This window comes from Falco peregrinus, unplaced genomic scaffold, assembly GCF_023634155.1.
Source record: "Falco peregrinus isolate bFalPer1 unplaced genomic scaffold, bFalPer1.pri scaffold_58, whole genome shotgun sequence".
NCBI classification, from domain to species: domain Eukaryota; kingdom Metazoa; phylum Chordata; class Aves; order Falconiformes; family Falconidae; genus Falco; species Falco peregrinus.
In genome coordinates this window covers 86,495-230,673 of record NW_026599622.1, presented here as the reverse complement: position 1 = coordinate 230,673, position 144,179 = coordinate 86,495, and the positions used below count along the sequence as shown (strand labels likewise).

Sequence of the window (144,179 nt, the reverse complement as noted above, 5' to 3'; positions counted from 1 at the left end):
TAGGTGGCAGACACAAGAAATTTATATTCTTAGTCACTTCACTGTGAAAGGTATTAATCACAAATGAGCAGTAGCCTCAACATGTCAAATTTATAAACAGCAGAGAAAATGGAGACGGACCAAAGTAAAGGTATGAAGAAAAGTCCAGTCTTTACCAGCCCCTGATGACTGATGGTGTGATTTGCCTCTGAGTGGTGGAAGGGAGTCAGAGAGGGTCTTAGACTTTCTCTTGTGCTATCCTCCTGCAGATGGCTGGGCTCGGGGCTGGTGGGTGTGCACGTGTTCTTCACAGAACTCTGCAAGGGAATGCTGAGATGTGGTGCTAGAAAACATGAAGCTCGGTGCGCGGCAAATGCTGTGTCTGCAGCTCACTGCTTGCAAGTCCCGATGCAGACAGAAGTGGAAGGGTGAATGATGCATCTGATACTGCATCTGTGACTAGCTGTGGCTTTGGAAAGAGCAGAAAACTAGTCATGCAGTAAGTGTGCCTGAAGCTTTGATCTCCCTATAAAATTATCACTTTTCTCCACTATTGAAATAGACGTTCCACATATGCATTAAGCCAAATGGAAGACAGCATTAGGTTTTGGACTGTCACCATCTTTAAGCACCAGCAAGAAAATAGGAGTGTGTTTTCCTGCTTCAGATACTACAGATTCTGTGGGACGTTGACATTTTCTTACAAGCCGTCTGTGAACTTACTCAAGAGAAGGGCAAGTTAATGAGTCAAACATTGTTTGCCTTAAGTGTCTGTTTCTCCTGTGTGTCCGGGGGCTGTGACACAGTCCTGCAGACTAAAATGCAACCCCCAACAAACACCAACGATAAAAAAGGAAAGCAAACAGAAAAATCCCTTACCGTCTCAGAGATTTCCTTTTCCTTGCTCTTTCTTCTTACTTCCTCGGTGTTTTCCACATGAAATCCCGTGGCTTGACTGTCACACCATGGGCAGACAAGCAGGGCCGGTCTTTCACGTTCCTGCACTCAGCACGGTCCCCACAACTATTTTGATGAGAATCGTGGGTGGGCGGGAGGGGTGAGCTGAGCTTGGGTGGCCGCTCTGGCTTCCAGATGAAGCTGGATCTCCCTGGTACAAGAGGCAGTCGGTGGCTGCAGAGCCTGGACAACTGACAGACCACCCTGAGCCCCTCACCAGAGAGCTCCAGCCATGGGAGGGATAATAACAGACACCCAGTTGCCTCACTCTGGAAAACTAAAGGAAGAGGAAAGGCTAGCGCAAAGTTTCTGGAGGTCGTAATCCAAGAGCTCTGGGGCATCCTGCTGTCAGTGGGAAGAATTAGTGGCTGCAGAAAAAAGGGATAAATGCAGAGGTCAAGAGTGATGTGGAGAGCTGCACACACAGAGGGGAGAGGGGGGAGGGCAGACAGCCTGGAACGTGCCTGGGTGATAGATGAGCATGAACCAGGTTTTGGTTCGGCCTTGTGGACATCAAGAAAATGATGTGGCCCTGTTGTATCCTACACTGGCACAGCGTGTTGTCGGTTTTGTGCGTTGCCTGTGCTGCACCTCTCTGGCCCTGGCTGAGTTAGTGCACAGGCAGAGACCCCCTCTCCTGTCTGGCACGCCACATCCAGCACAGCCCCGACACAGCCTGCCTGCTTCTGGTTCTGCAGAAGCCCGTCTCTTGCCTGTGTGAGACCCTCTTGGGAAAGCTGGCCACCAGAAAAGGCGTTTCCTAGCCTGGGGAAGAAGCTGATAGAGCAGGGCCCTGCAGGTAACTTCAGTCAGCTTTGCATAGTCCTACTCAGCTTCTCCTCCAGCCCAGGGTGAGGATGCACAGCAAGGTAAAGAGAGAGAACACAGAGCTCAGAACAGAAAGGATGGGCTACCTATGTAGCTGTTTGTGCCTTAATGGCATTTGCCACCGTGCAGGTGGCTGGAGAACCCAGATAGTGTGTAAGGCACCTTCTGACCTTCTTTAGTGCTGTGCATGTCAGCTCAGCCACATGCACACAGTCACGCTTGCAGAAGGGGCAGGTTGACATCCAACACAGAAGTACTGTGTAGTATCATTCTGTGCAAAGCCCAGGGTGTGCATGGATGAAATACTGGTATTTCGCCATTCTGGTATGTATCTTAGTGACATAGTTCTGCACAGTTGCAAACAGAATTATAAAACAGGTTTCTTTCTACCTTTCTATCTTTTTTTTTTTTTTCTAAAGGTGTGGAGAAAGAAGTACAAAAAGATCAGGATGCTAACAGGCCTGTTGTCTCACCCCCTAAGAGATCAGCGGTAACAACCACCAGGCTCCATTCACCAGGTAATTATGAACCAAAACCCACTGCTCAGGGAAGATTTAAACTTGTTGACTTTGCATCTCTTGTCAACACACTAAAGGGAGACCTGCTATTAAGTGAGGACTGATTGTGTCCAAGGTTCATTAAGCTGGCTCTGAGTACAGCAGGCTTTATCATACCAACGCATGAGCTGAACAGACTTTTGTTTTCTTTGTTACAACCGCAGTGTCATCTCTCCGTCAAAACAAAGAGTTGTTGCTATTACCTCTTTAAGGTCACGGGAACATTTATGTTTATCATTACAATTTTCTTATCTAACAAGAGAACAGACAGGTATAGTGAAATAAAAGACACCTCAGCTACCTGGAATGAGAGTATACTGTATATTGCCTGGGATCTACTCTCACTGTTTGCAGAGGCGCTGAATTTCCTGGGCTGTTTCCGTGCATGACTGGAGAAGGGGTTATCTATAGAAATAACCTTCGGAGTGCTATTGGGGCATTGTCAGCTTAGCCCTCAACATTGCGTACAAACACATGGTTTTAGCATTTCTGAAGAATACCTTGGCTTATTTACTAAGATGAAGGGAATTTATTTCTATTTATGTTTCCTACGTGTACATCAACAGATGTATAAGGTACCTAAAGGCTTTTCTAAGGCTGGCCTTTGGCTGATAACGCTTCTGAAATGCGTGGGCATGGTCCCAATGATTTCTTCGTGCTTGCAGTTTATCTCCTGTTCTGTTGCCTCAGTTTTTAGACTCTACTTAAATACTTCAAATGCCATCTCTACAGCTATATGATGCTTGAGTTGTTATTATTATGGGAAGCAGAACCCCATGTTTCCTCATTTGATGGTAAAGTAAAAAAAATGTAGAACAGCTCTTTGGCTTCTAGAACATTCATCAAGAGTCTCTGCATGTTTACTAAACTCAAACTCTTCTTCCTCCTTCACACCCAACAAAATCCAGAAAATGGGAGGTTAAATTTAATCTTCCCAGCACCAACAGGATTCAGAATTCTCCTCACGAAGCTACTAGGGTAAAAACATGAACTTACCGCTGTCTTCTGAATCATACAATTTTTAGGCTGTTTTGCAACTGGTGAGATCACCAAGAGAGATGCAAAGAAAAATTTGTTGTGCAGAGTGCCTGACCAGCAGCTCACCAGCATTTACAACGGCGGGACTCCAGTTTAAGCACCAGAATTGATTGTGGTGGTAGCAGCATGTTACAGAACAGCTGATTTGCTTCCACTGGAACTGGAAAGCGAAATGAAACACAGGCATGTTTGTACTGCGTATTTCTGTTGTCCTAAGGAGGCCTGCATTTCCACAGGTCACTTAATGGTTTTCAAGGCTGAAATTTTTGGCATATCCAATTCGTAAGTCCTCAAATGTTGCTTCATTGTCATGAGAGGTTGAGTAAGTGCCCTCTCTCCCACTGCACAGACTGATTTAGGATTTCTTAAGCTTGGTTGTCTGAAATTATGGCAACCTAAAATTGTTTATCACTGTAAGGATCAAATAGGAAGGTAAACCTCATCTTTATTTTTTGAGAGTAGCCTTTAGCATTCCATGAAATGACAACAGCAATAACAGAAATAACAAACAGACAATGTTTTCACCTATTTAACAATTCCAAAAAACAATCAAAGCAGCCATTAAACAGGACAAGGCGTGAGTGTAGCTGGGGCTAAGGGGCAGTAGCACAGCCTTTCCTCCATCAGGATCACAAACCTGTGAGGCATTTACTCTTTGTGATAGGAGAGCACGTGTCCTCCAGGTAACTGCCACACCTACATGTGGCCATGAAACAGGCTGTAAAACTTGGAGTGCTGTCTCTAGCTTGTGTTCCCTCTGTTACTGGCCTCCTCACGTGCAGTTCTTTTAAATCAGTGCTGGTCTTTGACTGTCATGCAAATTTTTTTTAGCCTTGAGTCTGACCTTTAGACTTTTGGTCAGTCCTCCTGCAGACTTGCAAGGAGTTTTGAGATGCAGAGTCTCATAGCGATATCTCTTTTATCTATTGATGCAATCCCATTCCTGAAATATGTGTATAGGAACAGGTGTACATAGATGCAGGTGCTCTGCATCCACTCCATTTTAGGATGGTGCCGTCTGTTTCTGACATCTGTCACTCTACAGATTGCTTGTTATCAGTCCTCTGAAAGTAATTTTCTCACTTCCCTTATGAAAATGTCCAAAATTGGACAGTTAAAAGGCAAACGAATTGCATTCCCCATCTAAATCCTCATGGACTGTGTTAATTGTGAGTATATACTTGTCATGTCTCCTAGTTCAAACACAAGTAGATAAAAAAGACCTGGGAGTTTTGAAGTGGATCAAAGGGGTTCGGTGATTCCAGCATACACGAGGTCTCCCCCCTGGTCCCACCATCAGCAAAAAGGACATTCAGGATCAGGGCCAGCATCATTAATACATACCCTGTTTTGTGCAGAGCAACAGAAGGGAGACACGAATGGCAGAGTAAGCTTAGTAAGCTCTTTTCAGACCCAAATGAACTGAGAAATTCAGATTCATCCCTGAGGAGAATAGCACAATTTCATTTACAAGGACAGCTTATAATACTGACGAGGACAACACAGAGATGTGTGCTTCAAATGTTCCAGTGCCCAGGAAAGCTAGAAAGACAAAGCAACCTGATGGGTTTCTGTTTTCATTAAAACTGGACTGATTTCAAGAGCTTCCCTTTACACTTCTCCCTATGCCTTTTGTTGTAACATCACCATGCTGCCTCAACAACCCAAGATTTTTATACTAGAAAGTCAGGTATTTGTGGCCGTTGCTCCTATGAATCTCTTATTTTGTGATAGTACCTACTGCCTACTGCCCAGCTGAGAGCCCCTTTACATGAATGGAAGAATCTGTAAGAAAATAGCATTCCTGAACAAAGAGGTGTACAGGCTTTAACCGACATGAAAATGGATAGAGGGCAATGGCTGTGCTGGTTGAACTCTCTTAATGACAGAAAGTCCTCTCTCTCTCATCCCGCATTGTAGTATTTAGGACTTGCAACATCATAAAGTTAGCTTTGACATGTTGGGAAGCCTGGTATTCCTCCTTACAAATGCCAGTCATGGGCAGAAATTGTGTCAAAGGCTGTTTTGCACTCGTGACTCTCTGCGGTTGCAGCAGGAGATACTTGGGGTCATGAGGGAGCATCTCTGGAGCTAGTTCCCCGTAAGCTTAGCCTGGAGCCAGGACACAGTCCAGCAAACTGGAAGACATGCTCCCAGTGGCTCCACGCAAGTCAGGGATCTAAAAAAGTAGGAATATGCTCCTGCTGTATTGTTCTGGAAAAGCTATGCTGCTTCCCTGCCTGATGTAGTAAAATTGCCCTAAGGGTCTGTTTGCACACCCAGGCCACAGTCTGAAAAATCTAAAATATCTAAAGCACATCTAACAAGATTACCTCTGGAACAATGCTCGCCTTCATAAATTGGTTCTAACTCATACAGTTAGGTGCATCTCTGTGGAAAGATTCTTCTGGGTTTTGGGAAAGGGGTAGGTAGCATCCACAGTGGAAGACTGTCCCCGTTACCTTCATTGCTGACAACTAGTTGGAGACATTGTTCCTGTGTTGTTTTGCAGGAACTGCGTGCTACAAGACTGTAAGACCACAATATATTATTTATTTTTTTTTCCTTTTCTTTTTTCCCAGTTTCTTCCATACCCAACCCTTGCTGCCAGCACAGCAGTGTTTGTTTTTCATCTATCCAGACCAATGTCCTCCATTTCTAGTAACGCATGGGAACAAGGTGTCTGGCTGTTTTCTGCCCCTTTCTTACTGACTCGAGCTCCTCGGCTAAAAGCTTGATACTAGTGGGAGGAGCTCAAGAAGTGAACCAGGGATTCCTGGCCAGTATTCAGGAAGGAGCTAGAAAGCAACAACTGAGGAGACACAAGGGTAGCAACAAGAACCGTTAAATCAAAGGTGTTGCCCCAGCCTGATGTTTGCAGACAGTTCTCAGGAAGCTGAGAAGATAAAGACAAAACAGATGGTCCAAGCAGTGGCTTGAGCAACCTGACACCACCAGAACACTGCCCTTTCTTGCTTCATCCTCCCGAGTATCTCCAGAGAAATGAGTAGCTGACCCAGGCAGGATATGACCTTAAATTAGGATAAAAGCCTCACTTCCCCGAAGGGGCTTATCGTGAGCGAGCTTTAGTTCCTGAGCCATTCACGTGAATATGACACCGTGTTTGAGCTGATATCCTGAACACAAGCTACACCAGCGGTTCCACATCTTTATACAGGATCAGACTTGCTTCAAGCCAACCTGGAGCACGTCAGAGGAGCCAGAGTCGGTCGGGGCCCATTTCTGCGGGCAAACCGTACAGCGCTGCTGCTGTGACCGACGGTGCAGAGAGAGCAGCCATGCAGGGCCAGTGGTGTAACGGTCATCACCATGTGGCACCTGGGGGCATTTCTGTACAGATCTGTTTTGTGCTGCAACTTTAGAAGTGTTACAAAGGGCAGAGCAAGGGGGACTGGCAAGGTAGACTGCAGTATTGCTGAGGAAAAGAAGTCGTGAATCCCAATAGCAAGCAACCCATGCTGTGTTTGCATTCAGGGAAGGACAACTCCAGTCCCACATTGTCCTATTTGGAGGCAAAAGGAAATCTACAAAGGCCATCTGGGACCTCTGTCAAGTCACCAGACTTGGGGTTGAGGTGGCCAAAGAAATCATGTGTAGCGTGTAGACATCATCCTACTGTTTCCCACATCCACAACGGGATAAGCTGAATCTCAGTCCGGACGTGCCCATTTCTCTCACTGTTATCCAAGGGGGTCCAGCATCACACATCAAGATGCAGACCTCTGTTGTTGTCGATGTCTAACACAGGTGAGAGGGAACCTTCCTCTAACAACCTCAGTTCTCAGTAAGACGTTCTTAGGAGAGCTCTCCCCAGCTCATAGCAGACCTTCAGGCTCAGAGCCTGCGGTGAGATGACTGTTACAAAGGTTTGAGCTTTGGCCCCTACAGAAACATATTGCGCTGTGCTCTTGCTTTTTTTGAAAGTCATTACAGATCTGTGTGAATGCTACAGACCTTTTTTTCTTTTATAGGGCTGAGTCCCAAGGGCCTTAGAAACACAGGAAGGTCATATCCATACATATAAAGGGACCCTGATGGTCTTTTCTTCTCTCCTTTGTAGGACATCCCAAGCAAAGGCCAACCACCCCAAAGAGGGGATTCTCCCCCAAACCGGGAGAGAGTCGAGATGCTGAAAAGCAGTTCATTCAGAGACTGAAGGAAGAGTGTGATGAGCAGTCCCAGAAATTAAGCAGTATTCAAGGTGACCTTAAAAGGGCCAGCTGTGGCTTTGATGTCTTTGCTATAACAACACAGCACTTTTTCAGGCAGGTAAGCGCGATGAGTATTTTCTACCATTGGAAAGATACTTTGCCTTTACACCAGCCACTTGTCCAGATTTATTCCACAGTTGTTGAAACTTTGTTCTTGGGAGAAAAGCATGTAATTTCTTTGCAACAGTTCTGATGATGAGGGAATCGTAATTTGATGCCATGTATTTGAAAATCAAGGTTCAGGAACTTGGAAGAGGAAGAATTGTGACTGAAGTATTTCTCATGGAGGGGTTTCAGGATGTTTTTAGGAGTAAAGCAAATGCACAAACTTAGAAGTACAAGTCCCTGACTGCTACAGCTGGAATGGAAAGTGTAGCTGAGATCTTGATACTTGTGACCAAATGCAAAAGCAATCCATGCATTTAGTCAACCAAAGGCGTTGGATGAAGGAAGAGATTTGCTTTCTCACAGTGCTTACCTACTCCTGCTGTTCACCACAGATCAGTCAGTGTCCCTGTTACAGAGGTGGCAGTTCCTGAAGACGTTAGAATAACATTATCTCGGCATTTAGGAGATTACATTCAGCAGGTATAGAGAACGTTAAAGGAAATGTTGCCACTAATTAGAGAAGCTTATTTATTCACTAAACCTGAGACAAAATGAGCAAATTTTAAGACAACCCTGAAGGACTTGCAGGTAGTGCTTGTTTCAAAAGCCATTTACTGATCTGGGAAATTAGCTGGGCTCTGAGGTCCAGACCTGGTTCACCTGATGCCCATGTATTTTGTACCGTCCCGGGTTAACCTGGTGTTCCAAGTACTTTGTAAAACAGGCAGACAGTCACCAGCAGTGGGACCCAAGGTCTGGAGAATATCCCTGATTGCCTGTTTGGCTACTTCTGGAAGAGGCAAGAGTAAACGTTCAGTGTTAACTAGGATGAAAAAAACCAACAAAACCCAAAGCACAGATTCAAACAGTCTTTACAACTTCTGAAATACTTGGTTCAGTTATTTTTTTTTATATATTAGTGGGAAAGGTTACCTTTGAACAAATAACCACAGTTCACACTTTTCCCTAAGCAGGAGCTGATCTTGCTAGAGGGAGCTTCAGTGAACTTAAAAAAAGGGAAATGTTTAATATGTACTGAATATTTTAAATACCTTCTCAAGGGGTTTTCCCCATCCATTTTTCTATAGTCTTGACACTTTTGGGCTTGATGGGCATTTGTAAAGGGGGGTTTTTTTTCCTTTTGTTTTTTTTTTTTTTTTTCATTCAAGCTGACTGCGGAGTGTCCTTGATTAAAGCAGAGGGAAACAAAAAAGGGAAGGGCAGTGTATGCTGAGCTTTGTCTGTGTGTTGTCCACCGGGGAGAGATTTTTCATCTCATGCCTCATTCACAACTTGCTGAAGGAATTCTGGAAGCTTGGGCATACCTCCTGTGTCTCCTCTGGATACGTTTTCAGTGAGAACGGCTGCTGCAGCTGGGCTTTCAGATGACTCTCATCCAGCTGGTGCATGTTAGATCTGTCCTGAGAATGCCTACTGAACTGAACACCTCAGGGAACTTTATTTAACAGAGTCCTCTCCAAGTCCTGCCGGGCGTAGCTGTGCCTCGTGTTTCCAGCTCCCCTGCACCATCAGGCTGGCTGGGGGTTTGCACTGACACTCCTCTGAATGCCCGGGGCTCTTGCAGGTGAAAAAGAATATACTTATGGAATTTAAGCACCTTCAGGCTTGGGCAGGATTAGGTGTAGATTTTTTCCAGATCCACTGCTGGGCTCGTTTACCTGTGTTCAGCCTGAGCGTCAGTTTCTTCTGGCCTTGCCTGGTCGCCCTGGAGATATATATGTGCACATCATCATTCAGTGCAGTGCCAGACACCTGTATCTTGCCGCTTGCTGCTGGGAGTCATGTAACACGGACCCCTCCCAGGCAAAGAGACCCCCGGCTTCCCCGGGTGGTGAGCTGCACAGTCAGCGTGAGCCCAACAGTTACCCATTAGCCACTTAGGTGTGGTACCTGCATTAGGAGTATGGTTGCTTTAGGCTCCAGTTTTAGGGAATGGAGGCAGGTGAGCACTTCCAGGAGACCGTTTTCAGCACCAAAGATCTGAATTTCTGCTTGAGGTCCCTGCCTGTACTGTGGCCTCCAGGGATGCCTAAAGCTGCTGCACTTTTAAATTCAATGCTGAAGCTGAGAGCCTACATGTGATGGGATGATCTGGGAGTATTCAAGCAATCGTGTAACTGGGCAGTCTGTTCTCCTGCAACGTAGACACAGGCTTCCAGGTTTTGGAGTCATTCAAAAATACAATCTGTAGACATTTTCTGAGACGGCATTATTGTTTGAAAGCTTGAGCAAAATTGCATTGGCTGGCTTTGAGTTAGGGCAGCATGAAAAAAGAAACTTTCCCCATTATAAAAGTAATACTTACGTTTGTTCCCGAGAAGCCTGCAGGCAGAATGGTTGAGGTCTGAGCAGAACTGCAGTTTGTCAAGGGAATAATACTCATTCAGGAAAAAGGTGGGGCCTTATTCCAGAGAAGTTTGAGCTTGAGTTGTCCAACTGGCAGTTCTGCTCAGCTTAGCAGAGGACCCAACCCTACTTTGGTGCTAGGGAGCCTCTTTGGGCTGATAACCAGCCATAGCCTAATTTTAGCGTGTGTGTCTCTGTCTCCTTACACCACATCAAAATAATGCCCAAAACATAGACTTTTATCTGAACTGGAGTTGAATTCTGTTGGAAAACGTGCTCCAGGCAGTGAGGACTGGGCTGAGTCTTAAAAGCAGCCCAAGGGCCAGTGTTCTACACACAGGTAGGAGTCTCCCTGTGCCCGTGGCTCTCTTGTCTTGCTCACACCGTTTCTGTTCTCTCTCCAAAGCTGGGGAAAGCACCAATGCAAGTGGTCCAACAGACGTGTTTAGCTGAAGAAAGAGCGTGTCAATATGTAGTAAACAGTGTTGGCCCACACCCAGGGTTTCTTTGAGAGCTTTCTAATTGTAAGCACCTGCTGTAGCAACCTTAAGGCGGCATGACCATTTTCTTTGGGTTTCGTTGGATTTGTTCAATTGCTGCTCCAGACTACTGCTGAACGTCATCCTGGAATCATCTCTTTTTCTCAGTTGAAAATGCTTTTAATAGGCAAGAGTCATTAAATAGGCATCAAGGCGTTCACAGCATGTAGTGGTACTTAGCACAGACCCACTAAATGCCAGCTAAACCAATTTTCTGCCTTGGTGAAGAGCCTAGGCAGTCAAAGCAAGCGATGGCTGAGGCAGCGGACAAAAAAAAATTGAAGCAGTGGTTCTGACTTACACGTTTAGCTAATTATGAAAAGTAATGATTGCAGTGCATGTGGACAGCATGGCTTTTAACTATTATTTAATTAGCAGATGGATTAGTGAAGACCCTCAGATATGCACACGTGACTCCTATTGACTTTGGGAACCACTTTAAACTTCTCCTGAGGAGGAGCAGATGGAGTTTGCCCCTAACGTCGGATGTTCATCATGCCGATACAACCCTTGTGCTGTGAGGGACCAAACTGCACCAAGGCCCTGGACACTGGACTGATACCTTTCTGCCAGTCCCACATGCCCAAGCAGCTGGACTGTTGGAGCCCCGTTCATAAGTTCTGCCCCTGAAATTTCAGATGAGGACTCCTGAGCTGCAGGGCACGTGAGGGGAAGGGATCGTTTCTGAGCTGCAGACCCCAAGGGTGGGAGGAGGTAAGGGAAGGGGCTGTGCTGTGGTAGTCTGTCCCGTACTCTGCTGGGGCATGGAGGGGTTTCCAGACTTGCAGCACAGCCTTGTGCTGCACTTTCCATCACAGGGGAAAAACTGCTCTGGACAGGTCCTGGCACGTGGGCAACCAGATCAGCTGGGAATGGGGGAACCACACAGATGCGCTGGACGAGAGCAGATGCAGGAGGGGGCCTGGGAAGCAGAACCACAAGTAACAGTCAGTTAGTTGAAAGGAATGTGCTCGAGCTTGTGGGTCACAAGCCCTGGTGAAAGGGACATGAGAAATTTCTGAAGGGTATAGAAACAGGGACTAATCATCAGGTTGAGACTATACAAGGAATAAGGTGGTCGGTTTGTCAGTTTGCTCAAGGACGTGGTGCAAAAGCTGCAGACATTGTTGTCTTTATTGCTGAGTTGCTAAATAGCTAGTGTGAGATCCTCGCGGGAGTTGCCACATAGTTATTGAATAAGCAAGTTTTTGAACCGATCAGAATTAGATGTAACAATTGCTTGTGTGTATATAATCATGATATCCGGCTAATTAAAGTGACATTTGCTTGCGTCAAGCTGTGTCCCGTCTCTCAATCGTGGCAAGCAGGGACAGCACTGCAGTACCTGACAGCATCCCAACAGTTTGTGTCTACCAACACTGGGAAAGACCTGTCACCAGTAACCCGTGTGTGTGTTTGTCTCCACACCAGAGTGTGAGTTACTTTTGGGTGGGTATACAACACACATCTTCCAGACAAGTAAACACACATAGCGGTGTCCTGGAAAATCTGGGATGGACAAGAGAAACCTTTTCCCCCATTCAAATAACTGAGAGATGTGTGTGCTTTTGTGTATTCTTCAAAGCAAGGTTTCTGCCTGTGAAGTGTCATGTCACTACCTTGTTCAAATGCTAATGACCTCTTGTGTAAGAGGCAGAACTGGTTGCACTAGTTCCAACTCACTTGGCACTTCCCACCATTGCCTCCAAAACAGTAATTTGGGATAACATTTCAAGTGCTCATCTCAGGCTGGGCTGACAATGGTTTATTTCCACAGCTGCCTCTGAGAGTTAGTTTAGGAGAAATATATGTATTGTTTGTGCCTGGTGGTGGCACAGTGGTAAGAAGCCAGCACTCATCAGAAAGACTGACCTTCTGGCTTTCAGGGGTACTACTTTCCAGCATTTGCAAAATATATTAGAATTTAGCCCAAGAATAGCTCTTAGGAAAGTGCCGCTCCGCTTCTCCCTCATCATTATTACAGCTGGGCCAGATTTCCTGTATGGAGCAAGTTCGGTCTTTTCTTTGCTCCTCCTGGAGACCAGAGCAGTGAGAACAACTCAATCTTTTCATTCTGTATCCTGGAAAAAATCCATGTTGGATTCACCAAGCCCTGACAGTTTTGGGATATGAATCAAAAACATTTTATTGCAAGACAAACAAAACACTTTGTTTACTTGGGAGCAAAAAAATTAGAAAGAAACTTTGTCATCATTTAGGGCTTTCTAAACTGCTTTTCAAGTAGAAACGCACAAGATTTGGTGCTGGGGGCAACTAGTTATGGTAAAACAGTGCAGTAAGAATTGAGAGGTGCTCCTTTCCTTGCAAGCATTGCAGTGAAGGCTCTACAATGCAGCTGCTCTGGGACTCAGGGACACTCATTCATGCTCGATCTGCCCAAGGAATGGGTCAGGGTTTGTAAACTGAAGGAAGGTGCCTTCTGCGGGTCCCCTGCTTATTTGCTGTGGGTGCTAGATGACAGGCAGTGAGAAGATAAGGTGCTGTAGAATAGAAACCTTAAAGCAGCTGAGTATCTTTCCCCTCCTCATGCTCTTGAATGATGAATGATGTACTGCTTATCTATAGGATGATGTACTTATGTTTATCTAATAGTTGGGAAACGTGCAAGGACCCTTATTGCTAACATGACGGATGTACTAATTGCGAAGTCCTTGGATTTGTCATCTTTAAAAAGGCTATCTGGTCCCAAGTTCCTGTTGTTTATGAAAGGTGGCAAAGACAAGGACTTAAATCATGGTCACTAGTTTAGTGAGATGTGTAAATGAGTTCCTGGAATTGTAATGAATATGTAAACGATTTCCTGGAAAGTTAATGAATAGGTCTGAGTTGCTTGTATAAAGAGGGGACTGAAAAATCCCCTCGATGTGCATGACTTTGGTGGAGCGATCCCCCATGCACCCAGCGCTGGCGAATAAAGATAACCTCCTCCGCTCACTCGAATCTTGGTGACTGACTCTTTAAATCACTCTGGGTAACTGAATGTTACCGGCAGAGGCTACACAGGGCCTATAGGAAGATCATTTCATCCAGTCTCCCCACCATCGTGCCAGGGTGCGTCCCTCATTTTCCACTGGCACAGCACCTCTTGGTGATCTGCCTCTGTGGCTGCAGAGCCAGATACTCACTGCACTGCGCACTTCGGGTCTGCCAGCAAAACCCACGGCTCACCTGGCCCAGGATCTAAGGAAGGTTTGTAATTTCCCCGTGCCTCAGTGCCTAGCTGTTAGACAGGGATGCCAGGGAGCTGCCCTCACATTAAGAGGCCACAGAGGAAAAAAATAGTTATTTCTGATGCACTCTGATGTCAGGGGTGAGATGAGAAAACAACAGCCTGCGAGGAAGATCCACACTGCTGTCAGTGCAGAGGATAGCATGGGTGATAAATAAGGCCTTGGGCTACAGAGCGCATTAAAAAGGTCAGCAAATTCAGAAATGAGTACTGACACGCCTGTTCACCGGGCACAGTGGGAGTGCTGTGCTGTAGCTGTGTGACGGATCTGCCCCACGGAGGGGGCATCCACCCACCTGGGTACTGCACCGCTTCACTGTGCTGCTGCTGGGCTGCGGGTGCAATTGCACACCCATCGAAGGGGCATGGGGGTGTGAACTGGCTGGAGTGGAGGTGATGATGGGGATACTGGGTATTGCGAGAAAACGGGGGAATTCCCCACTGAGGGCTCCTGAGGCGGGAGTAGGACCAGGCAGTGCAGTATCCCACTCCCCGTACATTTTAGCTGTGTGCTCCTGGGTAGCCCAGGTCCTGTGGCAGGATTTTGCTCTGTGATGTGGACTCACTTGCACAAGCTACTTCCTCACTGCAAACGGGGCGATTAGAGCCCCTCTGCCTCTGAGATGCACCCCTTCCCCCAGGCCTGGCTGGGTACCCCTGCTCCAGGCTGGTGCCTCGTGGCCCTACGGCTGAGGTGGGAAGCAGGATCCGGAAAGCAATGTACAGAGGAGGCAGAGACTCGCCGGGCCGACCCTGTCTGTGATGCGGTGGATGTCTCTGTCCTGCAGGGCAGTGGGTGGGAGCGAGCCATCACCCCCCATCCCCCCCGGGCAGCAGGCAGGGAGCAGCAGGAGCAAAGGCATCTGGAGGGGCAGGAGAGGAGCAGCAGCGAACTGCTCTCCCTGCCTGAAATCCTGAGGCTGCAGAGCAGGCAGAGAGGCTCTGCAGGAGAGTTTTACTGCAGGTCGATGTTTGAGCGCATTCAGGTGAGAGAGTGGCTGGGGAAATGGTAGGTGAAGAACTAATTGCTTAGTGAAAAGGCTGCTTATTCCGTCTGACGTGCGGAATTAAACTCCGTAACTCGGGGTAAGTTATAAAGCGGGGTGTTTATTGCGGTGCCGGGTGCAAGGGGGGTCGCTCCTCCTGACTTGCACACGTAGTTTTACTCACAATACATGTTTACACAGTGAAGTTGGTTAGTTCCGCCCAAAGCCTACACCTACGAGCTAATTATTGGTTAGTTGCCTTCTCGCTGCAGTTTAAAGGTAGAGTTCATTTTAAATTTACTCCCCGTGCTCCCCGGGCGGCGGGATTCGCTCTCTTCGGGGGGCCATTTGAGCAGGAGGTCGGGATCTCCCCCACCACAGTGATTGTACCCCGGTGTCCTTGAGCCTTACCCCTTCAGCAGCCCGTTTCTTCCAGCGGCTCGCAGGCCCCTGCAGCAGGCTCCGTATTCCCACGCCGGTGGGCTCAGCTCCCCCTGCCCTGGCTGCCCCCCGAGGCGCTGAGCGGGCCGAGCCCCAGCCCTTCTCTGCAGGCAGGGAGGCTCCTGCCCGCCTGCCGACGGCTGCTGGCCCCGGGGCGGCTCCTGCCTGCAGCCCGGCTTTCGGGGGGCACCGCGCTGTCTCGCATCGAGTTCCCCCCTTTTCTTTTCCCTTAGCAAATTCTTTTGCTTAAACAATACCATTCTTAGTATGGATTCTGGTAAAATATTTCCCATCTTGTAGCCTTTGCCTTAGCCCTTTTTTCTTCCATTCTTCATAACTGCTATCATTATTTTTTTTACACATGCACAGAAAGCATCGTAACGTAATACAAATCAATAATTCTAATACAATAATTATGATAACTACAACAAAGGGCTGCTTCAGCCACATAAAATGAGGCAGGCAAGAAGTAAACTATTCCCAGAGGTCAGAAAATCCAAAGGAAGTGTCATCTAGGGATACTTGATGTAATATTTTGGGGGTTATCCAAATTTGTTGCAAATCCGTTTCAATACGTTTTTCTTGGTTAACATAGACACAGCAAGTTTGATTAATAACCATACACAATCCTCTTTCTTTTGCTAAAAGTCTGTTCAGACCCATTCAGTTTTGAAGTACTAAATTTCTTAATGAAGAAATTTTGTAGGACTCCCTGTACAGCGCCTATGGTGAGTTTTTCCATTTGTTCTATTGTGGCAGAAATATTTATTATTGCTTTTTCTAACTCACCCCTAATGAAGGAAGATGCCATCTCGCAAAACTATGGAATACTGAGGGGCTTTTGGGTCATCGGGGGCTTATTAGTTCCTCATTTAACCAGTTTCCACGGGGATCTCAAAACACCCGGTGGAGGATGCGAATGATTAAATATTCTGCCTTGGGGAACTGGGTATCCTACCCCAGATTCACCTTGCCGTCACTTAGGTATGTTTTTCCTGGCCCTGCCATCTCCACATAACCACCATAATCCTTGATGTAAGCAGCTATAGGTCTGATTAGCGAGCATATCTAGATGCACTTTCCCACATTTCGGGGTAATACTATATTTTCCTTTTGTATTAGTTGGTGTTAGAATTGGCGGGCCACATACACTCCAGTTCAGAGCAGTGTAGTTTAAACTGAGCCATCCTGTCAGTGGAGCATTCATTCCCATCATTCCCTCTAATTATCGTAGAATTTCCTGATTTCTGTACTTCATATCAGGGTCCTGCTGTACTATCTGGAGATTTGTAACAACCAAATCCTTTATGATTAAATGGCCAGCTCCAATTTGCCTGTGATACCATTACACCGTATAATGGAAATTCTCTACTACCTCTGGAAAATGCTGAACATACCCAGCAATCTGCCAGATTCAAAGCATTCGTTACATTATGGGTTACTTTTACAAACTGATTCTGGTCCCAAGAATGAGTTCCTACTGTACAGAACATTGTTAATATACAAACGACCAACGGTCTTTCCGTTGGATCGGAAGCCGCAGAGGTCTGGTAGGTGTTGATTCCCATCGCGACTTAGGGGCTGCCTTCGCTCTGGTGTGGCGGATCCAGGATGCTTGTTCCTTAACTCTGACTGCGGTATGGGATGTAAGCAGTATTTGGAAAGGACCTTCCCACTTCTGTTCCAGAGGTGAACCTGAAAGAGGTCTGACACATACATAATCTCCTGGCTCCATGTTATGCACAGGTCCATCAAGACCTGGAGCTCCAGTTCCTAAAACTACGTCTCGAAGCTGTTTCTGCATGCTTCTTCCATAATCAGTAAGTACTTCATTCTCAACTCGGGCTGACGCTCCGCTCCTGTTTGTATACTATAAGGTCTCCTATACAGTATCTCAAAAGGACTTAGCCCTTCTTTAGCTCTGGGCTTGGTTCTAATTCTCAGGCGCGTCAGAGGCAATGACTGAGGCCAAGATAAACCAGCCTCCTGTCCAGGTTTTACAATTTGCAGCTTAATTAGGTGGTTCATTTTCCACTTGACCACTTGCTTGTGGATTATATGGGGGGTGTAACTGCCAGTCTATTCCTAAAAATTTAATAACTTGCAGAAGGGCTTTTTCGATGAAGTGTGGCCCCCAGTCTGATGAGATTACTGCTGGAACCCCAAATCTCTGTACTCTTTCTTGTAATAGTACTTTGGTTACTTCTTTAGCTTTGTTGGTTCGGCAAGGGCGTGCTTGGGGCCACCCTGAAAAGGCATCCTCAATACCTCCTGCATGACCAGCAGGTATTAGGACCCCCCTTTTGGGGTCGGTGAGCCTGGATTGCGATGACGGTGCCACCTTGTCCCGCGGCCCCACGGGGATTTCAGGAGTTCACCTGGCTCCCGGCGCCCCCTTCAGCTGAGCTGCCCCCTGCCCCGCCCCCGCCCCAGCCCCTCCGCGCCCCGCTGGGGTCTCCTTCATGTGCCCACATGCCGGGGGGGGGCGGGTCTGGGGCCGGGGGCGTCCGTGCCCTGGGGAGCCCGTCCCGGCGCGGGCACGGAGGGGAGCGTCGCAGAGCCCCCCGGAACGGCGAGCGCGGCTCGGGGAACGCCGGCCGAGGCGTCCCGGGGCAGGGGGGGCGCGGGGGCCCCCAGCCCCGCAGCGGGCTCGCTCCCGGGGCTCGCTCCCCGTGCGCAGAGTAACCCCCCGCCGCCCCCCCCGGCGCCGGGCGAGGGGCTGCGAGGAGCCCGGGGGAGGGGTCGGGCCAGGGCCCCTTTCCCCGCGGGGCTCCGACCCCGGGGCGGGCAGCGGGGCCGGCGGCGGCGGCCCCTCCCTGTAGCGGGGCGGCTGCCGGCGGCGGGGCCGGGGCGGGGAGCGGAGCGGCCGCTGAGCGCCGCCGGGCCGCGGCCGCGCCGGGGCAGGTGAGCGGGGGCCGGGGCGCCGAGCGGCGGGCGCGGGGGAGAGCGCCGGGGGGGCGGCGGGGCCCGGGCCGGGCCGGGGAGCTGGGCCGGGGGGGCCGGAGCCGCGCGGGGGGGGCGCGGGGCTGCGCTGCCGGGGGGCGGCCGCGCTGTGCCGGGAGCGCCGGGCGGTGCCGGCTGCCGGCACTCGGCTGCGGCCGCGCTGCCCGGGCCGTGCCGGGGGCTGGCGGCGCTGCGGGCCGGAGCGGCGGGGCCCGGGCTGCCGGCGCGGCGCGGGGGGCGAGCGGGCCGAGGGGGGGCTCCTTCCGCCGCGCCCCCGGGGGGGCGGCCCGGGGGTCCCGAGAGCCGGGGGGGCGGCGGCTGGCGCCTCCCCAGAGCCCCCCCGAGCCTGCCGCGGCCCCGCTCGCCCCGCGCAGCCGCCCCCCGCCCCAGCCCCTCCCCCGCAGCCGGGCCCGCAGCGCCCCCCGCCCCCGGCCCTGCCGTGACGGCTCAGCCGGGCCCGGTGCGCCGGGCGCTGCCTTGGCGCGGGTGCCGGTAGCCCCGGTGCGGGCAGGGAGCGGCGCCTGCGGAGCCCCCGCGGCAGGGGGGGGTCGGCCGGGCACGGGGGGAAACTGCTCCGGGGGGGATTAGAGAGAACGGGCCCCTCACGGGAGCGCACATGCTGCAGGAGGCTTCTTTCGGGTAAAATGCAGCTGCCGCTGTCAGGGTGGCTGCCAGGCAGGGCATCGACGGTTCAAGGGTTTTGCTGTTCGGGCTTTGTCAGACGAGCTCGTTCGGTGGCGGAACTTGACAGTCAGTGAATAACCCACGTTGGGCGGAGGAGCTGTCCCAGGTTCGGCAGCTGCAGAATGAGCCCTCTGATCCTGCTGGAAACGCTGAGCAGAAGCCCGAGGAGGGGAGATGAAGGAACAGTGAGTTGTCAACGAAGCAAAAGCATGGAGTTTTGTCCTTGAAGTATGCCTTACCTACTCAGATTTTTTGGCATAGGATCACAAATTTTCATCCATTTGCTGTTTTCATCTCTGGAGTGCTTCTGTGTTTTTTCTCCTGTGTTGCACAGCTGCACGCAGCTGGCTGGGGAGAGCTGGCTGGCCTCGTGTACGGAGTGCAGCACGCGTCCCTCCGGTCAGCCAGCCCTGTCTGCAGGCTGGTGCTGCATTCCGTCTTTTTCTGAAGGCTGGATGTTCAGCGGCCACAATTCATTTTCTCCCGTGTGAGTCAGGAAAGTGACATTGTACTCCTCTGGGAGTACATGGTGTCTTTGAAGGCATTATGCTTACTGCTTTAGACTATACGTCGTGTGCCATCCCACACTGATTCCTGGTGACTAAAACATGAAGGAACTAAAGTTCTACAAGAAAGTGGCTTGGGGTTTTTTTTTTTGATAGATGCATTTGACACTCCTTCTTGTAGTTTGTCTTCATCGTGAGGTCCTTGTTTAATTAAAAGTAGTAGTCAAATTCCAGAAGGGAAACTGAAACTAACTTGATGTCAGGGACACGCTGATCTGGGGAGAGAGAAGCACTGGAACAGCTGTGCGTATGCACCATAAGAAAACAGTGTTGTCCAGAGATTGCTATAGTTGTAGTATGAAGCCAAGAGGATGAGAGGCGATTAAGTTATTCCTGTGAGCTCACAGTGTGCCACAGGCAAATCTCAAGATGTTCCCTGCTTTGGAGTTTGTTCCTCTCTCTGTTGGTGGCGATTAGTTGGAAAGAAAGCCTATAAAGTACATTAGAATAGAAAAGCCTCTATCCTGTCCTTTCACCCACATTTTGGGCATGTAATGCACAAAGATGAAAGATTTGGAAGGGGCAAAATAACTAGTTAACATTTATTAACTAATCCACAGAATCTCTCCAAACATGATACTGAGGCAAACAACTCAGGGGAAGGGTACGTGAGGGTGAGAATTAAGTTAAACAACTAACAAATAAAAAAAATAATTTGCAGTTGCATTAGCTAGGACCCTTCTTCTAGGTGATTTACATTTTTGCTGTGCCCAATTATACCGTATATACCAATAATCAATATCCTGGCTGCCAAAGTCTTCTAAAATTATTCTCAGATTTGTTGGTTTATGAGGCTTAAAAGTTCCTCTAGGAGGCCACACATCCATGGGTCCTCCTCTAGTACGAGTCAGGAATGGCCATTCCTCCTGGCACAAAAGAATGAATTTTCATTTCAGCAAAGCCTGTGCCAGGGGTATCTTTTCCCAGTTCTCTAAAACCTCAGCAAGGTTTTCAACCTCCCTTTCAATGCCGGGTGTACTTTCCATTCTTACCGAATTCATTACCTTCCTCACCAGTATGCGATTTTTTAAATTTAAACGCAAGAGCACTTTCAGCTCTGTGTCTGGAATTACCCATGTCCAAGTCTCATCAGGTGATCTCACCTAGTTGCTGGCAGCATTGGTTTGGTATAGTCACAACTTTGTTATAATTGGTTTGCTTTAATCGCCACTCAGAGCTGGGCCACCACCCCAGCGAGTGGCAGAGAGCAAAGGGATACAGCACGGCTTAGATACACTTATCAAATCATTAGTCAATGTCCGAAGTTTTTAGAAGTTTCCTTTGGTCTTGTCAGTTCTGCAAATCCACCACCTGACCCTGTCCCAGCTGACTGATCTATTCGGTTCCAGTCTCTGCCTCGGTTCCAGGCTCCTCCTCGGATCCTGATCTCTGCCTGCTTTAACTCACACACTCCTTCAAGCACACTTAAGTCTTTGAACAAGCAATTCCTAGTCACATCTACTGATTTCTCTAGAAACACCTGCGTTTCTGCGAGCACCTGTGTGCACAAGGTGATCATCTGTTGTTTCTCTGTTCTCCCACTGATTAACTGGACTGGGTGTTAAACCAGCCTTGGATTGGATTAGGGCTATACTGGGGACGAGGCCTGGTTCTGCCACTTAGCTGCTTCAGCACTTTAAATTTCTGAATTCAAAACACATTTTCTTTAACAAGCAATACCAGAACAATGGAGAACAATTATCAATGGTTTGGTCACTGCTGATGACAATTGCTGTTTCTAGTGTATATGTCACGTTTATGAAACCTGGATCTGCAGGAAGAAAACTGTTCTGTTGCATGTCCACAGCTGAGCTCCCTGAGATGAGCATCCACGTTTTAACAAGCCTTTACATCAAAGGCTGTAAATGAGCGTCAGTCTGCACAACCAGCTGGGAATCTTGTGGTGTTCCAGGCACATCTTTTTGTCCCATTCAATACCTTGTCTGTGTGATTTGCCTTTTTGTCTGTCTTGTGCTCTCCTGCTAAAGACTTCATAGGCCTCAGTCTTCTGATACTGCTCCAGCTCCTGCATCTAATGCTCCTTATCTCTGTCTGCTCTCCAGGAGTTTCAGGGAGTTGCCTCCCCTTCAGGAGGAAGGGAAGAAAAACAACTTGCCAGATGAAGTGCTGGTCCATTTCACCTGTGCAAACAGGAAAGGAGTGAAGAAACAATGAGAATGTACGTGAGATGCAAAGACACAGGATTTCTGGATAATATTACTGTATTCTGGTGTGTGTCCGCCCCTTTTTTTTTCAAATTGAAATCACTATTCTGTTGACTCTTTTTTGTTAGATCTAGAAGTAGCCTGCTGCTAAGCTACTCAACGGAACTATCACCTACGCAGGGACTTCAGAATTGCCTTTCTGTGCCAGGATTAAATGCTGCCAAGCAGGAATGCCTGAACAGATCAAGCTTTAACGTTCAGACCTGTAACTGCAGGGTTGCAATACGCCCTTGTTTTCATGCCCCACAGACAAAAAAGCACTACCATTCTACAACCACACACTTCGCCCATCTGACAGGCAAACAAAGCATCATGGCTATTGGAACAGAGTAGCATAAAGGTAAAAGAGCCTAGGTGATATCAATTTAAGCTATCTACGTTTAGGTTAAAAGAAAACTTCAGGCTAGAAAAAAACCCTATTTCACACGTGCATAATAGAATGAGCTTAACTGGAGAACTCTTTAGGGGGACCAATGAACTGAAAACCATTGAAGGAGTGGTCACAACACTTGCTAAAGGGATCCTTTCTGGAAAGAAGTTGTTTTCCCAAGTTTTTACCCCAGCGAGTTTAAAATTCAATGGAAATAAGTATTCAATCAGAATGAACATTAGTCACCGGGTATGCCTTTTATTTTTGTTATGTCATCGCAACAATACATGTAATAGTTATAAATTTCATGCATTTGCAAACCTGTTTTGGTGCTGCTGAGGACACAGTTAACATTCTAGATTGGGGTGCAAATTTAGTGCTGCTGGGTTTGTGTTTCTTTTGGACACTGTATTCTTCCAGAAGACATTAATTCTTCTCTTCTGTCTCCAGCAATGTGCTGCTGACAGAGTACAGTAACTGAGTCAAAAACAACACAAGTTTTTCCTCAACTTGTGTTTTGGATGGATTGTTTTGAATCACTAAGAAAGAGTTCTGCTGTACTTCCTGTAAGTAGATGTCCTAGGTTTTCTAGCACAGATCTATACAGTTCTTTAAATATTTCTTTATATTTTTTTTATATATATATATATTTCTTATAAAACTTAAACAAGAAGAATGATTTTTAGGGTGTTTGCTCTATGACTACAGTAACGGTCTTTTTCGAGGGGAGACTCACTATTTGGTCAGTCCAGTCAGCTCAGTGGTCCTTGTGCTCACCAAATAGCAAAGGAAGTAGCAGGACTGCAGGGCTGGAACAGGGGAAACGCAAGACTTGCCCTTCAACTGTTATATCAGACAACTAGTTTGCTGTTGCTGCAGCTCAGACACACTTTTCCCCTGGATTACGGGACACTCGCCCACACATGGTAGTATACTATGACTCCACTACTTACTTCAGGAGAACAACTTCATAGTCGTTAGCCAGCCAAAACCAAGCTTACTCAGCTTCAACAAGAATGTTGGGCTGTTGTATTAGAGATGGGGGCTCCCAAGCAGCAGCGGCCTTCAGTGCCACAGTCGAAAAGGGCAGGAGAAACTGAAGGGAAGGAAGTACTCAGCAGCCTTTCCCTGACCTGCTATAGGCTAGACTCACCGTTTTACTCAAAAAGGGACAGATTCCCTGGGGATTTAAAAAGCAGCACACAGAATAGAGATTTGACCTCAATCTCCTTATTCCTAGGTTAAAAATATATATATATGTCTCAGACATGATAAGAATATGTTAAGGGCAAGGGGTAGAGGGGCAGAATGTCTTACTCTCTTCCCCCCCCTCTCCCAGCAGACAGCAACATCATTCTCGCTACAGATGTGTTACAAATCTACTGTGTTACCTTGACACACATTTTCCATTATGGCTAAGACGCTATGCATATGCGCCATTTTATAATGTCTCTGTATAACTTACATTCTACAAGCTTAGTGAAAAGTGACAAAAGGAACCCTTCTTTTTTGCATCATCCCACTTTTCATCCAGCCATCATAAAAACTTTTAAGCATTTTGTCCTTGAAGTATCTTCAAAAGCTTAAATGTCCTGATAAATTCATGTGATAGGCGTTTGGCAAATAGGCAAAGAAAACAGAAACACAGAGGCAACTGATGAAAATGCATCAAAAAATAATTGTCTTATATTTTAGGCCAGTACATCCTAGACCTAAATTCTTTTCTTCTCCAAAAGAATAAAGATTGTATTGATATTCAGATACTAAGTTAGAACAGATACGTGTTGCCATTTTAGACTTCTAAAGAGTGTGGAGATCTGTGGCTAAATGAATCTCCCCACTAGCAGAACAGTAGCAAAGATGCTGACTATGTGCTATTCATTATATAAACTAATACATTTGACAGCTGAGCTGAGACTCTCGCTGTTACCTTCAAACTTGAACTTTGACTTGACCTAATCCCATATCAAATGATAACAGTTTGCCATCTATCCTTGGTCAGCCCAATGGAAGACTTCAAAGGATAGATTTAGTAGCATATAGTTTGGCCTTGACATACGGACTGTATCTGTTCTTACTTAAAGAACAATAAAACCTTTTATTTAATTTCTCTTTTTTTTCTTGTTTTTTAACAGATGGAGGGCTGGTGTCTTATTCCATTCTGTCTCCCCACCTGGATGCCTTAAATGTGATAATAAGGGAAGCACGGGGTGAGCCCACCAAAAGCTCAGTTCAAGTTGGGATACAGTGAGAAAGGAAAGGAAATAGACTGATACCTGTCTTGTGTCATGGCAAATTAAAGCCTTAAATAGGCTGCCATAGGAGAACGTGAAGCAGAAATCAGCACTGACTTCTGAATTAACGGTGGCAGAACATAACAATGCAGGACTGGAGTGCACTGCACCCTCTCAAAGAAGTACAGATGCTCCATCAGTGACACCTAATTGAAAATGAACATTTCTGTCAGTCAGTTTATGTGGCACATTTCAAAACAGCAAACTGCAAGTCTAAACATCACCGGAATCACTTTCTGGTTACTGTTCCTCCTGAGATCTCACCTGGCTGAGTTTACCACAGGAAAACCTTCTTTGGGAAATTCAAAGAACGTGTGTCACTCTCACTGCAAAATTAACTATTTTGCTCTTTGCTGAATGAGCTTTTCATGATAATCCAGAGTTCAAAAGTTCTTTTGTGAAACACCTTAATACAGCCATGGCATTTTTTGTAACTCGGAGTAGTAGATTTGGTTAACATTTTTTAAGGGATGAAGGATTACTAAAATCACTTAGTCTGAGCTACTATCTGTTTAACACAGGGCAAAGGATTGAATCCCGTAATTCCAAAAGGAGAATATATTTTCATTACTCTGAAAATGTAGTGGAGTAGTAGTATGATTATAACAGGGATCGTACCAGTGCATGCTGACTTCTTTGTCTGCAGATGCTCTGCAGAGACAACTAAGGATGAGGTCTTCTCTTTTCACATCTCTGAAGTAACAAGCATATTCAGTAGTACTATAAAATAATAAATAGCAAACAGGTTTATTTTTAGTGGTCATTCAGAGTTTACTTATGCCATTTACATATGTGGACTTCAAAGTCCCCTTGAATTGCAGAACAGTGAAGCAAAACCTTATCGATGGTGCTTTTGTGTTAAGGTGATGCAAAAGCTTCAATCCCCAGTTACCTTCAACTTAATACTTTCATCCTAGTGAGTCCTGACATTAAGAAACTTGGGGAAAGACATGATGGATGGCAGGATGACACAAAAGCAAAAGATTCATGCATATTAGTAATTTATCCCTATCCCTTCCTGGTGTTTGTACCCCTCAGTAGATATGAAAAAGCAATGTAATTCTCTTCCATCCTAGCAAAGGATGTTGGATGAGTCACAACGGACAAAAATGCATCATAATGTTGTCGTGTCAATCAAAGCTTTGACAGACAATTCCAAGTCAATTGAGCAAAGATTTATGAAATTATGAACCAGTTTCTGCTCAATTAATCTCTGCATAGACTCCTCTAATCATATTTGAGAATATTATTTACCAGGTGAACCAAAACAAAACAAGAAATAGACAAAAATCAAATGCATCCGAACCAAATATATTTTTGTGTTTTCTGTAGCAAAGATAAAATCACTGCATTTTGTTTGGATTGAAATGAATCATTTTGGTAACTTCCCTCCCCCCCCCTTAAAAAAAAAAAAAAAAAAAAAAAAAGAGCAGAGAAAATGAAAGTCTAAATTGTTACAAAAGTGCTGATGCCAACCTGCCCCATTGTCACCTCTGACTTCTATTCACAAATTGCAATGCTTGGGTAGATCACTTGGAATGGAACAGCCCTGTTTTCAGTCTCCCAGGACAGCACCCCAGCCCTGAAGCAATAAGGCTATTTGAGGTATGAATCTCTCCTAGGGACATTGTTCCACTTTGGGAAATAAGCATTTCCTGGACCAAAGGCTGAAACTTGAGTGAATATCTTAAACACAAGACCGCATAATTATTTTATATAAAACATATCTAGCTTGAAAGCTGCAATGTAATCTCAGCTTCAAAATGCACTCTGGATAGGGAGTTACGTACTCTTCCGACACACAGGAAGGGCTTGATTTAAATCCCTGTCATTGGTTCCTCTGTAAGAGACTGCACGACAACGCTTCCTTCAAGAGCAGCTCTGAGAAGCCAATTTTTCAGGAAATAGTGAGTGAGTGTGCATCTGCGTGTGTGCTGCAGCTTCTGAGCAGTCAAGAACTGGGAAAGGAGGATCTGAATGTGAAAACATCTGTCCTCTACCAGTACCTTGGGCACTCAGCTTGAGGCAAGCCAGCCAGCACCTAAACGCCCAAATCCCCAACACTCACCTGAACCATGAGGGAATGTCACCTGCCAGTATTACAAAGTGGAAATCTTCAGAAAAGTGTTTGTTCATGGTAAGGGATGTTTCTACCTCCTTTTCTCTTACGGACATCTCTCCTATTCACTAGCACGCTTTTACTGGTGTTCTTGTGGAAGTAAGCCCGTCTGCTTTGAGATAAAACCTGCAATGACGCTGGGATCAGCACCAAACTGGGGGAAAGGAAGCATCCAAAAGCCCTTTACCGAAGATCTCAGCTGGTCTAAAAGACTCAGTCTGCAGCTCTTCCAAAGGAAATCTGTTTTCTTAACGATCTGTCCTTTTTCGTCTGCAGAGAGAAAGTCAAGTGTGTTCTTGTACTCTATTTTAGTAAAATGGATGTGCAGTACTCGCTTCAGTATAACCACTGTGAGGGTTAAAAGTAACTTGAGCAAATGGCCCCAACTCCTTGTAATTATCTTTTGAAGGCATTTGAAGACAAAAGAAAAAAAAAACCAAAACCCCCCAAACTAGCTCCAGAACAGCAGTGCTTGCCAAGGGACCAGTGAGCAGCTGGCAGGGGCTGTGGGCACAGCAGTCCCCCCATGAGCCTGGCTCTCCCACACGGTGTCCAGGGCCGATGGCAGGGTGGCGGGACCCATGGCACAGGGAGGGTGCAGAGGGCCTCGGAGAAGGAGCTCTTCCATGGATGTGTGCGGGGTAAGGCTGAAAGGCCTCTGATGCTGCCCGCCTATGGCGTCGCTCAGCCCACGGGCTTCTGCGCTGACACCCCTCAGTCTCCAGGGCTTCAACAGGTCCCTAGCGCCACTGAAAAGGCAAAAGGAGGGGGTACGGGACGAGCAGTCGGTTATTCGTTCTGGCCTGGGGCCTCTGAACCATACTCCCAGATGAGTGACCCAGCTGGCAGAGCCCCACCTCTGCCCAGGCCCTCCTGGGGGGCACAGCCCTTCCCAGCCCTGGGGCCCCCTTCCCTCTGAAGTCTCTCAGCTGTGTAGCTCCTTCCCCTGTTAACCCTTTCAGAGGTAACGCAACAGAGAAGCAAGAAGCTGAGAAGGTTAATTGAGAGCACAAATATTCTTTTAAAAACACACCTTCAAACCACGACAGGTCCAGGCCTGCGAGAAGCTCCTGACTGCAGCTGTGTGCCCCCTTACTGCGCCGTGCCAGGGGGGCGCAGCCCAGGCTGAGGCCTTGGGCCAACCCGGTACCGAGCCCTCTTCCTTCTGGCGGAAGACTAAGACCTCTTGCTTAAAGCTTGCTTTTCTTTTGAAAACAGTTTGTAGCTCCTTTCTTACTACTTGCTAGCAAAATTCCTCTTCTTCGTTGCCACAAACTGGCTGCAAGTGGAGTTCTCTGCAGACCCTACTCGTGGCACATCTCTACAGCTTTATGTAGGCTCCCGTCAGTACAACCACTCGGCCCTGACCCCCGCTCTGGGCTCTTCTCAGCTTACTGAAAGGTCTTTCCACTACACCACTGGTCCCCACCGGAGTCAGTCGAGGCCTGTGGTTTATTGGTGGGACCTGGCTTTAAGTCCTGAATACACGTGAAGATTTATTAAATAAGCACACTGCTTTTCTGCAATGTGGCACAGAAGACTACAAGGTCAGCGAGTAGTCCAGCAATGACAGAAATTTCTTTATGCAGGCAAAGGCCCACGGCTACATTTTTGTAAATGCTCCTTGTGGAGAAGGAGGCTCAAACTGGGTACATCTCAAGGGGCGCTCAGATACATGGAGCAACTTCTAGCTAACAGGGGATACTCCTCTACCTCTCCCTCAAATCCCCCAGATACCTGTGAAATCACTTCTCCAGCACAGAAATAGGTCTGCCTTAAGCCACGCCAGCCTGCTTGCCAAATTCACTGTGGTCAGAGCTCTGCAGTTCTGAGGAAAACCTGTAGCTTTTATGTAATAAAAAAGTAACTGACACTGTGTTCACCACCCCTTCTCAGATGATTTTTGCATCTGGATTGTTTCCAGTGTACATATATGGTTCATATATGTTTATAGCTTTATAAAGTTTTAAAAACTTTGGCAGTCTCTCAGCCAGAGCTGTGATGCAGGTCTGGTGTGTGTTTATGGGGCCTGAGCTGTGTACCAAAATACTGGGAAGTTTCAAGTGCCTTAATGGACTTGCAGGTGGAGCTAAGTGGAAGCTGTAACCCAAGTGAGGAGGATTTCTTCCATGTGTTAAAAACAAAGTTTTCCTACAACAACAAATTCCTGACAGCCTCACCGCAACCACTTAATTCACCTGATCCCAGGCAGCGCACTCCTGCAGAGCCCCACAGCTGTCTGAATGGACACGCAGGCTGTCATCCCTCAGTGCCACCCCAGATCTCACACACCACTGGCCCCTCTACAGCCCACGCTGCTTTGCACGTGATGATAAGCCTGAGTTACAGGGCTGGCCCACTCTCTAGCCTCCAGCAGCCTCATGTGCCATTACCACAGTCTTCCTCTGCCAGGTGGGAGGGCCCTTGGCATCACTTAACCCTGGCCTTGCTGTGCCTGAATCGTGGCAGACTCCACTGGGGGGTGGGAGAATGGAGCATCAGCAAGTGCCCATCTACTCTCGGATGCAGAATTTATGTTTAGTCTCAGCTTTGGTCCCACATCCCACCCCAAACATCCCTGGGCTACTTGTCAGTGGGTCCTCCTGCTCCCACCCTTGCTCTGTCCTTAGGCAAAATCATACACAGTGACACACTCCGCTCTGTGAGTACCTGGCAGTTGCATTAGAAGTCTTTTTCTGAAAAAACTTCACCTCGCATGCTTGTACCTTAGCCCCTATATGGGCTACATGTACAGTAATATTGTGGCTCTACTGGTTTTACTGCCTCACTATAAAGGCTCTTGAAACCTGATAAATAATTTTTGATGGTAGGCCATAGCTGGCTTCAAGCAGGCAGTCCAGCAAGCAGTAGAGATTTTGCATATACAGCTATTAAGGTAACACGAAAGGTCAACTTATTTCCATGCTGCTACAGGAAGCAGTGAGGAGATAGAGACAGAACACATTTATGTAATGAGTTAATTACAATTAATACAAAGGATTAATATCTACTCAAAGAGTCTGTATTCAACACTGCCAAATCTAGGAATGCTGGACACTGTCATTTTTGCTGCTTACAATACCTGAGCATCCATTTCAAACCCTTTCCTGACAATCTAATTTCCCCCTTGAAATTTTTGAATGTGTAGGCACCAGTTTGGTCTCCCCTCACCACCTTCAGAAAATGAAGCACAGCTATCTTTACTAGCATTACAAGACACCTTTCATTTAAATCAGACTTGTAAAAACAACAGAAGACCTTTATTGCTTTTTAACCTTATGCTGAGCATTGTCATTTCCCTTTTTGAGAAAACATCCTCTATGAATATATATTTAGAATTCTTCCCACAAACTTATGAACTGATTGCAATCATAGAATTACTAGAAAACTGACAAATTTTAAACAAATATTTTGAAAGGTAAACATACCTGATCTTTTATTAATGATGTACTAGCAGCTTCCTATAAAATAACAGCTATCATTTTGAAAAGACTAGATCCTCAAAATGCCAAGAAAATATACACCAGCTCAATGTCCATACTCATACAAAGAGGAAGGTTTCAAGAATGTAATGAGAGAGATTGCACTTATTGTTGCAAATAATTAAAGAATCAGAATTTGCTTTTGCACTATAAAGTACAAAGTTATTGGAAACAGACTATTGAGTTTTCCCTGTTTCTTAAAGAGAGTTGAGAAAAGCTCCAAACCAAATCCAGTCTCAGCAACAGAGGCAGACACTGAAACCAGCACCATGCTGACTCCCAGCACCCTGCTGTAAGCATTAGGAAGTTCCCTCAGATAAAGAGGCAGAAATGTGCTGATTTCTGCCCTTCATAACGCTAGCGGAGTCCTAGAATTACAGTTAAGGCGATGATACAACCTAGTCAGTCAATCATCTCATGTCTGCCCAGGTAATTATATTTTAACTGTTAAAGGGCTTTTGTAAAGGGAAATTGTCAGCCACGTGAATGCTTGGTTGATGCAGCACATGCATTTACTATCTCAAGGTGATTAATGTAATTTCCAGCCCAGGGGAGGCCACATGACGAGTTCAATGCAACCCCTGGTATTTAAGAGCAACTGACCAAGAGAAATAATGCAGGACATACCCACTCTGCTCTTCATTTGTGGCAGATAAAGGAGTTTAGAGAAGAACCTGTATAACTTCCACTACAGATAGCTCCTTAGCTTTGACTGAACAGACTGAGGCTGGTTTACTCCACAAGGCCTCCACAGGGCACTAACTTTGCTCCTAAATAATTTAGCTGGTCAGTGAACAAGGAACAAATGCTTTTCAGGACTTGTATGAAGGACCAGGAGATGAAGTGGCATGTGCTGGGTGGGGATTTCATATGCAGTTTACCACTTAGCATGTAGTGCTGCACAATATGAACAGTGTTGCTGGTCCCGTTTCCCTGCCTTTAAAAGGAAGAGGGTACCTGGTACCTAGATATGAATTCCTCCTCCTAAGGCCATAAGGCTCAATGTTTGAAAAATAGCTTAGGAACTTTGGAAGAAAGATGTACGAAATCATTATTGATCCCAAATGTTTTGTATAATCTGTTGCTGCACTCAATAAAACACTCAAATATAGAACATGTTTCTGCAAAGCCAGCATGCAGAAAATTCTCTATTGTCTCTTTCTACTCTATCAAGCAGTCCATGGAAATCTTTAGAGTCCCTGGTCAATACTATTTAAAACATCAAGACTGATTTTACACTCCACATTCTTTGTAATTTCTCTTTCTCTCAAACAGGTAGTACACTCGTGGGAAGAATGCCTTCCTGTGGATAACTGGCTAGCTGAAAAAGTTCACATAGACATAGTCCAGCTGGCTGGACAAAAATGCACATCGCTCTCAGCTTATCTGAAGTAAAGCAAAAATACACTATCCTTGGCTGTTCTTGTTACACAATATCAGGAAGATTGCGGTGGGAAAAGAATGTTGCAGGTGGGAACAGAAAACTACAGAAGAGAAACTAGGGGCGGGCTTGGTATTTAGGCAACTAACCAATAATGAGCTTAACTTTTGTAATATGTATGAGCTAGTTATAACAAGGCATAAAAGGTGACTGTAAGGGACAATAAACGAAGCCTGCTGATCACTCATATTGAGTGACTGTGTCTTCCCTCCGTCGCGACACCTTCCCTTCATAATTATAACACACAAAGCTTCAGGCATGCACATTTGAGGTGAAGGCCTAAAATTCTGAAGGATCTCATTATCCTTCCAACACAAAAAGACTTTCCTGGGGACCACTGCTTTTCTGTGAAGGGATGTGTATTTTGTTTCCTTTCAATGTTACTGTAAAAGATAATGTCATGACCACCTCATAGACTTACTGGTAATCCATTTCATGAAAAATCAAATCCACCCACTGTATAAGCATACATTTATTATAATACAAGAACCCATACAGGGTAGCCTAGAAGCAAACTGGTTCCAGTTTGTCCCTCCCAATCACTCAGCTTCCACTGCATGTCTCTTGGAGTCATGGGGCAAGCCAAGTGCATCTTGACAGCCCTGGAAATTACTCTAAACCAGTTCATCATATTCCCCAACACTTCTGATTACAAAGTTAATAGCTTGAAATGGACATTCTGGAGTTAACCCTGTGACCTGCTTAGCAGAAGAGCAGCAAAGTGTGGTGCAAGTGCCATGCTGAGAGTGACAACACCTAGTGATGCTTGAGGCTCCAGTACTAGAAGCAATGCCAGAAAATTGAGGTAATTGAGGGGATTTCATTTCTTCTTTCGGCCTGCATAAGTTTGCTTTCCATAATTGACTTTCACATGCAACTTATGATGTGTATTTCTCAATAGGCAAATACCAGTGATGAGGGGCAATGATGCAGCTTGATCGGGTATTTGGCTAATTCTCTACTGTCTGAAGGCAGAAGGGAATTTCTCAGAGAGTGTAGGGCTCTTACAACAGAACATATATTCAGAGCTGCCCAACAACTACTTTTGGCCAGTACCTGAATGATTCACATCCAATCCAGTAACAGATGACATTACAGTATTATGGGCCAGGGAAAAATATTTATTTCTTAGATAAAAAGGGGCTTTAAAATTTCCTTCTGAAAACAAACACCACCACCACCCTGACCCTTGTTTAAAAAAAGGGATGTACACTCAGCAGGTTTAGCCAGCTCACCACAGGCTCGAATGAGCAACACTGGCACAGCAAAGGGGGCAGGAACACGTAACTAGGGAGCAGCAGAAGGAAGCAGGACTGTGCTACTGACCCCATGAACCCATTAGATTAACTTTGTTGTAAAGCGAGTCTGCTCTCTGACTGGTATCCAGGCTATCTATAGAAACATGTGAGACAGGAATCAACTGAATGAGTCTCATTCTCCAAGTGTAAGACTTGACAGGTCTGAATGTGGGTTTCAAATGCCTGAACAAGGAAGAAAAGAGATTCTGGTGATGGAAACTTTTTGCAGAACAAAAAGATTCCAACCTGAATCCACACTGTGTAAAGCATTAAGGACATCTTTTTATCTTTGGAAATTATTTTACAGTTAACTGAATAACAACTCTGAAAACAAAGCCTCTTTTTATTCTCTCTCCTTGCATTTGCAATGGGAAGGATTTGAAGAACTGTATTTGATCCATTAGGTTGAGGAACTCACGGCACTGTACATTGGTTTAGTGTACTAAATTTAGTTGACTTCTGTCTCTTTCGATTACCCCTCTAAAAAGGACAGGTGAAAAATGTCTCCCTTTATATCATTTTGTTTGCTGTTAATTCTTCTCTTCTGTTGCTTGCTTGTTTTTTAGGGTAGGCAGAACAGAGCAGCTTAAGGGGGAAAATAGCCCTATAAAAAGCTCTTTTGCTGCATTTGAGCTTGTAGAGTCTTCCATTTCATATTTATATCTCATCAATAAAGTGTCAGGATTGCTGATAAGAACTGAAAAGTCAGATGGAGAATGGACTGAATCTTAACTTTAGTAAAATAGGCTCACTGTAAGAAATCCTGAATGTAAAAATAAATTCCCATGCATGCTATCCTCATCATTAATGGGAAGCAAAACTAAATACAGGTTTTACATAATTAATCCACTGACTTGTCCATTTCTTCCACAGCAAAGAACTGTAGAGGAATAGCATGCCCTAATTCTCAGAACTGTGCTCCACGTCAGAGGTGCTCTTAGACATTTCAGAAACAGTTTACATTCCATTTGGTATCACTTCTGTGTATGCCCTCTGTAGGCTATGTGCTACTCTTAACACCCCTCGACCTCTCAAAAGGAGCTAGAAAGTAGGCATGAATGCTGGGGCAGGTCTTGAACTCTACTTTTTCTTTGCAAACGATACAACAGTGAGAGGCAAAAGGTTTCTGACTGTGAAGTCCTCCAACCATCAAATGGTAATCAAATACTTTGATGAGGAGGAAGCAAAAATATTAATGTATTTTAGTGATCTGTTTAAATTTCCAGAACAGTAATTGTTGAATTTGACTGCTCTCAAAAACCTCGTTCTGAAAACAGAAAGATGCAGCGATGATTTGTTCCGAGTTTCTTCAGAGTCTGAATGATCAAAGACATATCGAAGTTTAATTCCTCCACCTTTTTTCCCCAGTACCTGTGCAGGACTCTTACTTCTGGTCCCAGGGCTCTGAACACTGCAAGCACGGCTCTGATTAGACATCAGTTGTATGATCACAAGTGCCTCAACTAGCAGTTAACATTGTCTGCACTTAAAGGGGGAAGAAATCAGATTGAATAGAACTGACAGAGATGAAGGGAAGAGCCAAGGTGGATGGCTCTGTCTTGTTTTGTGGTGAAGAGGAAGCAAGAAGGCAACCATTGCTGTGGGAAAGGCCCACACCTTGGAACTTCAACCCTAGGCAAGGATCAGAGAGCCTGTCCAGGAAAGCAATTCCATTTCCTCAGCTCTAAGCACAACGCTCTGGTGTGCCCTGGCCTGTTTCAATGCCTGCCAGTGCCTCAGGTCTGCTATGGCTCCTCTCATTTTCAGTGCTCTTCAGGGCAATGTCAATTTCAATAAAGCTAATAATTAGCTTAATGAGGCTAAATAATTAGTCTAATAAAGCTAAACTACTGGTTGGAATAACCAAAAAATTCTCTTGGAAGGCAGAAGGAAGAAGTATATTGACATGAAGTAAGCAAAATACCTGATAAAAGAAAATTCACTTCACCATCAGCACTCAACATCTCACATCCTAGTACCCGAGGTACTATGCACATGGGTAAGAAGACAACCACCTCTTGAAAGAGCTTAAAACAAAGCCAACAGGCAAAAACTGTGAAGAACACAGCAAAAACATGACACATTTCAATACATTTGTTTCTCACGCCTGTGGTTCCTCATTGCCTTGCTCACAGTACCTTTAATTTTGGAATGTCAAGTTCAAGCACAAGTTCTGTGGGTTAGCTTAAGAGTTACAGTCTTGCAGCATGCAATTTCATTAACAAATTGCTCATTCTGTTTTAGGGCCTCTCTTGCAATTTTGCTTCTATCACTGCTCTTAAAGATACATCAGCAGTGTGCTAAACAGCCAAAAATATCATCATCTTTCTTGCAGGCAAGGGGTGTATTTTTAGAGGAACATAAACCTGATTTTCAGTGATACCGGAGAACTGCAGCTCTTACTGGCTTCAAATGATATCTTGGGCACTACCACCTCAGAAAACTCAAGCTTTCCACAGAAACAATGGAATTCATCCCCAAAACAGAATAGTTTCCACACAGAGAAAAAAGTATTCTGGTCAGATTTCGAGAAAACCTTGTGTTGCACTTACACCAGAAATGGATGACAAGTTTCAAAGCTGTTTTTAGGAGGGCTTGGACTTGAGGAAAGGAAATAAGCAATCAGTGAGGTAACTCACTGCCACACATGGAACCAGCTAATGTATGAAGATAACAGAGGCAAAAAATGTTGTCAGTCTCTCAAGTGGTGTATCAAATAACATTTGGTCTGGATAAGAGAGAGTTTTAAATTCCACCTCATCCCAGGTTTGACAACACTGATTAAAAAAGCCCCAAATCCTACAAATTACTGATCATCAGCTCCATCGGTGACAAAAGGAACTAGCTGTTAGACCATGACCAGATATTTTCAGCACCATATTGTCTTCTGAATGTGGTGCCGTTTACTCTATACCTTTCTCTATGGCTATCACCAAGCATTATTAGAAGTGAGTCAGGGACTGCACATGTGCTAGTGCAGATCCACCTTCACCATTCCAAAGGAAACATTTCCATAACGACAGATTAGTGAGAATGCAGGAATAAAGGCATTTTTATAGATATATCTGTTTTCAGAAAGGAATTCAGTTTATTAATAAGACTATTTTTGTTGAAGTTTAGCAGCAGATAGACAAAATTAGCTGGAGGGTTACTTACTTTCAAGTAGATCCAGTGTTCCACTCCTCTCCTGGCAGAAAAGAAAAGTACCTTCAGGTTTTCAAGGCACAGATCGTGTATTTCTTGTGGTATGAACTAATTTCTTTTAACATTCAGCTGTGCAACTCACCAGTTCCAAGGACTGTGTGTTATACTTTGCATTCTAACAAAGCTAAGTACCTTCCCTTCCAGGGCTCTTTTGTCTTCTAAATGCATCCTCCTTGGTTGTATTTCATGTTACTGTGTTCTCACTGCTTCTCTATAAATGAACATATTAATCCTTAATTTTCTAGGTTTCTTGCTCCATTTGCCAAAGAAGCATTTTCCTTCTCTCAGGAGCTGCAGATGCAGATTACCACTGTGCCAGCTTCTTCCTGTCTGGAGTGGTTCGGCAAAAGGAATTAGTTCCGGAAAGTTCATAAACGTCTATTTTCTTTTCACTTCTACTACACTTCACAGCTGTCTCACTGTGCTCTTGTCACTTTTCTTTCGAGTATACTTATGAAAACCCATCACAGCAGCTAAGGTCTGCAGGGTTGGAAAGCTGACCTGCCAACACAAGGGGCAGAAATACGGGAGGCAATCTTTCTCCCATCAAATAACAGTTCCTCCACAACCCTTTTACTGTTTGGGATATCCCTGAGAAAATGCAAAGCCTCAATTTTGGCTTGTTGCAGCATTCACAATGATGGAGAAAAAGCTGTCAGGATTCACTTGTCAGCAGCTTAGGCGGTTGTGGAACTTGAGGTCCATTTGAAAATGCTTCAGTTATTTGTATGCAGTAGACCTAGATGCAAGGGCATTAAAATCTGGCATGAAAGCCTATATGAGCAGGATATGCTCTAGTCTGAAAGAAGACAGGTTTTGATTGAGATAAGATGAAACACAGACAACCAGAAAGAAGTACAAGTGCAATACAGCGGGTTGACTTCACGTTTAAAAACATGGCACATCAGTGCAGAGAAAAACTAGTCTGTAGCATCCAATTAGAGCTGCTGCATTTTTCTAAGCTGTCCGGCTTACTCTGCATCCAGGCAAAACAGTTCACAGAAATAGTATATTCCCTTTTTTATGTATCACTTCAGGAGAAAAGGAAAAAAAAAACCAACCCAGACAACAAGACACACAAACCCCCAAAACTGTTGCTATAGAGGTATCATCTACAGAGATAAAGAAGGCCTAAAATGAAGCAAGAATTCATAGAATCACCTTTCTAAATCTTCAGCTGCTCAGTCTTGAAAATATGGGGGAAGAAAACTGAAATGCATGTGAGTTAGCATGCGGTTGCATAAAGCTATCCATGAGATCAACTAGGACTCTAGGAATTTCCAGAGAAGTTGATCCCACCACATCTGCTTTCTCCCTACCTGTGAGAAAGGACATCATGAAAATCAACCTTCAGACAGATGAGATTCCTTCTCCCTTTGAGTACTGCATCACCACAGAGAGCCCAGCACCCCAGAACAGCAAGAGAGATGAAGGAACCGGCACTTCCTGCCACAGAGCATCTCCAGTCGGTTTGATACTGCAGGTCAGCTACAAGCAACAGGATCCAACTCACGTTCAAAGAGCTCCAGCTCTACGTCTTATTGAACAATGGAAGTGGTGCACTCTGGAAACTCTAATTTAGATGTCCCACTATATATGCTGGTAAAAGCATATATATATATATACACACATATATATACACACACACACACTGATTATTCAGACATAATCTGGGGTTTGCCTCACACCTCCTGCAATGAAGCCACTGATACTTACCTATCATCACACATACAGGGCATTGCAAACCAAACCATCCTTGAAAAAACTCATCAGCAACTAGTAGACTCTGTATTAAAACTGTAGCAGTATTAATATTTGATGTCTTCACAACAGTAAAGATTTATTTATTTTTTTAAAAGCAGAAAAGTCTGAGAAAGCCATTATTTGTCACGGGATGATCCAAAGGCTGTTAATCTCCTGTCTACACCTTAAAGAAAGAAAAGAGGAGAAAAATCTAATTTAAACAAGTGTTATTAGGGATAAAAAAATCAGACTGATGTTACATTAAATTATTTGGGAGGCTAAGGTATCCAGCCATGGTCTTCAGTATAAAAGAAAATTATAGGGTCTATCAACTAGAGAAGCGGTGCTCTGAGCCTATGTGCTGGCACGCTTACAGTTTTTTTAATGTCTGGCAGGTTGTTTTACAAACTAAACTCAGCAAGACGACAATTCCACCAGAAGGTGCTTCAGATGGTTTTGCTAATAATTTTGATCAGCTGAAATGGAGAAAAACATAACTTCATTTATTTGGCTTTTCCAGAACCTGTCAAGTCTGAGCAGAACCATTAATTTCCCCCTTCTGCATCTCCCCCACCTTCTTCCAGAAATGACGCACTTCAATTTTATTTTTTTTCTACAAGTATTCTGCATAATCAGCCTTTTTTCCCAAAACAAACTTTGGTCATTCTTTGTTCACTTCCTTTGCTAGAAGGAAGTGCCATTTCTTGAGAATGTTCATTGGAGGCTGGTACTGCTACTGCTGCAAACATGGGAGTGCTAACCACATCTATTGGCTTTTGTTTTAAGAGCCTTTGAACCAACTTTGTTAATGGACTGAATGCAATTTAGATAGGGAACTTGGCTAAAATGTAGCTTCAATTGGCTATTAAAATTTAAGAGCCAACTAAGATAGCTAATTACAAAAAAGCTCCAGTGATAATGCTAAGCAGAATTAGTAATAGCAAATGACAGTCTGTCTAGTCTTATTCCCAAAGGGAAAGAAACTCTTAACTAAGAAGTCGACCAGACAATGTGCAGAAAACCTAATTGCATTACTGTTATTATGGCATCCCAAATCTGGCAGCTCACCAGGATAAAACAGTGAGTAAAGTCTGTCAAACTACTCAGGAAAGCAACTGACCCCCTTCTTAATGCTAGCTGTAACAGACATCGGGAATTACCTTATCATTTTATATTAACTTATTGGGAAATATTCCTGTAAAAATTAGCAAAGCAGCACCATCTAAAAAATATCTTATACCCATCCTGAATTTGACTCTTTCGCCAGATATTTTCGATTAAGGAAAAAAAATAGAAACAATCTGTCTGCAAAGCGTTCAAGCGCTAAAAGAAGCATTCCGTGCTTCATTATCAATAGCCTCATTACACCATCAGCTGAAGTGCCGACTAGCTCTCCTGTGAAGATTTATCATGTATAGTGGCCACTCTGAAACATAGGTAGCGGAGTCTTTTACATTCCCTACTCAAGAGTCTCCCTGCTGTGCTGGAAATGTCAGTCCGTTTTTTTCACGGCTGTGCGCGCAGATTGGAAACAGCAGGAGAGCTTGGGAGCATGACTGCAATACCAGTAAGGACACTTGTCTTCACGGCACTGCTCACGTGGCTCTGGGAATGCAGGACCCTGCTGTTCTCTAATATTTACACACACCTGGAGCCATCAGGAGCAGCAGATGCAGTCTAAAGGCAGCTTGCTTCTTTTGTGTTGGGGGCTTCACTTTCAAACAGGGATGGCAACAAAATCCTACTGTTTCCCTATCCCTGTTCTGCAAAACAACACACACGTGTGCAAGCACATACAGCACGCGGTATGTACAGTAGCACTACAGGGATTATCACAGCCTTCCGCTTCGCTTATCCTGACCATCCCACGCTTTAAAACATCATTGCAGTTCACAGTGAGCCAAAGACGTTCTTGCTTGCCAAGACTGTAGTTTTGCAGTCTCTTGTGAGCAACGGCAAGCCCTGAAACAGCATTCACCTCGGATGGAAAGCACCCTTTTTCTTCGCAGAACACTTGCCAGTACAAACTTTTTCCAGGACTTTTTTGGGGTGGGAAGAGGCAGGGATGGCTTACGAAATCTGCACCTCAGAACATACATTTCAAATATATGGAAATATCTGTGTTTCCTGCATTTGGCTTTGGCAGTCTCAAAAGAAAACACACTGCTTGTAACCTTCAAAATAAAGAGAAAGTTTACTGGTAAGTAAGTTTCTAAAACAATTAAAATGTCAAACAACTAAAGTACAAAAGGATGACATTAACTTTGAGTATGCAAGACAGCAAGAGAATACCATATGCTTTCCTGACAACAGTTCTTCGGAATAGTGTAACATACTTTTTGAACAAAATGATTAAATGAAGTCATTAAAATGATAGTTTGGTTTGAGGAGTTTTAAATATGCGAGAGGCTTTAGCAGTCCTGTTTTTGCATCTGAAATGAAAAGAATGCTATGCTTAAAGTCACCAGCCACACTTTGCTGATTGAGTCTGTATAGCAGTCAGAGTAGAAACGAACTTTTAAATATGTTATTCCAGTTTTATTTAGAAAAAATGGATTCCCTTGTTTTCAAAACACAACCTCAGCATTCATTCAACATTTTATGCTACAACATATTTATTTCAGTAACGATTCAGACATAAAATCAAGCTAGCAGAGCACTGGACATCCACACAAATACACCACCCACTGGCTCACATGCATTCATTTTGGTTTGCCAAACTTCATAAAGCACTCTCCCTGATAAGAATAATGTTCATGCCCTAACTTTTTTTTTTTTTTTTGCAGTATCTAAATGTAAAGTAGTGGTATTTCACACCAAAATTAAACACTGCATTTTTTTACTTCCAACTCTGAAAACGACTCAAAGCCAGGCAAGGAAGTACTTTTAAGAAAGTTTTTGGAAGGTTACATGCTTCTCAACTATGAAAAAAAGGTAAACCATAATTTTGTTATGAGAAGCACATGTGAGTCAAGCTTCCACTGGAACTAGACACTTTACAAAATTATTAATAATTACAGCTTTTCACTAACATAAAAAGAAAACCTGAGGGGGCAGTTGAGAATGGACCTTGGGTTTTGGTTTGTACTTTTCTTTGCCCTGGGCCCTATGTCTGAAATGCTGGTCTCCTCCTTTCCAGAGAAAATCTGAGTAATTAGAAAAGTGACACAAACACAAATACTATGAAAAAAGTAACTAACATTCACTACCTGTTCTCCAAATAATTGTTTACACATATTTTGTAACAAACTGGAATGCAAGGACGTGACTTTTGTCTTACATTCTCTTTTTTTAATTCAAACACTTGAAAAATATTTAAAAGGTGTCTCTACCATTTCAGACTTCCTCTTGGTGTACATCTAAGTGGCCCTCAATAGGACTTACTCAAAATTAGAAGAAATCAGATGCAACACCACTGTTCTTTATAAAGTACCCACAACAAAAGTAAATAAAGCTTTATTTCTACATTATAAAGCAGAAAAAAGCACTTTAGTTTGCCTTTAAGACATGAATTTGTGTATATAAAGAAAACACATCCTCACTTCAAAGTTGGCAAAACTTTGCATTCGTATTGAAGTATTCATAAATCATGCAAATATTTTAATAAAACAGCTATTTAATAAACATCTATTTTAATAAAACATGTATTCTTCAAAACAGGTACAAACAACATTTCAGGATTCATCACTTTAAAAGGAAAGAAACAGATTCCAGTGCTACAGTAACTGAAAAAAAAAGACAACCCAGAGGTAAGGCAAAGAGCAACTTAATTTGTTGTTCCATCTATAATTTACTTCTGGACTCCCCTTCTGGATGCTGTGCCTTTCTTGGCTTTTGGTGAGGTCATCTTCCGCCTTCTGGTAGCTACTGCATCAGCAATTCAAACAACAACAACAAAAAAAGACAAGACTTTCTAAAAAATAACAGAAACAGATCAGAAGAAAATATGTATAGTCTTAAAGAGGACAGATCGACTCAGATCATGCATTTAGTTTTGACGGGGGGGCAGGCGGACACATGACAGGGACTCAGAAGAATTTACCACAACTTCTGGGCACAACATTTTTTCCTGAAAAACATGTTGTACAATTCAGCTTCTCAAACGGTAGCATTGCATACCTTGGAGCCAACTTAATAGCTCAGGTCCACTAAAGGATGAAGAATCAGATCCTCTTCAAAACCTAAACCCCTCCTTCGTCCCCATGCACCAACTTTTAGTTCCGCATTAAGCCATTTTTGGTGCTCTTTAGCCCTTCTGCTAAGCTGATCCAGCTCCACAATCTGGCAAAGAACTTTTCTTTGGTCCAATAGTCTAGTGAGCTGCAGCATCTCAGAGCATTCTGAATGAAACTTATACAAGGGGAGGTGGAAGGCACACCGGCAGAAAAGAGGAAGAGTTTTGTTTGGCACTGTTGAGCTGTTAAATCAGCTCAGCTATCAGTGCAACTTCACCTACACATTTCAAGCTACTATTTGGCAATATTCTAACAAGTGTAACAAACAGTGCCATCTAAGTAAGATTCCTAACAAACTTGGCAGGCAGGTTGTTCGAAAAGACCATACTCAAATGCAGCAATAAAAAACTCCCTGCACTTTGATTCTTTCCTGCCCACTAACAGGGAAAAGGGGAAAAAACCCAACAAAACACCACAGCTCATTTCTGTAAATCACATTCAACTGTAGTCACTTTGAGAAAAAAATATTACTTACCATAAAAATTGCTACCATTTTCGCAAATGCAGTAACAGTAATATGTTTTTCATCTCTTAGCCACAGTATTATTTGGTTTACATTTTTCTTTATCCTGACTTCCCCCTTGCAGTCAGTATGCCTAACTATTTAAGTTCTTGCTTGTAAAGCTATATGTAACTCTACAGTTCCTGTTAACCTTTTAATCTGGAGTACTGACAAAGAAAAAAAGATAAAATTGAGTTTCATGGAAGTCTGTAAGAAAGAAGCTGCTTGCGTAAGACAACAGCCTTTGAGCAGTAGGAGTCACGGATTGTTCAAGCTCAATGAGTATGTCTGGGGGAAAGTAAGAGGTGGAGAACAATACAAAGCAAACCCAAACAGTTTTGAGGCTGCCCAAAGCCAAAACCACACCAAGAAAAGCAGCAAACTACTGCAAACAGTTTTGCTTTCCCGTTTGCTTAATTTTACACAACTTAATTTGCTCTGAAAATGTTGATTTGAAACTAAAAATACCAAAATTAGCTTTGAAGAATTCTAGTCTTGAAAATAAAATGGAGAATGAAAAAATATTCTTGTTCCTTTTTTGTCCAAAAGCACTTGCTGCAGCCAACACATAACTATAAAAAATTGCCAGACAATACATCTTTGATTAATAAATCACTTTAAAAAACCCAACACAACGGACAGCTCTGGTGATAGTCTCTCATTGAGCAGAGCAGCTTTACCAATGAAAAATATGTTCTGGCAAAACACACCGCTGCCTCCCCCCCGGCTGCTATGTAAAAGTCAAACCCATTCTGGTACCCTTACGCAGCTAAAAGATACACAAGCAGGTATCATAAACGGAAGTAGTAAATTAACTGTGTAAATCTTTCCTTCTCTCAGCTAAAATCTGGTTTATGTTCAAGAATTATTTTATCATTTTCAGAGTCACAAAAGTATTACAGCTACTATAACTGAGAATTCTAGCAATAGACGGTTCTCCTGAGTTTTCCAATGGAGTATTCAGTGGTATGTAGGTCAAGCTGTCCTACCAGCTGCATGAGCTCAAAGTTTTCCTCTCTCCACCCCTCCCGAGATTTTTTTTTCGTGGAATCTTTGTATTGCAACAGAAAGCAGAGAACGACCCAAGGTTTCTCTTCAAGAAAATACAATAACCTGATCTTTTCCCCTTTCATTAATCCCCACTGGTTATGACTGAGGTAACCGTGATTTTTCTTCTCATCCAATCATAAGACTGTGTGATCAAACACGGCAAAGACAGGTCAAGTTCATGGTTCTATTATCACAAAGATGGTCAATATGAAAATGATGAACTTCAGCAGGAAGGTGTCGGTTTATAGAGAAAAAAAGAAATGAGTTACCAGATTTTCACGTTTGTATTTCAAGAATGTAGTGTTTCATGGCTGTCACAGACAATACAAGCAGCTGCAGCTCACCCATCCCTCATTCAGCAAGGGCTTACCCATTTCTAGTGCCTGTGCTGGAACATCAAAAAGGAGAAGACAGCTGCCCTGTCTCTGATTTGTCCTTTATGTTTATTGCATTAATGAATTGTTTTCAAGGCTTTTCTAAACTGTTCCCTCTGCAGAGCATCAGTGGAACGGAGTGGCAGCGATCAGCAATGAATCATAAGCAAACGCCTGGATGTTTCAGGAGTCAGGCCTTGCTGGGTAGACATACTAGTGCTGCAGCAGCACTACTCAACCACTGCTCTGCCAATGAGAAACTGAAAAACTCATGTTTTGTAGCCACAATTCAACGTGGTATTTTGAAGACAGCAAAACCTGGGAAACTCCTGACACATTTGCTCATGAGGAAAAAGCAACTGGCATAATAAGGTTTTCTGAAACAGAGTTGTTTATTCCATACAACTGACTGCAAAGATCTGCAACCTGCTTGGAGCTACTGACCCCAAAGGGTTTCTAATGTACCTGAGCAAAGAAATCAAGAAACACGCTTGCTTTCTTCTTCGGAAAGAGATCAGGAAGTTCCTGAACCTGAACTTGACTGTTAGGGCACAAGCCAGAGAAAGCCTTGCTAAAGCCAAGGTAAGCAGCACGCACTGCTCTTCCTCTGTCCACTCAGTTACTCACACATCGCTAGAAAGGTACCAGGTTAGTGCGGCATGATTTCACCCTGTGCAAACCCATGCTGACTCCTCCCTACCAACTTCTTGTCCCCAATCTTTGGAAACGGCTTCCAGAGTACGTGCTCCGCCACCTTCCCAGGCAGCACGGTGAGGCTGCAGTTCCCAGCTCCTCGGGCTTGCCCTTCTTGAAGATGGGACAGACATTCCCTGTCTTCCAGGCCTCAGAGCCTCCCCTAAGTGCCATGCCCTCTCCTGCTTCATCAGGAGTGTCCCCACAGTGACACCGGGGATGGACTTTCGAGCGCAGGAATTGCCTGGCCTTCTCTGTACCGCCCTCACGCCTCACCATAACTGCCATCAATGCCGGTTATGGCAGATGCCAACACCGAATTTCTGTTCTGCTGCTCCACCAGCCAAGAGCTCTCCCCTCTCACTAAGAGCTGGCAGCAGAGAGCGGTGAAGAAACTTGAGCACAGGCCACGTCTGAGTTTATCACAGTGACTGACAACACAACGTGAATGTCAAGATGTTCTGTCCCTGCTTCCTCTGTGGAGAGACACTAGAAAGCAGCAAAAGCTGAACTTCTCTTTGACCACTCTGGTGCAGGCTGGAGAAGTTTCTTTACACCTTTTTCCTTTGCAGGGGATCAAAACCTGTGCGATTTCCCAGCGTTCCACGGCCACCAGAAGCTCACCTGCTACCTTCTGCCCAAACCACAAGGAGGACTGCTCTAAAATACAGGGAAAGTCTGGGAACTGATCACGAGTACCCCAACACCAGCCTGTGGCCTTAACACAGTTGTGGAAAAGGACATACACACATGCTGGCCTTTTGCCTGGCCTCCAGGACAGGCTGAAGGTGCAGCGGCGAACAGAGCTGAAAGGAGCAGAGCGCTCTGGAGAGCTGTACGGTTAGGGAAAGGGGTAGAAAGCGATGTCAAGAAGGGGAACGATAAAACAAAGACATATATTAGACGACAAAGTTTATTAAATTTCAAGCTGAAACAGAATACCTGGAATTAAATACAGTATATTAACTTCACAAATATGTATTCATATAAAGAGGAACAGCGTCACAGCAACATTCATTGCTTTCCTCACTGCCTGTTAACTCAGGTCCTTGAATTAGTGGGTAAAACCCCCAGATTTTTCCAGTCTTAATTGATCTCGGGACAACCATTCTTCCTTTCCCAGAACTGGGACTTTGTTCTGTCATCTTCTGATCACTACTGACTTCTGTGCACAGGAAATGACAACGCAGATCTTCAGTAACAGGTAACTCCCTGAAATAAGTAAACCTGCTTCTTTTATTGACACAAATGTCCCAGAACACTGGCTACCATCTGGGCTACCGCCACCGTATCGTCAGCTGCTAGCAGCAACAAAAAGATTGGCTGCCCTATCATACAAGGTTTGGAAAGTACTGAGGAGACTGGAAGTTAGTATTTTAACATTCATTTTTCCCGCACATGAAGTGTTTCAGGTACAGCGCAGCTGCCGATGTAGTAACTGGGAACGTCTACAGCTGCAGCGGCCTTTAACACAAACCCCAAGATGAATACCGTGAGGGGCCACGGGCACAAACGGAAACACAGAGGGCTGGGGCTGAACGTCAGGAAATGCCTCTTTCCGATCAGGGTGACTGGGCACTGGCACAGGCTGCCCATGGAGGCTCCATCCTGGGAGATACTCAAAAGCCAGCATGGTCCTGGGCAACCAGCTCTGGGCGGCCTTCCCTGAGCAGGGGAGCTAGAACGGATGACCTCCAGAGGTCCCTTCCAACCTCACCCGTTCCGTGGTCCTGTGATCCAAAACAAACATACCAAACCCACCACATAGCTCTCTCTGCACTGCTACACACTCACAGTAATGTTAAACCTAAGGCGCATAAGGTGACAGCAACGTGAAGTGCCCCGTCCTCCAGCATGACCACTGGTAAAGATTTCACTTTATCGGCAGAAGCAGTCACGGCATCTGGACTGAAGCAGCAGGCTCAAATCACATCAAATGATGTCCTAAGCATTAAAGTAACACTGGAAACATTAAAAACACATAGGGTGAAAGGATTAAGCAGAACAAAGGGAATGCTTTTGTTAAAACACAGAACATCAGTGGAGAAAAAATAATGCTTCTACGTTAACAAGAAACATTTTGACAATTCTGTCACGCTCAAGAATCAAGGTGAGTCATTCTGCTAGTCCGACAAAAATAGGTGTGCTTCTCGTGGCGAGTGCAAAATAAAACACCTATGCATCAATAAACCAACAGGCAAGTGCAATGTGCTTGACATCCATTTAATAGACTTAGAATTCACATTCGGACTGCAATAAACACATTTTCCCCATCTGAACTGTGGGATGAGAAACTATAGACGCACTATGTAAACAAAATCCTTTCCGGAGCTTTTTTCCCAGCATTTTGTTCAAATCAGGTAATTTTTGGTTAAAACATCGCGGTGCTCCTGTACTGCCCTGCAAAGGGGATCCTGTCAACGTGGATACTTTCTGAAGATCCGTCAGAAGATACCATGGGAGAAGCTCCAGCAGATCCAGCTTCAAGTTCAGCAGTGGCTAGGGAGAAGAGAAACAACATTCCGGTGTTGCTTTTACCCTAGACAGGGCCAAATCAGTCACTATGAAAACATCATGGATAACTGGAGAGACTACAGTCCAGAAAGAGATTTAAAAACTTCCAAGGGGACATAACAATCAAAGGGCTAGGCACAAAGGAAGAAACAATCTTTTTCCACATTTGCCTACCAGCCAACAGTATTTCTAAAGCCAGTGACAGAAATTCTATAGGCTACACACTGAACATCTTCAGGGAACCCACAAATGACTCCTGCTTGCACCAGTGCTAAACTGAGCCCCCCTGCAGACCTCTCGAACCTCCAGTATCTGTTTTCCTTGAATGTTCAAAGCAGTGATTTATTGGAACTCTGCTCCTAAAAACCAGCTTCTGCCTTCTCTGTGACAAACTTAAAAAGAATCCGCCGGTGAAAACGCAAACACCTTTGCAATGCAGTCAGGCCAGGACAAGTCTCCTAGCCTGGCACTTTCTTTGAGGGGCGTCTTTGTAACTCACCCTGGCAAAACCCTCTTTCCTCCACAAAAACACATACTCAAGGAAAGCAAGCCCACCTTTCCTGTTCTTCTCCAGCCACATTTTTCCGACAAGGTCCTGAAACCAAACGCACTCTATGACACCTAGCAGATGCACAGTCAGGTTCAAAATGCACACGGATGAAATGCAACGGCTTTGTGTCCATTCGGACACATGGAACGAGCTGTGAAGCTACAGCTGAACACTCTCTGTATTACCAAAAGCATGCAGGAACAGAAGGAAATTCTCGCAGGGGCTACCTGCTTTGAAATAGCACCAGTCACTGCAAAGCAAAGCAGTGACTCTGGAGGAACGACTACCCTGAAACAGGTGGAATTCCTCTTTCGACACCTGGCCTCATATTATAGAGCATGTTTCATGCTATGTGTTAAAAGCATTCAACTCATCTGATGTTTGCCTAAGTGCTACTAAATGATCTTTTCCCAAAGAAAGGGTATCTTTCATCACTGATTATATTTTTCTTGCTTATTCAAAAAAGACTGCAACATATAAGCTACAAATACAAGCAATGGACAAGAAACAGCAAAAATCCAGACCCAACAGCAGAGAATGGGCGCGGTATGATGTAGTGCGGAATGCAACCGACGCACATGGAAGAAGCAGTGATGGCTGAAGTCTATAAACGTCTTCTCTCAGGGCTTCTTTTACGTTTGATGTTTGTGCTCAAGGATTCACTCTAGAAAAACGTGACTTCAGCTTAAGCCAAGTGCACCCGTGTAGAGGAAGCGGGTTAGTTTTCTCTGCACTTGTCTTTTTCAGGCAACTGCATAACATTCTACACAATCTTTTGGTAAGCAGGAAATTTTCACATTCAAGTCTAAACTGGAAAGCTAGCAGAAAAACCTCCCTGTGCTTAGCACAGGAACTTGACAGCTTTCAAGCCATTACATTCAGGAGTTAGGAACACTCCTCTTTTTCCTTAAAAATGCCCCTAACAGTGACACATTACCTTGTTTAAGTTCTTTAGCGATTCTTTCATCTAGTTCCTGCCGTACCTAGAATTATACAGAAAATATAGTTAATATTTTAACAGTTACATTTTTCTAATATTAAACTTCTAAAACATTCTTAAAATCCACACATAACGAGAGAAAACCTAAAAATATAATTCCAAGTAGACACACCTTGGTTTGGGGTTTGATTTTTCTTGAAGAGAAACTTTTGGTCAGTCGGGCTGCAGCTGCCTCATTGCTCAGCAACGTTAACAAAACAATTTGTAACTCGCCAGCTGGATTATTACTGGGCATTTAACAAAATACACAGGAAGAAAGCAAGAAAGCCTAGCGCAGTTATAGCAGTGAAGGTACGGCTGAAGTTTATCATCAAACACACAAACAGGATGCCAGCTACACGCCGAGATATGTACAAATGCCACCCACAGGGACAAATCAGCCAGTTGAGGCTGGCTTCTGCAACTTCACAGAGAGAAGAGCTGCACCAGCAGCTGCTGCAGGATTGACATACACCATTTGTACAGAAAAAAGCGTGTGCCAATATTCTTCTTTTCTCCACCTTAAGATGGGAAATTGAAAGAGCTCCTACAGATGACGCCAAAACTTCTTTATTGTTATTGCAAATACCACGACACACATTTATAAAAATATAAAAGCACACACAATTTTTTCTTGCAAACTGTGTACTAAGAAAAACAACCGCAGCTACAGCTTCTACGCAGCGAGTGCTGTGGGGTTTATTATGTAGCTGGAATCAGCCTGGATCACTGCAAAGGAGCACTTACGCCTCTTCTCCCCTAGAAAGTGGGTATTGTTACCAATTAAGTTATTCTCACTTATGATTCTGCCTTCAGAAGCCTTCACAAGAAGGAATCACATCTCCTAATTTAAGAGTCACAGTCCAAGCGCTATATGCTGTTGTTTACGTTTGATGGTACTTGCTACTCCTACATTTTTTCCATCAAATTTGTGACACACAGAAGTGAATTTCCAAACACGTATCATACAGCTTCCAGGGCTACGACGGCCATGAAGATGCTGCAGGGCTTGGACCTTGTGAGCTATATGCAGAGGCTGAGAGCTGCAACTGTTTCTTTGCTGGAGAACAGGAAAGCTCAGGGGGACCTTATCTATGCGTCTAAGTACCTGGTGGGGGGAGTACAGAAGATGGAGCCAGACTCTTCTCAGCGGTGCCAAGCAAAAGAACAAGAGGAATAGGCACAAATCCAGATAGAGGAAATTTTAACACAAGGATTTTTATAATTATTATTTTTTAAAAAATTGTAAGCATGGACAGCCACTGGAACAAGTTGCTCAGAAAAGGTTGTGGAGGGTCCATCCTTGGAGATGTACAACACCTGGCTGGACAGAACAGTGAGAAACCTGCTACGGCTGACCCTGCTTTGAGCAGGGGTGAGGTCGGACTAGATCATCTCTAGAGGCCCCTTTCCACCCTCACTCCTTCTGTGACTCTCTTGATTTTAGTACTGAATTCCTGGGGGAAGGAGCATTTATTTCATGAAATGAGCAGACCCACCTAGCAGCATAACAACAACAACAAGAACGGAAACACTGCACAGGGTACTCGACAGGACAGAGAGAGCAAGAGCCTCAGGAAGGAAACCACTCTGCTTACCCTCACAAGAGCAGCAGTAACAGGCAGTAACTGCAAGGGTCAGAGGAGCGGGGCTGTAAACCAGCGAAGCGGAGGGAAGGGCTCTCTCTCCAGGAACACAGGGAAAGCTGGGACCAAATTCACCGGATCCTGCAGGAGAAGCACCCCTCCGTGATACTTCATTGAAATACTCTGTGCCAACAGAGCTGCATGAACAATGGAAAAGGACCCCCCAAATCTCTAATTGTTTTCAAGCAGGTACAAGCAGAAGCAAAATTCCGGGGAGAAAGGACCCCCTAACTCCTGAGACGAGACACAGGTAACAGAGAAAAGCCGGAAAACTAATGCCTAGACCAAAATACGGCCCAAACCCAGGACCAAGCCCAAGCAAAGTCGTAGTACTTAGTGGTGTTAGAAGAAACCACTTTCCCTGGTTTCCTGAGTCTTCACAATGACTAGAAGGTCCACAGGACCCTCCGCAACATGTACAAATCAATCAAGAGAAGAAAAAGGTCTTGTTTTCCTCTTATTCATTCCATCAACGTCTTTGTGATTCTCATCCATGTCTGAGGGAAGAGAAATAGGTGGAAATAAAGCCAACACACTGATTTCTGAAAAGGGAATGAATGAAGAGCCAGGCAAAATACACCTCCGAGGACCTTAACTTGCCTCCACTTTTCTCCTTCCCCCCAAACCCCTGGGAAAGGCATCACAGCTGAGTGTCCCAAACCTCCTGAGCAGGTACTTCTCACCTCACTGCACACCTCTTCAGGCGGTAACACACCAGGTGTTCATTTGCAGCAGGCACCTTCTCAACAGTTCTTTTTCAGAAAGTGGTGTTGACTTACTACTTATCCACACAGGCTGCTTTAGCACAGAGTAAGCTGGATCCTGTAAGACTCCGTGAAATGATGCTCCGAGTCTGGAGTACCAGTACTGTTCTGAAGTTGAGTTCCTAGACACAACTGCTGCGACCACCAAGAACTTTTTGTATATCAGAAGTGGCAAGGAGGGTAAACCAGCCTACTCCTAGAGCTCAAAGTTCCATTATAACAGATTAAATCCATAGACTATCATCTCACAGACGGTTAACTACCACCGAAGCCCTTGCACTACACCTCACAGACGGTTAACTACCACCGAAGCCCTTGCACTACACCTCACAGACGGTTAACTACCACCGAAGCCCTTGCACTACACCTCACAGACGGTTAACTACCACCGAAGCCCTTGCACTACACCTCACAGATGGTTAACTACCACCGAAGCCCTTGCACTACACCTCACAGACGGTTAACTACCACCGAAGCCCTTGCACTACACCTCACAGACGGTTAACTACCACCGAAGCCCTTGCACTACACCTCACAGACGGTTAACTACCACCGAAGCCCTTGCACTACACCTCACAGACGGTTAACTACCACCGAAGCCCTTGCACTACACCTCACAGACGGTTAACTACCACCGAAGCCCTTGCACTACAAATACATAAAGCAGAGAAGTCCCCTGCAGCAGTCATTCTTTCACTTGGACAAACTAAAGTTCAAAATATGCGCAGTGTTAGGAAAATGTGAATACATCAGTAAGTTTTAAATCAAAACCTAACAGCATAAACAGACAACACTTCCAGTATAAAATACCATCCCAACATTAAACAATGCTGGCTGCAAACCTTGCCATGTATCTGGCTGCAGAGAAGAGAGAGGGACAGATTTTTGATGAAGGAGCTGAAGAAGAAAGAAAAATGGCCTTATGTTCACAGGTCTTCAGTGAGAAACAAGAACGTGGCCTACATGTAAATGAAGCAAGTAAAAAAGCTAACAACAAAGACTGCTACAAGAGTGCAGAAAGCCAAATCAGAAATGGAACAGAAATTGAAAGATGAAGAGGAAGCAGACATTTCCCTTCCCACATTAAACTGGTTTCATTTACCCACTGATTCACCCTGGTTGCAGAGTTCACTGTTCTTGTCTGTCAAGACACGCACGTTCATTTTCACCAGCCTTTGGCACAGCTGTTAGGATTTAAGCTTGACATTTGTTAAACCTAACAGCAGGACTCCAGTCCCAAAACCTCCTTGCAGCACTTGCAGGAGACATTCCTTGCCTTAGTCTACGGACTAAGGGAGCAGGTCTGAAATGCTGAATTGCTAGTTGCTACAGTCACTGTCTAATGACATGCACAGAATTTGTCAAGTACTTGTAATTTATTCCACATTACTGAAGCTCTAATACAAATAAAAACCACCAAAAACCCCCGAAGACATTTGCATGGGATTGGGATTCTACTGGTTAATAAGCTTGTGCCAATATGAACTTTTTTCTATTTTTAAAGATCCTTTTGCACTTCAAGGTTATTCATTTCTGTAGCGTATATATTTGATAAAGGGGAAGGGGCTATACTGGAATGGAACACATTTCTTTATGCTCTTTTAAGAATAACACGCTCATTTTTTACTGAACATGTGATACTACCATCTTCAACATGTACGGCTCTAAGTGTAATCACTGATAGTCATGCCTCATGTTTAGGAAAGCGGTGCAATCTTTCAAGCCTTTAAACAACAAATTCCTTAGTTAAGTCTAAAGAAGAAACTGTGTCCACTTGCTAGTGGAGCACTCCTTCCTCTTGTCAGCATCATTTACCAGTTTTTTCCAACAGCTGCAGGACCAATGATTACCATCATTTTGAATAAGAGCAGTGTGAACTATTTTCACCTCTTTGCCCCTGAAGCTATTTCAAAGCTTGTGCACAAACGAAATTTACACAAACATCTTCCTCTTCAGAATGGCTGGCATGTTCCCTACTTCCAATAGCCCTTCTCACCTTGAGGAAGCTACTACAAGGAACACCAAATCTGCAGAGAGCTTTGACTAAAAAAAGTAGTGCAAAAGGACTGCCTGAGGCACACTGCAATTCCAGCTTCTTAACTCCCTGTCATTTAGAGCTTCAGTGGCAGAAGCATTTGCCATCTCCAGCCAAGGCAGCACTGCGCATCCTGAATTTAAAGGCAAGGCAAATTCTGTAGAAGGGAACCAGGTTAGTGGCAAAACAAAGCTGAGGCATAACTGAAGTAAACAGTGAAGTGAAGAAAAGGCTTAGAGTCAGAGAAATTCTTCTGCTTTGAAAGAGTCTGGTGAACAGACAGAATACCAGGCAGCACAACCAGCAAAGCATTTCAAAATAGACTAACACTATAATCTCTGATTTCTTCCCTCATGCTCCAACTTGCCTCCTGAATGGCACGGGACTCCTGCGGAAATGACAGCACAGACTGTGCATCTGGTGATTTTGCATTTGGAAACTGATTGAGATTTGCCACCCATTATTGTATGCAGAGGGATACATGCAGTTTTTCCCTTTTGTTACTTCCTGACTTCAAAGTCTTACGTTCCAATTCAATCCTCTTTTCTCAGATGCATGTTATGCACATGACATACTGCACCCGACTGAGAACAATTAAGCCCGCAGTTCTAAGCGAAATACTCACCTAGTCCTCTAGCAACTACTGCACCTCTGAGAACTCAGTTCCTTTCTTCTGAAGGACTCCAGAGAAGATCAGGTTTTAAGACTTCCCTGAATACACTGAACGTCAGGTGACTCGAGGCTACAAGCAGTGACACTACAATTAGTCTCAGTCGTTCCCTAACTGGTGATTACAGGAAGAAATACCATAAAAAGATGTGCAGCTGGATTTAGTAACAGGGAGGTTATTTTTTTTTCCTGTTTCTTCTTCAAAAAAAGAAACCACAACTGTTAAACCCTTTTCTTTTAAACTAGGACAGCTTTTTTCCTAGAAGTGGGATGGTTTCCTCCTTTGCCTTTTTCTTCTTGTAACATCTCGCTCCCGTCTCTCTCTCTTTTTTCCCTGCCCTCACTTGCTCCCTGTCCCTCTTGTTCCCTTGTCCTGGCTTTCTTCTTACTTCAGTTTTGCAGTGGATCCCTGAATTTCGCCTCCTTTCTGCTGCTTGCGTGCAGAATAATCCCTGCAGGTGGTACAGTACTAATTGCCTCCCACGTTCTTTAGGTAGTGTTATGTCCACCCCTCTGACACAAACACCACATTCGCAACGATACAGAAAAGTTCATCTCTTAACTGCCGCTGCTACGCACTACCTACACACTGCTTTGTCTATTTTTGTTTTGTTGTTTGGTTTGGTTTTTTTCTTTTTCTTAAACCAGGTGCAGTATGTAGACACGTTATTTTAAATGGATTCTTTCCAATGTAGGTGGGACCACTGAACCAGGGTAAGGCCTAAAGGTGACCAAATGCTTCTCACATCCATTCAACAACAGAATGTGCGAGGGACAGACACTGACTGAACAGGCAAGCTTGCCCATGCCTCAGTCCTATGCTAGGTGGGAAACCGATTACAACTACTGACATCTGTTTCCAAGTCTCATGATATCACGTTTACCATTCTGAGGGATGTGCTATCATGCTGACTGCTAATTACAGGGCATATTTTGACCAGAGGTATTGCAGAGGTTGCAGCTTTTTACCAAATTAGAAAGCTCTGTAGACTTCCTGAGGAGCAGTTACATATAACACCACATAGCAGGACCCACAAAATCAAATGCCTCCGAGGCACAGCATTCGTCCCGCACTCAAGTGAGAAGTAACGTGCCCTGTTCATACCATCCTAGTTTTGAAGCATCCCTTTGTTGGTATTGTACTAAAACCAGTTCCGGTGAAGAAACTGCTAGCATGAACATCAGTGAAGGGGGAAAAGGTGTCTCAAACAAAGAAGTCTGATGGGATTTTGCACTCATCATAAAGATAGCTGTTTTAAAAAAGGTCATCCACAGAATGGCTTGGGTTGGAAGGGACCTTAAAGATCATCCAGTTCCAGCCCCCCTGCCATGGGCAGGGACACCTTCCACTAGACCGGGTTGCTCCAAGCCCCACCCAGCCTGGCCTTGAGCACTGCCAGGGATGGGGCATCCGCATTAAATTTTACTGAAGAGCTTATTTGGGAGCTTCCTATGCCACAGTATTCTTCACCACAGTTTCTCTTGCAAAAGAGAACTTGCAAAAAAAACCTGTTACGCAGTTCATCATTTAGAACTCAGTATTTTTTGGTCTTTGAGCGCTTCTGGAAATTTTATAACCCTAATGACCAGAAGTCTTCATTTCTACCACCTAGTTGTATACTGGTTTGATGAGCAATTTGGTTTAGCATATTAGAGCATATGGTTTGGAACTAGAAATGGATTCTAACTTTAGACTGAAAAGCACAACCTTGCTTACAGATACTCTTCAACACTAGTTGAGACCAGTATTTAAAAACGCTTACCTTAGCCACATAGGCTTCAACTCTGTTTCTTGATGGTAACGTATTCCCGGTCGGGGTTAGGAAGCTTCCTCCTAGATTTAGACTTCTATTCAGTGCCGGATTGTTGCTAATATGTCCCAGTTCAGTTGAATACAGAACTGGACCACTGACAGCGCTGCTTGCAATTAAAGGTTTGCTTCCATGGCACTCCTGAAGGAGCTTAGCGTTGGCTTCTGCTCATCTCTCATTAGCTCTGAAACATTCAGAAGCATACAAAGAATTATCTTTGGTAATAACACTTCCGCAAAGTTACCCTCCAGGTCTTTGACTATTATCTGACTTCTGAAAGTGGAAGGGATTAAGAGAGTTCAAAAAAAATGTCCATAATTTGATCTGAGGTTTTTTGAAGAGCCTATTTCTAGGTAGCCACACTACCTGCAGGAAGCAGCAAGAGTTAACCAATTCTTTGGACTTCTCAGCATTAAGGCCTCAAAGCAGTCTGTGCACACCGTGTGTTTACATAGCTCTTCCTGAAAGGTACATCACCGGCGTAAGAACTCTGGGCTTCCCTTCCTTTCCCAAAGCAAGCTGAAACCTATGACATGCGGCTAAAATGGAAGCCAAAAGATTTTTGTTGTTCTTCTTCATAGCACCAAATGCCGTTCTCTGAAGGGCCTATCCTTATTCAAGCAGTAAAGGACATGACATTCTCTTTTCTGCCGTACTTAGAATAAGAAGCGGAGATTAGAGACTGGCAAAAAGGCTGCCTGTTAAAACAAACTCAACTTCAAAAATATCCTATTAATGCCCATGATCGGTGGTGTTACTGCTGGAACACTGAAGAGAAACGAAGATAGTTCCAATGAACAGGGGGGAGCCTTAAGGTACTTTCATCACAAATATGCTCTCTTATGCATAATGCTGACCAGATGTAGAAAAGGTATTTAACGAAGAAAACTGCTTGAGGAAAAAGTAGTATCTTATTATCACGCCAAAAATGCATGGACTTACCCTTCCAGTTTATTTCCTAGGCACCTTCCATTTTTAACTTCCTCCAGATACAGGTCTTTGTACTTTTCCGCTTCTGCCTGTACAGATTCTTTTTGAAAAATACTGTCTCGTTGGGTATTTTTTATCCTGTCCAATTCACGTTCGAGGTCTCCAATTCTGTGTTCTAGCTGGCTTGTCAGCAAAGCATGACGACTGGCTCTGATTTGTTCTAATCTGTCCTGGGAGGCTGCCTGCATCTGAAGTAGATACACACTTTCAACCACCGCAAAGAAAAAGAGAACTCCCCTCGCCAGTCAATTGCACGTACCCAGTTTCAAGGGCCCAGCTCTATTCAGCGAGGCAACTGTGCCTCCTCACTGCCATCAGCGACCAGGGCAGAACCCTGGAACTACCACACTAAATGATTCTTTTCATTCAGAAAGAACCCCCATCTTAGCACTATTCTTCATCAAAGCTACTGATGGAAGAACACAATCTCTGTAGGACAGGGCATAGCATTCCTCAAAGAAATTATGGAGATGCCGCACCCCCAGCCCCCACCCTGCAGCTTTGGTGACTTCTTTTCTGAGCGCTGCCCCTTGTGCAATGACTAAGGAAGATGTGTATGCCTGGCTGTGACAACTCTAAGTTGCAATACCCATTCAAGGATAAACAATGAGAACAAGACCAGTGGACAGTGATACCCCTCCAAGAACTGCAAAATGAAATTCTACCTTGGCAAGTTTTTGATTCAGGGCCTGCAGGCACACTGCACGCACATGAAAGCATCTTGCCCAACCATATTCCCTTCTCCCACTGCCCTTCAGGAAAAACAGAAGTACAGCATAACACATGGAATCAGGCACCACCCCCCCGCCCCTAAAAATGACAACCAAAACAGAAGTCTATAACAGACACACATAAGAAATGAACTTACCTGCAAAATCAGATTGACTTCTTGCCGTTTTTGTCTTATTTCTTGTTCAGCTCACTCTTCCACCTCTCTTTTGGATTGTTCTATTTGGCTGCGATCCACCATGTTAGTCTCCATATGGTGTTTGAGATTAGCCACCTCTTCTTTCAGCTGGCTTTTGCTCTTCTCCAGTTTTTCATGGTTCCCACGCATGGTGGACAACTCCTCTCGCAAATCATGATTTTGTGCTTCTAGCTGCATGCCTTTTTTAGGCTCTATCTCCAGCTGCTGGGAAAGTTCATCAACCTGTAGACAGGAAAGGGGGAAAAACCAGGGAACTCAGAGGGATCTAAAATTAGTCAAATCTGTGAAAATTGGTAAAGGAGTTGGCCATCAAGACTATTTATCACAAAAGTGAAACCAGGCTCTTCTTTTAAAACAAGAACAGCTTTCACATAATTTCTGACAGCATTCCTCAGGTTCCCATCCTTCCTCAGTTCTGCAGTGGGTCACGGACCGAGAGGTACCAAACCAGCGGCATGACACCCGCAGGGCTATGCTGAAAAGCACCAGGGCTATTCTTCTGCGAGGTGTTCATACGATCATAGGAAATCAAACACACCCATACCCAGTTACATCACAGCCACATTCTGGTTTCATCAGAAAAAGAACCATGTGTCACGCTTCAGAGGAATTGTCACATGCTGTCACACGGTCAAAGCTTTGTCACAGAACTGACAAGGCAAGAAACGGGTACCCTTCTCTTCCATTCCGCTAAACGATCTGGAAGTAGCGGTTCAGAACACCGCTTTTGCAGCAGTGGTGGCAGAAGACAGTCTCTTTAGGTCAAAGCTGCAGTTTGTTTTCAAAAGATTTCCAGGAAGTATCAGACTTCCCATAGGTCCCAATGGTCAACTACAGCTCTATCCCCTTCTTTCCCCCTCCAGAAACATCCATCGTCTATACCTATTAACCATAAAACATGATATCCCATCATCTTTTATTTTTAAAAAAGTGGGGGAAACCAGCAGAGTCAACACTTGAAAGTCTCTAAAATACGTAGAAACTTTACACTTATTTAAAATTGCCCAAACGTAATTCCATTCCCTGTCATTCAAAATAACTCTTCCAACAGGAACACAAATATGCTGCTAACCTGTGAACTAAAAATGAGCCACTGTCAAGGCAGTTGACTCGTTCTACAATAATATCTTCTAAAAAGGAGCATAACTTTGAAACACAGCTATCTCAGTAATGAGCGGAGAAGCAGCTAAAGGTCACATGCTACCGAACGGCCAGAGCAATGCAGGAGCGGGCTGGAAACTAGGACCACGCGTGGCAGTTAGCTGAGGGGAATGTGCTCGAGCTTGTCTAGACAACAATTAACATGATGAGGCATGTTTGCAGAGCACAGGGGAGTGGGAGACGGATGGCGCCAAGGAAAGGTAACACCTTGCTGTTAATTGATGGCAGTTAACCACCAATCAGTGATTGCCTAGTATGCAAGGCTTAGCTTCAAGAACCAATTAGTTTGAAACGCGCAGCTTCTGAAAGTGTATAAAAACGTGTGCTTCTGTACAATAAATTGACATTTGCTTGCATCAAGCTGCGTCCCGTCTCTTCATTCGCCGCAGAGCAACCTCAAAACCATTTGTGGGTCTCTAAGACCAGGAAAGACGGACTGAGTCAGCTACTAGTAAGCAACAAGTTACAGGGTTTCTTCCGCACCACCTCACACTGCATTGTGCCCTGGGAAGCAAAGACACCATTCCGAAAAGCAAACCCCCACCTGCCTCCTGCTCAACTCGTGCCCGAGACAGGCTTCAGGGGGTGACCTTGGGCAAGGCCAACCGCACAGAGCTGTTCCGAGTGATGGTGGCGTTACTCCCCTCTCTTCCGAGAGGGAATGCATCCGTCGGAGCCCGACGATGCTGCCACGGCCTCAAGCTGCAGCCAGGCCTGTGCTGGGCCTTCACTGCTCTCAGCCCTGACCCTCACCCATGGACGTGACGGCCCAGTAGGACTGCAGACCTGCCCATCCCTATGGACCGGCCTGGTGATCTGCACTCTTGGAGGACTCTGCTTACTGTCCCCAGAACTCTTCTGCTCTTCTTGGTGAGGGCCTGTGGGGCTGATCCCTGGCCTGTGTGGTCACAGACCCTGCCAGCCTTGCTGTGGCTCTTGCTTTGCCCTTCCTCTGCAGGACAGCCTACCCCTGATGTGCCCTCGCAGATACTGCTGTGTACGTAACACTTCCGTCTTTACCCCTAAGAGCTACATCAGTATTACAGTCGCCTACTACTGTGACCATAGAAGGAACATCAAAAAACAGCCAAATAATTTCAGAAATACAGCCAAGAAAAAAAGTCAACAATATGAAAAGAAGTATAAAGAAAGAACAAAGGTTTCACAAGAAAAAACACCACAATAACCCAAACAAAGCAAAGCTCACCTTTGTTCTTAATCTGCCAATTTCATTGACCACTTCAGAATACCTGTTCTTCACTTCTCCCTGCAAATTAAGCTGGGACAGTCCCCCTCTCTCCTCATACACCCTTAGTTCCTTCGTAGCTCTGCTCAGCAGCCTCTTCAACCTGCACAGCAAACTAGTCATGAAAACAATGAAGCAAAGGAACAAAACTGGACTTTTTCACATACTCTCATGTAAACAGCACAGACACAGCTTGCTTCATCTTTAACGTGCTTGACACACCAGGAATTACCAGGAAAAACCAGTATTCCTGCGCCACATACACTTGGAGAGTCCAGATTTCACCTGAAAAGAGGAATGAAAGACTCCCTTTTTCCCAGGAGAACTGCAGGGCAACCTGCACCTGCAGTTGTTTTGGCAGCTAGTGAAAACTAGGGGCTGGTGTACAGAAGTACCTTGCAAGAACTAACACGAGGCCGGCATCTGCTCACAGTTAGGTACACCTATTTTTACACTAAAGTTTAATAAAACATGACTTCTACGCAGGGATACCTCTTCACCACGCTAAAAAGCCGTCCCTCTTACAGTCTTTCTGCAGATCGAGGTTTCTTTTCATTTCTTGGGCCAGACGTAGTTCAGCTGGGCGTTTCAACTCTACCAGCTTCTTCACTTCCTTTCTTTCACTCTCGCACTTTCAAAAGAGAAAAGAAAGATTTATCACACACACAGAGCACAGGAAAACTACCTACGTACAGTCTGTGCATCTAGCGCTCTCCACAGAGAAGCTGCCGGACGTCTCTATCCGTTAGCCACGTTCCACAGAATGCCACGGGACGGAATTCCTGAGGATATTCCATCCCTTCAGGTTTCACATCAAACAGACCAATACGTAACTACAGAAACAGATGCCCTCGCTGAAGCAAAGGCCATCCTCTTCTAGACATAACAGGTGGAAAAGATGCTGGAGAACACTTTTGGCAGTGCCTCTGCTCATAGTAGGGATTACGTAGGTATGCACTTCATGGGAGAACATGGATCCATCCAAAGCTTTCATGGGATCTTCCAGCAACCAGCAGGCAGGGGCTTGTGGAGGAATCTGATCTTTTGGAGTTCTTCAACATTTTATTCCCCTCGGCCATTACCTCCACCTCTTCTGTGTGGCCATTTACTTAGCCACATGCTGGTTTTCCTCCTCTTGGTGTTTTCTCAGCCACACCAGAGGAGAGCTGGCAGCTGTTTTGACTTTGTACTTCCATTTTCCCTCTACAGAAAAGGAGAAAAGGGGAAGGCTGTCCCTTGGCAACTGGCAGGCGCTGCTTGTTTCCCAAGCACTCGTTCATTTACCCAGCATTCCTTCAGTATGTTTTTCGGCAAGGCTTTTAAGCTCCCGCTACGCTGAAAACATACAGCAGCTCCTCCACACACGCACTGGAAACATCAAGCATTTTAAACCTGCCCAGAAACCAAGGGGTCAGAAGATGACCACACAAAATCCAAGGAAGAATTGGGAACTGTGGCCTTGCTCGATGTGCTCAACTGATAGCAAACCACACTGGGAACTCTTCCCAACAGAGCCACTCCAGAACTTACACAAGGATACCCATCTAGCTTTTATTTGCTTCCTCCATGACCCCCAAACGATAAGGTACTCGCAGCCTGAATGGCAGGGATAACAGAAAACAATGATACGTAAGAACCTGACCAGAAGGTGCATGTGGTTCTCCTGGGTATTGGCTCGGTGCCTGGAGAATTTTCTGGGCTCACCTGTTGCAACAGTTCAGCCTTCTCCTCGTCCAGCTGAGCAACGCGCTCTTCAAGGTGGGATCTTGACTTCAAGTGCTCCTCCCACGTGCTGTGCAAGTCCTTGGATGTCAGAGCCAGCATGTTCTGCTTCTGCGTCTGTGAAAGCAACAGTGGCAGAAGAAAAAGTAAGGTGGCCGGAAAAGACAAGAGCGCAGGAGAATGCAGTAACTTACACAGAAACAGGCCTAAGCTCTCCTCCACCCATCCAAGACCTATGGCCAAGGTTGGCGTGGAGTGTAAAACACACCTTAGGAACCATAACCAAGAACAGCAGCTGGAGCTGGTGGGAAGAAGGAATACTCTAGAAGCGACAGGATGAGGTTACAACTTTGGGGGATAAGATGACATGCACACACACACAGAATCACCCTACAGCTTTCCTGCAAAGCTCCTCTGGTTCCCTCTATACTTCAGTTTTCGTAAGAACACTGCAAAAGGTGGTGCAAAAGGACAACATTCGCTCCTGCTTTCAACAGCTACACTCAGATTTATTCATATAGTTACAGACATTAACTACCTTAGTTTTCACCGTTTTTTCCAACTCCTTTTGCAAGCGCAGCTTGTCTCTCTCCAGGTCACTGTGGTAGCGCGTAGTAACTTCAAGTGAAGCTTCTGGCATAGATTGCTTTTTAAGTGCATCAGCAAGCTCCTGCTGCAGTTGTCCAAACATGCCCTAACGAAACAGTTAAATTAGCATGAAGAAAGTTCTAAGAACACGAAATACGCCTTTAACTTATTTTGTTATACGGTTAGACCTGTCTAGATTGAACCCAAAAGTATGAAATTTTGCCTGCCACCAGCAGGCATCTGCACAGATGATGACCTCTCGTCATCTTTCTCAGCTGAGCACCTTTGACTATCAGCAGCTGTTCATGAGGATTCCTGTTTCCTAACACATAAAAAAGGCTCAGGTATTGTTCTTCCTTGAACAATACACAGGAACACACTGCAATCGGGTATTTTTTTCTAACAAAACCCAAAGAAATCTGTTGTGATCTAAGAGCCACAGTTTGACTGCAAATATTACTCTGGTGACTGAAGGCAGGACTTTGTGTTAGATTGTTCTTTCTTCTGTTTCTTCACTATACAAATACAATTAAATGAATACAAATATCTGAAAGCTCCTTTGAGATACACTTTAAGGGTATGTTGAATCACATCCTCTTGTAGTCTTCTTACTCAGCTCGTTTTAGAAATACTGATAGATTAGGTTTACAAAAATCTGGATAGCTCATATATATATATAGCTATATACATATACACACACACACTCTCTCACATGATCTTCAAAAGGAACCCATTATTTTGGTAGTAAGAATACAAAGCAAGTCACAGTTTACAATGATTGACAGTACTGCTGGAGTGTGGCTACACATCACAGAAGAGAAAGCTTAAGGTCACCGTCTGACATGAACTTTGAGGAACAGGCAGGCCCCTCAGAACCCTCAAAACACATACAGAAATCAACAGCTGGACATTACTAATACTCTTCAATCTTGATAGCAGCTTACAGAGAACCTCTTTTTTCCCCTCTATAGAAGCTTCATATAAATCTGTCCCCAACCACTTCACTTCTCTGTATCTTCATTTCTCAGCCCTCGTGTATTGGATGGTTCCTCCTTTTATACCACTCTCATTCATGTCATCAGTGCAATACTTACATCAAAACCATCAAATACTTTAGACTATTCTATAGGGCATAACATGGACTAAGGAAAATAGATGGAAAAAAGTTCTAGAGAAGAATCACCTTTCTTGATCAAAGCTTAGACTTGGATACCTTTTTTCTGTTCTCTGCTTAGATCTGAGGACTAATATCCCCGTTGCCAAAACTTTCCGCAATTCCGAGGGAAACATAACAAACCAGAACAAATGAGTATTCTTTGGTCCCATGCATGTAACTTACACCGGATACATTGGAGGAACAAACTAATTTCAAGAACGGACAAACTTTAAATTGTTCTTTCTACGCATATACTTTACCTGTCTTTCTACTACGTCAGTCTCGTATTTAAAGACTTGTTCCCTTAAATCAGTACGCTTGGCATTTAAATCCTTGTTTCGCTCTTCTATTAGATAAACTTGCTTTTCTGTATCAGCTCTAAGTTTGTTGAAAATGTCTTTAAAACGCTCCTGCCCATAATCCGCTATTTTTTCTTTCATGATCCTCTTGTTCTGCATCTCTTCCCATTGCTGATGGAGTAAAAAGGTTTTCACTCTGGAGCTGGGCCAATCGCTCCTGCAGGGACTCCTGTTTTATTACAAGTTTGCTTACTGGATCTTTCTCAAGTTGTCGAGCCTGATCACATTCCTTTGCCCGACACTGGCCTTGACTTAATTCTTTTTTGTCATTTCTAAAAGCAAAGCTTTTTCTCCGAGCATTTGCTTCAACTGGTGAAGCTCATTTTCTAGCCTATTAGCTTTGCTTTTAGCTTTACACAGCTGCAGAGACAAGCTCTTGTTGGTTTCTTGCACGTCAGAGAGGTCACGATGGAGCTCGACTTGCAAGCAAAGGCATTCATCACGTTCTCTGGGAAATCTTCGTTCAGCATTGCTTTTTGATGACAAATGAAGTTCAAGTTCTTGAACTGCAGCGTTCAGGGAGGAACGCAATGACTCAATTTCTGTCTCTAGTCTGTCTTTGCTTTTGTTTGTCTGCTCAAGTTTGGAAGTCAGCACTGCAGATTCTCTCTTTACTAAGTCCAGCTCCGCGTTGAACTGAAAAAACATTTGTCTTAATGCTTCCTTGTGCAGTTTAAGTTCCTTTTTGAGAGCTTCATTTTTTTCTTTCAAGGTCTCATTTTCCTTTAAATATTTTCCTTGTTCCTCCTGGTGCCTAAGTCTTACTTGAGTGAGTTCTAGCCTTAGCATAGCAATCTCATCTTGTAGTAACTGATTCTTGTACAACAGATCCTGTTCTCTATCAGTGCGGGATTCCTGAATGACAGGGAAAATGAATAAAGAGCCAATTGGGAAATGAATCTACAAAAAACCTGCAGCAATAAACTGCATTTTAACATTTCTAGTACCGAAGCATGACTTCAAAGATGAAGTTTCAGGCAATAAGCTACTCTGTGAACCCATGCACATGTACAACGTACGTACCCAACGGAAGTGCAACATAGCCTTAAAACCTAAATGAACATCCCAAATATACAGTTACGGTTTTTTCCCCCCTTAAACCAGCAACCAAAGCTTTTAAAATGACAGCGCTTTCTTGTATGTGCATGCCTTTATAATACTGCCTTTAAGGTTGAATTAGTTGTGCTACAGATCTGGTAAAAACAAGGCCAGAAAGGGTATTTTCCTTCTCAAATGTCTTCTGAACACTTATCCTTTTGTATTACTGGAAGTTAGCTATAAGACTCAATCACCCCCGGAATGCAATAGTCCTGTATATTTCCTCTTTATTGTATGTATAACTTTTTCCCACTTAAACACATTCACCCTACATTTATTGGGCAGCACAGCCAAGAACAAAAAGGCTTCAAGGCACTGCACATTCTTTAGGAAATTCAGTAAACTCTTTTCAAGATCTTTTTTAATACAGTGTTTATGATTGCTTTTTCTCCTCCAGTTACTCTAACTCTTACAGAGAGTTGAATTCATTGCTGAGAGTCGATCATAAAATTTTAGTTATGTGGAGGTGGCAAAGAAAGGCATACTTGAAGTAAGTTCAATAAGGGAATAACTAATTAAAAAATAAAAGCAATGGAAACACAAACACTGTCAAACAACTTTCTTCCTGGTCAACCTTGCCATAGGTAGCTAGGTGTTTCACTGCTAGAAAGCCTAAAAAGCGATGACAAAATGTCTATGAAATGGAAAATAACAGATAGGTTAAGAAACGGTGTAAATAGTGTCTTCTATTAGCTTCCGACTTGCACAAGTAATTCAGGTACATACAGGAGTGATGCTGCTTTCCAGAACTTTTAGACATAAGAGAAAACAAGAAAGGTATTTACCCAGATAAGTTACACTGGTAAACAGTAAATAAACATCAGGAAACAGAAAAAGTTATGTAAGATTTATTATGACTTAAATTACATTTCACCATGTTTGTTTTTATTAGAAAAAAAATCTGCTTACCTCTGAATTTTTTCCTATAGATCTTCTTGTCTCTTCTTCTAGTTCCTTTTGTCTCCCAAGGTGGTTGTTCAAAATTCCTTCTTGAAGGGCTCTGGCCCTCTTTTCCTGAGAGCGCTGTCTCTGTGTTTCATCACGTTCCTCTTCAACCTACAGTAATACAATAAAACTGCTTGCATCTTAAGAAAAAACAGAGCTAGCAATACATCTTCCCATTCTCCCTTGCATACTTGAAAACATTTTTGATTCCCCACCGTTATGATAATCCACCTATAAATAAATAAATTTAAATTTTCTTATGAAAATTTAAGAAGGCGAAATACAGGATGTTTTGTAGTAATTCAAAAAAAGGTCAGGCTTTGCCTGAAATACAAATGAAACCTAAATTTTGAAAAAGGAAAAAAGGAATAATAAACTGCAAAGCAAAAAAAAAAAAAAAAACAACCACCCAATTGTGAACCAACTGTACTCTACTGTTCTCAAAATTTGACAACTGTTATCCAACGCCTCTTCCGTGAACAAAGCGCCTCCTTCTCTAGGCATACTGGAATACAATTGAAAAGAAGCAGAAAATAAGACAAAGAGTTTAATTCATTATTTAATAGACCTGTTTCAAGAGCTTTCTCAGTGTTCTTAACTCCATTTCTAAATTCCTAGACTGTAACTCAAGTTTCTGTTTCTCCTCCATCTCTTTACAACATTGATCTTCTTTCCTTCGGAGGTCTTCTCTCCTTTTCTCACACAGCACTTCTACTCTGAGCCTCTTTTCTTCTTCTTGTTTCAAAGAAGATCTGGGATTTAACGGAGTATTTGAGAAACAAAAGCACTGATATAAAAGTAGATATTCCACATGATGAACTTGCAGAGACAACTCAAACCAGAAAAAATGTTAAACGTTTTCAGAGTTCGTATTTTTACTGTACTTTTCAACTTTTTAAAGAATTCTAACTTCATTCCATTGTGCATGGTATCAGTTGTACAAGATACAGAAAAAAAACGTTGAGTGATTTATCAGTTATTTTTAAATTTGTATAGGGAAACACACACCAGTGTGCACACTTCTAAAATTTAAAAAATCCATCTTCATATTACAGCCATTTTGCTGAAAAAGGAGTTTGTTGTCTCATCAGATCAAAGCATCGCAAACTTTTACTATGGTTAGTATACATTTTCTTAGTATACTGAGCAGTGCCTACACATTACGGATTCAGTGACCAGAAGCAATACTGGTGAATCAGCACGCCACTTACCTATGGCAGACCCAACAATTTTTCAGCAAGCCTTCTGTAAGTCTAAAACAACTGCTGACCACAGGCAGGACAAGCAGCTTCCGTTTACTCCAGAAGGATGTCAGTGTTCAAAACCAGATTCAGAAATGCATGGGGTTTAAGCTGAATACGATTAAAAACAGTTTTAAACCCCAGTCGGATCTACCTCTGGGAGAAACTACAGCAATTTCATTTTGAAGCTGACTTACAAGGAAAGCCTTATGGAAGGTCAGCTTCTTTACCAACTGAAACAATCAGCAATAAGCACTGACATGGTAAAAAACGGTCCATGGTGTGCCCACGGTACCCAAACAAGCAAGCAGCTTTGTGTTTGATCATTATTTTGACTATTTTTTCCCATATACTCGCAACAGTCAACAAGAAAAAAAAAAAAAAAAAAATCAAGTGTCAGCGTAAGGGAAGAACTGCCAATTGAAAGCCTGCTTTAGAAATTCTGCAAAACAAGAATCAACCACCACTAAAATTACTTGAAAGACTGACAGAAACATTTGTATTTGAATGGCGTATATTGCAAGGAAAAAGCTTTACAGGTAATTTCTAGGGTAATTTCGCAAAAAGTGTAACTTTTAAAGTATAAATTTAACGCTGCTTGGAGAATTCACTTAGAATGAAAATACTACTTCTTTATACTTGACAGATGCTTGAGGATTTTGAACACCTGCTGAAGTCAAACCCAGGCCAAGCTGGGACCGGCCTCGTCTTCCTCGTACTCCCCTCCCCCGCGCTGGGAGGCCCAACTCCCCCAGGCCCAGCTCCCGCAGCCTCCCCTCACAGGGCTGGTGCTCCTGCCCCCGCGCCAGCCCGGCATCTCCCTGCCGACCTCACACGGGCTGGGCAAGATCTCCTGGGCTGGGCGGCCAAAAACCGGACCCCGGGCTCCAGACACAGCTCAGCAAGCCCTGAGGAGGGGTGGGCACTCCCTGCCCCCAGTGCCCTGGCACTGCTGCCCCCCAGACAGCCCAGGCCGCTGCGGGCCGCCCCAGCTGCCAGCTCACGGTGGCTCCTGCTGAGCTCGCTCTCTGCCTGGGCCGCCTGGCCCTGCTGGGCCAGCTCCCCAGCCACGCCATCCCACCGGGGATCACCACGAGGAGATCTCCCCTCCCAGGCCAGGGCTCTGCAGTTGTCCTTGCTCAACTGCCTACGGTGCCTGCTGGCCACCCCTGTCGGACGTGATGTCAACAGCGATGAGAAACCTCACACCTCCGGGTCTAGCTCAGGAGTGTGGGGAAAGGGGCAATCCCAAACTTGACCTTTCCAACAAACAAACAGGTAAGCAAACAAATGCTCTAAGCTCTGCTTTGACTTGCACTGGGTGGAGTTACCAGAAATCCTAGTATTATAGGCCAACTGAAGCTGCGAGGACAAAACGAAAAAAAAACCCACACCCAACCATCTCTCAGATCTCTCTTATAAATCTGATTTCCCCGTACACACTCTCTTGCTCTTTTCTTGCTAGAAAACAAAGTTAGAACAACATCCAGAAGACTGTACATGGAGCTGGTATCCGGACGTTTTTCCCCTCTCACATTATGTACTTCATAGCATAACTGGCCCAAAAACTGGATTCAAAAAACCCAAACCCAAAAGACTGGAAACTTCTCATCCTGTTGCCTGCACCATCAGTGTCTTTCGGAACAAAACCACTGACAAGATAATACATTATCAGACCACAATTTACATACTTAAGGCTTTGGATACCCCTTTTCCATTCCGCTTCTTGGTGAGCCAACACGGATTTCAAATCTTGAGTCTTCTCCGCTCTGAACTGTGACTCCTCCCTTTCATCTTCCAATTTCCTTACTTCTCTTGAGAGCGCTTTATACCGATTTTTCTGACGTTCTATTCTCTGTTCATATTCAAGAAGCATGTTTTGCATTTTCAACAAAGTAGCAGAACCTGTTTTGAGACAGAAAAGACACAAAGCTGCACAAATACTGCCCAATGTATAAGCTGTTCAATGCTTTGCTGTATTAGGTGCAGGTGGCAGGTTAGTGGGAAGGTCCCTGTGAGAAGAAGCCAGGGGTCGCCCCGTGCTGGACATGGACGGTTTCGATGGACCCACCGCAGGGCACAGCTGAGCCTCTCAGCCGTGCTGGCAGCTCCTCAGGAAAAACAAATGTAGGAAAGGGCGAAACCACCACACGGGCAGAGAAGGGGAAAAGCATGTGAAAACCAGCCCCGCAAACGAACACCCAGGTCAGCGAAGGAGGAGGGAGAGGTGCTGCTCCAGGTGCCAGAGCAGAGATTCCCCTGCAGCCCCGGAGAGAACCATGCTGGAGCAGATACCCACAGCGCAGTGCTGCGGAGGACCCCGCGCCAGAGCAGGCGGATCCTTCCCGAAGGACCTGCGACCCATGGAGGGCCCAGGCTGGAGGAGATTTTCCCCAAAGGACTGCAGCCTGGGGGAGGACTCACACTGGAGCAGGGAAAAGGGACGAGGAAGGAGCAGCAGAGAAACTGCTACGTCCCGACTGCCGACCGCAGCCTCCCCGCGCTGCCTGGGGAGGTGGCAGGGAAGGAGCGCAGCAGAGCTTGAGCAGGGGGGGTGCCGACGTGTCCTTCTCAGGTTTGGGGTCTTTGTTTCTCACTATCCAAATGTATTTTAATCGGTGGAGTCTGTTTTGCCAGTGACAGTCACTGGGAAGTGACAGCCCTGCCTTCACACTGACCCACCAGCTTTTTCGCCCCGTTTTGTCAAGGAGGGGCAGTGGCAGCACTGGGGGGGGAGTTTGGCCTTCGGCCAAGGTTAACACTTGCCTAATGAAATTTTAGCATAGTTTAAGAGCCCTAGTAAGTGATGCTTATGTTTATATAATGCCTTGTGCATATACGCAAGCATCTTATGACAGTTGAAATTTGTTACATATATGTACTTACTATTTTTAAGCAAAGCCATTATTTTGCTGTACTCTTTGTCATTAGCTGTTGAGGGGGGTGCTGGTTGTGGCTGGGATAGTGTTAATTTTCTTCGCAGTCGCTGGTACGGGGCCATGTTTTACAGTTGTGCCGCAAACAGGGTTGGTAGCACGGGGATGTGTTCGTTACGGCCCAGCAGCGCCCACACAGAGCCAAGGCCTTTCCTGCTCCTCACCCCACCCCACCAGCGAGCAGGCTGGGGGTACGCAAGGAGCCGGGCCGGGACACAGCTGGGACAGCTGACCCCAGCTGACCCAAGGGATGTGCCATGCCACGCGGCATCATGCTCAGCATATAAAGCTGGGGGAGGACGAAGGAAGGGAGGGACATCCAGAGTGATGGCACTTTGTCTTCCCAAGTATTTGTTATGCGTGACGGAGCCCTGCTGTCCTGGAGATGGCTGAACACCCGCCTGCCCATGGGACGTGCTGGATGAATTCCTTGCTTTGCTTTGCGTGCGTGCGTGGCTTTTGCTATTAAACTGTTTTCATGCCGACCCATGAGTTTTCTCACTTTTCCCTTTCCGATGCTCTCCCCCACCCCACTGGGGTGGAACAAGTGAGTGGCTGTGTGGTGCTTAGGTGTTTAGGTGTGGCTGGGCTTAAACCACATCAAGGGGATATAAAGAAGAAAAAGCTCTTGCTGACTTTTGATGACCGCATTAGAAGGAGCTGAACTGTACTTTGCAAGAAACTGCTTCTCCAGCTCTGACTAGACAGAGAACCAATGATAACGTAAGGCACATCGGCTGGTAATGCAGGCAACATCTCAGGTTAGGTGACAGTTTCACAGCTTTTGAGGGGGATCTCTAGTCACACAGAGATACTATATCAAAATATGAAATTAAAATACTTAGGAGTGCCTACAAAGAAATCATGTTTTAAGGGGAACTTGTAACAGCTGAAGACAGAGACTTGAAAACATACCCGTATGAACCACGCTAAGCTCTTCCAACAGCAGCATAGTCTCCTTGTAGGCTGAAGCTTCTAACCGGACATCCTCTGAAGTTGGGTCAGATGAGTGAGTTAAACCAGGGCCATCAGTTACTTCCATTGGTATGCTGACCTACAAAAAATACAGTACTTTCTGTAATTCCACTGTCTAGTATTACAGACCATTACAAATGCAGGAATGATTCATTCTCTCCCTCACAGCCCACAGATTTGTCTCAAATACAATAAAGCTGCGTACCAGCAGCAATTTGTACATCTGGTTGATCACTACATAAACACTGCTCCCATCGAAGTGATTAAAAGCTGATAGAGACTGTTTACCAAGAAACTAGTTTTACAGTACCTCGCTCCTTTCACTCCTGGTTGTTGCTGCAGGTCTAGAAAACAGAAATATATTTCAGTACTGAAATGCTTACTTTGCATTATGAATAATACCTACCGTAGCTTTGAAAACTTAATTGCAGAACTGAATTAAACTAAAATCTGGCATAGTAACTTTGCTAGATATAGTTCAAGACTGAAACAATTATTGTGTGCTATTAATGTCTACTGGAAGGCTAATTTTTCCGCAAGATATTAAGCAAATAGTTGAAATAACTGTTCCCTAAACTTCACGCAAAGTGACAGAAATCTTACAGCTACAGACATGGAGCTATACGGTTACGTGCATTCCCTGTTTAATACCAGGGGTTCAGCTCCCTTCAGTACTGAGAATCCTTCTCCTACAGGTCAAAGAACTGTAATTTTGGATTCTCTGGTGTCCTGCGTCTGGCTGGGATGCAGTTTGTTTTCTTCACAGCAGCCCACACAGGGCTGTGCGTTAGATTTCTGACCAAAACAGTGTTGCTAACACACCAGATTTTTAGCTAGGGCTGAACAGTGTCAACAACTTCTCTTTCGCACTTTGCCACAACCCACACAAGTAAGTTCAGGGTGGGCAAGAAGTCAGGAGGGAACAGCTGCAAGAGAAAAGGTGGAGCGGGGAGCAGGGCAAAAAATCCTGAGTACCTGCAGTGAAAAAAACTGAGATACCTCACCCTTTTTAAACACATGAAATACTTCTATGCCTGTGCACACACTCATGTAATTAATCAGAATTTGTGCACGTGACCTCATTGTTGACTTGGCCAGCATGTTCAAAAGCACTCTAAACAAAAGTGAAGTGTTTGTCAACACAAAGCGCATCAGGTAGTCACAGGAAAGAACAAGAAAGAACATCAGGTGGTCACATGAAAGAACAAGAATCTTCATAGGCGTCAGGTTTACAAAAAACCTAAACACACAACAAAAACTCAAACTAGCCTCTAGCTCTCAGGCCAATTTTTATCATTAAGTAAGTTTTATTTTCAACATTCCTTATATGCATACCTTCCTTCATCCTCAGATGTTTCACTGGAAGTGCTCTCGTCCGGTACTTGACCGTGATTGCCACTGGAAGAGCTCATCTGCTGATGAGCCTTCTGCTTTGAAGGCTGTCTTTTACTTTTCTTTGCACCTTTGGCATTCAGGGCAATTTTACTGCATTACACAGAAAGAAAGAAAAAAAATCACCAAGTGAATAGGTTTATAAAAAATATTTCTGTGAAACAGACATACTTAAGATGATGTCCAGAAACAACCGAGACAAAAAATATCTATGATAAAATCACAGACTTGACTGTAAAGATCGTGGAATATGCCCAAGTATTTAAAACCCTTCCCCTAGGAGTGAGGGGGACACGTGGAATCTGAGCTAGATCCAGGTTAAGCTGGACTATATCCAATAGCCACGGTACAGAAAGCACCTAGAGCAGAGATTCCTTTGAAGGACAGACAGAAAAAGCTCCTGCTTAGGTCTGCATAAAAATACGTGTGCCTTCTTTAGACTTTTGAGATTGGTTTGGTAATATCATCTTTTCCCCTCTCCTGACAAAGGGCATATTAACTTAATGAAAAGGAAAACACCAACTGCACGGAGATCACTAAAATCACCTAGAAAAGGGAGCAGTAGCAAACCCCAAGTTCCTACTTTTCTTTTCTAGGTGGCCTTTTCCTACAAAAATAACTGCTTTTTCCAGTCTTCAGTTCTGGTTTTGAAGATGCATTTTACCTCAGTGTTGACATGGAAATCACAGGAATTTAGGTGGGGGTTTTCTTTTGGTTTCCCCTTTTCTTTTTTTAGAGCAGGCAATAAATTTGAACCTCCATCGTGCGCTTCATTTTGTCAAAAAAGAATTTTTCTTCATTTTTTGAGAAGCAGTGGACTACTCACGATGGCTTTCACCACTGAGGAAACTACTTCAACTACCACAGTATCAGAAAACCTAAGACACTTACATAGCACTACAAATAAGAGCTAGAGATTATTTCCTTAGCTTACCCTTTCATTGGCACTTTAATCAATTTTGAGCTCTCCCCAGATGAAAAACTCCTTTTGTCTTTTTCTTCTATCGTGTTTTCACTCTCCATTTTCAAACAGTCATTCTTCCTTACAGTAATCTTTTGTTTCATTTGCCGATTAGTGATGTTATTTAATTTATCCACACATTCCTGTTTTGCCACCGCCTGCACTTTTGAACATCTTTGTTTGCTTTTTTCCTTCTTAACCTATAAAAACAAAGGTAAGCTTCATGTATTTCTAGAAGACAGAAACACCACATCCAAGATTGATTAATTCAGGGTTTACCCCTGAAATAATATAAAACGATCTTTTTTGTAATTCATACAGAAGCATTTTCACAAAATTACACTACAAAGTGTATTATGCCATTGAAAGTACTTTGAATTCACTCATCATGCAAGACATAACAAAAATACGGCCCTTAGAAAGAAAACAATAGTGTCTCTTAAAACAGGAGCAACAAAAAAGTGAAAACATTACTGATGGACAAAGCATTAGGAGGACTGCACAATGTTCGTTGTAACACCACCAGAAAAAAATCAAGTGGATCTGCGAACAAGGAGAGGAAAGAAAAAAAGATCCCAAACCCACAAACACAACTGGTTTCACAGGAAAGAGGAATTTTAGTGAAAGGCAATGAAGACACACCACGCAGATAGCACAGCACATGAATTAGTAGTCAAGACCCTGTTTAGAAGCTATTTTCATTCTTTGATTCAGAATCAGAACTGATGTAATTGTATGGATTTCTTTTTATGGCAATGAAGAGATAACTACTTGCACTGGAACCAAGTGCCACCTATTGTTAAACTGGAACAATAATGCATTCTGTTTTCCAAAAATGGGGGAAAAGACAACTCTCCACTGCCCTCTTTATTCACCAGTCACCTATTTCCATTAGAACAAACCCCAAGTTTGTAGGAACCATCTCCCCTTCGTGACGAATAGCTAAAGTGAGCAGCACCGTTGATCCGGAGCGAGATTAAAGAGTAGCAGGTGAACCACCTCTTCTGGCAGCTGTACCTTCTCTTTCTCCAAAGCCAGGAATACTATTTGCAGCATTCCTACCTTACCCTTAAATCTTCCCGTATCTTGGTTTAGTTCTTCATCAAGATTCCTTTTCAGCATGACACATGATTGCTGAGCACTTGCAAAAAGACTTTCCATTTCTGTTTCTCCTATTTTGCTGTCGATAAAGCAGTCCCTGGGAACATCATCACTAAATCCAGAGTCTTTTCCAAGTTCCCTCTCTGTTACAAGAAGTGCATTTTCACCACGTGTAGGAACTGTCTTATTTTAGGAATAATATTAGAAATGTCATCCAAAAGACTTGTTTTAAAGCTGTATCTCGGGGAGTATTCAGGACCTCCCACTGCATTTCTACTACTTCCATTTTCATTCTCTTCCGTTTCCATAGGAGGCATTTTTTTCTCTCTCTCCTTTTGCTAGAGGCATCTTTGTATCACTGATATTGGTTGTGCAATCTTCTTCATCTGTACTCCAGGTATCTTCCATGTTTGCATTTCAGTTATCTTGATCAGAAAGGACACCAAGACTCGGATTACAGTTTCCATTTTGGGTACTTTTCCACCTAGCCTAAGTTTAGTATCTCCAAATTCACCTTTACTTTCTAAGTTGTTACTTGATTCTGTTGCATGAGACAAAACAACATGAGAACTCTTCAGCTCAGCACTGAAGCCATCTTCTGACATTTCTTCCACAAGGGAAGGAGTTTTCCCAGTTTCATGAATTTCACCAGGCAGCTGCTTTAGCTCTGCTGTAACATTTTTACAATTTGTTTTCAATTCCCTTTTCTCATTTTCAACTCACATTCTTGCATATCTTTCTTCCCAAGGTTTTGGACTTAACTGCTTGTCAGCACTGTGCAATTCCTCATTTTCTGCTGTGAAATTTCTGATGTAAAATTTCTGCCTTATCAGTGTGATTTTCATGTGCTCGTTTTTTCTGTCAAGTTGGTAGTTTCTAAAATATATTTATCCTTAAGTAAACAGGTACAGACAGAAAGATTATCAAGAAATAATATTACAGTTAATCTACAATTTCTGTTGCAAACTCATCCTATAATAGAAATAAGGCATTTTGAAAGCCATTTTCACTACAAAAATCAAGGGACACTAAATGAAAGGTTCACTGCACACCATCTTCTTAACAAGAGAAGGACTCAGAGACAGCAGTTTCTTGGGTTAGGTTTGCCTAGGCATTAGGGTTGCTTTTACCTTTTAGCCTGCTTGCTTTCTGTAACTGCCGGCATTTGTCACAGAGCATGTTTATTTTTCACGGTTTATTGCTTTAATACCATTTTTCATTAAACTGCCAACATTTTCCTCACCCACCCTCCTCCCGCCATCGCGCTCTACCGTCTGGCATCGCACAGTCCCCGGCCACCTAAGCTAACCCAAGGGGAATGAACATGACAAGCTTCTTACCGTTCACCACACAGAGAACTGGCTAAGGGAGGATTATTTCTTCACCCAAGCTTCAGAAATAATAAATTCCACTCCAAGGTGCAAAGGAAAGGATTTATTAGGGAAACCTGCCTGCTCCTGCCCTCACCCCAGAAATCAGGAACCCAAGCTTGCAGGAAAACCGCACCATGCCTTAACCCTACCCAGCCCCCTCAAGCCCCTGTCCCCACGCTCTGTTTCTCAACAGCTCCGACTGCTTCTGCCCCGTGTCACAGTCCTGCCCACACGCCTCCTCGGCTCGTGGTGCCTTCTGAACAGGGCCTGCAGCCCTGGTGTCCCAGCGGGCTGAGACCCTCACGCTCCTCGCGCTCCTCTCGTCAGCCAGGCCCTGTTCTCCCGCGGCAAAGACCCCTCCGCTCACAAGAGGGAAGGAGCACCTCAGCCAGACACCACCTGTCTCACCCTCCCCCTTCCCAAGCTCACTGGCCAACTACTACCGCCTTGCAACAGGCTTAAGTCCTGCGCTTTGCCTGCTAGAATGAGGCACGTCCCTCTCTCGCGATGCCCGGCTGTGGGGTGGAAATCATTTGCTACGCTGTCCCTTCGGGTGTTCCAGAGGACGCCAGACCCCGCTGCGCAGCCCTGCCCCGCACGCCCAACACAAGCAGGACGCCTGCCTTATTCCCCTCTAGGATACCCTCTGAGAAACCCTTTTCAAACACTTCGCGTGGCCAAACAAGAGCGTATTTTGCAGAGGCTGGGGAAGCCTCAGAAAGGTCACCACATTTCAAGGCGCTCTCTTTGATCCTTGCCTTACAAAGAGGAAAACCGGCATGTTTCATCAAACAGATCAGCCTATTACAGACAAATCTCCCTCTTCACTTGAACGTGCATTTTGCACAGGCAATAAAACCCGCATTTGGCTGCACTGTTTCTCAGCAGTGCACAAGAGGAAAAACACCCCTCAAAATTTAAGCAAACCAACTGAAAAAAAATCAGTGTAACAGCAAGCATCCGGCATAGTGACAAGGATTTTACCCCACCATAAGAAGACTGTATCCAGCTTTCCTTCAGACTGTAATACAGCCTTCACCTACAGGACTCTCCCTTCAGCATTATTCACTGACTGGTAAGTTTTCTTTACCTTAGTGTATAGTACAACTTACTGAATCAGACTGCAATCCAAAATATTTGGGTTCACATACCCGCACACCATAATATTCAATGCCATCCTTCATGTCTTCTTTTTCACCTGATGATGACATATGAAAGGTAGATCCTGAGTTCTCACCTGCAGTGAAAAACCACACATTTTTATAAACAGCATGACTTCATATTACTTACTTACACCTAAAGTGCATCTTGAATCACCCTACTTGTGACAACAATCTTAACACAAAATAAGAAAAAAACTACATGCAAGTACAATGGCTCTGTTCATAAAAGAACACTACGAAGAGATTGTTATGAACACCTTCAACATCTTCTGCGTGTCCTAAACCAAATTCCTCCAACAGATCCGCAAAACAAATCAATCAGATGCTTTATTAAATACTCCCGTCTAGAAAGATTACGAAGCTAAACCCAGAACTACATGCCGTGAACATTACCTGATTTCTGCTGCATTTTTTTAGGAGAGGTTTCATTCATTTCCAAAACAGATGCAGGGGTCTTCAGCTATGAAAGACAACCCAATGACGACAAAAAAAAAAAAAAAAAAAAAAAAAAAAAAAATCAAACTTAAAGTAACTACATAGTATTTAACGAGCAGGACAAGTAGTCGGTCTGACACAAACAAATACTTACCTGGGAATTGTCGGGGTTCTCCAAAATGCCTGGAGGTAAAAAAATGTTTTGGGAAGTGTTACTTCATTTAGTTGAAGGTACCTTTCACTCCATTCAACATCAGCAGTTTCTACAACTAAGTATTACTCGCAAGCTTTATTCCATCGAGACTGCGATACTTAACATTCAATCCACTTCAACATCCAGCATTTGTATCGGTATACAAGAAATGGACAACGCACGCTTCCCATCGTGCGCCTTGGATTTAAGAAATACTACTCACAGAACTAGGACAATCCATAGGAAGCAGGAAGGACATGCTTGTTAACACAACAACAAGATCAAAATACTTATTTTGAGGAGCTGAATCCTGCCTTCTACAAAGATTATTTCAAAAGCCAAAGCTGGTCTGCTGTAACGAATTACCATAAAACAGGCCAGCAGCACTACGACTGCGATTATCCTACAAGTGTTTAAAGTTGAGGAGTATTTTCCTTTCCATTGATGGGACAGAGGAAACGTGGGTGCGGACACAGACACCTCATACACATCATTCAATGAGGTAGAAGCAAACTAGTTCTTATCAGGTTGTTCGGGTCTAGCTTGTGTGGAAAGGAAAAAAACCAACACCTTACAATTGGTTGTAATCTGCATTTATAGCACAGTTCCAAATATGTATTTTTTTAAAAATTTTTTGTCCAACATGGAAATCATTTACAAACCCACACAATCTACTGGCCCACCTATATTTCTCAAGTCCTCTGCTTTAGTCATCTTACAGTTTGAGTCCTCTCATGAAAGAAGTGCACGAAATGTTACTAAGAAGGGCTCCACAGCAAAATTTTCATGTTTACAAAAGCGGTTAAAAAGCAAACAGCATTTGATTTCAGTAAACTTGGTGGTCTAGCAGTACAGAAAAACCTTAGAAAGATTAGCGTAATCACCTTTTACCTCCTTTTTACGCTGACTTTAAACTTCTCTTAGTAGAATCATACAAAGCATGACAACTACTCAGCAAGGGGATTTACAAGCTCCCAGGAGCTTTTAAAGTTTTGCTTCCAGCTTACTAAACTAAAACTGGATACGCTTCTTCAGCTATTCTATCATACTTACACTACAAGCAGGACTGACCGTTTAGTAAAGGAGAAATCCTTCAGATGAGAGTTCTACGCCAAAGAGCAAAACTTCCCTGCCACTCTACACTCCAGATGCTCAAGAGACAGCGGCACAAACTACAGGCAGAAGCCCTTCACAACAAACCCTGAACTTTCAGTCACATTTTAGCTCCTAGGCAAAGCATAACAGCAAGGTATCAAAAATTAAGACGGGGGGAAAGTGCTTGGCCACATCATAGCTTTCTCCTGCTACGTTATCATCCAAGAACGTTCAGGTGTTCAGACAGGTCAGCCCTAAACCACATACACTTTCAGCACTATGCCACAAGAACCCGAACCCAAGGACATACAAACACATCCAAAGGACACACGCAACGCAAACAAGGTAACTTCCCTTACAACTTGCCAGCAAGCGCCGTGAGAGCTGGTGTTCATTAACAAATACTAAGCACTTCACTGCTATAGCGCGCACCCACACCGTAAGCGCATTCCTAAGGCAGACATCGATAAAAGCTCACTTCAGCCTATACGTGTTTACAGACAAACATTTAGTCCACCACGAAGTTACCGGTGTGGCGCTCCCCTGAAACAATCCGCGAGCGTGCTCCGTGTCTGTCTGCAGCTGGAAGCAACACACCAGGTGATCCTTCTTCCGGACTTTCAGAATCCGCCTGTAGAGCATAACACACGGGCGTGAGCAGCGGTACAAATTCTCAACTCATTTCTACGCAAAATGTTCCTGCTAAGCCAACTTGCACAGCATGGAATCACAAAAGCCTTTGATCAGCCCCTTGGAAAGGGCACGTCAAGACACAGTCTATTGGAAAATCACAGCAGACTTGTGTGTTTTCAGATCTTGGGCAAAAACCTCACAACTCATCTAAACTAGTCTGTCACGCTGGCAAACTGCACAGCCGCAAGAGAGAATTAACACGGTAACTCGAGCTGTGGGTTGCGAACCCGTAACCGCAGGTCTGGGGGGGGCCCAACTTTCGACTGAACTCGTACCCGACACTCAAATTTGTGCTGATGTTCCCCAGGCACACGTCCTGCAGTGGGGAGCGAACACATTGCTACTCCCGGTTGCACGGGCTGAACAAAGACAAGCAAGACAAAGCTTACAGAAACCAAGGCTCTACAAAAAAAAAAAACCCCAAAACAACCCAGCAGCATTTGAGCCTTGTATCTTTAAGAAGCGGGTGGGGAAGAGTTCCTTCTTCCTCACAAGAAAAGTCAGAGGGCGTAAGCTACAGACTCTGCTCGCTTTCTTCTAACCCATTACCACAGACAGGAAGAACTAAAAGGGCCAACACAGCCAGCACGTGCGGTATCTCTGTTGAACATTACTCTCAAAAAGGGCCAAAAAGGTAGAAAGGCTCTTTCCCAAAGCAGCTCATCGTCTAGGCTGCAGACCCTAAGGGCAACCACTGAACACGTCAGCGGAACAGAGTTGTGTGGTGAAAAAGCAACAATCCCGCCAGCCCCGCTGAGAAGCTCAGGCTATTTTAAGCAGCAAGAAACTTCACTGCCGCAATACTGTACTAGAAACCCAACTGCAAGGGCCAGTTGCCACGAGACCCAAATCATTAGCTCGACCTACCTTCACCCCAAGCCTCGCTGAGCAGCTAGCACACAGCACAAGTATTTCAAGGGCCCCCAGTTACAAACATACAGCAGAACCAGGAGAAGGGGAAATAAGCCTCAGCCGCGGCAGGGCCCAAGCTCCGAGTGCTTCTGGATCTCGCTCCCCACCCCCGCCCCACTGGGAACCCCGGTGTCCTTCACAGGGAATACCTCAGAATCCCAGGGAGATTCACCATCTTCCTCTTCCTCTGCTCCCACTGCAGTCAGGGCACCTACAAATGCAGGAAGAGGGGAGACACTGAGCCCTTCTATTTCACTCTGCTTTTCCCCATCACCCCTGCGCCCAAAAGGTGCACAGCGGTTCTGTTGCCGAGGACAAACTAAGGAGCGAGTGTTGAATTCGAGGGTTTCTTCACACCCAGCACACAACATACCACGGTATTTCCTTTGGATCGCCACCTCTCTTGCCTCCTCTCCAGCAGGAGATGGCTATGCACAAAGCTTTGCTGCTAGAGAGGGACGCAACATTCTTCGCACAAGAAAAGCGAGCAAGACAGGAAGAAAATCCAGAAGATCATAAAAATACAAAAGGGTCTACTATTGATGAATCACAGGGCCAACCTCGCTTTTGGCATTTTCTCCTGTAGGTGACTCCTTTCACAAACTTTCATTGTCTATGTGCTACTCCTAGAAGCCTCTCCACCCAAGTACAGCAGCGGGTGGTCAGTCGGTCAGACAGATGGGGCTGCTCCTACTCTGCTTCCATGAAGGTACGCTTACCAGACTTCTTCTGTCACTTCACCAGTGTTCACTCAGGTCACAAACAGAAAAATGCAGGCAGCTTCCTACCATACAACTTGATATGCGCCATCACTCCCATCATGTAACATGGGCACCACAATTTTGCTTAGAAGATAGACTTAGATATTTTGTGGATGCAGGAGAGCTGTGACACCTCCCCTGTGCACAGCACAGGCTGAATGACCAGCTTTTCTGGTCAACCGTATCGGCCTGAAAGCTGGATAAAAGCAGACCTGCGAGCACCCAGGGTTTTCTTTTGTACGGGCCTTCTAAGGATGCAAGTCACATTCTCTGTTCAGAGTACGTAGGTGTCTTCGTCTTTCGGATTCTGTTTCAGAGTGCAGTCACTTCAAAATCAGGCGCCATGCTGCTAGAATGAAAAGCAAGCCTTAACTCCTCTTCAGCCTTGCCCATCACGGTCAACGGGAAAGTTTTCAGCAGCAGCTATCTGAGCCTGAAGTCTCCCTTTTTAGGTAAGATTTTAACAACGTTGGAGCCCCTAAGAACCCTTTTCCATAGGGTTTAATCAATCTTGACATTTCTGTATGATGGGTACAGAACAAGGAAGAAGCAGGAAAGATGAAAGGCTACAGTGTTCTTCTACCTGCAAAATTCCAGTTCTCATCGTGTCAGTAACTCCAGTCCGTAATTATTTTCTCCAACCACTGGAAAAATAACTCAAAAACATCAACTAAAAAGATAAGGACTTCTCCCATTAGCTGTTGCAAGTAAAATTTCTTCTTTCCTTGGAGCAGTAATTCACGAGTCTATTTTCTGCCAACACTGGCTTCTATTGGCTTCTGTCAACATTGTGAAAGAGGATGACTCCTCGCTGTCAAGAGTTCTTCACTTTTAGCACAGGGAGAAATTCTTAGTTAAAACACTGGCAGAACCCTACTCCAAGGCTTCTGAAGAGACCACCATTCAAAAAAACGTATATAAAAAATTCACAGGGTAAACCAGATTCCAGTATTGTTGCCTGTCATCTATTGCTACCATGCATTTTTATTAACGGATGCCTGCAGTGCAGCGCACACAAAAAGATGCGAATCCCCCACCTTTTACTCTGTCTGCTCTTCTAGCTAGCGTTGAAAAATGACTTCTGGTCATCTGAGTTCTTTCCAATTAGTCCTCACCTCTCCACTCTATTCTGAGGCTTCCCTCCTCATAAACTGTCTTACATAATGACTTTTTGCAGATTGCAGTGGACAGCAGCTACTCTTCTATACAGAAAACACGAGAACACCACTACTTTGCCTCAAAAATAGATTTTAAGAATGTATTACTATGCGACAGTAACAAAGTAAATAGAATGGGAAATTCCAGCCCTCACTGAACATTTAATTGTGAAAGATACTGTACCTGTTCTCCAGATTTATGAAATCAAGTTGTCAAGGATGGCATTTCAACCCTTTTAGAGTCAGAAATATTTGTGCTGCAGGAATCACGATGCTTTGCCGAAGCAACCTAAATTCCTTAAACCCAAATCCAAACATAAAATGTTTGAAAGAAAGAAATTTTTACATCTACACCTACTTCTTGGCACCTGACCTTCAAGGTAACATACGGCTAAAAACCAGCATGACGCAGCTGAATAAAGCCACGCAGGAAGAACAGCCGACATGAAATGAGCCACGAAAAGGCAACTTTTCTGTGTCGGGAATATCGTAACATACCTGTCCGTTGTGGGGCTACGCTTCACATTACTGTGGAATACACGCATAACCAAAACTCAAGTTTTAACTGAACAACCTCTAACAAGTATTTGTGTGCCTTACCAGAACACCGTCACTGCAAAATAAAGGGCAAGAGAGGACCTGTCGCTTACCCATTGCAAATACAGGAGAGGGAGAAGAGCGAGAGGAGAAGGAGGAAGATACATCTCCTAGAGAGAAGTTTCATCTCTATTATTGTCAAAAGAACAACAATACTGGTTTTTTCTTCGCCTAAAGCACAGATGCCAAAGAACTTGTAACTTCTAAGTAGAGAATACAAATAGTTCCAAGTCCGCTTACTTTTCTGCATATCTGTTCACCTCTCTCTGGTTTATATTGTCAATAGCCAACTGTAGAAACTCTAAAACCTGAATGGCAAATTGTTTCTCATCCGATTAACAAGCGTGATTAATACAAAATACAACACAAATTATCAACTATACAAATCAATAAACCTCAGAACAAAGAAACAAAAAAACCCCATTAAGGTTACATACCCTCTCCCCAATACATAGCCGACCAGCTAGCCGCCTCAACTTTAGCCTTGTTTCCAAAGAAAAAAGAATTCCTGACAACACGCTGACACTCATTTCCTCCCATCTTGCCTCTCTTCCTCACCTCCCTCCCCTGCCTCTGAGCCTGCCGGTCATTTTCCATGAAACAAGAGAGGGAAGCCTCAGAGGAACGTGTTTGTACATGTTTCAAAACGACTGCCAGACAGGTAGAGATAAAGCCAGGCAAGTAATAATTCCTGCAAACTACAGCTACGGCACGAGCCCAAGAATTCCCCTTTGTGGCTCACCTGCAGCTCCTGGACAGCCTAGCCTACAGCCCCCTAGCCTGGAATCAGCCACAGCACATGCTCAAAGGACCAAGACAATCAGGAACGGGGGGGGGGGGGGGGGGGGTTGAGCCCCTGAAAGAAAAGCAGACTTTCAGGACTGCCTGAAAAGGGGAGATGACAGCAAGTACGGTGTAGGAAGCGTACATCATGGAAGGGTATGGACAGTGCTGAACAGCAGGCTAGAGGAGGGAGCAAACGCATACACCGAGGTATATTTCAGCACACCACCTGCTCCCGGGATGCCTTGCTAGAGCCATTAATTTCGTATTAGAAAGAAAATTGCAAGTACAATGGCTCTGTTCATAAAAGAACACTACGAAGAGATTGTTATGAACACCTTCAACATCTTCTGCGTGTCCTAAACCAAATTCCTCCAACAGATCCGCAAAACAAATCAATCAGATGCTTTATTAAATACTCCCGTCTAGAAAGATTACGAAGCTAAACCCAGAACTACATGCCGTGAACATTACCTGATTTCTGCTGCATTTTTTTAGGAGAGGTTTCATTCATTTCCAAAACAGATGCAGGGGTCTTCAGCTATGAAAGACAACCCAATGACGACAAAAAAAAAAAAAAAAAAAAAAAAAAAAAAAAAAAAAAAAAAAAATTCAAACTTAAAGTAACTACATAATATTTAACGAGCAGGACAAGTAGTCGGTCTGACACAAACAAATACTTACCTGGGAATTGTCGGGGTTCTCCAAAATGCCTGGAGGTAAAAAAATGTTTTGGGAAGTGTTACTTCATTTAGTTGAAGGTACCTTTCACTCCATTCAACATCAGCAGTTTCTACAACTAAGTATTACTCGCAAGCTTTATTCCATCGAGACTGCGATACTTAACATTCAATCCACTTCAACATCCAGCATTTGTATCGGTATACAAGAAATGGACAACGCACGCTTCCCATCGTGCGCCTTGGATTTAAGAAATACTACTCACAGAACTAGGACAATCCATAGGAAGCAGGAAGGACATGCTTGTTAACACAACAACAAGATCAAAATACTTATTTTGAGGAGCTGAATCCTGCCTTCTACAAAGATTATTTCAAAAGCCAAAGCTGGTCTGCTGTAACGAATTACCATAAAACAGGCCAGCAGCACTACGACTGCGATTATCCTACAAGTGTTTAAAGTTGAGGAGTATTTTCCTTTCCATTGATGGGACAGAGGAAACGTGGGTGCGGACACAGACACCTCATACACATCATTCAATGAGGTAGAAGCAAACTAGTTCTTATCAGGTTGTTCGGGTCTAGCTTGTGTGGAAAGGAAAAAAACCAACACCTTACAATTGGTTGTAATCTGCATTTATAGCACAGTTCCAAATATGTATTTTTTAAAAAATTTTTTGTCCAACATGGAAATCATTTACAAACCCACACAATCTACTGGCCCACCTATATTTCTCAAGTCCTCTGCTTTAGTCATCTTACAGTTTGAGTCCTCTCATGAAAGAAGTGCACGAAATGTTACTAAGAAGGGCTCCACAGCAAAATTTTCATGTTTACAAAAGCGGTTAAAAAGCAAACAGCATTTGATTTCAGTAAACTTGGTGGTCTAGCAGTACAGAAAAACCTTAGAAAGATTAGCGTAATCACCTTTTACCTCCTTTTTACGCTGACTTTAAACTTCTCTTAGTAGAATCATACAAAGCATGACAACTACTCAGCAAGGGGATTTACAAGCTCCCAGGAGCTTTTAAAGTTTTGCTTCCAGCTTACTAAACTAAAACTGGATACGCTTCTTCAGCTATTCTATCATACTTACACTACAAGCAGGACTGACCGTTTAGTAAAGGAGAAATCCTTCAGATGAGAGTTCTACGCCAAAGAGCAAAACTTCCCTGCCACTCTACACTCCAGATGCTCAAGAGACAGCGGCACAAACTACAGGCAGAAGCCCTTCACAACAAACCCTGAACTTTCAGTCACATTTTAGCTCCTAGGCAAAGCATAACAGCAAGGTATCAAAAATTAAGACGGGGGGAAAGTGCTTGGCCACATCATAGCTTTCTCCTGCTACGTTATCATCCAAGAACGTTCAGGTGTTCAGACAGGTCAGCCCTAAACCACATACACTTTCAGCACTATGCCACAAGAACCCGAACCCAAGGAGATACAAACACATCCAAAGGACACACGCAACGCAAACAAGGTAACTTCCCTTACAACTTGCCAGCAAGCGCCGTGAGAGCTGGTGTTCATTAACAAATACTAAGCACTTCACTGCTATAGCGCGCACCCACACCGTAAGCGCATTCCTAAGGCAGACATCGATAAAAGCTCACTTCAGCCTATACGTGTTTACAGACAAACATTTAGTCCACCACGAAGTTACCGGTGTGGCGCTCCCCTGAAACAATCCGCGAGCGTGCTCCGTGTCTGTCTGCAGCTGGAAGCAACACACCAGGTGATCCTTCTTCCGGACTTTCAGAATCCGCCTGTAGAGCATAACACACGGGCGTGAGCAGCGGTACAAATTCTCAACTCATTTCTACGCAAAATGTTCCTGCTAAGCCAACTTGCACAGCATGGAATCACAAAAGCCTTTGATCGGCCCCTTGGAAAGGGCACGTCAAGACACAGTATATTGGAAAATCACAGCAGACTTGTGTGTTTTCAGATCTTGGGCAAAAACCTCACAACTCATCTAAACTAGTCTGTCACGCTGGCAAACTGCACAGCCGCAAGAGAGAATTAACACGGTAACTCGAGCTGTGGGTTGCGAACCCGTAACCGCAGGTCTGGGGGGGGCCCAACTTTCGACTGAACTCGTACCCGACACTCAAATTTGTGCTGATGTTCCCCAGGCACACGTCCTGCAGTGGGGAGCGAACACATTGCTACTCCCGGTTGCACGGGGCTGAACAAAGACAAGCAAGACAAAGCTTACAGAAACCAAGGCTCTACAAAAAAAAAACAAACCCCAAAACAACCCAGCAGCATTTGAGCCTTGTATCTTTAAGAAGCGGGTGGGGAAGAGTTCCTTCTTCCTCACAAGAAAAGTCAGAGGGCGTAAGCTACAGACTCTGCTCGCTTTCTTCTAACCCATTACCACAGACAGGAAGAACTAAAAGGGCCAACACAGCCAGCACGTGCGGTATCTCTGTTGAACATTACTCTCAAAAAGGGCCAAAAAGGTAGAAAGGCTCTTTCCCAAAGCAGCTCATCGTCTAGGCTGCAGACCCTAAGGGCAACCACTGAACACGTCAGCGGAACAGAGTTGTGTGGTGAAAAAGCAACAATCCCGCCAGCCCCGCTGAGAAGCTCAGGCTATTTTAAGCAGCAAGAAACTTCACTGCCGCAATACTGTACTAGAAACCCAACTGCAAGGGCCAGTTGCCACGAGACCCAAATCATTAGCTCGACCTACCTTCACCCCAAGCCTCGCTGAGCAGCTAGCACACAGCACAAGTATTTCAAGGGCCCCCAGTTACAAACATACAGCAGAACCAGGAGAAGGGGAAATAAGCCTCAGCCGCGGCAGGGCCCAAGCTCCGAGTGCTTCTGGATCTCGCTCCCCACCCCCGCCCCACTGGGAACCCCGGTGTCCTTCACAGGGAATACCTCAGAATCCCAGGGAGATTCAGCATCTTCCTCTTCCTCTGCTCCCACTGCAGTCAGGGCACCTACAAATGCAGGAAGAGGGGAGACACTGAGCCCTTCTATTTCACTCTGCTTTTCCCCATCACCCCTGCGCCCAAAAGGTGCACAGCGGTTCTGTTGCCGAGGACAAACTAAGGAGCGAGTGTTGAATTCGAGGGTTTCTTCACACCCAGCACACAACATACCACGGTATTTCCTTTGGATCGCCACCTCTCTTGCCTCCTCTCCAGCAGGAGATGGCTATGCACAACAGCTGACACAGCTACAAGCAGCACTGAACACGGGTTTGTGTCACGCTCAGGAAGAGGCTCCAGCACGCTGCAGCCCTGTGGCATAGTGTTCTAGGTCACCTGCTCTCCAGTCTACAGCTCCAGAATTTTCCACTGACTACCACTATCCACTGTACAAGAAGTACCATAGAAACACCACCCGACACATCTTCACGCTAAGATCAGCAAGAAACAATGCTCCTTTTGTAGCGCTACCAGAAAAGATCTTCCTTGCCTAGCAGTTTTTACCCTGCACCTTCCCAGAAGGTAGACACCTAAGCATTGCCATTTAAAAAGAGGAGAGGCTCACAGCCCAAAATCTCACCCCAAACACACAACTTGTCTCTATCTCAGGGGCCAACATCCCAATCTCTTCTCTACTAGGCACACGCAAGGCTCAGTCTCAGTAGGTTCCTGGCCAGATTAAACTATCTTCATTTCTCTGTTTTAAGCTAGTCCGTTAGGTAAAACTGATTCAGGATTCGCTCTCGTGGAGACACGCACACAAAAACGGGAAAGGAGCTAGAGACCAGTGAGGGCACCCGTCCTAGCAGAGGGGAACTGCTGGTTCCAGCCTCAGCTAGGACTACTTACACTGTGCCAAATGCAGGCTTATGGTAAAATGCACCGACAGAAGAGCACGTATAGGCACAACACCTGGAATACAGCAGGTTCTGCCAGGCCCGCTCTGTAGCATTTGATCAGCAGCTACACACGCTCTGGTAACATCTACCACACCACTCTACTCTCTGGAGACAGACAATGCAAAGTGTGCCTTCTCCTCCTGCTCCAAGACCCGAGGTGAGTACCGGAGTGCTCAGCCCTGACTGACGGGGCAATGCTTTCGAGCACACACAAGCGTGGCACTGGAGAGACTTTCTACGTTTTAAAACTGGACAAGGTGAGGCACTGGAACAGAACAGCTCTCTCTCAGATTGACTCAAATCTTTCCCAGGCTTCAGCCAAGAGCAATCACAACTTTTCAGTCTGACAGCACGGGCCAGAAAGGGCAATACTACTGTCACACCAAGACTCTCTAATCCTCCTCTTTTTCAACCGTGCGTTTTGTTCTGATCGCTTCAGGGAGAACACAGCAACAAAACCAAGAATGACACCTGCTCCATTTAGCATCGTTTGGAATCCAAGGCCACAATTTGTTCTTCAGGAACGAACGAAAAGGAACAAAAGCTACTTTCCTCCTTGCCAATGCCCACTAGGGTTCACAGGCAAGGGAAAAACTTACTGTTTCAGAAGTCAAGCACCATTTCAGTTCATTTACTGTGCATTAATATTTATAGAGGAAGAACTGGGATCAGTATTTACTAACTCACTTCTCTCACCAGTGTCGTCTTTGGAAGCACTGTGGACTTGATGGCTATCATTACAAATAGAATTTTTCACACCCTCAACAACGGCAGTTCGTAGCTCTTCACCAGTGTTTTCCTTTTCCTGCTCCTTCTCCTCTTCTTCCCGTGCAGGTGATTTTTCCTAGAAGAGATTGACCAAACAGCTGGAAATAGCAGAAACAAGCACCTTCTTAGCCACCCATCGACAACTTTAAAAATGCTTTTCCTGTGTAAGACAACAGGGAAACTTTGTCGAGCTTTGTTTTACAACACCTTCAGTTTTTCCATGGGAATCTCTGAGGAGACAGCAATGACATTAGCCCTAAGTCATTAGCCCTGGCTCTGCAAAGCTCCTGAGAAGCAATTCTTCATGTCAGCCTAACTCTAGCTTTCATTTCAGTTACATTGTTTTGGAACACGCTCCTTTTCCTCTACTTTGCTCCAGGAAAATCACTAACTTCCTGCTCTCAATCTTACTCAAACTTTTTGGTTCCTCACTTTCAGCCATCACACCAGGTATTTTACTAAATGGCAATAAATCTTGACAGATAAAAACCTGTACATACAGCTGAGAAAAACTGAATTTATTTCAGAAAAATTATACTGCCTATTTGTTTTCCTGCAAAACCACTGCAACCAATTAAAAAAAAATACTGAAAATACTGCCCAACGCTGTTCTTATACCTAAGAAACTGCTTTGGCTAGGAGTAAAGGCATTTTCTAATATGAAAAAAGGAAGATCAAAAGATGGATATACGTGAAGTATTAACAGAAATCCAGTTTACCTTTTGGTTCTTACCTTTATTACCCTTAGAAAATACCTTTGTGATTGAATCATCCTTATATAACTTACTTTGGTGCTCGAGTGAAATGCTGCTCTTACGTTTTCTTCATGCCTATTCAAGCACAAGTGTTCACTTCCTTGTTTCAGCGCTTCACACACTTTATTATCTACTTCACATTGCTCTTCTTCTGTATCTTCATCATCCACATGTTCAAGAAAGACAGAGTTTGGTCTTTGACTTTCAAGCATTGGTTTTTTTCCTGCTGACAAAGAACTATTATCACTTTCAAAGCCATTACTGAAGCTTGACTTTTTCTCCTTAAGACCACAACTATCTGAGAGAAGCTGAGGTGTCTCTTTTTTCCAGTTTGTCATCTCAGAGTCATCATTTCTGTGAAACTTCACCCGAATCATGCTTTTCTTGTTCCAACTTTCTTGTTTATCTTGCAAATTATTTAGATTTTGAAAGACAGTTTGCTTTGGTACCGACTTGCAAGATACTTCATTATTCACCGTCTTTGGAGACATGGCAGTTATGTCAAAACAACAAAAGGAGTTATGGAAATGGCAACAGGCATGTTACCAGATTAATGGAGTAATCTGGGAGTGTCTGGAAAAGGAACCAAGTCAAGGATGGGCAGGATGGAGGAAGGACTTGGCCAGGGCCAAAGGCTTAGGAGGGGATTAATAGCTTCATTTTAACAACATGACTTATGTTTTCTGAAGTGACTACGTGCTGTGTTTTCAAAACACTACTTTTCTCATTTACCATAGGAAAAGAAATGTTTAAAAAACGACTTAGCAAATCTACTTTTATATATTAGCATACTATGCAATCTTTTCCAAATAGCTTACTGTTTTTCCTGAACTGCTGGGAAACATTCATTAAGAATGTCAAGTTTGGCTTCTGCAGCTTCTGTAAATAAAGAAGCCAAAAAACAATTATTTTTTAAAAAAAAACCACTAACGACAACAACAAATCTTTTGTTCACATCAAATCTTGAACACTAAATGTCATCAGGCTGTCCTTTTGATAATGGTCAGGTGCTGGCTCTATCCTGTACTTCTAAGTACAAAAACACTCCTCACGTATGCAATTCAGTGAGTATTTCACCCCCCAAAATACCGTGCAGGCACCCTTCTGAAAATTGTGCCCAAAACTATGGTTACATGCATAGCAGTTCTAAAAAATCTGGGTTTAATATTTGTAGTACTTCAGTAAAATTCAGTTATATTTAAGATCGCAGCTTCTGGATGCTTACTTGCAAGTGTGCACAAGGGAAGTAACTGTTAAGAACCCTAGACTTACTGCGTTAATTAGTCCCTGCAAGTACACTCACCAGAATATCCTGAAATTTCAAAAACATGCCCAAAAAATGCATAATTTATATTTAAATCAGTGCAAGAAAATGAAATCATGTTAAAACTAAACATGCTTGCATCTCCAGTATTGCAGAGTAGGTTGAATTAGAACACCGGTTCCTCATCGCTGCAGAATCCCAGAGCAACAGAACTGATGCTCCAGACATCACTGCAGAAGCTAATAATTCTTCAGAACACTAGCAAAAAAAAAATAGGCCTGAGAGCTTGTAGCTGACAAAAAGAATACTGCCTAAGCATATTCAAAAAAAAAAAAAAAAAAAAAAAGGGAAAACATGCAGTGTGAGATTACATGCAAGCACAGAATGCCATCTCAATAGAAGAAAAAAAGATGACCCGTTTGAGTAACTCATCCGCTGAGCACTCTTGAGTAACCTGAGGAGGAGGAGAGGAGAACTAGGTGATGAAGGATTTCAGTACATCTTCATTAAAAAGTGCCCTTTATCAGTTAGGATTCTATCACGAAATCTACAGGAAACATTAACAGTGTTTGAGGAAGAACAGAGCAGGTTATATTAGTAACTTACAAACTTAAAATCTGACTCAAATGACCAAGAACAAACAAAACTGTGGGGGTTTATCTCGTCGCCTATGGCTCTTTTGCCTCAAACCACAAATCTGCTGCATGCTCTGCCACAGCTACAGGTCTTTTAGGAAAAACTCACAGCAGAAAAAAGGCTGGCAGGTCAGAGAGTGCTTCTAAGGAGAACACAATATTGGCTAGAACTGTAGTTTCTTTCAATCCCCCAGAAAACTTGCCTTCAGATCACTTATTTTTACAGGACATTTACTGTAAATACACCATACCTTGGGAGAAAAATCGAGCTCTTCCTCAGAAGCACGCCAACTGACATCGCTCCCCTCTTTCTCCAAGCTTCTTAAAAAGTAAAGCAAAATGAGTACTGCGTCTCTCCAATCATTCCTCAGGTATGCGCTGGGTATGTTTAAAGTCTTACCCGATTGAGTCTCCTTGCGACAAGTCGTCTGTTGCTGTTCAAACATTAATTGACATGTTGAAATTAGATTTGGCATGCTAAAAACCAACCAGCACATACAAACATTTAACCTGGACAACTCTACATGTCATAGCAGAATGAAACTTTGGGGAGTCAACTTTACGTAAGACAGCATGAATGAATGAATGCATTTCCAAACAACTGCTTTTTCAAGCCACACTGAATTGACAAAACAAAAAAGACTAGAGTTTTATACCTAAAAGTTCAAAGGAGATATAAGTTTAAGAACTACCTCTAAACTAAAAAAAGCCCAGCATAGCATGAATAGGCTACGTTAATAAACAGTTAACAAAATACTGGTGCTTTAGCAAGACAGTAAATAAATGAACTGCTGAAGTACTCATACTGCACACACAAGCACACACTGTTGACAGAGATTTTACTGGTTTATATACTCTACTAGCTGGTGCTCTACCCACTTACAGGTTATCCTGAAAAGGTAAAAAACATCAAAAAGCATAACCAAGATCTAATGCCTATCCTCAGGTAGAAAAATCCCCAGCAGGTCTCTATGCTGCACCAAAAAGGCTAGTCAACAGGCAAGACAGGCGTAACCAGGGCACTCTATACTACGCTCCAAGCTTTCATCAATTAAGAAAGCAACTGGCACACAGGACCACAGGATAAATCAGGTCACAAGGGACCTCGGCAAGTCTCTCAGCCAACCGCCTCCTCAAAGCGGACTCAGCTCTGAGGTCAGACTAGGCTCACAGGAATTTTCCAGTCTGATCTTGAACCATTCAAGGAGGGAGACTGCACAACCTCTCTGTTTTACTGTTCTCACCATGGTGAAGCTGCCCACATTCCATTAGAAATTCTCTTGTTTCCATTTATGCCTCTTGTACCTTTGCTTCCTGTCACGCACCACTGGGAGGCACCTGTCTCCGTCTTCTCCTTACACGTGCTGCAAGCTGCTGCTGGGTCCCCTTCAAAGTCATCTCCTCTCTACACTGAACAAGCCCAGTTCCCCCAGTCTCTCCCCAAAAGGCAAGTAGTCCTGCTCCTGGCAAAGTCTGATGGCCCTCCACTGAACTCGCTCACGGATGAAAGACCACTCTCTCTTGCACTGGGGGCTCAAAATTATACCCAGGGAGCTGGACACAAGCCAGGGACTGCCAGGTAGCAGCGTACAATCCCCTCCCTCAGTCTCCTGGCTACGCTGCTCTTCATACCGCCCAGGACACCGTTAACCCTCTCAGCCGGCAGGGCACCCTGCTGGCTCATTCTCAGCTCACTTTCTGCCAAGACCCTCTGGCTATTCCCAGCAAAGCAGCTCTCCAGCCAGGCAGCTCCAGCACGTGCTGTAGCAAATGGTTGTTCCTTTCCATGTGCAGGACTTGGCATCTGCCCTTGCTGAATTCTGTTAAGCCAGGCCTGACAGCCCATTTACCCAGCTTGTCAAGATCCCTCTGAACGGCAGCGTGGCCCAGATGCACATGTTGCAAACTCAACCATAGCGCACTCTAGCACACCACCGATGTACTAAAGAAACCTGAACTCTAGGAATCCAGCCTGAAGACTGCGAAAACCTCTCAATTATCAACAACTAAGATGAAATAAAAGGCCTCTTCAATTCCCAGGACAGAAAGGAAAAAAACAAATAGAGCCTCCACATCGTATCTATTTCAGCACTCCTCAAGTCCTCAATAATTAGTTCTCGTTAACTATCATCACAAAATGAAGTTGCTTATAAATAGGAGATTGGTAGCCTTCTATAAAGTTGTATGATGAGAGCCAAACCGAGGTCTTAGACAAAATCATTAAAAGGAAAAGAAAACAAAGGGCATATCATGTTGAGTAAGTTATCTGAACTTTTGCTTTCCATGCATAGTAACTTCAAGCAATGATCAAAACCAGTTCCCATTCTCCTTTAAAAAGCAAGAGAGAAAGTTTATGAGATAGTTTTCAGACAGATCTTGATGCCCTACCGTAGAAGTGGGATCTAGAAAAGTAGTATCTAGGGATCACTTGTTTCTACTTTAACTGAAGTCCATTTTCATTTTGGAGTAACAGAAGAGCTTTTTTTTTTTTTTAAATAATATTATTTACTATCACTAATGACACAAAGCTATCACTCAATTCAGTAATAAAGGACCTGTGCAAAACATGCCAACAAAAAGCACCCCAAGCCTGCTCTCAAACCTAATTTATAAAACCAAAACCATCAGAATAGAGACCTCCAAGATAATAAACATCACAGGTGTGTTAGTATTTGTGCATCACGCAACATGTTTCACAGTTGAAATGCTACTGTATAGAATACCTTTCTTTGGTTTTCCTGTTCTTGATGTCTGGCTAGGAGATTGTGGCATTCCTATATCCATTTAGGGAAAGCCATGTCAAGGACAGACCAAACAAGGACACCAGAATAAATGTGAATTCCCGGAAATGCAGAAAACCTAACCAGTACATTAACAAAGCTGTAGCAATGGGAGAATGTACTGTGACCATCAGCCTACTCTACAGTTACAAGAAGTAGAAGCCAAACCTATCACAACCTACAGAACTCTACTCTTAAGGGACAGCGTCAAACAGTGTAACTTCATTTACTTGCTCCATTGTAGAATACATACATTCCAATATTTTGAAACACTGAAACAGATTCGTGGCAGTTTACTGTCCTGCCAACTTTGCATTTCTCTCAGCTTGACTAGTCCTTGCCCAGCACTGACTACCAATGCAATTCCTTCGTATTTGTAGAGTGTTTTATACATACAGCGCACTTAAAATCCCTCCGTCTAAGCATCCCAAAAATCTGTAGGTGCCAACAAACTTTGGAGATATGCTAGCCGGTTGTGTCAGATGGCGCCTGATGCAGACACAGCCCCCTCCTACCTCAGTTTGAGGTAAAAGCCCTGCATATATTGATTCGACCATGCTGAACTGTTCACAGAGAGAAGCTACGCCACCAGCCAGAACGCAGGCATGACAAGCAGTCAGAGTGAATACCCTGTTCCCCCAGGGCTATAGGGCAGGCCACAACTGGACCAGAACGGGTGCACTGACTGCTGTGAGTGTCATGCATGTGTGCTTGTGTGTGTACGCGTGTCTATGTTGTGGAACAGAAGCTTTAGAATACAAATCACCATCTGCCTGCTCTACCCATCCTACTTAGTAAGAATGGTGTGGTTCTGTTATTGCAGCTACCCAACACCAAACGTCTGTGTGACAAGGCCGTAACATTTGCCTCAGAGCAACAGGGAGTCCTGCTTATATTGATGTTACCACAAATACATGGAATGGACGTGGCAAGAGGACTCCTATCAAAAACACACACGTAAGAGTGAAAAAAAGGACCTCAAGATTGTTTCTCATTCCTTCTCGATTTCTCAATTTTCTTAAAAGGTGATACAGCAGATATAAAGCACACTGAAGCACTCGTTTCTTTTCCAAGAGCTCTACGACGAAAAACCAATGGTTTCTGTAGGAACAATACACCAATACGCAGTGCAGCAGCTAAAAAAAGCTGCCACTGAAGACCTACTAGAAATCTGAACCCTCGCTTTTAGAAAAAATGCATAATTACTTTTTGCCAAAGAAATTTCAACTTCAAATCTGAAAAGTCTGTCATTCGATATGCTAGAGGTGGAAGCCATTCATTTGGAGGTTTTTGCCAGTCTGTCTGTAATCAACAAAAAGGTTCGTGTTCTGACAAAAAGTATACACTCAAATAAGCATGAGCCAACTTCTTAAATATACCGACTTGCTCACTAGAGGCGAGTATTTTGAACAATGTTCAACAAGTGCAAAAGTAGCAAAAGGAGGAAGGACTACATTGAAGATCCCAGAAAAATAGGAATGAAGAGCAAGATTAAAACAAAGAATTCAAAGTGGGTATTCCTCCGTTGTCTCAAGATCAGTCTAGCTTCTCCTCTAACAGGGGCTTCAAAGCTTTTACTGCAGCCTGTCAAAGGGACTCAGGATGCAGGACCTGTGCTTTGTGGGTGCAAGCAAGAGACCGCAGAATCAATGCCACCAAGTGTTCCCTGCATGCTACTAATCCCTCTCACTCAACAGGCCGGGGTCATTTTCCAGGAGACTGAGCACAAGGAGAAAAAGATTCGTACTACTCAAGAAAAACAAGCCCTACTATGAACAGTTTGAGAACACAGCACACTTTCTCTTCCCAAGTCCTTAACCCACATAAATATGCTCTTCACACTTACTATGCCTCTTCAAGTGAGGATTTCCCATAACATTGTGGACTTATGCTAGTAGTATTACTGTCTTCAAGGAACCGAGCAAATCACTTGGTTCAAGAACCCCTATTTCCCTGAGGGCATATCAATTTTGGAATCACACAACAGTATTATTCTTCAAGCCACATATTTTAAAATAACCCGGGCCTGTCAGTCATCACAATGTGGTACCACAGCAATTATCTATGTGCACAGGAGGCAGCCACAGAGTGCTGTTTGGGTAAAAGCAACATTTTGTTGATTAAACTACCTGTACCAAGCCCTTTCCAAAAATAAAATAAAATATAAAAACCTCCGCAACTTCCTTCAGTCTATCAAGAAACTTTACACATCGCTGACTAGATCAAAATAACTAGTCCTAAGTCAAAGGAACAAAGTTTGGCTCTAAATTAAATTCCCCTATCTGGGAAAAGTGAACTCGGAAAAATATCCCATGTTTTGCTCATATTTCACGACATATTTTAAAAAGGAGTAATAAACTGTGTTTGAACACTGTCTGCTGCCCATTTGCCACAAAGTTCTGATGTAACACCCTTAAAAAAACCAGAAAGGATAGAACTTCCCACTGTAGGGCCTGAGATGTAAAGTACAAGAAGTTTGATCTATATTAAAAGATTGGTTTTCTAAGATTCCTCTAGGGCTATATGAGCTCATAAGCATAGACTGGATCTTAAACATTAAGGAGTTGTTTGTTTGGTTTTTTTAATTTAAAATGAACTCACTGAAGGAGCTAATTTTTTGATAACAAGGCAATTCAATTTTTTTTCTGGATCACAAGTTAATATGGACTTTTTAACGTTTATTTCATAAAATTACTGGAAGTAGAAGTGTTATTTATTTTTACTGGAATCAAACTATGTCCATGAAGATACAGTACACACAGAAGCTGCATTATTGTTTCTAACCAAGTGACTTTTCCAAGATGATTTTTCCTAAGTATGTCTCTACAGCACCTACACAGAAACAACCGTAACTGATGCTGAGAAATAAGACAACTCACTAAAAGCAGCTTAGTGCAGGTGAAACTATTAATATTAAAACACCACTGCACAAACTCAGTGGAAATCAACAAGACATGTACAGTCCTGCTAACTCATCTGTTGCTTCCCAACCACAGGAAGATGAACAGCTACTCAGGATGAACCTTTTGCAATTTGTTTTCACAATCTGACTGGCCATCTACAGGTACAAGTACACACCCCAAACCCAAAACCACTCACCTAGTTCCTTCCCTGTCCCCCTTCTCTCTCGGTATGAAAACCTAGACAGATGGGCAATCTGGCAGGCAGAACGCAACAACCCGGTACGTGGGCCCGTAGCACACAAACCGCAGCTGTCCTCACCCCTGACAAGAAGCACCTCCAACCAGCAACAAGTCAGCATATTCACAAAGCTTCTTGCGCTACCCCACCTGATGCCTCCCCTAAAGTCAACGGCGAACACAGCGAGCGCTGACAACACAAACCCCCTAAAGAAAAGGCCACAGTGATTTTCCTCGTGAGCTCCTGCGTGATTCAAGATCCTACCTCCTCTGTCCACAGCAGGTGCACCCAACGTCAAGCCAGCAGCTCCGGCCCGGTGAGGAATGCCAGGTACTGTGCCGCCTTGTGCACCACCTTCGTCTCTGTCTCCCCGGAATGCGTATGCCACCAGTTGTGTACAAAGACTATATAGGGAAAGAGAAGAAACGTACTTGGTAAAAACAACCACATACTTGCTTATACAGTTTAATAGCACAGTTAACAGCCACTTATCCACCCTACACGTATTCATAGCCGTAGGAATTCATATACTTGTATGCATTCACTGAGAGTAATACACACAGAACTTACTGCACGGCTACTACCTACTTCAATATTCACTACAGTCATGTTCACTCTAGAGGTGCATATCCACACCTATGAAGCCATTAGCTCCAGCTCGGCACAGTATTTTCAGCCTAGCTGTTAAGCACACATAACCACCTTAGAGAAGGGATACGCACAGGTACAAAGCTATCCATAAGAGGGGTGAAACTGCTTAAGATTTTAACAAAAGGGATATGTTAGATCTCTGAAAGAAAAGGCTGGTAGTTCCTGCTCATTGTAGTGGAAGTCAGTAAGGACAATGGTGCTGGTCTGAGGAGAGGACTGACATGCATTTCAGTTTGCCACGTTCTACCTCTGGGTAACTGTAGGATACAGACGTGTTTTAGAGTTTGTATTGGGCAGGTGCAAGTTTAGCATCAAAACTTGAAATCTAACAGACAATTTGGGGCGGAAATTTTCTTCAACATCCAGATTAATAGTAGACACAGGGAACAATACGTATCAGAAGACGTCACCGAGCACTGTCTGTCCTGAAGCTTTCAACACACCATTAAACCTTGCTGCTATTACCAAAAACATTCAAAAGCCACACTGACAACTGACAACCTATTCTAACAATAAAGTCAAAAATTTACCTAGAATATCCATGAGTAACAGCATAATCCTCAGCTGTCCATCCGTTACTGTCTTTATGGAAAAGATCAGCACCATATCGAAGAAGAACTTTTATTAAATTAAGCTGTCCACCAGATGCTGCAGTCATAAGTGGGGTTCTGAAACACCAAAAATATGTTATGAAGTAGATCATTTGACACAGACACTGTAATTATTTTTATTCCTGTTTGCTCTCAAAAACTACTTTCCTCATTACTGAATGAGCAAAAGAAAAAGCAGTTTTCATTAAATATTAAGAGCAACCATAAAATGCAAGAGGGAGTCAAAACAAGCAAACATTCGATCTTCAGACAAAGCTTCCACATAGACAACACTCACGTACAAACTACGCCACTATGCAGGAGATGTTTTTTCAAATTGAGGCAGTGCTGCTGAGCTAACAGCATGTTTCCTGCCAGAAGGGCCACCACAGACAATGCCTTCTTGTAACCCTCAACGAGGAAAGCACCCACTGAGGTATGACAACAGCCAAGCGCAGATGTGCTTTCACAAGTCACACAGAAATAGCTGCTATGTGGCTCCCCGGGTTTTTTCAGAGCTCACTCTCATGCCTCTGATTAATCCAACCTAAAGAATACTAAAGAGACCCATGCAGAGTTTTGACAAACCACTCACCTTTCACAGTGATCTCGAGCATGCACATCAGCTCCTCTCTGCAGAAGAAACTCTGCTATATCTTCATGACGTTCAGAGATAGCAAGAATAAGCGGAGTGTTTCCCTCCTGAAAGGACAGATAAATACATTTAAAAATAAAAGAAAAAAAACCCTACAAGAGAAATACTAGTACAACTTTTTGAAAGAACTTCTTCAACAAATACAAAAATTTACCTTATTCCGAGCATCAATGTTGGCATTATGCTCAAGTAACAGCCCCGCTACAGTTGTATTAGGAGATCGGACAGCAAGGTGAAGGGCAGTGTTGCCGTCAGCATCCGCCAGATGGGGGTTGGCACCGTGCTCTAGCAGAATAGCTACACATTCTTCTTGCTGGCACTGTACTGCCTGGGAACAACACGCAAAAAAGGAAGAACTGCCAGCACTCTGTTACAATTGCCCCAGCTTCCCAATGCTGGAAAATAAGAGCACCTTCAAAGCTGAGCTAACATATGCCTATTCCCCGCTGATTACAACATGCATGCTTCTACACAGAGCTGTGTACAGAATCCTTCCAGCCACCTCTCATTTAATGCACAGTTGACAAGCCCCACTTGAAAGAGCATAACATATTCCACATACCTTCATCAGTGGTGATCTGTTGTCACTGTCAGTAAGATTTAGTTTACACTTGTTTTCTACGAGATATGTAACAACATTCACATGGCCATTCGCAGAAGCGAGATGCAGAGGTGTCCTAAAAGTTAAACATATTAAATTAGCACAAACAGACAACTAGAGAAATAATTTCAGGCTGTGGTAAATTGTTATGACCACAAGTTTCACTTTGCACAAAGCAAGCTTAAGAAACGATTTCTCATTCTGTTACCAGTAACAGCAGTTGCGCACCAAACACCCGAGACTGGCCAGCAAAACCCCTCCGCAGCATCTGCTTAGTAAGCTGCCATTTCCTTCACTCTAGAACTTAATCTGCACAGATTCCTGTGCCCAGGTGGTGGTCACTGCCTCCAGCAGGACTACACCTGTGGCACAGCAAAAAAGACCAAAGCTTGGGAATCTGAGAACTATGGCAAGCAACCCTCTAAGTTCTAGGATTATTCACATGCCAGAAGTGTCTCAGAGACGTAGATGGGCTTTATATAAAGAGTATCAGCGTTTCCCTGCACTTCGAGGATTTCTGCTTTTTCTCTAGCTTGCTTACTACTGCAACAAAACCAAGTACTCACTTGCACCAAAGTGCCCCCCATTACATGCAGCAAACCAGACAGCAGAACACTGTAAGCCTGAGTACAGGAAAGTAATACCCGACCCTTCAGATACGTGTAACTACGATAGTCATAATAAGCCTACTACAGAGGAAGTCCTCTCCAGGGAGGGAATACTGTGTTTCCATAATACATGACCAGCATAAGAAAATGAAACTCTTTTCTTCAAGTTAAAGCCTTGCCAGAGGAAAAAAAAACAAACAAAAAACCCCTCCTTCAAACCACAGAACATCTTAGGTCTGATGTCAATTAACCAGCCTACTTATACTGAAAGAAATTGCCCAGAAAGTCCTTGCATGTGTTTCCCCCTAAATCAGAGGCACAAATCAGCACAAGCTTCACTCTGTGCAAAAGCAAAGCACCTGCTGCTCTGCAGGACACCTGTCCCAACAGAGCAGAAGACAAGCTAGAAAACAGCTGGGACCTTCCTCCCTTGAAGGTGATGCAGTAACAATCCCACAGTTCCTCAAGAACTGAGGGGAACACCAGCACTGGTTCTGAACCACATCGCTGCAGGCAGGTCCTTCTCTGTATTTAGGAAAGCTCAACTAGCCTTGCAATTGTTTGGGTACCTTGCTGAGACAGGAGCACAACAGCTCCCTGGCTAAGGGGGAATGGAAAGGGAGAGGTACACAAATGCAGTGGCAGGTGATGCAGAAACACAGTAATCTGTAACACAGATACTTGTTACAGGGCAGCTGACATCCTCCTCCACTGCAACAAAGATGAGGATGAGAGAAATACAGAAAACTTCAAAGAATTTGGAATGTCTTGCTACAGACAGGGAACAGACTGGAGCACTGACAGAGGAGTAGCTCAAGAGCAACTACCACCACTTTTTGAGAAATTCCCATGGAAACATGCGGGATTCTTCATCTCTGAAGAAACGACTGACTGAGATTATCTGAAAGCTAACCAGAACTGGTTATGAAGGAGTCCACAATCATCTGAAAGCTGCTACTACCAACCACTAGGAAGCATGACAGACGTCAAGTAGTCACTATCAGTTCTGCAAACAGAAAAGCCTTCAGAAAACTTGGACTTGTTGCTGTCCTCCTCAACCAAGCCTCTCAGTTTGTCAACAGGAGACAGCTCTGCTTGGAGCGAGGCCTGCTGTGCTCCACAGAAGATCCACTTCAGGGAACAGGCTGGCAGAGAACACCAGTGCTCAGGGTTGCCTGTCCCTGCAAGAGGCCTCCAGTAACACCGAAGTTCTTCTGCCACCCAGCCCTGGGGACACTGCCCAGATTCTGTTCCTGCTCCTGCTGCTGCTACGCTGATCACCTACAGAGTAGAAGAGAACTGCTGATGCCTGAGCAGCCACGAAACAACCCCACTGGGAAACAGCAGGCTGGCAGTACGCACTTTGAATGGCCCTTGAGCCGACAACCCAGCAGCTACAAGCCAAGCAATGAAAGCGCTGGAGTTCAGTCTGACAGGCAGCTGACAGGGTCAATCTCCCTTAGCGATGAGCTCTGACCCAGGATCCATGACTAGCTGGCATTGTGCCCGCAGTGCTTCCAACTCTGTGCTGACTTTTGCCCGTCTCTGTCAGTGAGGCTGAAGGTTTTGCTAGACCACCTCTGAAAGCTGCCTGCTCCTAACTGATGCTGTATCAAGTGTACTTTCGGGAGGTCTTATGGGCTACAGGACCCACTTTATGGAAGGAACCTGTTGGTGTGATCCTTGCCATGTTCCTGGTGCAGGATTTTGCTTTTGGAAATCCTGAGCAGCAAACCTGAGATATTCATACAACCAACGCACACATTGTTGCCGTTACTTTGCATTATTTCCTACTCTTCACCTCTATTTCCAATGATACCAAGTCTTCCAACACGAAGCCCTGAAACGCACCTGCATCTGGTGGTCACTCACAACACACATCACACCCACAAGCACTAAGAGGGCACAGGTGGCCTTGCAACCCTCATGGCTGGTACAGAGGGCAGTGGCTGCAGCAAGTAGGCAGGCTCTGGCCACCGAATTGCTCTCAGCCTCGCTTTTCAGCACTGGGCATTATCACGGCAAAACCACCACCGTGCTCATCATAGTATGCTGCCTTTTCTTTCTTCCCTCCCTCTCCCCCCCCGCCCCCGGCTTGGTTTTTTACAGTTTGTGACTTTATTTGTCCTGTTATAACACTGATAATTGCCTGGCACACAGAAGGAAACCCTTCAGAGGAAAAGAAGCTTTCTAGACAAGATGAACTTGAAACGCAAAAACTAGCGAAATTTCGTACCAGGGTCTGCTAAGAGCTGGTGACTGACTGCTGACTGAATCAGGAAGCAGTAAGAAGAAAAAGAGAGAAACTTTCCAAACTATTTCCATAAATGCCATCGGGCACCTTGACTCTGGCAGCTGAATTATGCACAAAAGTGCACTCAAGCCACCTTAAATGGCATCCCCCACCTGCAGCTGCATAAACAAATACTGGCTGGCAACACTCAGGCACACAGCCCACATGCTGACTGACTGCACTCTTCATTGCCTTCCTACAAATCTAGACAGTTTCAGGTGTTTTCAGGGCAATAAGCTAGCTGGCTGGCAAAAGTCCAGTCTTCAGAAAAAGACAGCCCAGGATGCTGAAGTACTCCGATTAAACCAGCATCTCCTCTGAATGTCATGGATGTTTTGACTCAGAGTCTTTTCAGAAAAGGCATTAACAGCTCGACACATCCAAGACCCAAAAACTTCAGCTGATTCCCTTATGCTTACGGTGGATCATGAGGAGCTATGCTGCAGCCCAGGGCTTCTCCCTAAGATATAACTGCCAAGTACTTGCTGTGCTTGACTCAAAAGCACACATCACACCACCTGCCAGAAGCAGCAGCTCCCTCTGCATGGCACTGCCCAGATTTTCCAATCCAAGGCACTAATTAGCTGTACCAAGGCCACAGAGCAAACAGCAAAGTAACTGCCACCTAAAATCAGACTGATGTTGCTTTGGCTGCAACATCACAGTCACAAAAGGCACATCAGGCAACCGTCCACACAGCACCAATACACAGCACATTTACCCTTTCCTAAACGCAGTGCTTACCCTCTTTTACTCCAGCTGAGGCAGTGCAGCTTGCTCAGCTCAACTACTAACCCCGCACGCCGAGGCCTCGGAGGTGCATGCACTCTGCCTTCCAAGCCTGCCTGGAGAATGGCCCTGAGGCTCCTTCTGCAACCCCCCCGGCCAGGCTGCTGCCGGCCCCCTGCCGCTCCTGCGCCCCCAGGCAAGGCAGCACCCCCGGGAACGAGGGCACGGAGGGGGCCGGGGCAAGACGGGGGATGCTCGGCCGACTCCAAGGGCTCCTGGCAGCACAGGCCTGGCTCCCCGCCCAGGCTGAGGCTCCCCGCAGCGATGCTGCCGTTCGCTCCCAGCGCCCTTGAGCTGCCGGCGGCTGCAGCTGCACCTGCGGGTCCCGGCGCTGCCCGCAACCCCCCCGCACCCCGCCCCAGCACCGCCCGGCGCTGCTGCCCCCCGCCGCTTACCGCTCCGCCGCGTCCCGCTCGTCGATGCCGCATTTCTTCAGTCTCTGCCGCACCTGACCCAGGTCGCCACGGGCGGCCGCACGGTGCAGCTTGCCCAGCTCCTGCAGCCGGAGCTCGTAGGCACCGGTGGGGAAGGGCTTGGCGGCGCTGCCGGACGCTGCCGGCTGCCCCTTCTTCTTCCTCCAGAACCCGAAAAACCTCTTCATCCCGCGGCAGGGGCGCGGGCACGGTCCCGCCTCAGGGAGGGGACGGCGGGAGGCAGCCGGTGGGCCGGGGCAGGGACGGGGGATCGGGGGGGCCCCCGGGGCAGGGGGATCGGGGGATCGGGGGGGCCCCCGGGGCAGGGGGATCGGGGGATCGGGGGGGCCCCCGGGGCAGGGGGATCGGGGGGGCCCCCGGGGCAGGGGGATCGGGGGGTCGGGGGGGGCCCGCGGGGCAGGGGGATCGGGGGGGCCCCCGGGGGGGACCCCGGGGCAGGGGGATCGGGGGGGGGGACCCCGGGGCAGGGGGATCGGGGGGGGGACCCCGGGGCAGGGGGATCGGGGGGGGGACCCCGGGGCAGGGACGGGGGGTCGGGGCCCCGGGCAGCGGCCCGGTACGGCTGTCTACGGAGCGAACCACCAGAGGGCGGGAAGCCGAGCGCACAGGCTGCTCCTCAGCGCGGCAGCGGCGGACAGCGCCTCCCTCAGCGGCGAGCGCGGCGGTTAAACGGCCGGCGGGCTCTGCTGGCGGGGGCGGGGTCTGCTCCGGCGCGTGTCCAGCGCGAGTGACGTCACTTCCTGCCCCGCGGTGCCCGGCGGCTCCTGCGCGGTGCCCGGCCGCGGCGCTGCCGAGCGGGGCCGGGGGCAGCGAGAGGCGCGGCGGGTGGCGGCGGCGCTGCGCCCCCCGCAGAGCACTCGGGACGCTGCCGGGAAGCCCGGGGGGTGCCGGCGTACCGGGCAGCAGCAGCTCCCCGCTGGCCCCGGCGGGGCCCGCGCTGCGAGCACGCTGGGGGGCTCGGGCGAGTCGGTTTTAAAAGCAAATGGCTCAAACTTGGAAGCGCTTGTCGTTCAGGGCAAGGGCATCTCGTCGGGGAGTTATGGCCAAAACAGCTCTGCGAGCAGTTTGCCTCCTAGCTTGTTGAGCAGTCCTGCTTGTGTGCCATCGTTAGCCCTGGGCAAATGGATGCCAAAGGATCAAACAGCAAGGGTTAATACAGCGGGAGGGGGGCTGGGGGGGGCTGTAGGCACCATCTAGTTACCTGCCTTGCCATGACAGGGTCAGAAAGTTACTTTCCAGTAAATGTGGCCGAGCTGGCACTGCCACAAAAGAACACAAACGCGCACTGAGGGTATGGAAACGTGGTCCAGAAATCAAAAGACAGGTCACGCCTTTGGTGTAGATAAGTTGGGAACCATCCTCCTATTCTACTGCTGCGGTGATGCCGCTAGGTAGTTCAGCGTGGTGAAACCTTATTATAAGTACCATAAGGTTTTGGGGTGATGTCACAGTCCAGTATACCCTAGATGGTTTGACTCATGGAACACCTTGGCAGCACACTTCTTCCTCTTAGAAACTGTCTCTTGCCAATGAGTTTGTGAAAAACGGAGAGATGGGAAAGAAATCCTCAATCAGAGAGAGGGACACACTTCACTGTGATTAGCAGTGAAAATATTGATTACAACAGGACAGGAATCTGGTACCACTTTTTAGGGAGAAGATTCAGCCCTTTGAAATACCTTCTTTTTCTTCATCGCTAATAATGGTACAGCTCCTAAAACCTTCATTTTGCTTTCTGGAATGAGCCTTCACAGCTTTATCAAGCCTGTTCGCTCTGGCAGTGTTCTCGCCGACCAAAGTGGCTCATGTACAGTCACTTTCCTTAGCTGATCCTCAGTGTATTAGCAGCGTTCTGTTATTGTAGACGTGATCCCTAGAAGGAAAAGCTATAATAAATAATAATTTTAAAAAGACAGAAAAAAGACTTTTGTTGAAAACACAGCCAAGTAAATTCAGGTTGCAAAACCCGAATTCTATGAGTTTTGGGAAATGGCTATGAGCAGCAGCCATTTCAAGAGCACCTCTGTAATCAGTCTGACCATTTAATGGGGGAATGGAGAGCAAAATGCATTTTTTAATTGGGTGTATTTGTTTTCTTCCAAACATTAGAAGAAAGGCAGGAATTTATTTACAAGGTGGCAATACAGAGTAAACACAATCCATCTCTGTGCTCTTTCCAGGAGGAAGTATTTCTTCTCTAGTCCTTTTTCAAGTGCACGCATGCTCAGCCACAAAAACTTGGGTTTTTTACAGGTCATTCCCCAGCCAAGACCAGGAGACCCTACAGTTCCTGTGCAATGTCAAATGTTTCAGAATGGTATTAAACCCCCCCGTGATTACCCAGTTTTAGTTGGTAGGGACTTCGGTAGCTGCCTGGGCTGAAATTCAGTTTCAGGCTTGGAAGATAAGGGAGTGCTGATGGGTCCTGTGGATATAGTGTTAAGGGCACAACAGGAACTGTTTGTTTATTATTAGACAGAAAGGATGCAAAATTAAAAACTAGAATCTATCACCCAGAGCAACCTCAGAAGCACTTCTGGGAACTCTACTTCTGGGCCTCCATGACAAGGGAAAGACGGACTGAGTCAGCTACTAGTAAGCAACAAGTTACAGGGTTTCTTCCGCACCACCTCACACTGCATTGTGCCCTGGGAAGCAAAGACACCATTCCGAAAAGCAAACCCCCACCTGCCTCCTGCTCAACTCGTGCCCGAGACAGGCTTCAGGGGGTGACCTTGGGCAAGGCCAACTGCACAGAGCTGTTCCGAGTGATGGTGGCGTTACTCCCCTCTCTTCCGAGAGGGAATGCATCCGTCGGAGCCCGACGATGCTGCCACGGCCTCAAGCTGCAGCCAGGCCTGTGCTGGGCCTTCACTGCTCTCAGCCCTGACCCTCACCCATGGACGTGACGGCCCAGTAGGACTGCAGACCTGCCCATCCCTATGGACCGGCCTGGTGATCTGCACTCTTGGAGGACTCTGCTTACTGTCCCCAGAACTGTCCCCAGAACTCTTCTGCTCTTCTTGGTGAGGGCCTGTGGGGCTGATCCCTGGCCTGTGTGGTCACAGACCCTGCCAGCCTTGCTGTGGCTCTTGCTTTGCCCTTCCTCTGCAGGACAGCCTACCCCTGATGTGCCCTCGCAGATACTGCTGTGTACGTAACACTTCCATCTTTACCCCTAAGAGCTACATCAGTATTACAGTCGCCTACTACTGTGACCATAGAAGGAACATCAAAAAACAGCCAAATAATTTCAGAAATACAGCCAAGAAAAAAAGTCAACAATATGAAAAGAAGTATAAAGAAAGAACAAAGGTTTCACAAGAAAAAACACCACAATAACCCAAACAAAATAAAGCTCACCTTTGTTCTTAATCTGCCAGTTTCATTGACCACTTCAGAATACCTGTTCTTCACTTCTCCCTGCAAATTAAGCTGGGACAGTCCCCCTCTCTCCTCATACACCCTTAGTTCCTTCGTAGCTCTGCTCAGCAGCCTCTTCAACCTGCACAGCAAACTAGTCATGAAAACAATGAAGCAAAGGAACAAAACTGGACTTTTTCACATACTCTCATGTAAACAGCACAGACACAGCTTGCTTCATCTTTAACGTGCTTGACACACCAGGAATTACCAGGAAAAACCAGTATTCCTGCGCCACATACACTTGGAGAGTCCAGATTTCACCTGAAAAGAGGAATGAAAGACTCCCTTTTTCCCAGGAGAACTGCAGGGCAACCTGCACCTGCAGTTGTTTTGGCAGCTAGTGAAAACTAGGGGCTGGTGTACAGAAGTACCTTGCAAGAACTAACACGAGGCCGGCATCTGCTCACAGTTAGGTACACCTATTTTTACACTAAAGTTTAATAAAACATGACTTCTACGCAGGGATACCTCTTCACCACGCTAAAAAGCCGTCCCTCTTACAGTCTTTCTGCAGATCGAGGTTTCTTTTCATTTCTTGGGCCAGACGTAGTTCAGCTGGGCGTTTCAACTCTACCAGCTTCTTCACTTCCTTTCTTTCACTCTCGCACTTTCAAAAGAGAAAAGAAAGATTTATCACACACACAGAGCACAGGAAAAATACCTACGTACAGTCTGTGCATCTAGCGCTCTCCACAGAGAAGCTGCCGGACGCCTCTATCCGTTAGCCACGTTCCACAGAATGCCACGGGACGGAATTCCTGAGGATATTCCATCCCTTCAGGTTTCACATCAAACAGACCAATACGTAACTACAGAAACAGATGCCCTCGCTGAAGCAAAGGCCATCCTCTTCTAGACATAACAGGTGGAAAAGATGCTGGAGAACACTTTTGGCAGTGCCTCTGCTCATAGTAGGGATTACGTAGGTATGCACTTCATGGGAGAACATGGATCCATCCAAAGCTTTCATGGGATCTTCCAGCAACCAGCAGGCAGGGGCTTGTGGAGGAATCTGATCTTTTGGAGTTCTTCAACATTTTATTCCCCTCGGCCATTACCTCCACCTCTTCTGTGTGGCCATTTACTTAGCCACATGCTGGTTTTCCTCCTCTTGGTGTTTTCTCAGCCACACCAGAGGAGAGCTGGCAGCTGTTTTGACTTTGTACTTCCATTTTCCCTCTACAGAAAAGGAGAAAAGGGGAAGGCTGTCCCTTGGCAACTGGCAGGCGCTGCTTGTTTCCCAAGCACTCGTTCATTTACCCAGCATTCCTTCAGTATGTTTTTCGGCAAGGCTTTTAAGCTCCCGCTACGCTGAAAACATACAGCAGCTCCTCCACACACGCACTGGAAACATCAAGCATTTTAAACCTGCCCAGAAACCAAGGGGTCAGAAGATGACCACACAAAATCCAAGGAAGAATTGGGAACTGTGGCCTTGCTCGATGTGCTCAACTGATAGCAAACCACACTGGGAACTCTTCCCAACAGAGCCACTCCAGAACTTACACAAGGATACCCATCTAGCTTTTATTTGCTTCCTCCATGACCCCCAAACGATAAGGTACTCGCAGCCTGAATGGCAGGGATAACAGAAAACAATGATATGTAAGAACCTGACCAGAAGGTGCATGTGGTTCTCCTGGGTATTGGCTCGGTGCCTGGAGAATTTTCTGGGCTCACCTGTTGCAACAGTTCAGCCTTCTCCTCGTCCAGCTGAGCAACGCGCTCTTCAAGGTGGGATCTTGACTTCAAGTGCTCCTCCCACGTGCTGTGCAAGTCCTTGGATGTCAGAGCCAGCATGTTCTGCTTCTGCGTCTGTGAAAGCAACAGTGGCAGAAGAAAAAGTAAGGTGGCCGGAAAAGACAAGAGCGCAGGAGAATGCAGTAACTTACACAGAAACAGGCCTAAGCTCTCCTCCACCCATCCAAGACCTATGGCCAAGGTTGGCGTGGAGTGTAAAACACACCTTAGGAACCATAACCAAGAACAGCAGCTGGAGCTGGTGGGAAGAAGGAATACTCTAGAAGCGACAGGATGAGGTTACAACTTTGGGGGATAAGATGACATGCACACACACACAGAATCACCCTACAGCTTTCCTGCAAAGCTCCTCTGGTTCCCTCTATACTTCAGTTTTCCTAAGAACACTGCAAAAGGTGGTGCAAAAGGACAACATTCGCTCCTGCTTTCAACAGCTACACTCAGATTTATTCATATAGTTACAGACATTAACTACCTTAGTTTTCACCTTTTTTTCCAACTCCTTTTGCAAGCGCAGCTTGTCTCTCTCCAGGTCACTGTGGTAGCGCGTAGTAACTTCAAGTGAAGCTTCTGGCATAGATTGCTTTTTAAGTGCAGCAGCAAGCTCCTGCTGCAGTTGTCCAAACATGCCCTAACGAAACAGTTAAATTAGCATGAAGAAAGTTGAAATACGCCTTTAACTTGTTTTGTTATACGGTTAGACCTGTCTAGATTGAACCCAAAAGTATGAAATTTTGCCTGCCACCAGCAGGCATCTGCACAGATGATGACCTCTCGTCATCATTCTCAGCTGAGCACCTTTGACTATCAGCAGCTGTTCATGAGGATTCCTGTTTCCTAACACATAAAAAAGGCTCAGGTATTGTTCTTCCTTGAACAATACACAGGAACACACTACAATCGGGTATTTTTTTCTAACAAAACCCAAAGAAATCTGTTGTGATCTAAGAGCCACAGTTTGACTGCAAATATTACTCCGGTGACTGAAGGCAGGACTTTGTGTTAGATTGTTCTTTCTTCTGTTTCTTCACTATACAAATACAATTAAATGAATACAAATATCTGAAAGCTCCTTTGAGATACACTTTAAGGGTATGTTGAATCACATCCTCTTGTAGTCTTCTTACTCAGCTCGTTTTAGAAATACTGATAGATTAGGTTTACAAAAATCTGGATAGCTCATATATATATATAGCTATATACATATACACACACACACTCTCTCACATGATCTTCAAAAGGAACCCATTATTTTGGTAGTAAGAATACAAAGCAAGTCACAGTTTACAATGATTGACAGTACTGCTGGAGTGTGGCTACACATCATAAAAGAGAAAGCTTAAGGTCACCGTCTGACATGAACTTTGAGGAACAGGCAGGCCCCTCAGAACCCTCAAAACACATACAGAAATCAACAGCTGGACATTACTCTTCAATCTTGACAGCAGCTTACAGAGAACCTCTTTTTTCCCCTCTATAGAAGCTTCATATAAATCTATCCCCAGCCACTTCACTTCTCTGTATCTTCATTTCTCAGCCCTCGTGTATTGGATGGTTCCTCCTTTTATACCACTCTCATTCATGTCATCTGTGCAATACTTACATCAAAACCATCAAATACTTTAGACTATTCTATAGGGCATAACATGGACTAAGGAAAATAGATGGAAAAAAGTTCTAGAGAAGAATCACCTTTCTTGATCAAAGCTTAGACTTGGATACCTTTTTTCTGTTCTCTGCTTAGATCTGAGGACTAATATCCCCGTTGCCAAAACTTTCCGCAATTCCGAGGGAAACATAACAAACCAGAACAAATGAGTATTCTTTGGTCCCATGCATGTAACTTACACCGGATACATTGGAGGAACAAACTAATTTCAAGAACGGACAAACTTTAAATTGTTCTTTCTACGCATATACTTTACCTGTCTTTCTACTACGTCAGTCTCGTATTTAAAGACTTGTTCCCTTAAATCAGTATGCTTGGCATTTAAATCCTTGTTTCGCTCTTCTATTAGATAAACTTGCTTTTCTGTATCAGCTCTAAGTTTGTTGAAAATGTCATTAAACCAGTCCTGCCCATAATCCGCTATTTTTTCTTTCATGATCCTCTTGTTCTGCATCTCTTCCCATTGCTGATGGAGTAAGAAGGTTTTCACTCTGGAGCTGGGCCAATCGCTCCTGCAGGGACTCCTGTTTTATTACAAGTTTGCTTACTGGATCTTTCTCAAGTTGTCGAGCCTGATCACATTCCTTTGCCCGACACTGGCCTTGACTTAATTCTTTTTTGTCATTTCTAAAAGCAAAGCTTTTTCTCTGAGCATTTGCTTCAACTGGTGAAGCTCATTTTCTAGCCTGTTAGCTTTGCTTTTAGCTTTACACAGCTGCAGAGACAAGCTCTTGTTGGTTTCTTGCACGTCAGAGAGGTCACGATGGAGCTCGACTTGCAAGCAAAGGCATTCATCACGTTCTCTGGGAAATCTTCGTTCAGCATTGCTTTTTGATGACAAATGAAGTTCAAGTTCTTGAACTGCAGCGTTCAGGGAGGAACGCAATGATTCAATTTCTGTCTCTAGTCTGTCTTTGCTTTTGTTTGTCTGCTCAAGTTTGGAAGTCAGCACTGCAGATTCTCTCTTTACTAAGTCCAGCTCCGCGTTGAACTGAAAAAACATTTGTCTTAATGCTTCCTTGTGCAGTTTAAGTTCCTTTTTGAGAGCTTCATTTTTTTCTTTCAAGGTCTCATTTTCCTTTAAATATTTTCCTTGTTCCTCCTGGTGCCTAAGTCTTACTTGAGTGAGTTCTAGCCTTAGCATAGCAATCTCATCTTGTAGTAACTGATTCTTGTACAACAGATCCTCTTCTCTATCAGTGCTGGATTCCTGAATGACAGGGAAAATGAATAAAGAGCCAATTGGGAAATGAATCTACAAAAAACCTGCAGCAATAAACTGCATTTTAACATTTCTAGTACTGAAGCATGACTTCGAAGATGAAGTTTCAGGCAATAAGCTACTCTGTGAACCCATGCACATGTACAACGTACGTACCCAACGGAAGTGCAACATAGCCTTAAAACCTAAATGAACATCCCAAATATACAGTTACGTTTTTTTCCCCCCTTAAACCAGCAACCAAAGCTTTTAAAATGACAGCGCTTTCTTGTATGTGCATGCCTTTATAATACTGCCTTTAAGGTTGAATTAGTTGTGCTACAGATCTGGTAAAAACAAGGCCAGAAAGGGTATTTTCCTTCTCAAATGTCTTCTGAACACTTATCCTTTTGTATTACTGGAAGTTAGCTATAAGACTCAATCACCCCCGGAATGCAATAGTCCTGTATATTTCCTCTTTATTGTATGTATAACTTTTTCCCACTTAAACACATTCACCCTACATTTATTGGGCAGCACAGCCAAGAACAAAAAGGCTTCAAGGCACTGCACATTCTTTAGGAAATTCAGTAAACTCTTTTCAAGATCTTTTTTAATACAGTGTTTATGATTGCTTTTTCTCCTCCAGTTACTCTAACTCTTACAGAGAGTTGAATTCATTGCTGAGAGTCGATCATAAAATTTTAGTTATGTGGAGGTGGCAAAGAAAGGCATACTTGAAGTAAGTTCAATAAGGGAATAACTAATTAAAAAATAAAAGCAATGGAAACACAAACACTGTCAAACAACTTTCTTCCTGGTCAACCTTGCCATAGGTAGCTAGGTGTTTCACTGCTAGAAAGCCTAAAAAGCGATGACAAAATGTCTATGAAATGGAAAATAACAGATAGGTTAAGAAACGGTGTAAATAGTGTCTTCTATTAGCTTCCGACTTGCACAAGTAATTCAGGTACATACAGGAGCGATGCTGCTTTCCAGAACTTTTAGACATAAGAGAAAACAAGAAAGGTATTTACCCAGATAAGTTACACTGGTAAACAGTAAATAAACATCAGGAAACAGAAAAAGTTATGTAAGATTTATTATGACTTTAAAACAAACATGGTGAAATGTAATTTATTAGAAAAAAAATCTGCTTACCTCTGAATTTTTTCCTATAGATCTTCTTGTCTCTTCTTCTAGTTCCTTTTGTCTCCCAAGGTGGTTGTTCAAAATTCCTTCTTGAAGGGCTCTGGCCCTCTTTTCCTGAGAGCGCTGTCTCTGTGTTTCATCACGTTCCTCTTCAACCTACAGTAATACAATAAAACTGCTTGCATCTTAAGAAAAAACAGAGCTAGCAATACATCTTCCCATTCTCCCTTGCATACTTGAAAACATTTTTGATTCCCCACCGTTATGATAATCCACCTATAAATAAATAAATTTAAATTTTCTTATGAAAATTTAAGAAGGCGAAATACAGGATGTTTTGTAGTAATTCAAAAAAAGGTCAGGCTTTGCCTGAAATACAAATGAAACCTAAATTTTGAAAAAGGAAAAAAGGAATAATAAACTGCAAAGCAAAAAAAAAAAAAAAAACAACCACCCAATTGTGAACCAACTGTACTCTACTGTTCTCAAAATTTGACAACTGTTATCCAACGCCTCTTCCGTGAACAAAGCGCCTCCTTCTCTAGGCATACTGGAATACAATTGAAAAGAAGCAGAAAATAAGACAAAGAGTTTAATTCATTATTTAATAGACCTGTTTCAAGAGCCTTCTCAGTGTTCTTAACTCCATTTCTAAATTCCTAGACTGTAACTCAAGTTTCTGTTTCTCCTCCATCTCTTTACAACATTGATCTTCTTTCCTTCGGAGGTCTTCTCTCCTTTTCTCACACAGCACTTCTACTCTGAGCCTCTTTTCTTCTTCTTGTTTCAAAGAAGATCTGGGATTTAACGGAGTATTTGAGAAACAAAAGCACTGATATAAACGTAGATATTCCACATGATGAACTTGCAGAGACAACTCAAACCATAAAAAATGTTAAACGTTTTCAGAGTTCGTATTTTTACTGTACTTTTCAACTTTTTAAAGAATTCTAACTTCATGCCATTGTGCATGGTATCAGTTGTACAAGATACAGAAAAAAAAACTTTGAGTGATTTATCAGTTATTTGTAAGTTTGTATAGGGAAACACACACCAGTGTGCACACTTCTATAATAAAATTAAAAAAATCCATCTTCATATTACAGCCATTTTGCTGAAAAAGGCGTTTGTTGTCTCATCAGATCAAAGCATCGTAAACTTTTACTATGGTTAGTATACATTTTCTTAGTATACTGAGCAGTGCCTACACATTACGGATTCAGTGACCAGAAGCAATACTGGTGAATCAGCACGCCACTTACCTATGGCAGACCCAACAATTTTTCAGCAAGCCTTCTGTAAGTCTAAAACAACTGCTGACCACAGGCAGAACAAGCAGCTTCTGTTTACTCCAGAAGGATGTCAGTGTTCAAAACCAGATTCAGAAATGCATGGGGTTTAAGCTGAATACGATTAAAAACAGTTTTAAACCCCAGTCGGATCTACCTCTGGGAGAAACTACAGCAATTTCATTTTGAAGCTGACTTACAAGGAAAGCCTTATGGAAGGTCAGCTTCTTTACCAACTGAAACAATCAGCAATAAGCACTGACATGGTAAAAAACGGTCCATGGTGTGCCCACGGTACCCAAACAAGCAAGCAGCTTTGTGTTTGATCATTATTTTGACTATTTTTTCCCATATACTCGCAACAGTGAACAAAAAAAAAAATTTAAAAAATCAAGTGTCAGCGTAAGGGAAGAACTGCCAATTGAAAGCCTGCTTTAGAAATTCTGCAAAACAAGAATCAACCACCACTAAAATTACTTGAAAGACTGACAAACGTTTGTATTTGAATGGCGTATATTGCAAGGAAAAAGCTTTACATATAACTTCTAGTGTAATTTCGCAAAAAGTGTAACTTTTAAAGTATAAATTTAACGCTGCTTGGAGAATTCACTTAGAATGAAAATACTACTTCTTTATACTTGACAGATGCTTGAGGATTTTGAACACCTGCTGAAGTCAAACCCAGGCCAAGCTGGGACCGGCCTCGTCTTCCTCGTACTCCCCTCCCCCGCGCTGGGAGGCCCAACTCCCCCAGGCCCAGCTCCCGCAGCCTCCCCTCACAGGGCTGGTGCTCCTGCCCCCGCGCCAGCCCGGCATCTCCCTGCCGACCTCACACGGGCTGGGCAAGATCTCCTGGGCTGGGCGGCCAAAAACCGGACCCCGGGCTCGAGACACAGCTCAGCAAGCCCTGAGGAGGGGTGGGCACTCCCTGCCCCCAGTGCCCTGGCACTGCTGCCCTCCAGACAGCCCAGGCCGCTGCGGGCCGCCCCAGCTGCCAGCTCACGGTGGCTCCTGCTGAGCTCGCTCTCTGCCTGGGCCGCCTGGCCCTGCTGGGCCAGCTCCCCAGCCACGCCATCCCACCGGGGATCACCACGAGGAGATCTCCCCTCCCAGGCCAGGGCTCTGCAGTTGTCCTTGCTCAACCGCCTACGGTGCCTGCTGGCCACCCCTGTCTAACGTGATGTCAACAGCGATGAGAAACCTCACACCTCCGGGTCTAGCTCAGGAGTGTGGGGAAAGGGGCAATCCCAAACTTGACCTTTCCAACAAACAAACAGGTAAGCAAACAAATGCTCTAAGCTCTGCTTTGACTTGCACTGGGTGGAGTTACCAGAAATCCTAGTATTATAGGCCAACTGAAGCTGCGAGGACAAAACGAAAAAAAAACCCACACCCAACCATCTCTCAGATCTCTCTTATAAATCTGATTTCCCCGTACACACTCTCTTGCTCTTTTCTTGCTAGAAAACAAAGTTAGAACAACATCCAGAAGACTGTACATGGAGCTGGTATCCGGACGTTTTTCCCCTCTCACATTATGTACTTCATAGCATAACTGGCCCAAAAACTGGATTCAAAAAACCCAAACCCAAAAGACTGGAAACTTCTCATCCTGTTGCCTGCACCATCAGTGTCTTTCGGAACAAAACCACTGACAAGATAATACATTATCAGACCACAATTTACATACTTAAGGCTTTGGATACCCCTTTTCCATTCCGCTTCTTGGTGAGCCGACACGGATTTCAAATCTTGAGTCTTCTCCGCTCTGAACTGTGACTCCTCCCTTTCATCTTCCAATTTCCTTACTTCTCTTGAGAGCGCTTTATACCGATTTTTCTGACGTTCTATTCTCTGTTCATATTCAAGAAGTATGTTTTGCATTTTCAACAAAGTAGCAGAACCTGTTTTGAGACAGAAAAGACACAAAGCTGCACAAATACTGCCCAATGTATAAGCTGTTCAATGCTTTGCTGTATTAGGTGCAGGTGGCAGGTTAGTGGGAAGGTCCCTGTGAGAAGAAGCCAGGGGTCGCCCCGTGCTGGACATGGACGGTTTCGATGGACCCACCGCAGGGCACAGCTGAGCCTCTCAGCCGTGCTGGCAGCTCCTCAGGAAAAACAAATGTAGGAAAGGGCGAAACCACCACACGGGCAGAGAAGGGGAAAAGCATGTGAAAACCAGCCCCGCAAACGAACACCCAGGTCAGCGAAGGAGGAGGGAGAGGTGCTGCTCCAGGTGCCAGAGCAGAGATTCCCCTGCAGCCCCGGAGAGAACCATGCTGGAGCAGATACCCACAGCGCAGTGCTGCGGAGGACCCCGCACCAGAGCAGGCGGATCCTTCCCGAAGGACCTGCGACCCATGGAGGGCCCAGGCTGGAGGAGATTTTCCCCAAAGGACTGCAGCCTGGGGGAGGACTCACACTGGAGCAGGGAAAAGGGACGAGGAAGGAGCAGCAGAGAAACTGCTACGTCCCGACTGCCGACCGCAGCCTCCCCGCGCTGCCTGGGGAGGTGGCAGGGAAGGAGCGCAGCAGAGCTTGAGCAGGGGGGGTGCCGACGTGTCCTTCTCAGGTTTGGGGTCTTTGTTTCTCACTATCCAAATGTATTTTAATCGGTGGAGTCTGTTTTGCCAGTGACAGTCACTGGGAAGTGACAGCCCTGCCTTCACACTGACCCACCAGCTTTTTCACCCCGTTTTGTCAAGGAGGGGCAGTGGCAGCACTGGGGGGGGAGTTTGGCCTTCGGCCAAGGTTAACACTTGCCTAATGAAATTTTAGCATAGTTTAAGAGCCCTAGTAAGTGATGCTTATGTTTATATAATGCCTTGTGCACATATGCAAGCATCTTATGACAGTTGAAATTTGTTATATATATGTACTTACTATTTTTAAGCAAAGCCATTATTTTGCTGTACTCTTTGTCATTAGCTGTTGAGGGGGGTGCTGGTTGTGGCTGGGATAGTGTTAATTTTCTTCGCAGTCGCTGGTACGGGGCCATGTTTTACAGTTGTGCCGCAAACAGGGTTGGTAGCACGGGGATGTGTTCCTTATGGCCCAGCAGCGCCCACACAGAGCCAAGGCCTTTCCTGCTCCTCACCCCACCCCACCAGCGAGCAGGCTGGGGGTACGCAAGGAGCCGGGCCGGGACACGGCTGGGACAGCTGACCCAAGGGATGTGCCATGCCACGCGGCATCATGCTCAGCATATAAAGCTGGGGGAGGACGAAGGAAGGGAGGGACATCCAGAGTGATGGCACTTTGTCTTCCCAAGTATTTGTTATGCGTGACGGAGCCCTGCTGTCCTGGAGATGGCTGAACACCCGCCTGCCCATGGGACGTGCTGGATGAATTCCTTGCTTTGCTTTGCTTGCGTGCGTGGCTTTTGCTATTAAACTGTTTTCATGCCGACCCATGAGTTTTCTCACTTTTCCCTTTCCGATGCTCTCCCCCACCCCACTGGGGTGGAACAAGTGAGTGGCTGTGTGGTGCTTAGGTGTTTAGGTGTGGCTGGGCTTAAACCACATCAAGGGGATATAAAGAAGAAAAAGCTCTTGCTGACTTTTGATGACCGCATTAGAAGGAGCTGAACTGTACTTTGCAAGAAACTGCTTCTCCAGCTCTGACTAGACAGAGAACCAATGATAACGTAAGGCACATCGGCTGGTAATGCAGGCAACATCTCAGGTTAGGTGTCAGTTTCACAGCTTTTGAGGGGGATCTCTAGTCACAAAGAGATACTATATCAAAATATGAAATTAAAATACTTAGGAGTGCCTACAAAGAAATCATGTTTTAAGGGGAACTTGTAACAGCTGAAGACAGAGACTTGAAAACATACCCGTATGAACCACGCTAAGCTCTTCCAACAGCAGCACAGCCTCCTTGTAGGCTGAAGCTTCTAACCGGACATCCTCTGAAGTTGGGTCAGATGAGTGACTTAAACCAGGGCCATCAGTTACTTCCATTGGTATGCTGACCTACAAAAAATACAGTACTTTCTGTAATTCCACTGTCTAGTATTACAGACCATTACAAATGCAGGAATGATTCATTCTCTCCTTCACAGCCCACAGATTTGTCTCAAATACAATAAAGCTGCGTACCAGCAGCAATTTGTACATCTGGTTGATCACTACATAAACACTGCTCCCATCGAAGTGATTAAAAGCTGATAGAGACTGTTTACCAAGAAACTAGTTTTACAGTACCTCGTTCCTTTCACTCCTGGTTGTTGCTGCAGGTCTAGAAAACAGAAATATATTTCAGTACTGAAATGCTTACTTTGCATTATGAATAATACCTACCGTAGCTTTGAAAACTTAACTGCAGAACTGAATTAAACTAAAATCTGGTATAGTAACTTTGCTAGATATAGTTCAAGACTGAAACAATTATTGTGTGCTATTAACGTCTACTGGAAGGCTAATTTTTCCGCAAGATATTAAGCAAACAGTTGAAGTAACTGTTCCCTAAACTTCACGCAAAGTGACAGAAATCTTACAGCTACAGACATGGAGCTATACGGTTACGTGCATTCCCTGTTTAATACCAGGGGTTCAGCTCCCTTCAGTAATGAGAATCCTTCTCCTACAGGTCAAAGAACTGTAATTTTGGATTCTCTGGTGTCCTGCGTCTGGCTGGGATGCAGTTTATTTTCTTCACAGCAGCCCACACAGGGCTGTGCGTTAGATTTCTGACCAAAACAGTGTTGCTAACACACCAGATTTTTAGCTAGGGCTGAACGGTGTCAACAACTTCTCTTTCGCACTTTGCCACAACCCACACAAGTAAGTTCAGGGTGGGCAAGAAGTCAGGAGGGAACAGCTGCAAGAGAAAAGGTGGAGCGGGGAGCAGGGCAAAAAATCCTGAGGTACCTGCAGTGAAAAAAACTGAGATACCTCACCCTTTTTAAACACATGAAATACTTCTATGCCTGTGCACACACTCATGTAATTAATCAGAATTTGTGCACGTGACCTCATTGTTGACTTGGCCAGCATGTTCAAAAGCACTCTAAACAAAAGTGAAGTGTTTGTCAACACAAAGCGCATCAGGTAGTCACAGGAAAGAACAAGAAAGAACAAGAAAGAACATCAGGTGGTCACACGAAAGAACAAGAATCTTCATAGGCGTCAGGTTTACAAAAAACCTAAACACACAACAAAAACCCAAACTAGCCTCTAGCTCTCAGGCCAATTTTTATCATTAAGTAAGTTTTATTTTCAACATTCCTTATATGCATACCTTCCTTCATCCTCAGATGTTTCACTGGAAGTGCTCTCATCCGGTACTTGACCATGATTGCCACTGGAAGAGCTCATCTGCTGATGAGCCTTCTGCTTTGAAGGCTGTCTTTTACTTTTCTTTGCACCTTTGGCATTCAGGGCAATTTTACTGCATTACACAGAAAGAAAGAAAAAAAATCACCAAGTGAATAGGTTTATAAAAAATATTTCTGTGAAACAGACATACTTAAGATGATGTCCAGAAACAACCGAGACAAAAAATATCTATGATAAAATCACAGACTTGACTGTAAAGATCGTGGAATATGCCCAAGTATTTAAAACCCTTCCCCTAGGAGTGAGGGGGACACGTGGAATCTGAGCTAGATCCAGGTTAAGCTGGACTATATCCAATAGCCACGGTACAGAAAGCACCTAGAGCAGAGATTCCTTTGAAGGACAGACAGAAAAAGCTCCTGCTTAGGTCTGCATAAAAATACGTGTGCCTTCTTTAGACTTTTGAGATTGGTTTGGTAATATCATCTTTTCCCCTCTCCTGACAAAGGGCATATTAACTTAATGAAAAGGAAAACACCAACTGCACGGAGATCACTAAAATCACCTAGAAAAGGGAGGAGTAGCAAACCCCAAGTTCCTACTTTTCTTTTCTAGGTGGCCTTTTCCTACAAAAATAACTGTTTTTTCCAGTCTTCAGTTCTGGTTTTGAAGATGCATTTTACCTCAGTGTTGACATGGAAATCACAGGAATTTAGGTGGGGGTTTTCTTTTGGTTTCCCCTTTTCTTTTTTTAGAGCAGGCAATAAATTTGAACCTCCATCGTGCGCTTCATTTTGTCAAAAAAGAATTTTTCTTCATTTTTTGAGAAGCAGTGGACTACTCACTATGGCTTTCACCACTGAGGAAACTACTTCAACTACCACAGTATCAGAAAACCTAAGACACTTACATAGCACTACAAATAAGAGCTAGAGATTATTTCCTTAGCTTACCCTTTCATTGGCACTTTAATCAATTTTGAGCTCTCCCCAGATGAAAAACTCCTTTTGTCTTTTTCTTCTATCGTGTTTTCATTCTCCATTTTCAAACAGTCATTCTTCCTTACAGTAATCTTTTGTTTCATTTGCCAATTAGTGATGTTAATTAATTTATCCACACACTCCTGTTTTGCCATGGTCTGCACTTTTGAACATCTTTGTTTGCTTTTTTCCTTCTTAACCTATAAAAACAAAGTTAAGCTTCACGTATTTCTAGAAGACAGAAACACCACATCCAAGATTGATTAATTCAGGGTTTACCCCTGAAATAATATGATTTTTTTTAATTCATAGAGAAGCATTTTCACAAAATTACACTACAAAGTGTATTATGCCATTGAAAGTACTTTGAATTCACTCATGATGCAAGACATAACAAAAATACAGCCCTTAGAAAGAAAACAATAGTGTCTCTTAAAACAGGAACAAGAAAAAAGTGAAAACATTACTGATGGACAAAGCGTTAGGAGGACTGCACAATGTTCGTTGTAACACCACCAGAAAAAAATCAAGTGGATCTGCGAACAAGGAGAGGAAAGAAAAAAAGATCCCAAACCCACAAACACAACTGGTTTCACAGGAAAGAGGAATTTTAGTGAAAGGCAATGAAGACACACCACGCAGATAGCACAGCACGTGAATTAGTAGTCAAGACCCTGTTTAGAAGCTATTTTCATTCTTTGATTCAGAATCAGAACTGATATAATTGTATGGATTTCTTTTTATGGCAATGAAGTGATAACTACTTGCACTGGAACCAAGTGCCACCTATTGTTAAACTGGAACAATAATGCATTCCGTTTTCCAAAAATGGGGAAAAAAGACAACTCTCCACTGCCCTCTTTATTCACAAGTCACCTATTCCCATTAGAACAAACCCCAGTTTGTAGGAAGCATCTTCCCGTCGTGACCAATAGCTCAAGTGAACAGGAAATACTCTGCCTGGCTCCAGAAGGCTGCAGGTCTCCCCAGGCTCTTTTACACACGCTCCATCGCTGCTATCGCTTCAGCAGCGGCTTTACCTCCCAACAGAGACTTCCTTAAAAACATGTTCTGACTTTCCTGAACAGGAGACTGTATCTCACAGTTTCGTTGATTTGCACAGCAGAATCCTGCAGTTTCCGTTGAAGCTAACGAAGACCGTGTGCTTTCAAACCCAAGCACATTCAGCACCTCCACCATAACTCTGAATTAGAGCTATTGCCTAAACCACTACAGGCTGCACACGCTGCCCGTGCCACCCTGGCTAGCCCAGCCCTGTTTTACCGATTCATCCAGGCACTTGCATCAGTGCCTCTGACTTGGTGAATTTACACATGAGAAACCAGGCCTTTCTGACCAACACCCATGCTCTTTAACTGCACCGGTTATTTTTAAATTAATGACACATTACTAATTAAAGTGACCAAGACAAGTCAGAACTACAGCTCGGTTGTAGTCAAAATCACATGCGCCGCAGATTTTCCCTGAATTTCTTCACAGCATCACCTATGATTGCTGTTGTCAAATACATGACTGCTGCTTTCTTTTCTTTACCTGCAGAAAGCTTGGCACAACACGTACAATATTGTACAACATACAGCTCCAGCTGACAGTCAGACCAGAATGACCTTCCTGCAGTGCAGGCGGGCTGCATATCTCCAGTAGCACCCACAGCCCCAGCCTGCACTGCTTTAGAGACAGCAAAGATCCGCGCTGATGAGAAACGCTCTCATGCACATGGCATTTCACCTTGTCCACGGATTTGAAACACGGGTTGCTTCGCAAAATTTAATTGTATGGTTTCGTTCCAAGGCAAAACAGACTGTCCAACAACTTTTGACTTACACTAAAAACCATAAATCTTCACCTTCCATATGAACGGCTACATGCCAGGATATGTACTGCTGATTAATTTTTTCGCATGTTGCTGGGGAGCAATACCTGCATGTGTTCATCTTTTTGTCCACCTCTACTGGGATTCCCTCTAGCTGGGTACGTTGCATCTCAGGGTTGTATGGAGGGGATTACCTCCAAGCAGCGGGACAGATCACCCCTGTCGCTCCTAAACTGCCTCTGCTGAGCATCTCGGTGCCTCCCACAGTGGTGGCTTGCTCAGGAAGAGGTGGCCTGTGATGGCTCCTCTCCAGTGCACATGCCCACAGGACCACCGAGCAAAGGACTATCCCACACCATCCTCCCCCTCTCTGAGAAAGAAAGCACGTACCTATCTATGGCTGATCTCCCTTCTGAAGCAGTACAGCTCAGCTGAGACCTCAGACTGCTTTTCTGCAGCACCTGGGATTCTTACCAACACTGTCTCCATGGACTCTACCCGGACTCAGTTTTGTGCAGAGGAGGTGTTTACTGCCGCATGCGCAACAGCAACGGCAAGGGCAGGCAGCGCAGCGATCTCCTGTTACCGAACGTGCTGCTCTGGGACTCCCAAACAGGCGGTCAGTTATAGCCCTGGCAAAGTTCTCCAGCAAAGCCACCCGTGATTTGTACCCACCTCAGCTGTACAAACACGGTGTAACCAGACGCGCAGCGGCTCTTTACCTCCAGCACTGTATGTCCCTTTCCTTCCCATGTCACCACCACCTGCAAAAGCGCTCACGGAAATGAGCAAACCCCACCCGCCAGAAAGAGGCAGGGCTTTCAAAGGGAAGGAGGGTATTCAATGGAAGCTGCAGATGTGCCCTGCCTGGAGAAGGTACCACTGGCAACCCCTCCTCTGTGAGAGCTGGGGAGATGCAGAGGGGGAGGAAGGCAGGCGTCGGGGAGGAACTAGAAGCCCTGGTTTGCTACTGCTGCAGTAGCCCTGGCTGGGGGGACAATAGAGCTCGCCATGAAACGACGATCAACCAAAATATTTCAGAGGGGCACAGCAGGGAGCACAAGCTGCTGGGCGTCAGCAAAGGGCTGTGCTCAGCTTCTCTGCGGCACGTTGTCACAGGCAAGGTGAACACGAAGCACAGGGAGGATCTGCAGTTCTACCTGCCTTGCAGGGGCTTGGCCTGAGCTCCCCCTTTGCAAACCAAGTCACCCTCCCACCACACCGCACAACCTCTGCTTCATGTATGTCCCAGCAACTGGGGTACCACATGCAGAGAAATCTGAGAGGTCCCCCCTGGTCACAGCTCTAGTCATCACTGGTTCCAAGACCTTCTGATGCTCAGGGTGTCCCCTGCGCCCTGGGTCCTCCCTCCAGGTGCCCCTCCTCCTCTCCATTTGCCCTGGAGTAGACAACATCACACCCATCCTGGGGAGATTTAAGCCCCAAAGAGCTCAGAACTGCCTGAAGCCAGCACAAAAGCCTATCTTCTCTCTGAGAGTTGCAATGTCCTTACACCCTCCCTGTCCTTCCCGTCTCGATCAGAAACCAAACAGGGGAAGCGGTGCACGCAGATACACAGAGAATACTGAATGGGACACACTGGCTCCTCTTCCAACTCCATTATTGTCTCAAAGGTGTTTTCATTCTGTTGGAGGAAAAAGAGAGAAATATGTAGAGTCCCCAGGTTTATCCCTGGTAAGCACTTTCACATGTTCATTTAGTAAGGCAGATTAGATTGATTCCTCAGAGATTTTTTTTTTTTTTTTTTGGGGGGGGGGGGAGGGCGGGGGAGGAGGGGATTATAATGAACTCATTCAGTTTTTAAATCAGGCTTAGGAGCCACAACTCACTGGCTACGAATACATGTACACACATGCGTGTACAGGACAGCACAGAATACTCTATTTACTCATATGCCTCTGAAAAGACATTTTTTTTTCTATTATTTGTTGTTCTCTGCATCATTTATGGCTGGACTGCATGGACAAGATGGTTTTCTTAATTCTGTGAAAACACTTGCATCTATTGATGCCTGCACCTCTAAACACAGTGATATGGTCATACAGCCAAATCTGCAAAGCGGATTACTGTTCTTACACCATTCTGGGCATAGCAGGCATACCCATAGAAACACCCCTGATGGCCTAATGGTCATGCCTATTTACACATTTATTTCTGCTGTTTCATCCTCTGTAAAGAACAAGTGCTCCTTTCCTCGACCTGTCTCAGAACAAATCTGAATACTTAAGGAATTAAAACAGATGAGTCGGCCAAAGGAAAATTTAAACATACTTACTTTAACAACGCCAAGGAGTTATTACTAAAATGCAGGCACTTTGACAGCAGGTATCTTACCAGTGCTGTGCAAAGTGACACAGAAAAGCCTCAAGAAAAATCTACTAGAGTTTGGGTCAATCCACTAAACCCCAGCACAATGGCTCAAGGGTAAGGGCACTTCAAAACAGAATGTGTCCTGAATCAAGTTAGGAAGAAGACAAAGAACATATCCTGCTGGGAAGATCATTAACGATTAGGAAAACTCGACCAGGCTACTATAAATTTGTCCCAGGTTAGAAAAGGCCAAGAATCTTTCAAAGGACACTACAAAAAAATAACATTTAAGACAAAAGGCAGTGTAGGAGCAAATGGAATTAAAAGGAGTCCTAGAAAGTAAATCTTTCAGTAATAAGCAAGCAAGGCTAATAACAATCTAGGGCACAGAAAAGATTAGCTCAGCACCAGGATGCACAGCAGATAGGAGAGCAAATTAGTTCTGTTTTACCAAAAGGTAAATGCGGGCGGGGGGGGGTGGGGGGGGGGGGGGGGGGTGGAAATGCAGTATTTAGTGTTTCTCTTTATTTTTCCTGCATCTAATTTTTAAACTGTTAAAAGAAATAACACAAAAGCTTTATTTTTGCTAATGCCAGGCAACCAGAATCTGGAATTTAAATTAATCCTTTACACACTGCCATTTGGGGATCATTTCTACCAGATCCAACAAGGATACAAGGGATAGGACAAGAGGAAACGGCCTCAGGCTGCCCCAGGGGAGGTTTAGATTGGACATTAGGAAAAAATTCTTCACTGAAAGGGTTGTCAAGGCCTGGAACCAGCTGCCCAGGGAAGTTTCGGGGTGGCCTCACCATCCCTGGAGGCATTTCAAAGAGGTGTAGATGTGGTGCTCAGGGACACAGTTTAGTGATGGACTTGGCAGTGTTGGGTTAATGGTTGGACTCAATGATCTTAAAGGACTTTTCCAACCTAAATGATTCTATGATTCTATGCTGTTCAAAGTGACCTGCAGTCTTCCTTCAAAAAAGAGGGTTTATACTGCTGTTTCAATTGTTCTGGTTATCGGGTAATCCAGCCTCATAGCACTCTTTAAATTAAAGTTTACAAGCACCGAGATATTCCCCAGTGACTGCACTTTAGCTAGTTTGATATTAAGCTATACATTTTTCTTAACGTGATTAGCAGCATACCTCAAGCTATGTTTGAACATATATTCTTAGGTGAATGGGAGATACTACCAGCTTTTCATTAGACAGAACGTATGAGTATTTTAAAAAGCCAAACTCTAACAGAATACACAGCACAAGCATGTCTTTCTGCCAAGATATTTTCTATTAAGTAAATCAAATGCATATGTTCGGTCTCTCCCTCTTCTGTCCATACTTAAAATCCAGGCAAATTTGCAGAACAGCGCAAAGAGCAAGGTGTTAGAACTTAGAGAGAAGACCCACAACTTCTCTCGCACATGCTCTTCTGCTACCGGTAGCTACCTGCTTACCTTTGCACTCACATTTGTTACACAGCACACTTTGGTGCCCGGGAATTTGATTGATTTAGATTCGCCCTGACAGAAGGAAACCTTTTTTCTTAACCGTTTGACCTTGTTTCACTTCTAACTGGAAGATCAGTCCTGCCAGGAAGGAGAGGTGAAACCTCACGACAGCTGGAGGGTGAATAATCTCTCTTCAAACTCTAAAACTCTGCGTATCAAGTTTCCTTTACAATTTGTACTCCACCGGGCTATTAAAAATCTATGAAAAGCACAGCAAGAAATCAAGCCGCCCGTCAGTACAGAAGGTGCCAGCAGCTCCTCCTCGTTTCGCGAAAATCCAGCCCTCACCCTGAGGCTGCGGGACCAAATCCTGTGCAGCTGGAAGCGGCAGCGAGCCCTGGCCCCGGGGAAGGGCAGCTCAGCACCCTGCAAGGACGAGGCGCATCGCTCCGCTCCCCGCCACCCCGGGATGCCACACAGCCCCGGCGCCGGGCAGCGGCGGCAGCACGGGCTCGCTGACGGTAACGGCGACCCTCCTGCCTCCCCCGAACGCGTAACGAGAGGCGAAAGCACCGTCCGGGCCGGCGGCCAAAGCACCTGGAGCCGCATCTCCCACCCCGGCAGGCCCGCCACCCGCCGGGCCGCCACCCCCCTCGCACCCAGACGGGGGGCGAGCCCCGGGAAGGGCCGCTGCCGCACCGGGACGTCGCGCAGCCCCTCCGAGCGCCGAGCCCGGCCGGGGCTGGCAGCGACCGTCTCCTCGGGACCTGATGCTGCCGTCCAACGGCCGGATCCCATCGCCCGCCGCGCAACGGATCGAGCACCCGCACGGCCGAGGGACCAGCTACGCGTGTCTGCGGGGACGGGAGCTGGGGGGCAAACCCACAAAGCTAGCACAGCTCTTCGCGACAGGAAAATACTTTATACCCCTGGAAAAACCGTTTACGATGACCTTTAGTCACACTTAATCCTCACTGGGTCTTACGAGCCTCGTCCCCATTTAAAGGCACAGCGGTCTTTACTTTCACTCAAGTGTTCATGCACAGTTCAAGTAATTTCTGTTTGGTCCCACTAACCAACTGGTTCTCCTTGAGCTTACCTTGTGCCCCAGCTTGCCCCATGGCGTCTGTTCCCCCTCCCGAGGCCGTGTGCTGCCAAGCGCCTGCGACACGCGCTGTCCCCCGGACCCGCTCCGCTGCTTCGCTGCAGACACATCTTTCCTCTACGCTGCCACTTAAGGCGCAGAGCTGCCTTCTGCTGACCACCGACGTGCAAGCCGTCGGTCCGCAACGCTTCCCGGGGCGCCGGGGGCTGCCTGCGGCGCGGCGCGGTGCGGGGCCGGGGGCGGCTCTGCGGGGGCTGCCGGCGGCTGAGGCGGAGCCGCGAGTGCGGAGCCGCGGCGCAGCCCCCGGGTTCGCCCCCTGCGCAGGGCTGCGCGCTCCCTTCCCTGCGCGCTCCCCGGCGCTCGCCGCCTCGCTCCGGCCTCTCCCGGAGAAGGGGTCCGCTCTCCGGCTGGCAAACGGCTCCCCCGAGCCGGGCACGGCCAGCGCCGCCGTCGCAGGAGCGTGTCGGGCCGAGGGGCGGCGGCGAAACGTCTCGAACCTCGGCAGCGACAGCCCCGACCGCGCGGAGACCCGGCAGCGAGCCCGGGCCCCCCGCGGGAGGCGGCTCCGGCTGACCGGCACCTTCACGCCGCACTCGCGGCCTCTGCCGCGGTCGTGCCCGTCCTCCGCAGCCGCTCGGGGGGCGCCCGTCACCCGCAGCTCCCCCGGCTCGCCCGCGCCGCTCCCGCAGCCGCCCCCGGGCAGGGCGGGGGGGGACGGCGGAGCCCTCCCCGGCTGCCGTGCGGGGTCTGCGGCCCGGGCACAGCGGCCCCGCCGGCGCACCCCGCAGCGAGCGCACCGCGGCGCGGGGGGGGCGGGGGGCGGCCACCGGCTTCCAGCCGCCGGCTGGCCCCGACGGAGGGGCGGGCGGGGTCGCTCCAGCCCGCGGCACCGGTGCCGGACCGCCCGCCGGCCGGGAGGGGTGTCCCCCCGCCCCGGGTGGCCCCGCGCCCCCCGAGCCGCCCCCCTCTCGCAGCCCGGGCTGCTGCCGAGCTCCGCTGCCGAGAGCCCGAGCGAGATCGCTGCCCCCCGGGCCCCGGTGCCCACCCGGCGCTGGAAAAGCGCAGCCCCCTGCGGCGTGCTTACAGGCACCAGGGGCTGGGGGCTGCCTCTGCCTGCCTGTGCGGGTGTGTACACCGCATAACCCAGCGCTGACCCTACCTGCATGCACACGTGTGTGTGGCGGGCATGCCCGCTCGGCACGCGTGTGCCCACTGGAACACACTTCCTTGGCCGCAGCCGGGGGGGGCTGCAGCAGCCTCCCCTCTCTCCTGGGCTGGTACTGTAATAAGTAACTAAAGGGAATTTGCTGACCGACCAAGGTAAGCAAGAGGAAGGAACCCATCGTGGTGGCCTTAAGAACGTCCTGTTTAACAAGAAGAGACGTTTCCACAATGTTATCTTGCTGCACCAAACATGGGAACGTCCTGTCTGACGAGAAACCAGGATAACAGAAGCAGCAGAGGGGCTACTGAAGGTGTCAGAAGCGACCTCGGGGAAGATAAAAAGAGCTGCTCAGCTTGCTTGAATTTGCGCGCCGCTGGTGGAGCAGGAGACTCCCCAGCCGCCCAGCGCTGTTTTGCTTACTTGTCGCTTGCTTTAATAAATCACATTTTCTAATTGGCCAGTCTCTGTCATTTCATTGGACAGGTGAACTCTAACAATTTTGGTGCCGTGACTCGGATAAGGGCAGTCTGGCCTGAGGTCCGTGGCAGGGGAGGCGCCCCGCTGGATAAGCGGCCCTTGTCAGGGTGCTTCTACGCCAAATCCTTTACCGACGAACCTCAAATGTGACAGTACGCAAATAAAACCGGTTACCCCATAACCTTTGTGCACGAAGCCCGAATGAAGACGCAGGACGCGTGAGTATAGGCCGGTTCACCGTTCGGTTGGGGCTGGGTATCCTGAAGCGTGCTTGTGTGCGACGCCCAGGGAGGGCGAAGTGAGTGCGGACCCTCAGTAGTGCGGTTTCCAGACCCCGCGAGGGGCTGCGCCACGAACCAGGGGAAGCGAGTGCGTGAGTGAAAGAAGGCGCCTCGGAAGACGGGACAGAGGAAAAGCAAGCCCTCTGATCCCATGGGTGGTTCTGGGGTCCAGATTAGGCTCCCACAGATACCACCGGAGAGTCCGCTAGGACTCATGATAAAATTTTGGGATGCGTACCCTTCTAGGCAGGGTAAGAGTAAAGTAAGATTGATACACTACTGTATGGAAGTTTGGGGTGGGAAACAAATCAGAGGCGACCACCTCTACCGACCAGTCTTCGGGGCACCTGAAGACTGGATATGCCGGGCTTTGAATAGATATGTGAATTCAAAAGACCCCTTTTGCCCGGAGGAAAGTGAGTATGCTTCCTTATGGGTAGGGTCTGAAACTAGGGCCCTTTTGTTCTCGTTAAAAGAAAACAACGGGGGGAAAAGAAGAAGAATAGAAGTGAGGATGAGATCCCTACCTCTCCCCCTGCGTATATACCTCCACCGCCCCCCCTGCCCCCCCCCCCGCAGCAGCCCTTACCACCTCCCTCCCTCCCCTCCCGCCGCTATCTAGACCCTGTGAAAGTGTTAAAGTATCGGGGTGAGTTTGTACAAAGCCCCGTCGCCCCTCGAAGGTGCGGCTGAGCCCTGCGGGACGCATGGCAGGGTGTTTGCTGTTTGCCTGCGAAGGCATGGTATGTAAGAACGCAGACTTAAAGCAACAAGGAGCAGATTTGCATTCAGGGTCAGAAAGAGTTAAAACAGAAGTGCTGTAGCAGAGGCAGGCTTGTGCAACCTGCAGAGCAGGAAGAGCATCTCCTGCCCCGAACCCTTCTGCTGGTGGGGAGGAGGGGGTTGCTCTTGCTGACAATTGAGCAGAAGGACCTGACAATGTCACCCCCGATTGCTGCAGCATTTGCAGCACAACAGGACCGGTAACGGCCCCTCTAGGGCAGGCAGCGGGTCTGAGGAGAGTGAAGGTGAATCTCGGATGGATGGGGAAATTTAGATGTTGGAAAGTTGGTTGTGAATAGGCCTGGATAGAGGTTTGAGTTGATTTTCACTAAGGTAATCGTGATGTAGAAAAGTTGATAGAAGGAACAGGGGACGTGTACAGAAGGTGAGAGAAGAAGAGCTGGGCAGAAGTGAAAGAGTGAATCCCTCTCCTATGGGATCGGATCACTGTGCATATTGTAGGGAAAGTGGACACTGGAAGCGAGATTGCCCTGAGCTAAAGAACCAGCAAGGCGTTCTGGTGAACTAGGGACTAGGAAAAATGAGGTGGAATTTTTAGTGAATGCAAAACCAACTTATTTGATGTTAAACTTCAGTGAAAAGAATTTGTTACAGTTGTGGGGGAGCTGCTGGCCACCAGGAAAACATTCTGAAACCTTTAAAATACAAACTAAGAAAACAATAAGAATGCTAAATTCACCAAAATCTTTGTTGGGATGAGATTTATTAGAAGATCTGGACGTTTAAAGAAGGAGAAATGAAACTAAAGGCTAAAAATAATCAATTAATTGAAATCTTGAGCTTATCTTTAATTCAACAGAAAAGTGGAAAAGAAGACCTCCCTGAAGTAAAAAAAATCTATAACCAGGTATATCTGGAAATAAATTCCAGGTAAGGCAAAAAAAATGCTTTACCTGCTACAGTAAAAATGATAAGGGGAAGGCCTGTCTAGTTCAGGTAAAACAATATCCCTTGGTCAGCAGGGCTGTAGGGGATATTGGCATGAAAACTGAAATAAAATACACTCTGTAGTAGTTCTACTAATGTAAATCTGTGTGTTTTGCCATGACAGTGACTTGTTATGGGATGTGCAGATGAAACTCTGCATTGACAACGAAGTACAAGGAATAAGGTTGGTCAGGTGCCTCCTACCATAGTCAAGGGCAAGACTGGGTTGGCCTCTGTGTTTGCCACCAAGAAGAATCTTGAGCTCCGCTGTTGGCTGCAACCTAGTAGGCGTTGAGCGGTGGGAACATGTGCCATGCCAGACCCTGATGTGAGGAATGGCCCCCTCTGTTATAAGAGGGTCATCCAGGAAGGAAGAACGTAAGATGACCCATTGAGGCACTGATTTGGAGATTGGAAACTGCCTGGCTGACCACGAGGCCAGACGAGCAGCAGAGAAAGTAGGAAAAGAGGAATTATCCTTAATGCCAGACGGTAAAATCCAAACTGTAAGTGCAGATCAGGAACCAAACTATTCTAAAGAAGACCTAAAGCTAATTCAGGACATGAATCGTAAAATAAAATTAAATAAGTGGGCTTATTTGGCAGATGGCCGTATAGTGGTACCATCCAATTTAATATGGACCACAGCCCTAACAGAATATAATAAGACTCATTGGGGAGCTGATACTTTATATAAAAGGCTAAATCAAAAATTGATAGGGCAAAACTTATACAGTACAATAAAGCAGGTGACTCAGCAACGCGAAGTGTCTTTACATAATAATCCCAATGTAACAAATAGAATAAAACTAGTGAACATTAGTAGACGAAATTATCCAGGATAACAGTGGCAAGTTGATTTTTCTGAACTCCCAAGAAAAAGGGGGGTGCCAATATTTATTAGTTATGACTGATACATTTTCAGGTTGGCCAGAAGCTTTTCCTTGTCAAACAAAGCAAGAGAGGTAATGAAGGGATTGTTGAATGAGATTATTCCCCGTTTTGGGGTACTGGCAACAATCTCTTCTGACAGAGGCTCACACTTTTGTGACAAAACAATACAAGTGAGTACAGTGTTAGGAATAGATTGGCAATTACACACTCCTTATAGGCCTCAAGCAAGTGGACAAGTGGAAAAAATGAACCGTTTAATTAAAAACAAATAGCAAAAATAAGGCAAGAAACAAATCTAACTTGGCTACAATCTCTCCCTTTAGCATTATTAAGAATCCGAACTAAGCCAAGGACAAAGGAAAATTTAAGCCCTTTCGAAATAGTATACAGGAGACCATATCAGTTACAATTTGCTGAACAAGATCTGAGACAGCTGGGAGAGGGATATTTGTGTGAATATGTGAAGGCCCTCCAGGGACAATTAAAGGTTATAAATAAACAGATATTGGGAGCAAGGGCCAGGGGGTTAGATCAACCAATCCACTCCTTTAAAACTGGTGACTATATGTATATAAAGACTTCTTCAGGGAAACCTTTAGAAGAAAAGTGGGAAGGACCCTATCAGGTGCTGCTGACAACCTTCACCGCCGTCAAGATAAGAGAACAACCAGCCTGGATTCACTACTCTTGGACAAAGAAGGCTTCTGAGAAATCATGGGCTGTCACCTCAGCAGGACCCATGAAACTACGATTTATTAGATCATAATTGTAATAGTAATAATTTTTTAAATTTTAATAACTTCTAGAAACACAATGGACTGTCAAAAGGATCAGGGATATTTGTGTAGAGTTATTCTGATCTTAATTGTAATAGCTGTAGAGATGTTAGAAACTGAAACATGGATAAACAATACCCGTCTTCAACACTCCAAAGAATTGTTAATGCCACGAAAGCTAAGGAATGCTGGATACGTACCTCTCTTCCTAAGGGAGGCCTGATAACACCCCTGTATGGGGTGGCCTCCCAAAACTGGAATTATCTAGATGGCAAATGGCCTACATGGCCAGACTTTTGGAAAAAACCAACCTATGGTGGAGGATATTACCTATTTGATAATAAAACTTATAAGTTGGGTCCCAGATTTGATTTACAAATATTAAACCTAACCACCACAGTAGTTATGAAAAGTGATAATAACTGTCATTAGAAAGCTAAAACAAGACAGGAGGAACATGTCCTGGAAAGCCAGGACAAAATACTTGTTCCCAATCTGATGGATGGAATGATTAAACAGACATCCGTAAGATATGGAACACGGTGCAGATCCTGCATGAAATTACTAAAGACAATTTCTCATGGAGTTTTGAAACTATATGGAACAAACTGACTTCGTGGTTACCTAATTTGGAATGGTTAAAGCATGCTTTTGTTATAATACTTATTGTAATAGTTTTAGGAATAATATGTATATTACTTCAATGTTTTGTTTGGTGCTGTCAAGGAATGATCATAAGGCATAATGATTTTTGTAGTTGCAAAAGAATTTGCAGAAGTTGTTAGAAAAGGGGGGAATGAATAGCGAATGCTGTACCACTTATCTAAAGGATGACGCACCTACGTTTAGTTAAAAGTCGGGAGATGTCCGAGGACCCTTACTGCCACATGACGGATGCACAGACTGCTAAGTCCTTGGGTTGGTTATCTTCAGAAGGGACATTCTGTCTTAGATTCCTGTTGTACATGCAACGTGGCGAAGACAAAGACTTTAAACATGGCCCCTGAGGAATAGACTCTGCAGGCACGAGATACGTAAATGAATTCCCAGAATTGGAATGAATATGTAAACAATTTCTTGGAAAACTAATGAATAGGTCTGAGTAGCTTGTATCAAGGGGGGACTGAAAAGTCACCTCGGGGTGCATGACTTTGGCGGAGCAATCCCCCATGCACCCAGCGCTGCCGAATAAAGATAACCTCCGCTCGCCTGCGTATTGCTGACTGATTCTTCAAATCAGTAGCAAGTCTGGTACTGCCTCTGTCTTAAATAGAGGACACCATGGTCAACTCAATGTCTTTAATCAGCATTATGTAAAACAAATCCAGGAAAATATAAATTATTTACTAAATTTTTCCATTTCCTGTGTTTTCTGGTTTTTTTAATGATGAAAGCTAGATTTAGATACACCATTTACTTTCCTTTATAAAGGTTGCTTCCAGTTTGTTAGGCTAAACCACAAGCAGCCAGAATATGAGAGAATGGGGACTTCCCGATGATGACAGCTAAAAATTTAGTTAACAGAAAATTAGTTAAGTGAACTGTCACTCAGTCTGTCTCTTCATTTGTTAAGCTAAGACAGAACATACTGATAAGCAGCTTTTTTTCCTCTTATTAACTCATAGGATAGTGGTACATTATTTAACTTTTCATTAGCCCAATACTGTACTTTTGTGATAGAGTCCACAGTATAAACCAAATTTTCCACTCTGCATGTTTAAGGGGTTAAATTCTATGGTGGAAAGATTCTAGACAGCAACCTTAATCCTAGAAAAAAAAATCTAAGCTTAAATTAAGCTCTGAAATTCACAGTTAAGGTACCTAAACAACATTTGAGCTTCGTAATAATGAGTATTAAGTCTACTATAGTAGCAGCTACTAAGAAGTTTCAAATGCTATGCCAGGTACTTACCTGTCCAAAAAAGGTTGTTAGACAATTATTTTTTAAAATCTTTGTTTACATTGAATGCCATTAATTACCACCTTCTTCTGCAGATATACTTCATGAAACTAAAAAATGGATTAACCATTCCTGCTCAGCATTAGTCACTTGTCCAAAGGAAGATGAATACAAATTCCATGTTATAATCTTAATGAAGAAAAAAATTATATGGATTTATGGTCAACTGTCAATTCCCATCTTTATTAAAAGATATGAGAAGGAACAAACAGATAACATTTAAGATCTTATCAGTTGTAATCCCATACACTCCATACAGCCCCTTGGGGTGGGGGATGGATGTGTGGGAACAAATGTTTTCCTCTAAGGTGCAATTTCAAAGAGGGAACAGCCCTTATTAACCATTAATCAGATGGCATAAAACCAGCCTAGATAAAACAAACATTACATCACCAGCCTAAAAATCAAGTTATAGAATCATAATATCTAAGGGATATTAATTTTTATTAATGAGAATGTTCTGATAACAGGCCAGACTGACAGAAACCAACGCCTAGGCTGGCAGACACATGGTGATTCAGACATGCGCCCAGGCACCAAGCTACTCAAGGGGCTGTTCTTTTGTCTCAGTATTTTGACATGCTGTTGGAACGGAAAGTAGTCTTAAATGGTGGTAATGGCCAATTTTTTAAGAATTTTTCTTTCATTATTACATCTCAGCATTTCCACCCTACCAGAATTAAAATGTACGATACGAGGCTGTTTCTGCAGGTACATACTTGTTCCATATCAAAAAAGTACTGCACAGATCATGTTTTTAAGGCATTACGATTATTGGAATGAAACTATCTTAAAGCCTTGTCCTCTCCCATATTTACTTTCCAATCCAGGCCTAACTCTTCTTTCCTTATCTCCAAGACACCATCAATATGCATTGCTATGCGTTTGGCATATTCCAGGCACAACACTCTCCAAGCTGCTTGTACCTCTCTACTGCACCGCCAGCAAGGGGATATATTATTACATGAGCTCCTATCCTCACCACTGCCAGGTGAAGCCAAACCACCCCATAATTCTGCCATAAACACCAACACATTTTACTTTCCTGAAAATGCAAAATATTTATCTATATCTTGTCACCTGTAACTTGCAAGGTACTTCTAAATGCCGCACTGCGTGTTTACTTATATATTGTACCTATGAGCATGTCTACCTTTACATGTAGCACTTCCAATTTATATTCACAAGGTTTTGTATTAGGTCTTTCGTGTTAGGTCATTTCTCCCTGTAAATACCAAGAAAATGTTACATTCCAATACTACCTTCCTAAGCCTCCAATATTTCTCCCAAGATAATATCATGTACATTGTTATTTCTTCACACACATTATTAATGAAATTACAAAATCAAAAGAAGGTGAAACTTTTCTGCTTCTTTAATTACCAATAACATATTTTTCATCACCACGTTGACTAGGCACAAAGAACGTGCCTCACTATGCTAAACACTATGCAACAAACAGGTAATCCCTGGAATAAAGCAATCCGTATACACCAAAATAACAAATGGATACAGACCAACACATACACACACACACACACACAAATCTTTGAAAAGTGTACTTTATATTTTTTTGTATATCCGCACATCACTAGTCTGAGATACCAAAATTCACACATACAGAAACAGAGACCCAAGAGCAACTAGTATGTGAACTGGCAGCTTATCTGTTGCCACACTGCATTGGCCTACCTACATACACTCACTTTTTTTTGAAGAACAACTAAGGAAATCTGCCTCATATTTGTAAATGAAGAATTCAGCAATCAGACACCTTTGTTATGGCACTTGCCAACTATACAGGTGAAATAACTTCCCATCCACCTTCACACAAACTGTTTAACATTGACTTTCGTCTGATGTTAAAACCCAAAAGAAGCAAACAACCCTTACAGGCACTTACTGTGTTTACAGATGGATCAGGCAAATCACATAAATCTGTTCTCCTATGGTGGGATGATCAACGGAGACGATGGGATTCGGACATAGAGACAGTCTCCGGTTCACCTCAAATAGTAGAACTGAATGCAGTTGTTCGTGTTTTCCGAAAATGGAACGTACCACTCAACCTTGTTACTGATTCCGCTTATGTTGCAGGTATTGTTACACGAGCCGAAGCTTCTGTGCTGCGGAGTGTTTCACATTCACAACTCTTTACCCTGTTACAGGAACTTATTTTCCTTTTGGATTCTCGATCTGCGCCTTATTTTGTTATGCATATTAGATCGATCTCACACCTCGCTACCTGGTTTTCTTGCAGAAGGCAATCGACGAGCTGATCTATTGCCGTTACCAGTTCAAGTACTGCCAGACCGCATTGCACAAGCTAAACTAAGTTACTCTTTTTTCCATCAAAATGCTGGAGCTCTTAAACGACAGTTTGACCTTCCTTCTCAACAAGCGTCAAATATTATTGCTGTCTGTCCTGATTGTCAAAAACATTCTTTCCCATCAGTTGCTGCAGGAGTTAACCCTAGAGGATTACAAAGCCTACCGTTATGGCAAACAGATGTCACACATTATTCTGAATTTGGTAACCTTAAATATATCCACTCTTCCATTGATACATTTTCAGGTGCCTTGTTTGCCTCTTGTCACACAGGAGAAAAGGCACGAGATGTTCGTAGACATCTAATGCGTGCTTTTGCTACTTTGGGTATTCCCTCAAAGATAAAGACAGATAATGGTCCAGCTTATGTTTCAACAACTATAAAAACCTTTTTTGCCCTATGGGGTATAACTCATATTACTGGCATTCCTCATTCCCCCACTGGTCAATCTCTCATTGAACGGTCTCATCAGTCTCTAAAACGTCTATTGCAACAACAAAAAGGGGGAATGGGAATGGCTATTCCGGAGGAACGGTTACAGAAAGCATTGTATGTTTTTAATTTTTTAAATTGTTCTTTGATAGATAACAACCCACCGATAGTTCGACATTTCACTGCAAATACCTCTTTTGAGGCACGGGTTAAAGCCCCAGTATTGGTCCGAGATCCAGAAACAGGTAAAATTATGGGACCACATCCTCTTGTTACATGGGGAAAAGGTTATGCTTGTGTCTCCACAGAAAAAGGACCCAGATGGATCCCAGCGAAGAATGTACGACCTTTCCGTGAACCTTTACCGCAGACAACTGATACCGACACCGACCCTACAGAATGAAATAAAAACTGCGTGAGGATTTCTGTTTTGCATTAATGTCAGGTAAACAAATTCAGGATATAGCATCTAGATTTCGCTTTTTACAGCGCTTGGAACGGACAATATCGCCCTGGATTAAACCACTTAACAAAGGTAATACGTTTGGACCAGACCAGATCCCCAGCGCGCTGACGGCACCACTAGCAGATATTATCTTCCCTTACATCGACTTTCAACGACACTGTCATGAGCCAGATTGGACAGCGTCTCGATTTCTACAGTTATGTTGCTATGAACACGGACCATCTTGTCGACCGTGGATCAAGATTCATTGTGAACTCTGTGATCAGGATCGCTGGCGAGTTGTAAGACTAAAGGACAGATGGGGTCATTGGATGTGTTCTGGGTGTAATAATCAAATATTAAGGTTTAATCAGATACAGTGGGCTGAATGTTTTATGGGAAAACCTCTTTTGGAATTAGAGGGAGTTACAGGGTTAGGTTCTGAGATTTTGCCAAACTTAGTGTTTGCAAATTTTTTATCATTGATTGGAAGCCTAGAAGTACGGGCTATTGCACGGTTGTTGTTTCAATATATTGCATTAGCAAGCAGAATTTATATTATTAACAAGAACATTATTGTAGGATTAGAGTGTGGACAATCAATTGCAGTGCCTCGGTCATGGACAGTACGACCAGAAAAATGGCTGGTTGTAAAAAGACGATGGAAAAAGAAAAGGAGAAACAAGCATTGTCAGTAATATGGATAATGATGTTCACATCTGGACCTTGGCCTATTGAAGGTAGCTCTTATCCCCCTTTTCTACCAAAGGTAAATGTTTGGGTCACGTTGGCGAACTTGACTGGACAGGATACTCTGTGTCTTGCTATGGCCTCTCCGGATCAGCCTTTTTCCACCTGTCTTGCGGGCTTACCATTAGATGAATGGCCTGTATTAGGGACCTTCAAAGTCTTTTTCCACCCAAAAACGTATCAAAAAATGTGACAGACAATTAGGATGTATGGATACCCCATCTCCCACTGGCCACTTTGGAACCACAAGAAATTGAACTCCTTGGTTCAGTAAAAATGGATTTTTGCACAAAATTTAACTACACGGAAAAGAATCAATCTAGGGCATGGGACATTTCCCCTATTCATCCTGTTTTTAGAAATGCAAGTATCTGGTGTAATTACACTGCTAACAACTTGTCTAAATCTAGCAATGCTCCGCTCTCACTACCTGCTGGAGTATTTTTTATTTGTGGTGATCGAGCATGGCCTGTCATTCCTTCTCATATAAAAGGAGGTCTGTGTAGCTTAGGGCGACTTTCCGTCCTGACTCCTAACACATCTATGATTTTACAACATCGCTACTCTCGAAGGACAAAGCGCGGCGTTCATGCATTTGCCTCCGATTGTGATGATAACGTGCAATTTTGGTCCTTTGGCCAACACTTTACTGCATCTCTTCTGTTGCCTGGAGCTGCTGCAGGAAAGGCTCTAGCGACATTAGATAAGCTTGGCTGTTGGCTTGCCAAACAAACTAATGCCACAAGCAGTGCCCTGTCTGGTCTTTTATTAGATGTTGATAGTGTTCGCCACGCGACATTACAGAATAGAGCTGCAATAGATTTTTTGCTTCTGGCACAAGGTCACGGTTGTGAAGAGTTTGAAGGGATGTGTTGCATGAACCTTTCAGATCATTCGGAATCAATTCATGCTAGCATCCAAAGACTGAAGGATGGAGTTTCTCATCTTCAACAAAGTGATACTTGGGATTGGTTAGATAAACTGTTTAGTGGTTGGGGCATTTCAGGATGGTTAAGAAGTTTAGTGAAGATGATTATATATGCTTTAGTTGCTTTTTTGTTTGTTTTATTACTTATACCTTGTCTTTTACAATGCTTACGAAAATTAACAACTCATTCGATTTCAGGGGTTCTTTTTGTGCAACAGGAAGGGGGAGATGTAGGACAAGGCCTCAAGGACAAGAGTCCAAGTACTGATAGCCTGATGAATAGAGACTTGTTAGAACTTGCAGGGCACAAGCCCTGGGAACAAAGGAGCAAGCTAACTGCAGACCCCTGAGCCGTCACAGTTGAGGAGGCAACCAGACGGACAGAGAAACAAGTAGCCAGATAAGGGAATGGATGGTGCCGATAAGGAACTTTATTAATTAAGAAAGTCACGTAGGAAGAAACCCCCTAATCTTAGAACAGGAATTGTTGCTATGACAAGGTAAACTAATCAGTTCCTATTGTTCTAACGGTGTGCCTTAAATGTCAACCAATCAGTGTTTTTTACGCTTAAGATTTAACCAATCAGTGTGTAATATGTAGAAGGTAGAAACGTATATAATTGTAAGAAAATCACTAATAAATGGACAACTTGCTTGCATCAAGCTGCGTCCCGTCTCTTCATTCGCCGCAGTTTGGATTTTTTTTTTTTTTTTTTTTTTCAGTTCAATAACTGAAGAATCGACGACTAATTCTACCTTCTGAGGACTAGACTAATCTATAACCTGGTATTATACAACTGGAAAAATGAAATGCGTGCGTCTGCCTTAAAGTGTCTTTCAGTTCATTTTATCGTATCATGGCAGCATATGAACTTAAAACAGTTGGTGCCTAATTTTTTTTCTTTTACAAAACATAGCACAATTCTTTAGCTATGATTCTAAACAGCGCTTCCTAGAATCACTGAAAAAAGGTACCACAGTTTAAAAAAAAATATCTGAAAGGCTATCTTGAAGTAAAGGGGTCTTCAAAGCTTTCACTGCATTAGCTTGAACCTTAAGAAACCGTTTCCTGAACTATCTTGACTAAAAAATTAGATCAGTTTTAATTTCTATTCTCCTGAAGAGGCAGAAAGAAGACTAATGCAGTTACCTGTTACCACTGCTGTTACCACTAGACAAACTTCACCTTTTTTTTCTTTCATCAGCTTTTGAGTGCTTGAATCCTCGACATAGTCTTCACTGATCCAACTTAATTCTCTCAAGAACAATGTCCTCCACTCTCACATCTTGCTAACTCCTCTCCTCGGAGAGACAGGAAAAGGAATATAGTGCACTGAGGTCGCCTTTCGAATTATTTCATAATAAAAAAAAATAATACTGGTGTGAGGCATTAAAAAACCCACATGTTTTCATTAAGTACCCTGCTTCATTTTCAAGAACGTAGCTTCCTTTTGATACTGGCTTTTTGGCCATTTGCAACTGAACACTTAGAAAGAGAAATCTGGACAATTGCATTCCTAACCAATATTCTTTTTCATTTTGCTTTCAAAAGGTGTCTCCGGATTGGAGAAGTTACAGTTCAAAGTTATAATGAACACTCCTGATAGTTTGTAAAAATTTCATCATTATCCCAAATCACATCGGCCACACTTACATTTAGGAATCCCATTTGAAGTCTGCCATGTAAACCTAAGCATGTTTTCCTGAGGCATTGCCTAACTACATAGCAAACACCGCTATCATATGCAGTTCAGTGTAATATCGTGTTTCTTGTGGTTTTGACATTTCAGCACTTGTTCATCAGGAAATTCAAACCCCACTGCCATTAGATGCTACAAGATAGAAGAATGCAGTTTAGTTACACTGTGAGTGACAGACAATTTTTGATGTCTTGATTCTCTGTTACTAATCTCTCAAATGAAGCATAACATAGAACTCCACAGTACATCACGGTACTTCAGTGATTTCATTTATCATAAAAACCCCGATCATTGTTTTAAAACACATTCTATACATAGCTTTTTAGCAAACCTGTGGTTTGAAACATGACATTATGAGAAAAGAAAAAGCTAATTAGACTTCATGTTAAAGTAAGCATCTTTAATGAAGCCAGTTTAAAAGTTTTCCCTTGTGTGGATGTTGTGATCTGGTTCTGTCTCAGTCAGCTCATAAGGTAGAAGAGAGAAATCATAATTTATTATGCCAAATTACAGAAAAAGGCATAGCTTGGTCCTAAGACAAAAGTCCCACATATGAATAGTAAAGGTCACAAGTTTAATTCTTTTAATGAAAAAAATTAAAATTACGATAAAAGGAATAAAGATCATGCTAGACTGACAAGAAACTTTCAACCTCCAGAGATTTTTGAATGTTTTAAAATTTTCACTTCCACATAACCAAACAATGTGACCTCTTTCCCTCTCATCTCAGGAGCTACACAACCATCATTAAACACACCCTAACTCATTGCAGGGGACACTACTTCCACCTGAAGGGACAGAGTGCTTTTATACAAGTGGTTCTGTTAAGGAAACACAAATCAGCATTCTCAGAAACTCCAACTACCCTTGCAGTCTGCATCCTGTGAAAGTGCTACCTGGAGTGTCACGTACCTCCAACAGTGCTGTGCAGAAGCAACACTCCAAGAAACCCCAGTGTTGTACCAGCTGCCCCGTGGCTTCCTGCTAGCAGATATCCAACAGATTCTTTCTAGCATCAGCAGGCATAGGATTCATGGGAAGAAAAGCAGAGAAAGGTGTATTTCCATAAACCTGTTTCTCCTGCATACTCTTTTTATGCATTCATAAAGAAGTCAGATCATGCACAGAATCGACCACAGAATTCGGAGAAGAGGGTGGAATACATGAAAATAAAGATGCTTTACTATGTCTAATATTGCTTTCCTTTTCATTGAAGGCTTATAAATACTGTCCCATCTACTCCAATAATACTCAGACTATTAATATATTCAACATACATTTCATTATGCAGAGATGATATATTCTAAATTAGTATATCTGAGAAGCCAAAACAATTGTGACTGTGCATAGTTGGACTTCGTAGCTTGGCTCCATGAGGACTGAATGGCTAAGTGGTTTTGTTCCATCCTTATCAGGGACAAGATTCATTACACCATCTCTGCTCCTACTGAGGTTTCAAGTAGGAAGTACAGAAGCCATCCATGACAACAGCTAACTGCTTTCCAGAGCAACGAGAAATTTTATTTGCAATGAAACACCGCAATTCACAAGAGATAGCCTGATATTTAGGGATCATAGAGAATACTACGCTGGATCAGGCAAGGTCCCACATGTGATCAAGTGGATTACTGCAAAAGCTTCCCCAAATGCTCCAGCATATTCAGTCTGGGCCTGCACTTTGGCCTCCCTCCATGACTCTTCTTTACACATACATCATCTTTTCTCTAGGCACGTACACTCGCATTTCATGCAGCTTTGCTGGACGTTTAGCTGTTTGACTACATTTTACATAGCACTTTAAAGGATTTCTCCATCATAATATAAAAAGATGACATCTGGAATAAAATATATAAGTCTCAAGTGGAAGTACTGACTGTAACGGAAACCGTCTAAATATTAGCAAGTTTCCTATTTATTTTATTAGCTTTCCCCATATTTAACAAATAGAAAGTTGACTTCCTTGAGCAAGAGAAACAGATGATACCATCTTTTATAATCAGGCAACCTTCTGATTTCTAGAGTTCTCTGTAAACACAAGAACATTAAATTATCTATGGATCAAATTAAACTAATGACATCCAAGAGGTCTCTGAAGTTTTTCTTGCCCAACAGACATGTATTTATTTACACTTCAACATTCAGTTTTAGAATTTCCTACACTATGACAAATTATCCTCATTGTTTACCTTCAAATATTACCCACTACAGAAGATGAAATCCATTAACCAAACACTGAAACTTCATGAAGACTACTGACTTCATTGCATACTGTGTAGCTACAGAAATCCATCTGCTTGCAGACTTCCAAATGCAGCTCTGAAACTTGCATGACAACGTGTATTTATTTCTTCTATACTATCTAAACAATTCCAAACATGCACACATAAAAATTACGTGCAGAAAGAAACCAGTGAACACACAAAAGATTCCCCAATTAATTCAATGGGCCAAAGGTTTCATTGTACTTCTTCAATAGACTTGTCCACTAATTAAGAAGCACAATAAAAGGACAGAAGACAAGGAAAGGGAATGGAGGGGAGGAGAGGAGGAGGAGGAGGAGAAGGAAAAGAAAAAAGGAAGAAGAAAGAGAAAAAAAGCACGAAAACCCTCAACAACAAGGTACACAGCGCATGGGGTGAAAGGCTGGATGAACGGCTCAAGGAGTTAGTAGTGCACGGGGCAATACCTGACTGGTGACCAGTCCCCAGCGGTGTTTCTCGGGGCTCAGTTCTGGGGCCAGTTCTCTTCAATAGTTGTGTCAGTGACGTGGATGCAGGATTTGCAGAGCGCTCTGGATAGACGGGGGCAATGGGCAATCATCAGTGGCATGACATATAACAAGACCAAATGCCGGATCCTGCACCTGGGAGGGAGTAAAGCCGGCCACAAGTACAGCTTGG

At 44.7% G+C, this 144,179-nt stretch overlaps 2 protein-coding genes, 1 long non-coding RNA gene and 1 pseudogene across 6 annotated transcripts; all 4 read right to left on the bottom strand.

Annotated features, from left to right (window-relative positions):
* Positions 1–45,415: 45,415 nt before the first annotated feature.
* LOC129783603 (ankyrin repeat domain-containing protein 26-like) lies at positions 45,416–104,200 on the bottom strand (annotated as a pseudogene).
* On the bottom strand, positions 77,181–79,163 carry LOC129783598 (uncharacterized). The gene is made up of 3 exons (XR_008745376.1): positions 79,060–79,163; positions 77,398–77,426; positions 77,181–77,268 (listed from the first exon to the last, which is right to left on the bottom strand). It is a non-coding gene; the product is annotated as an uncharacterized LOC129783598 (long non-coding RNA).
* A 3,129-nt stretch (positions 104,201–107,329) lies between the features above and the next one.
* On the bottom strand, positions 107,330–109,695 carry LOC129783596 (ankyrin repeat domain-containing protein 26-like). Of its 4 annotated transcripts, XM_055793533.1 has the most exons (4): positions 109,588–109,695; positions 109,032–109,166; positions 107,820–107,958; positions 107,330–107,442 (listed from the first exon to the last, which is right to left on the bottom strand). In XM_055793533.1, the coding sequence occupies exons 1-3, from the start codon at positions 109,687–109,689 to the stop codon at positions 107,824–107,826; spliced, it is 372 nt and encodes a 123-aa protein (XP_055649508.1). In that variant the 5' UTR covers positions 109,690–109,695; the 3' UTR covers positions 107,330–107,442; positions 107,820–107,823. The 4 variants fall into 4 exon arrangements, with proteins under 4 accessions (XP_055649508.1, XP_055649509.1, XP_055649511.1 ...); XM_055793534.1 differs by lacking the exon at positions 107,820–107,958 and having other exon boundaries at positions 107,331–107,442; XM_055793536.1 differs by lacking the exon at positions 107,820–107,958 and having other exon boundaries at positions 107,342–107,430.
* A 1,692-nt stretch (positions 109,696–111,387) lies between these two features.
* LOC129783593 (ankyrin repeat domain-containing protein 26-like) lies at positions 111,388–113,925 on the bottom strand. The gene is made up of 3 exons (XM_055793521.1): positions 113,748–113,925; positions 113,144–113,290; positions 111,388–111,991 (listed from the first exon to the last, which is right to left on the bottom strand). Exons 1-3 carry the CDS (start codon positions 113,826–113,828, stop codon positions 111,389–111,391), a joined length of 831 nt encoding a protein of 276 aa, XP_055649496.1. The 5' UTR covers positions 113,829–113,925; the 3' UTR covers position 111,388.
* Positions 113,926–144,179: the final 30,254 nt, after the last annotated feature.

Coding starts and splice junctions, on each gene's coding strand:
- LOC129783596 (XM_055793533.1), bottom strand. CDS start 109,689: ATGCCAGAAGCTTCACTTGAAGTTACTACGCGCTACCACAGTGACCTG. Junction 109,167..109,587: donor AAAAAAAGGTGAAAACTAAG/GTAGTTAATGTC, acceptor TTGCTTTCACAG/ACGCAGAAGCAGAACATGCT. Junction 107,959..109,031: donor AGGCTGAACTGTTGCAACAG/GTGAGCCCAGAA, acceptor CTCTTTTGAAAG/TGCGAGAGTGAAAGAAAGGA.
- LOC129783593 (XM_055793521.1), bottom strand. CDS start 113,828: ATGGAGGAGAAACAGAAACTTGAGTTACAGTCTAGGAATTTAGAAATG. Junction 113,291..113,747: donor TGAGAAGGCTCTTGAAACAG/GTCTATTAAATA, acceptor GTATTACTGTAG/GTTGAAGAGGAACGTGATGA. Junction 111,992..113,143: donor CTATAGGAAAAAATTCAGAG/GTAAGCAGATTT, acceptor CCTGTCATTCAG/GAATCCAGCACTGATAGAGA.